The sequence below is a fragment of the Theobroma cacao genome, chromosome 4 (genome assembly GCF_053813885.1).
Source record: "Theobroma cacao isolate CCN51 chromosome 4, ASM5381388v1, whole genome shotgun sequence".
In the NCBI taxonomy this organism is placed as follows: Eukaryota; Viridiplantae; Streptophyta; class Magnoliopsida; order Malvales; family Malvaceae; genus Theobroma; species Theobroma cacao.
Window position 1 is genome coordinate 33,972,428 of NC_142642.1, and position 101,368 is coordinate 34,073,795.

Here is a 101,368-nt window from a genome sequence, read left to right on the forward strand (position 1 = left end):
GTACGTACTATATATTCATGCATGCCAAAGCATGGAAATTGCGTTGATCCTGTTTTCTTTTTTGAAACTTTGTTTTGGTCCTGTTACGTCTAATAATGCTAGAATTTTGGTTATGCCTAGTGAAACTATGTAAAATTTTCATTTCCTTTTCTTTATAAGCGCATAGTTTCCATCATTATAACTTACATCTATATATATTCCATTATCTTTTTCACCCATTGATCAATTTGTTGACTATATATATATTCATTAAGAAAATGCTGAGAATAATTGCCTTTGGACAGAATATATCATATGCTCTTGTTAGCAAACTACGGTAATAAAAATAAAGTTCTTAATAAATAGTTGGAAGAAATACATCAATGTCTACTTAAATCTGTTGTCATAAACAACTTGATTGTAAATTTAGTGCGACATATTACTCAATCCTAGCCTATTGCGCACAATAAGTAAACCCCAAAGATTGCTATGGGATAAGTTTACACCCTCTTTGCAAGAACACAAAGAAACCTCTACTCCCATCTATAGCTGTAAAACTCATTCCCTTGGATCACAAATTACTAACATGGTATTATGTATCTTATATATACATAGATAGTGAAGATTAGTTCGATGGGATGTTATTCGATTATAGATACATAGAGAGTGAATCAGTTTTCAATTTTTATAAACAAATTTAGGTAATTAACACATATTTATTGAATTATAAAATAAAGAAAGTTAATCACAGGAGTAGAGACATATCTAAATTATATTTAAACTTGAGTTATGAAATTTCAAATCTTTATGGAATAATAATTTTTGGTTTGGAGAAGGATGTTACAGCTGTGATCAACTTGAGGATTTGTAGGCGATCATGAGTCATGTGTAGCGTGCATTTCGTGCATGAAGACTAAAGAAGATGAGTCTTTGTCCTCTTATTATGGGTTAAGTTGCCGGTTTCTCTCGAAAACCTAAATAGGTAACTGATCAATGTCAATGAAAATCTTATGAGCAGATCAGAACAAAGTCATTTCTCCATTACTTGGACAAATTAAATTGAAAAAGTCGGTTCAATTTCTAAAATAAGAATCTTAATATATGTAACGCTTCATTAATTTGTTACTTTTATTTATAAAAAATTTGTGTGTTTATTTTTCAAATAAACACATGTATTTGTTTAGTGTACTGTTAATTTTCTTAGCTAGCCAACTACATGAATTTCTTTTAGCTTCATGATTATGTTAGAATGCTTTTGGTTGAATTCACGATTGTTTTTCTTATTCAAAATTCTATTCACATAATTAGTCCACTCATGTTGCTGTTCATGAGCAAGAATTGTCGGGGTTTAGCCAGATTTGCTTTCTAAGCCTTTGTGATTCGAAATGCCACAATAAAGTTAAATGTTTTATATATACTAAGAACATATCTTAATTTGTTTCCCTTGAAGTTACTTTGCTAACAATGGTTTGAATAATCAGGACCCTACCACTGCTAGCTACCACTATTTGTTCATCATCATTCATCATTTGCTGTCTAGAATTGAAAAATTAGATCACTGACCTGACCTTTAGCATTAACCTTCAAGGTTTGTTTGTCAACCTTTCGAAACAAGATTCAAGGCAACCAAAGTGGGTAACACGAGAGGGTTCGGGCTCCCCTCTATCATTCTTTGTCCAATCAGGACTTTCTTATGTACCTTAAATCATCATTTGTATACATAGAACTCATAATTCACAAAAAAAACAATAATAAAACACTATTATTTTATACTTCCATTAAATTTTTAAATTTTGTGAATGAAATTAAAATATAATCACATATCTCCTTATTTGTATATATTAATTATTATGACTTCACTTGTGGAGTTTAAAAGCTTTACCGACAATATATATGATAATTTTTTGTTTGAAAATTTTCAAGAACAATACAAGTAAAAAATTTTATTTTCATTGTCATTTTGAAATTAAATAAACCCATAGTATACATTTTAGAATTTGAGTGGGAACAGGATACATGCATGCATGACACTCTTAAATCAGTCCCTGTCGACAAGCCTAATTCATTTATCCTGCTAGCGATATCTGAATATACAATAACCATGAGAGCCAAGTACCAAACTCACAATGCCAAAAACAAGTAAACCGTGGAAGACTGACCACTTACTTGATTCTAGTTCCAAATATTGGATCAACTCGCTTAGTAATTAATGTTTCAAATGTAACATGCAGTTGAATATTTAATTTATTAATTGATATATGATCTTTTACTTAAAAAATATGATTCAAATTCTTTTTTTTTTAATCAAAATTTTTTTTGAATATAATATTCATAAAATGTCTAAACTGTTGCAGGATATCAGTCATACTTGACAGAAAAATGCTACTATATGAATACTATAGCGAAATGCCATTTTATTCAACTCTTTAGCCCGACAAGGTCCGATCAGACACAAAAATAAACACCTTTGAAATTTGTAAAAAATTGTAATCTTGTCATTGTGACATGATTGGATCCTTGCAAGACTAAAAGAAGTCAACTATCATTTCTTTTATTAATAGGGCTGGTCTAGGAAAATGTAAAAAGGCAAATAACGAGAGTGAACAAAAATTAGGGATCAGAGTACAACTTATTCTAAGTACGTACATATTGATTTGAAAATTAAAAAGGTTCATTGACTATATTAATTCCATGATTATATATTTTCAAAAAAACATATTTAATTTAATCTTTAGTGGCTTGAGTTCAATTCCTTTTAGGTCCAACTAAATCCTTTTTCTTTCTTTTCAACCTTTTTTTCCTTTGAAAACATGAAATCACGTTAAACACAAATTTTTCCAATGTCAAGCACGATGCATAATATGAAAATTTAATGTTAATTTTTCTTTTTATTTTATATCTATTTATATTAGTGAATTTGAAAACTTGTATAAATTTAAATTGTTAATGAAATTTTATTTTATAATTTAGTCAAGCACAATTTATGATACTTAATGTGAAAATCTAATGTTAATTTTTTTCTACTTTATGTCTATTTATATTAGTAAATCTAAAAACTTATATAAATTTAAATTGTTAATGAAATTTTATGCTATAATTTAATTTTATATCCAAAGTGATTAATTTTTTACTTAAAATCGAATAATTGACCTAATCCATAACCTAATCTATAATCTTATATGATTACTATTTAGCCACCTTTCATATAATATTTTGAATCCGCCACTAGTTTTGATTACATTTTGGACTCTAGTAAAAATTTTGTATTAGGTTTTATGATATTGAATAAAATAATTAAATTTAATTGAAAAAAATACTTCAAAAAGAAAATTATAACTTATATAAAGATACTAAAAATGAGATTATCATATACATAAATGGGTCACGAGTGTTTGAAGCATTTTTCTTTTGCAGTGTATGAGAGTCAGTTGGCAACATTTAAAAAAAAAAGAAATAGCAGTCAGCAATTTTTTGATTAAACATTGATAAATTTTTTTGATATGGAGAGAAAGGTTGGACTTGAACCATAAGACAAAGAACTTCTAGTTTACAATATTTTGGCTAATTTAATTAGGGAAAAAATATATCAAAAAAATTTATGAAGTCCTCAGGGAATTTTATTTACATTCACTGTTTTCTTTCATTTGCTAATACAAGCAGAGTTTCTTACTTATATAAGAAAGAGAACCAAGGAATATTATTAATGAAAACCAAAATGTATATACACAAGTTGAGCGAGGTTGAACAACCAGGAAGTTCCCCCTTAAAAATAAGCAATCTAATAACAGAATTAATCTGATGAAAAGGCCCCAAGGAATATGGTGGAAAGTAAATCAGAAATTGCAACCAAGCTATTAACTCCTGTCCCTACCAGCCCCCAATCAGTCTCTCCTTAACAAAGACACCATAGCTGTAGAGCTAACATTGGCAGGTTGGCCAGGTTGCTATTTTTTGCAACTGTGGTGCGTGTGAAACTAAAGAAAATTTTAATTAGAGAGAGTTTTATATATAGTAGGAATTTAAGGCAATTGTAACTTGCTAAACTAGGATATCTTTTCCTTCTCTTTTTCATTGTCCACTAAATTTGAATAAGAAGTTAAAAATCAAGAACATCAAAACATGAGCCAAGTTCAAAGTGTGCATGTGTTTTTGCTTTGTGTGGATATGTTCTGCAAGGTGCTTTTGTCTAGTGAGTGAGTTTGTACATGTGAGAGGGAGAGGGAGAAATTCCTCATCAAATTAAAGCACAAGGTTTCTGTTGGTGCAAATGGGCTTTATATAAAATTTAAAAAATTGGTAAAATTGATGATCCAATCGTTCCACTATATAACTTTATGCAATATAACCTTTGAGTTAAGACAACTTTTTATTATGTGTTATAACTTTTCTATTTTGAAAATACATTAACAGTTTCTGATCCATATTTTCCATGTTTAGCTTCATGTCATTAAACATCAAGATCTTTATATGGTTACTAGTTATTTGAGAAATGAAATAGCTAGAAAAAGGAAAGAGAGGAATAAGACTACCAAAATTTGTAAAACAAGGAGAATAGTCTTTAAATAATTTCAACCATTCTACAATTGGTTGTGCTTGAGATAATCTCTTGATTTCTTCTCAGAGATTACAAAAAATTTTCCCTGAATGTACAATGGACTAATTTTTGCTCTAGTTCTATATATATATCACTAATGAATTCCCTTTTCCTGCGAAAAAATCACTAAAAATGATTGGCAAAATAAAAAAGATATACAAGGCCAAGGGGGTTCCTAAGGTTAATTAATAAGAATAATTAGGATCTTTGAGATTGAACCAAGTTTACCATATTGATCGCAGCATCTTTCCATGGCAAATTAATGTTAAAATTTTGGGCACTCAAGAGCAACTCCCTTGCCCTATTTAGAAAATCAACACCATCCTTTTGAATCTGCACTCTTTTGGGCCATTTGAGTAAGCTGATGTATGTTTCAAGGTCATGAACGCATGAAGGATTTTGCACGTTGAAGAAGTCCAGGACTAGTTCAACACCAACGTGAGCATAACATGAGCAGCTCCATGGGAACTCATATCTCCCTCCCAAAACCCTAAAATTCTCGTTGAATAAAACACCTGGAAGCTTTGTAATGGGGTCGTTAACATTGGCTATTCTCAGCACTTTAACTCCCAATTCCTCACACCTTTGCTTGAAACTTGAGTTCCCAACTCTAGGTCCCCCAAAGGAGAAGACAGTGACCGGTATTTCTTGGTCTGAATCGATTTTATTCAAGCCAAGCTCTGTAATATCATAAGCAAAAAGAAGGGCCAAAGCACTCCCCATACTATGGCCAGCCACAGTTATGCTCAACTTCTCACCTTTGTATTTGTTTAGTATCCTTGAAACCTCGGATAGAAGCTGTTCGCGACAACTCTCGAGTCCAAACTTGCTATCTGTTTCGTCTGAAGTGTACAAGCTCAAAAACCCTGACTCCACCTTCACTTCCGGCCTCGGGTTATGCGGGTCTAGGCGTGCAGGCGTGAGCGAGCTCATGAAATTGGCAACCCATTCATGGTTTGTAACCGTCCCTCGAAAAGTGATCAGCACATCTCTTCTCCCTAGCCTTTTAACGGCATCATCCGATGACACCGCTGCATATCCAATCCAACGGCCGCAAGAAGCCGTTTGGATTGGAATGTTGACATCAGGTGTAGCGTAGATGTATTTCGTTACTTGGTAACCAGAGTTCTCCATCCCAACTTCTTTTAGCATACTCTTCTTTCCGTACTTGCAATTCAAGTACCTTCTGGAGTTGGGGTCAAGATCAAAGGCCTTGTAACAGGCGGCGACGAACTCCCCATATCGGATGATCTCTTTCCGGAGAAGAGGGTGCAATGGTTCGACTAGATTTTCCCAGTTGTTGGAACCTTGAATTTCTCTCCAGAAACGAGACAAGATAGAACTAGTTTTGGAAACTGCGGCAGCAGTGACCGCCATAACTGGTGTTTCTACAGAGTTATTAGCAATAACTGATTGTCTTGATGAAGAAATCCCCGTTTTCTTTGGCAAGCAAACTTGCCCAAATGAATGTGACCGACGCTGAATGTCCCCTGGAAATGCGATATGGTTCATGTTTATGCTTGGCATCAACACTTTAGACGCCATTTTAGAGGGTGTGGGAGGGAGAGAGACAGGGAGACAGAGACAGAGACAGAGAGGGAGATGAGAGGCTACTCTATTTTGTGAAAGAATATGAAACAATTGGATATATATATATATAAAGGAAGGAGAGAGGAAGAGAGGGTGGGAGCTAAATACCTGACAATGGTGTTTCTCTCATGGTGAAATTGAGGGGCAGAGAGAGAGAGGGGAAAATGGAAAAAGAAAAGAAAAAGCACGTTGCCGAGTATTTGACTGAGATAATCATTCAAAATTGCGAAGGGAGGTGGTCGGTCGGGTTTATATTTTTGCGGCTGGTCAGCCTTCTTTTTACGTATATATTAAAAAATTAATATACTCTTCTAAAACACATATACTTACTATAAATAAACTAAAACGCTCATAAACGCTCACAGGCGTTACTTTGTCGTTTGCTTTTCTTTTTCTTTTTATTTTTATTGGGGTTGACTTCAAAACACCCCCAAAGCTATGAACAGAGCAAAATTCCCTGGCTATGCCCTGAAATGTTAAACCCAAATATATTAATTTCTGCGTACCATGCAGATCCCAGTTGCATATTTTATTTCATTCTTTAACGTTATTTTGTGGATTCATCGGACAGGAATTTAAATAGCATTGTTTTGTGGATAAAATGTTAATTTGAGTTTCGATTTAATCACCTTTGTCAAAGTTCAACTTGGAATGGTAGAACTTAGTAAGTCAAGGAATTTCACAGAGAGACCAATTAATTAGACGGAACGTTGATTTTATTTTGAAGATATGAATAAATTCTCAGTAAAGAAAAAAAAATTTAATTGTTGAAGGAAAGAATTGGTTTTCCATATGTAAATGTCGATAAGTAACGGATTGTACTCATATGTTAATAAATGTAATCGCATGAGCGAAAATAAGTCATCTCCATAAAAACACATAAGAAGATAATAATTTTGATACAATATTTAATTATCCATAACATTATTAAATAAAGTATTAAAACATGTTACAATACTTACAAAAGTTCAAAGCAACTCTTGATTAAACATCCCCAGCATTTTCAACGAATGACGTCTAGTTAGGTTTTACTTTATATAAATTATGACGTTAATCTGGGGCCAACTGGTGATATCCCACTTTACCCCTGGAGGGGCATGCTTATATAGGGACATAAACGCCACTGGGACAGTAATTTTTTTTTACCCTTTTGCCCTTTTTGGGAATTATCCCTATCCTTAATTTAATTTGAATTAGGGTTCCCTATTTCCTTAGTTTTTCATCAATTACTTAATGAATACAAGTAAGATGTGGTCGGAAAAGAGGGATAATATAGAATTAAGATGTGGTCGGAAAAGGGTTTGGAATTTGGCCGGCAATTAATTTTCAATAAAGGGACATAAATTGTAAGAAAATTACACACATGACCCAAAAATCGGTTACTTGATTTGACGAACATGTATATAAATATTTATGAGGTTAAAGAGACAAGAGTGTTAAAGTTCAACGCGGGGGAGTGACTTTTGGCTTTTGGGCATAAACATTGAAACGCTTTTGTGTTCTGCTCTTCTTTATCACATGCTATAAACCTTTCTAATTAGATTAGGCAACGAGAAGTGTGCTTCACCGCCAGCTTCCTCACTTCCTCTTACACGGTCGCTGGTTTTTGACTGCCTTCCCCTTTGCCAAGAACCTTATATCATAAAAGATTACATATAAGACTGTACCTTCTGCTCTCAAAATTTAGTAATCCTACTGTTTCAATAAAGTAGATAAAAAGGTTTGTACTTCTTTTTGCCTTTTTTTTTTCAAATTGGTGTAATATTTTTAAAAAATTTAAATAAATTTTTATTATTCTATTATGTTTAATCAAATTTTTATATTTTATTGAACCAAATAGTCATTTTTGACCAGGGTTGGCTTTAGCATAAAGCCACCAAAGCCCATACTTTAAGCCTCACAATTTTATAAGTCTAATAATTTTGTATAATATAATTAATTATATTAAATATATATATATAAATTAAAATAATTAATAAAATATTATTAAAATTAAGTTTTTATTAAATATTTATTTTTTTTATTTCTTTACTTTTTATTAATTTTTAACTATTTATCTCATTTTCTCATTTATGTAAAAGTCAAAATAATTAAAAAAATTACATATTCTCTCACTTTTTCAATTATGTATCTAATAAATTTTTATTTTTTATCACTTCTCAATTCTCATAATACTAATAATTCTCAATTATTTTTCCTATTTCAATGAACTTAATATGTTTTTAATGATTTTCTACTAGTGGTAATTTTTTTTAATTTTAATAAAAAAATACCTCATTTAAATATGTAAGCGCTTTATGCCTTTTAAGGTATTGAGCCGTCCTACTTTTTGACTAATGATTGACTAGCCGAATGTTAACGCAAATGATAAAAATGTCATGTGACAATGTTATCATACCATATTATCATCCACTATCATAATCAATATGTAACGTCAGTGTCACGTGACATAAATAATGATAAATTAGTATTTTGTCTAACAATAATTAGTTAACTGTTAATTATTAAGACTTATTTGATTTAAAATAGAAGTATAAGCACTTGATCAAACTTAAAAAAAATAAATATGTATTTAAAATTTTTAAAATGATTTAAGAGTTTTTTAGGCATTATGCCTTTTCAATTATTTATAGAATCCTTTCATTATTTGGGCATTGAAAGAGATTAATTGGCAAAGTAGATAAAATATGTAGACCGGGTTAAAATTTCTTACTTTTGCTTTCTTTTTATTATACGGTAAAATCTCTATAAATTAATACTCGATAAATTAATAATTTTGATTAAATAATGTTTTTGGTCGATCTCAACTTGGGACCAACGTAATAAATTAATTATTCATTAACTTTATTAGATAATATATTTTTTAAAAAATACACATAGGTTTCACCTGATATATAAATTAATAATCTCTTTATATATCAAAATTATATATATAAATGACTTAATTAGGAAATCTTTGTAAAATATGGCTAGAATGTTATTTGTTTTTCTTGAAATTGATGTCTCTGTAGACCTCATTTCTAACTTTTTTTATATTGAACAAACCACATAAAAAACCTTCTCTAGTTTTGGGAATTATGCAGTTTTATATCGTTTAGCATCACCTTATTCGATGTTGGCTGATAAATACTCTTATGACCTTTCGATTGTATTTGAAATTGTTGTTAATTTACTCACTTACAAGTTAATCTTTTCTAACACCTATTGTTGCATGTTATTGCTCTTAAGTGCAATTTGGATTTTCTATTTGGTACTCACACAATGTTTTACGCATTTCATCTGTCATTGTTAATTTCTTTACATTTTTTAGATGAAAAGCCACTGTATTTAGTTTTATCATTTGTGATACTGAATGTTCTTTTTATAAGTGTTTTTGCTTAACTTAATGTTCATGAAGTATATTAATTAAGTATATATCAAATGTAATTTTAGTTTGTTGCAAAAATGAATAGTTTCATTACTTTTATTTAATAAGACTAATTATATTCATAAACTTGTTTTAGTTAAATAAATACATAGAATAATAATGTATCGTAATTCGGTAATTAAATAATATTTGTATAATGACAATACACAATATATGTATTAAGTTCAATATTTTAGAAAAAATGTCTTGATAAATTAATTTTTTATTAATTAATAAATTATTAATTTATTAATTAAGTAATATCTCGATTAATTAATAAATTCTCATATTCTCAAGGAAATTAATATATAGAGATTTTACTGTAGTATTTTACCATTAATCAATTTTTTATCATAATTTTATTTAATATTGGATTGAAATTTTCATTGTTATTGATATATAATAAGGATAACAAACACATTGTAGATGTCGTACTGATTAATATTTTGAATTTTTTCTTAAAAAATAAGAACTATTGATATCAGTTGGTTTTGACATATTATACATTCTAGATTTATGGTCTATTACATATGCTTTTCAAAAACACACAAGGTACAAACAATTTTCCAACATAAAAGATAAGCATTACAATTATAATCAATCAAAAAATAAGTTTTTATGCACTTGAGTATTTGGTTCATTGATTGATGTATAATTTTCTCATTTAAAGAGTAAGATTCAAATCTCTCTTCCCCCAATTATAAAAATAAATAATAAGTTCTTATAAGGAAAATTATCCAAACCAAATAAGCAATCACCTAATCAATACATTCATTAATCAACATGGGAACATGTGATTGGGAGAAAAGAACAATACAAAATGGGGTAAATTTACTAAATAATAAGATTTAAATTTAAAATTTAATAATATAACTTTCTTAATTTCATGACTATCGATCGTATTATTTAATCATATGTTTTTTTTTACTTAATTTAAAATATTATAAATAAATAAAAATATATAGTCCTCAACCTTGTTTAAATTCTTTTACATTTCGGACATTACTTGTGCTCGAGAATAGCACCTCGTTTGGTTTAATTGAAAAGCCAAGAAAAAAATTAACCATAAGTATTCTTGTGTTGGATGAACCGTGTCAAAAGCCGAAACTGTCAAAGAAAGGCCATGACTATCACATGCGCCCACAGTCGGACCCTCGAGGGTCGTCCGAGCCCCTAGCTCACTAAATATAAGGATTCTTTTTATTGGTTAAGAAAATAAAAATGAAAAAAAAAAGAAGAAAAAGGAAATGAAAACAAAAAACGAGATTATTCTACTGATGGAAAAATACGAATCAAGCTGTCTTTTTTTTTATTTTTCCTTTTAGTCAAAACATTAATCAAAAATGTTAAGCTGATGGAAAAATATGAAAGGAAAAAATTGACAAAATTTTTTCCTTGTTATAGACTTTTGGGTTAGTTCCTCCCATTGATCTTGGAAAATGGTGGATGAGAGGAGAATCTGTTTGAAAGAAAATGAGTAAATGACGTAAAATGGAGTATAAACAGGTTACTAGTTTTGACAATTTTGATATGTTTAGAAATTGGCTGAGAGGGCCGGGCCGGGGAACATGTGAAACAACAATTTGAAAAATATGTGTGATATTTGGATTCGGGTTGTTTTTTGTTTTTATCAAATGGATTCATTTAATTGTGTATGAAAAATTGATATAAGGTCAAGTTTATGTCAAAATTAGACAAATTGTTGAAAATAATTTTAACAGCATCCGAATAAGAGACAGTTTGAACATTTTAAGGCTGAAGCCATACTCAAAACATAAAACTAGGAGCACCAAAGTCAAATCAAAACCACACCCAAGTTATGTAAGTTTATTTTCTTTTCTTTTTTTAATCCACAAGTTTTGAGAGCAAGTACATTTATTAAAATTATGAGAAATTTTGAAGGAAAATGGTTTGAATGTAAACAAGAAAATTTCATGAATATCTGAGAATGTAAGAATGATAATTTAAAAAAAAAAAAAGAATGTAAGAATGATATAATTGTTTATTATATTCAAAGTATTCTTGTTACTATTATTTTTTTTTACAAAATGTATTCTCTTTCTTTCTTTTTTTAATTTTGGAAAAAAAGAGGATCGTAATCATTTTCTTTGAATAAGAATCATGTATCAATTAATGAATTAAATGCTTGAACATATGCAAAAACGATTTGAGAAAAATTCGATAAATTTTTTCATTTCACTACAACAAATTTGACTTAAGAGTGCATATTAATAAAATATGCTATTAAAAATATTTTTAGTAACACTTTTTGTATTTATTGTACAGCACTATTATAAATTTGATTGTCCTACACAAATTTAGTAGTATTATAAATAAAAATGTAACTATAAAAATTGCATACACTAACAAAGACTATAAACACACTTCTAATATTGCTACTAAATATTTAAAAAGAGCAATTAAAAATTTAAATAACTGTATTTTAAGATTTTACTACATATATAATTTGAAATAAAAAAAAACTTGTAAGGGCATATATTTTGTTGTCATATATACTTAATTATCTCTCTAAATCTGATGCCTGATTATTTTTTGGACATAAGATTTATAAAATCAGAGAGATATTTATTAGTATACTCTACAACTTAAACCAAAGGTTTCCATACATCTTTTATCAATTCAAAAATTTCCTATGGAAGTTGAAGTATGGCTTGATCAAACTCTTCTTTTGTACAACATATGACAACTGCCTGGTTAATAGCTGAGCCAAACTTTAAATTGCTTTATTGCTTTTTTATTTTTCTATGAAAGAATTGACAAGAAAACGATTCGATTAAACCACACACTGAAAGGTCCCAGTCAAGAACCGAAAGTAATAAAAACATTTCATGGTTTAGCAGTGGCTACGGAAGAAAAGTAAAGATATTTTTCATGGGGTTGCATGGAAATTAGGCAATGATCATAGAAATGGCTGCCTTAATGTGTTCTAGATTGTCGAGCCCTAAAGAAATGAAAAGGGTTGTTGATAAGCATGAAAAAAAAAAAAAACAAAAGAGAAATTGTCTAGTCTAATACGTTTCTATATAATCTTTTTTTTTTCTGATTTGGATTGAATTTGAATTCTCCCCTTACAACAAATAGTCTTCTTCTCCATTGTATTTGGCCATTGCTGCATGCAAGGTCACCTTTTATTATTCCAAAAACCTCAAAACTTTGTTACTAAAGTGTTTCTATGCTTTTTCCTAGAAGTCACGATCGCATGCTTCGCCATCTTTAATTGGGTGGTGAAACATTGAAGTCCCAATATATATTCTTTTTAATTAAGAAATTTGAGGATATTTTTGTATTTGACCGTGGATGGATCTTTCCCATTTTCTTTTTCTCCTCCTTTGAAGTTAGGGATCTTCACAATGCCGCCATGATCTTGCCATTTTTTTAGAGTGGATTTTGAATAGACAAATAAAATGACTACGACCATAAAATGGGCTTGTTGAAGGGAAGACGAAACAGGTTTCCTCCAAAGCGGTCCTAATTAAATTTAAAAAATATTTCAACTATATTTTTCTGTGTAACAACTTTACTGACGAATAGATTATCAATATCGACTACTTTTCTAAGGTATAATTTTATTTTTTTTCATTAACTTAGATTTTTGAATAATAAGTTATCTCGATATATTTTATCATAATCTTAAGCGTTTTAGATACTCTATCATATATAACTGTTTTCATATGAATTACTTAAATTTTTTATAATTTATTACTGTGTGTATAAATTTTTTTATTATTTCAATTTACTTGTTAATGGACTGGATCATGAATAAATTACTTACATCAAATTAATCAGCCTGAAGAAGATAACAGTCCATTTCAATTTGATCCCCACAAGTTACAGTTTACTTCAACTACGGGAGTAGGGTTTGGCAGATGTTGAAGATCCTGGGTTTTAGTAGTTGTAATTGGTTGTTTTACATCTATTCTTTACTTCTGTTAGTAAAGTACAGAAAATTGGGTTAAAGTACAAAAGTTTTTTGGCTCACATAAAACATAAAAGTTAATAATACCAAAGTAATCATGTCCACAAATTTGTCAAAGGTGAAAGGTATTTGAGTCTGCATTGATTGGACAAAGGAAAAATTGCTAGCCAATAAGTGGCTATCATATAGAGTCAAGCCGAAGCTGAGCGTTGGCATGTTCAGTTTTCATTCATTCTTGATTCGAGTTAATTAGCCTTTGTTTGTTAGCCAAGTGGCCTAAGGGTCAGGGGTCAGAAATAACAATCAAGAGCTTCGTGAAACATGAAGTTGGCAACTAACGTAGCAGCAGCGAGCAAAAACTAGTAATGTCATGTCCATGTCAAAATGTTGCTAGACAAGATAAATGTGAAATGTCTGATAAAATTAGAACAACCGCCCAACACCATGGACGTTAATGCTGACAAACAACCAAGCCCATTAGTGTTTTTGGTCGGTTAGTTCTTATAAATGGACAGTTGGGGGCATTGAACCCTTGGGGTCATTCGTAATCCCTTCCACGTTAGCTAGTTTTTGTCCTCCAAGATTAGTGGACGTGCAACATCTGATGGTCCACGACAAATGGTGAATCAGGGAGATGTTAATCAGTCTCAAAGAAAATAGTGTCTTCGATGTGAGGGCTTAAACGTTGGACGGCAGTGAGTGTCCTTGTCTGCGGCGTCGTGATACTTGTGTTAGTAGGGGGAAAAGGAGACTAAATTTTTGTTGTTTTGTCACTTGGTTTCCCTACAACCAATCGGCTGCAGCTCAGGGGAATTTGTACGAGTTCATATTGCAGGATTGGCTTAGTCAATATTACAAAGTCAATATTCATTACTTCTACTCTCGGACTGCCATTCCCTGGATAGATTGTTGTGAAAGGATTTTCCCTCTCTACTTTTTAGGTAAGTGAGGACATGCTAGTGTGAAACTGTTGATCATTTATTTATTTATGTTATTGTTAAAGTTTTGCTTAGGCTGTCTCTTTAAACTTTTTGACTTCAAATTCAAAGGTCAGAACGAGAGATACAAAGTTTATGAGAGGAGAGATAAAATTAATTTTTACTTCTTATTATAGAGTTCAAGAGTGTGTGCGTGCGTGTGTATTTATATATATGTATGGAAATAGATTGCAAGATATCACAAAATTTAATTACCCAAATACATAATCCAATACAATTGTTAGTATTTTATTATTTATGAATGTTTAAAATTTTGATTTTATGTTTTAAAGAATATTGTTTGCTTTTATCCCAAAGCCACTTTTGCTTGTTCTAAAAAGTGGAAAACTACCAAGAGAAATAAAAATATATGTTAGTACATGTACAAATGAAATAATTTTCAAAAATTTTGTAACATAATTATCACATTGAAAAAATGTAGATTCAACCATCTCCGTAGTGAATTTGTTCAATTGGCCAAAATAGCAAGAAGATGCCAAAGAATCCTGTGACACAAAAGCTGGACAATGTGTTTCAGTGTAGCACCCTTTTCTAAATATGGAGGGTACACGGCAAGTTACTTCAATTCGGCTCAAAAATGTGCGCCACGTTATGGCCTAACTGTTCATACCCAAAGTCTCTAAGACTATGCTTGATAACATGTTTGATCATGCAACCATGGGTTTTCATCCTAAAGACAAACATTCAACACTGAATATTGGCCTCAAAAGATGCCAGTCACACAATCGGAGATACATCCAGTGCACCTATGACATTTTCAGCTTCCAAAACCTTTCGCATGGCAGAGTCACATCTGAAAAAGATCCAAGTTTATCAAAAGTTTTGCTGCTTTTGACCAATATGTAACAAGCGAAAAAGTTCAAATAAGCATGAAATAACTTAGCAGTCATACCTCCAGGGCAGATGGTCAAAGAACATATTAGGTGAAACCACAATATCTTTTAAGTCTTCTCTGTTTACTAAGAAAGCTTTATACTTCAGTGAGTTCTCTTGGACCGTCCAGCTTTTCCACAGTGGGATATTTAGGTTTTGTTTTTGAGGTACTATATGAATTACACGGCCTGGTAGAAACATCTCAGTAGGATCACTGGCCGACCCATTTTCAGATCTGGAGACAGTTTCCATAAACTGAGATATTGGATCATCTGATCGATTTAGATCAGCAGCAAAAGGATTGATGAAATCACTATCACCAATGTCAACAAAAGGATTGATGAAATCACTATCACCAATGTCAACAAGATTTTGTCTCCTATCAGTCTCATGACAGAGGGAAAACTCCGGATCTTGATCCTTGCTCTCTGCATAAGTAGTCCATCCTTTAGTAAAACATCTGTCCCACCATAGATTAAGCAGCAAACTTTACATGCAAACAGATTCCACTCCATGATAAGGTAGTACAAGATTGCCATCTACCATGATGGCAACTTGGAAATTTTTGGATTTCCTCTATCTCATGCCATTTATTTGCATAAACAGAAAATTATTTTTACTATCATTCCAATACTTCACCTTTGCTTATTTCAGAAGAATATTCGGCCGGATTCTCTGCCTCAATCTTAATTCTATGAGAATTGTTCGCATAAAGAAATTGGTGTGCAAGTCTGAAAATCAAGGCTGTATTAGTTTTGGTATTTTCTGATAGTGCTGTTATTGCAGCTGCACGAAGCCGTAGGATCGATCCAACTGAAAGGCGGGCAGAAAATTCATTGCCGTGTACAATGCTGCAGAAACCTCAAACACTTACAATGAAAAAACAAGAAATTTATGGATAAAATTGGTTATCATTCCTTTAAATTTTCAGCGGCATGATTGCATTCAGGATTACCTTGTTACAAAATCTGAACATGCATCTGACACAACTGAATCAATGCATGGAAGAGGTCCATAGGAATATACATGTAAATTCGGAAATTGCTGATATAGCTGCAGATAGAAAGCAAAGGACAAAAAGTTGAACATAAAATAGTAAGTGAACAAAGCTTTTCCAGCGAAAGAAATTATAGAATTCCTCTTTGTCTTTTCCTCTTCTTTTCTGTTTGTATTTATTTCGGTACTGGTGAATTGTGGAATGGTTGGGGTGGGACACAATGGTGTAGTTTGACCCTCAGTACCTCATGTTTTATACACTATCAAATGAACAATTATGCATGGGTCATTTCATATTGATCTTTGATAAGCAAGGAGGCTCAAGATGCCAAAAAACATTGTGGTATTTATCTCCTTACAAACATTTCGAAAGAGAATGCAATGCTTCGTGTCATATCTTCAGAAGCAAAAAAAATGTTTTAAGTTGAAATATATCTTCAAGGCTCAATAATCTAGAAAACATGGCAACATAAATACAGATGCCTCTATATTATGTAAAGTGATCCACTCTCGTAAGTTAGGGCCCAAATAACCTAAAACTTCCACACTGTTCCTATTAGATTCTAAGCAGAATCCACAACTTCAAGTTAAGGGATTCTCTTAGAAACCAGTCAGGTCATACCATTTAAGTGAAATTTCCCCTTCTACTTTTCCATGGTTAATAAATAGGATCATCTTGATCTCTATTAAAATGCATGTCACTCTAACAATCCACAAGTTTAAGAGAAGAAATAGAGAGAAAGAGATTATGGTCATATTCAATGGGCACATAACAGATATTTACCTAGATCTATTCAATTATCCAGCATAGTATATAAAACAAATAGTAGATAATCACATCAGTGGAAGTGAGGGAAAGCATACTCTTATTCCTAACAATGCAGCAATTGCACCTCCTAAGGAATGTCCAACTATGCACAAACTATAACCATCACATTCACATCCAGCTCCCAGCAATGAGGAAAGGAAGCCAACTGTCTGACATTCTGCATCACCATTTGCATTCCATAGATCAGAATATATGAAAGCTAGGGCAGACTACATTGTAGTCTGTACAGTCTCATAAATATCCAATTTCACCATTGTAAAGACAAAAATAGCACTTAGCAAAACTTGACATAAGGTAAATAGCATGAATTAATCTCATAGAGGTCAATAGTTCAGAAATCAGATTGACTTTTCATTTTGCACAGGAGAATTAAAAGGATTCATATGCAGTATCAAAGGAATACTTCATATATAACCTTTGCTACAAAGTAATTTTTAAAAAATAAAAAGAACAGAAAGAACAAAACACTTTGTTTTACAATGTGTCAACATGATGAAATTTGTAATTGAGAGAAGAAAAAAAAATGTTTAAATATTTATACCAAAACATCAGCTTCCAAACCCCAGAACCTGACTTCTCACCTTATATTTCTCCTTGCAAAACATTTATGCAGAATAATGAAGGGAAAAAGGATAAAGATACCATTAAGGTAGATGAAATTGATATAGCAAAATTACAGCCTATAAATGTAGCATTGTCTTTTCATTCACTTCTCTTTTGTGTTCTTATACCACCTCACCCCCCCCCCCCCCCCCCCCCCCCCTTTTTTTTTTTTTATGAGCAATGGCTTAAGCAATTGTCCTGCAAGTCATAGTAATTGCTTACACAGCATCAACCAACTATAGCTAATCATTTAGTTGGAAGTTTTCTGCATTTGAGAGTAGCTTATGCATAAAATATGTAATGGAAACAACAGAATTATTATTCCAACATAGTACGATTAAGTGCAAATCAGATCTACTTTGGAAGTATGTGCTGCGACATAGTTGTTGCTCCTCAATATACCTTGGTAAACCATGTTAGTAACATCCACCAGAAGCTGTTAAATTCTAAAAACAAGCAGACCAAATATGACAAAAGGAAATCTAGGTTCGTGGTTGTTTAAGAAAATATGCACATTAGCATTAAATTTGCTAGGTTTTCTGATCAGAGCTAGCACTTTCCATTTCTTAGTAAGGACACGAGGGAAAAAAAATGCCACGTGCCCTGTCCCCTCATTAGATAAATTAATGTTGAAATCTCTCTGAAAGCACATTATAATTTGAAATATTATAAATGTAACTATTTCTTGGCCCTAAAAGCATCAAGTCTCAATCTAATTATGCAATTGAAACATTAAAAATAAATTGCATGGGCTACCGCCATAGACTGCCCTCAGCAAATCACAACAGCAAAAAGAGTGACCATCACTCCCAAAATAAAAGGAAACTGAAATGTAACGGAACAGAAGTGTACGGATATTTAAAGCATAAATTAAAACCAAAACAGGTTCTCCATTCTTCAGCCTTTAAGCTTGCTCTTTTTAAGGCCCTAAACATCATGCAAGCAATACTGCCAAAGATGGTCACCATATAAAAGGAGGCAAATCATGGTGAAGTGGATAAGGGGCAGTGTAATAGACAAGAATGTGGTGCATACTGGTGGTGGGACGCAATCACTACACAAAGCAGTTGGGAGCAGTGAGTTTGTTCTGCTAGAAATGATTTTTGTCAGTTGAGATGACAAGCATGGTACTGCTTAGCAATGGCAGGGGCAGTGAAGCCTCTGTAAGTACAATGATGTTAGACAGTTGAACTGCTAGAAATGGTGCTGAAAAGCAACACTTCAATTGGAATGTCGATGACAGTTTGTGACCTCCAAATTACTTGTTTAAATCCAAGAAATTTTGGAGCACGTGCTGCTCAACCAAACCAATAAATTTGATGATAGAATTCTGAAGGGCCTCCTCATATTTCTCATCAAAATACAACTCAAAGTGGTAATTATAGAAAAAACAGCAAAAGCAGTAGTGCTAATAACAAGAAGAACAACAATAAAGATCTCCTTACCATCTCCAGAATATCCTTCAATCTGTGTGTAAAGATCCCGGGCAGCTTCTACTATACCTGAGTGCCCATAGTGCGGGAAAGATGATTCTACACGTTGCTTGACAGAAGGGTGAATATAACTGCTACTGCAAAGAGGAAAGTATAGTTATTGAATGTCACGTTATTTAGAGACACCAGTAAACATAACAAACTAGAAAGCATAAAAACATGTATTTTTAATACAAATGAGGAGGTTATTAATTACTTTGGAGGGGAAAAGGAAATGTGATGTTTGGCAAAGCCAGAAGAACTAATGATGCAATCTTAGAAAGAAGAATTACAGTCGGAAGCACATTGATGCTGTAAAATTTCATATCCCAATCACACTTAGAATGATATAATTCCATATGGTGGATATCATCATTTGGGGGTGTAAATGAACCAATAAGTTCATTGAACAGTCGGTGAACAAGCCTGGTTTAGTGTCACTATGTTGTTTATTAAATTAAATGAACAAGTTTGAACAGTTTAAGAAATAGCATTTAGTAAACAAGTCAAGTTCAAACATGTCAGCTTGTCCTTTTAGTTTTGCAACACTCATATTTTACTCATTTATTGTTTAAGGCAGAGTAATATCCTAGGGTTGGACATCCCTGATTCCCACTCTTAGCAACTGCAGTTGCTGTTCCCTATATTCACTCCCTCAATCAGTTAAAGCCCTAGCCACACAACTGTTTCCATTCTGTTCAGATTTCACTGGACAGTCAAGTCACTTCCCGTCTCTCTTCCTCCAAACTCAAGCCCTAGGCTCCCAAAATTATTTTGGTTAAGTTGTATTGAGCTATATATGATTTGCAGTTCTACACCTTTGGCAACACTGTTTCTATTTTTGCGACTTGTTTGTTCACTACAAGCATGCATCATCATTGTCGTCACCAATTAATTCGTATGTTGATTTGAAAGCTGGCAAACAGATTGTTTTGATACTCTTTCATGAGCTCATTTATTGAACTTTAGCCAAACTCAAGTTTATTAAAAATTAAGTGGGCTGAGCTTGAACATAGTGCATAAAACTCAAGCCTATTAGTTAAACAAGCAGAACTCAAACAGGGCCAAGATCAACTAGGAGTGGCTTGTTCACACCCTTATCACGATCCAGTTAAAGAGTTCAATGGAGAAGCTTCTAAGATATTCAGCAATACAATAATCATACTATCTTTAACATTTGGAAGTATTTTTTCAGAAATTAGACATCTCCATACTGAGGTACTGGGCACAGCTGCACCAAATAGATAGAAATGCTAAATTTTCCCGCTAGTCTGTGTATGAAACCACTGCTTCAACAAAGGAGAACACTAATCCCCAGCCCCCTTCCCACTGCACACACATATTAATGGGCAAAATACTAATAGCTAAACAATGGATCTTGATTTCATGAGTTGCATCCTCAAATATTTAGTTCATTTTAACTTTTCCATAGACCATGGTTTTCTAAGTTCAGCGATTCAACTAATCCCAGAACATCAGGGGGGAAAAAACTTGCAAGCACTACTTATCACAGAATTTTTTGCCCACTTGCACCAAGCTCAAGTGGTAGGTGAGATAAGGTTCTCGATAAAGAAAAATAAGCTGACGCCAATTCAGCAAGTCATCACATTCCAGAAACAGACCAGAATGAATAGATTAGATAGCAGTTAGTGATGAGAGCAGCAACCATATTTATATGCATCTGTGGAAATTTGTGTATGTTAAGAGAGAGCGAGACTAACTTTATCAGTCCATCCAAATCCATCTCAGACAGAGGACATTCCCGGCCTAAACCGTCAGTTATGAGATCTTCAGGGGTCTCAGTTCCTCGTACAGCAATCACTACAGATCTTAGATGATGTAAAACCACAACGAAATATGCAGCTTCACATTTTTTCTAGGACAGAAAGTAGCAAAGAGTTAGAAGTGAAAACCTAGTCTTGACCTCTTTCCTGATAATGATTAAAAATCACCAGGATTGCAACATTATGCATATTTCCATTCTCGTAGGCCACACTTGGACTTTGGAGCTTGGAATTGAATTAGACAAATAATTTTTTTTTTCAATGTAATATTTTTATTCTCATCAGACTTATAGAAGAAGGTTAGCAAATTTAATTGGCTTTGTAATCTTATATGGATAGGGTTAACTAGCACTATGAAGAGGGGTAGGCTTGTACGTCCTACATGATTATGGTTGTATAAAAGATGGAAAAAAAAATCTTGTCAACGCATGCATCAAAAAGGCAAAATAAAAACAGTTTACTCATCAATCTTCTTGTATCTATCCTAACTATACCATATTCATCAAATGCAATAAATACTGAAAGCAGGTACAAACTAGGTGGTCAAGGAAACGCTACCCTTTTGGACACTATTATCCCATTAACTATTTAATTCAGAACCTAGAACAGCCATCAGAAGCCAGAACTGGTTCATGCTTCAACATGTAGATTAAGACAAAACAATACAAGTAAACTCACTTGACAAACACGGCCTCGACGAAGTACTCCAGGAGGTAAATTGACAAATTTTAAAAATGCTGCTGCATGACCTCGCCACCAGTTATCACCATCAAGGGCAGGACGCCTAATAAGGAAAGTGGAACTTACATAAGAAAGTGGAATATAACAAATCTCTAAAAGATATGATTAACATGTACAGAGTAATTAGGAGCTAATATTTTAACAGGACAAGTTAATCCTTACATATGAATAAGTATTGCATGAAAATATCTACACAAGCATGTAAAACATAAGATTGCATAAATTTGCACAAACTGAAAATTTGATAAACAAAAGGAGCATCAACACTGATTTCATATCCTGAACTTTTTACGACTGTGTTGTGTCATCATGCTATATAGATAATCATGCACCTCAAGTGAAATTCGCCTCTATATTGACAACCTGTTACGAGTCCACGGGGTCAAAATCCCTTGCCTATAGAGCCATGCACATGGAAATACAAAAGGATTTCTTCCAAAATCAAGCAAAGGGCCCTGCATTTGTAAAGCGTTTTTAGGTTTACCATGTAAATCATGGGGAGTATATTTAAACAGTATGCTCTATCATTATACCGTGTAGGCAGCTTCAGCAAATTTATGAAAAGCAGCAGCCACCTGCAGGTGTTCTAGAGGTGCCTCAACAAAACATTCATCGGGTTCATGGGATTGACCATGCTTCTGCAACAATGCTAGACCTGAAAGATAATGCTTCTAATATGTCAAGCAAAATAAGTATAGCAGAGGAAACAAAACCATGAAAAAGTCGCTACTGAATGCACGTAATCACAGATTTACAGAACTCCATCCCCCCCCACCCCCTCCCTTCCCTTTTCTTATTTCTTTTTGGCTCTACAGAAAGAAAGCTTGTAAAACAGTTACAGCATACATCTTAAGAATTTTAACTACGTCAAGTCATAATCCCATTGAATTTTTCCATGTAAGAAACAGAAATTGCTTTAGCATTTTTCCTGAAAAATTTATAAGAAAATAAATGCTTTTATTACATGAAGCATGCCCATTTTTGTGTCTTTCAATCGTAGATGCTTGAAAATATATAGCAGCAGCCCCAAAATGTCATGGAAGTCCAGAAAAATAACAGAAACAATGAAGCTGGTAAAAGGAATTGAAGTTGGGACACCCTCTTCTGGTGTCATATCATATCTTCATAAGAATTTATTATATCTTTCAAAAAAAAAATCGTATCTGGATAAGAATTTATTATATTGTGAAACATTAAAGCATTTTTAAATTCTTAGAATTTGACACATGGGAAGAATCTGATTACCTGATTTATATCTTTGTACAGATGTCGTGTATCTAGTTACACATGCAACCCCTTGAGGTAATAACAGTCACAGACTCTCGGTATCTAGGTTCTATATTAGCTAAAGTTAACGTGTAAAAATTTCAGTACTGTCTCCGAGTTTTTTAAGAAGCTTATTGGCAAATCACATATTTTACAAAAATATCCACCACAGAAGTTGAGGATCAAGGGTCAAGAAAACAGAAGCAAAATGCCTTTGATTGATGTAGAATATGCAATCAATAAATTGAAAACAAACCTGTCAAAAGTTCCAAATGTCCAGTGCCTGATGCACGGTAAGCAACAAGATCACCCAGTAATTTTGCTACTGAATACACTTCGTCATCTTCCAATACAGTGCTGGAAAAAGTACAGAAAGAATTTAAAAATCCAATGGCTTGCACAACTAGTATCTCCATTTTATTCCAAATTGTAGAAGTACCTACAAGTATTCAATACGTCCCAGACAACACAAAGCCTCACGAATTCCATAATCAAACACCTCTTGATAGTGAGCTTTCCATGCATCATCTTGCGTTGCATAAAAAAACCTCCATCTTAAGACATCAGATCCTGTAAAACACTGCACAAATGCAATACAACATGCCGTGACCATAAATACAACCATTACTTTTAGCTTCCATGCACCAGTGCTAGCAGCCAGTCCTACATTACAAAAATTGCCAAAGATTAGGGCAAGTTTCCATTAGAACTAGGAACGGTGAATCTTTGCATTCAAAAATTCATAGTGATTAAAGTTACACCTTTCAAAGTTAATCAAGAGATCACTATACTTAAAATCCTGCCTACACTAGCAATCTTAATGAGTCAGCAGCTTGACTGGTTATTTCTGAAACTTGAATTAAAATGTGGAGGAATCAACAAACAACAAACTATAGCATAAACAGTATTAGGTATTGGAAGTTTGATGAACTCAATTACAGTTTGTTGAGGTTTCCTCTTCTCTAGTATGAAAAATCAAGTTCCTTTTTCTTTTTGTGTGTGTTTCATTGATGCAACTTCAAAGATAAGGCGTCCATATTAGCAACAGAAAAATATACAATTTTTGAATGGCTTCATGAATTCATCAAGAAACTGAGTCAACTGTTGGAAACAGACATGCCAACTAAATCCAGGAATTTACATTTTGAAACAGTATGATTAGAACACTTTAACCCCTAATTGTTAGATGCACATTCATTCTTCACAACGTAAGTTCAATTTTCAGGAGCTTTTCCTCACATTTAGAGGGTCATTCATCCCCTCACATACACATCCATTTTAATGCACTTTTGATTTCTCACACAAGGTTAGTTAAATGAAGGCTAAGAATAAAACAGACAAGCAAAAATCTTAAACTAAACCATGAAACACCTGTTTTGGGTAATTATAGAAATTGTTATCAAACACTCAAGTATTAGAGCTTAATAGCAGTATTAAAGAATATGAAATTTAACCAAGGGCTCGCATCTTATCACAATAAAATTAATCTAAGACAACAGAGATTTCTTTCTCCATGAATTCAGTATCGACTTACAAGTGAGATGCTTCCTCATTACTTCTCTAATGGTTGTTGGACTATAGAGAGCAGAAAAGTTTGTAATTCCTTTTCCACATGCAGCCAATATTATTAATTCCAGTAGCCAGTCATTCTTTATTTCTTAGTTACAATTTAAAAAAAAAACTTTTTTCCTTATCTAATTACACATTGACCAAAGATTGAAGGAACCATTTGGTTATTCCATATGAAGTTTACATAAAACAAGCAATACTATTGAAGTTTATTACTAAGGACATGATCTTAAATTTGATACATTAGATGGCACAGTAATGCAATATGTGAGTAAGACCTTAGTTTTTAGTTTACTTCTATTTACTCAGAAAGTAATAGGCGTACAAGTAGCAACATACAAAAAACAAGAAAGAAGGGATATTAAAAAAAAAGATAATAGGTAAAATATTAGAATGAAACCCATTTTACCTTCAAAACACTGACTTGAATTTCCATCTTGAGAAAGATATCTAGCCACGTAAAAGAGAAGATAAAAAGCACCCAAAATTTGCAACAGGGTAAGCACCAAGGCAAACCGGCTCCACCAAAGCCATGTTTTGTATTTCACCTATTCAATCAAAAAATAAAAAAGACCCCCAATTTAGGTTTCAAGATATAGACATAATATATATATATATTATATTTAGTTAAAGAATACGGTAGCTACCCGTCTGTCGTGGCGAATAACAGCGTCCAGGACGTCAGTTTCAGAAGGAGAATCGGTTATGGTTTTGGCAGTGGCTTCTTGGGCAATTCCCAGTTTGATCATTGTCCCGATTTTAATAGCAGCTAACATTGAAACCATGGCGAGTGGCAAAACCTTGCGGTGGCCACATCCTGGAAATGCAATGGCCACCAGAATTCCACCCAACACCACCACCAGCAAATTGCATGCTCCCAGAACTATTGACGTTAATCTCAAGCTCTTGACCCACATTCCCTGTAATTATTTTGCTCGATGGAATTGAATGAAAAGGCATAGATACCTTTCTTTTCTTTTCAGTCTAGTTTTTTTTTTTTTTTTGTACGTTAGTTTTGATGTAATGGCAATCCAGAGCAGGGCGTGAAATTTGGCACGTTGTTTTTCATTTTTGGGTTTTTCTTTTCTTTTTTAATAATTTTTCACGCACTGAGGATTTCCATGGAAGGGATGGCTGTGGGTCAAATTCTGGCTATGGCGTTTTTCAGCTGTTCCTCGTTGTAGTTGTTAACGGTTTTTATGTGAGGTCAAAAGCGGGCTAGGACTAATGCATGGTCTGTGCGTAGACAGCCTGTTTAGTGGAAGTGAGCCATGTTGAGCTAGCCCACGAGCCTTGTGCAATCATTTGTCAGCCTTGTAAGCCCAGCGTACTTGAAGGTCTCGACCAAACATGGCCTATTTCCAGTAGTAAATGGGCCAGCCATTTTGTTCCGTGTCGAGCTAGGCCTGGTGTTGCCTGGCTTGTTTCAATTAAATTAAAGAATTTTTTTTGAAAAGTATATTTTATTAATAAATAGTTGCGAGGAGCACATGGATATCAATTTGAGTACATTGTCATACACGACTCAACTGCAGACTGGACGAGGCATACCGCTCAACCCCAAGCTATTGTCCAAAATTAACCAAACCTGAAATTATGGAACATTAATGTTATTTTTTATGTATTTTTTAATTTTATTTATTTTTCAACGATATTATGGATTAGATTTTATTTTACCCACGTTCTCTTTTGAAGTATAATTAAATATTGATATTCAAAATTAAAAATGGGTAAACTTAATGTAGACGTCTCCTATGTCCTGTAAACATAATTAATGAACCTTAATTTTTGTAGGTATGCTCATGTTGGGATCTAAACTCAATGGCCAGGCAGCCCCTTTGCGCTAAAAATTACCCTTAATTTTAGTTTGGTATTGCAACTATGACTACAAAGTTGTGAATGACAATTTTTCCTGAAAGCAAACTTAATTGTAATTGCAAAAAAGAAATTCTTGGTCACTGCATATACAGTCAAATATAGGAATAGCAAATCAAATGCATAGTGAAATTGAAATGGTGGACAATGGAAAGAAGTAGGTTTCAGTGGTGAAGAGTAGAAAGGTGAAAACATGCAGTGGTGATTAAATGCATGCAGCCTGACAACCATGGCTTATAGCTTACAGATCTGTGCGTATGGCTTTGGTTCCACTTGAGCACTTTGGGTCACCGCACGAGTAGGAGCTAATGCCAGGCACATTGGAAACTGAAACAACCCCTTTAATTAATGTCAGCCAACTCAATACTGATTTTATCTTGAAAGGGTTACCCCAGGCCCGGGGACAGGGGCAGAGGCAGAGTTAGGATTTTTTGTGATTTAATATTCTGAATTCTCATCATAAACTATCTGTACAATTTTAGATCTTAATTGAAAAGTAAGCACATGGATTTGGGAAGGTGGAAAAACAAACAAAACTGTACCAAAAAATGGGGGCGAGAAATGGGAAACATTGATATATGTCATTGAAAGCCATGTACTTTATTTGAGTAGCTAAAACTCATTACTTCTTGCAGAAAGGCCTAAACATTTGGGCAGACCTTCATTCTACAAATTTAATGCTCCTTACCAAGAGAGGCCCAATACCAACAAAATGAGAATATATAACAAAGTCAATTACATGAAAACCACATTCCCCCTAGATTATATTTACTGTTTCTGAGTACAGCCGTGAAACTTAAGCATCATGACATTACCAGTCGTATCAAAGGTCTGATTTTAAGCTAAAATGCCTCCCCTCAAATGATTCTATCATATATTAGTTCAAGAGGCTTAAGGTATCCAGAGACTTGATGGCGGTAACTTTTGGTGGTTGGGCTTTTAAGGTAGGAAGAGAGTGGACATACTTGCAGTTGGGGCAGGCAGGGGATGATTTGGAGAGAATGACCAGGAGATGGCAATTCAAGCAAGCCAAAGCCACCATGTTAGTGCCTGTTGAGTGTTGCTTGTTAGAGTCTTCGAGTGAGACGGAAGCGCTGCATTGCTCCGAGCAATTGGATTTCTGGGAGATGTTGAGTTCAAGGTCTAGCTTCTGATCTTTCGGCCAGTTCCACGTCCTTTGCAAGGTTTTTCTGTTCAAGTAGTACATCTTACCTGACTGCAGCATCAAAAGCACCCAGCCAGATTTTGAAAACCATTAGTTGAGTTAAAAACAAACATCCTTTGCCTAAAGAACTATATTTCTGTACCAAGATTGCAAGGTTCATCATACTGATACAGACAGACGTATATGTGCATGCGCGTGTGTGCTTGTGACAAATTACAACATTTACAGCAAAAAACCGAATTGTATATTCTTCAACAGGACAGTAAAAAAAGTCTAAAACAAACAGCATCTCAGCATTCATCATGAAAAAACATTTGAACAGGAATATTGGAAGTTTAATGAAACTTTTCATTTCAAAAAGAAAGAAGGATACTTCAAGATCAAGGCATTGCTCCCAGTCTAGTGGTAGAGGGTCTTTAACTTGAAGATCAACACTTGTTTGAAATTGTGATCCAGCACTGAGCAGGTGATCTGGGAAAAGCTTCCTCTTCTTTGAAGGGATATTGAAATCAGCCTGATCAGATGATGAACTATGGCAGCTTTTGTCAGCAAGAAATTGATTTGGAGCCAAAGAGAGCTCCGTAAGTTCCATAATATCCATGAAAACTAGCAACCACTCCGTCCAATTCTCTTCTTCTTTTGCTGCAGTACTCTTGCCTCCCCTACCTAAATAGCCATATTCAAACTGCCATAGAGGGGGCAAAACTAAAAGGAAAAAATGCTAGGAAGAAGAAGGAGAAAGGAAGAGAAAGCCCAGTGAAATAAACTTTGGGATCAAACAGACAGTTGTAGTGAAGGACATCCAAAATCTCCTCTTTGGGTTGCAGAAGTCATGCAAGGAGAGTGTGTCTACTTAAGAGGGGTTCTTAAATTGGGTTCATCAAACCCCATTAAAAGGAGGACAGGCCAAGCATTAAAAGTGGCAAGTAAATATCACTTCAATGCTCCGAAATCTTGCTCTCTTACTTACATGACATTTAAAACGAACTACACATGACAGCCTCAAAATCCAACCTCATACACCCCTATTTAAATTGTTGAAAATTCTTCATAGTTAATCCTGCCCCCAACTTAAAACCCAGTAATTAATAAGCCCCCGAAAACTCTTCTGCTTTTAAACTTGATTTTTCATGACTTCAGGGGATTAATTATCTGTGAGGATTTGAAATTAAATGTCAAGGGTTATCATAAAAGAAATTCTCCATGAAACAAGACAAGCTAGCTTCATGGCTCCAACAGAGAAATCAACTGTTTCTCTCATAAGAACTGAGGTGACCTCACCTTTATATGGTATATCAGATCACCTCATGAAACAGTGAATAATAATCTTAGCATTCATTCTTTTTTTTTTTTTTTTGAAGACCATTTCGGAATTGGAAGGGTAACTAAACCCTAAACCTAAACCATTAATACGAGACTGGCAATTCACCTATTTTCCCAGCAACTTTTCAGACTTCAAGCCAACCGTTTCATCTCTGCTATTAGTTGGTGGCGTTTCTTTTGTTCATTTTTGCTTTCAAAGGATGAAGCTGAAATATAATCAAGGATCAAAAAGACCATATCAATCATCCTCTAGGTCAACTTATAATGATGAAAAACCTAGAGAACATATCCCTTTCTATGGTCCTAAGTTCATGGTTAAGCGTCAATCATTCCTTCAGTTTTCAACCTTTTGCATGCATGCTTGGAGTATGATACTTACACAAGAAGGGTTTCACTTACAATTGTCTTGAAAGTACTGGTTTAGGTTTTCCACCGGAGAAAAACTTATCATTCAATGTATTAAAAATTCATCATTAATTGTTGCACTTAACATTTCAGCACAGTAATAAATATCTTTACGATATCAACAAAACCTCATCCCGATCATAAGACAGTAATTATGAAATTTTAAAATTTTTTATTCAAATCTCATCACCTATTAATGTTTTATGGACGGAATACATTTATTGGTGAAATTTCGTTGATAAATATCGACAAAATTCTAATTGAATACCGATTAATTCATTCACAGTATATAAATATTTTAAAAATATATATCGTCATGTGTAAGTACTTATTATAACTTTTAAGCCGCAAAATAGTTATTGAAAAATTGGCAAGAAGTAAAGATATTGGAGATGATGATTGGCAGCCAGCTAGAGATGATGGAATTTTGCCCTAGGGTGCGATTGCTGGTGGATGCATTCATTACATTCATCCTAACCCTAAAATTTTGCAGTAAATGAAGACAGCAGAAGACTGAATCGATCCGTATATGTGCACACAAGAAGGTATTACGTACATACCATTAGGGCCTTCAATGACTTTGCCATGCATTTTTCGTCTGACAATTTGTAGTTGCCCATTTAATGGATCAAGTGTGGGATATCAGCCACATCTGTTTCACTTCCAAATATTACTACTCCATCATCAATTTCACCCTCCATCTTTATTAATGCCACAACTATTTAGGGTTTTTTTTTTTTTTAACTTTCTGTTTTTCTCAGGGGTTGCACAAAAGCAGTAAAACTTAAACAATTAAAAATTATTTAAGAAAAAATTGTGAAAAATGATCATCTTTGTAAAATTTCAAAAATAACCATAAAAATAATATTAATTATTTTTAATCATATTTAATCATGACTTGATAAAAATATCCTTGAAACCATGTTCAAATAAATTAAACCATCTATTCTCTCCATTTCCATCTCTCCTTCCGATTTATGTCTCTCACCATCCAGCTCTTTTTAATTTTATCGATTTATCTTTTCAACATCCGTCTGCTACACTCTCGATTTTTCTCTCTTGTGCTTTCAAAATGACGAGAGATGTTTTTAATGTGCTTGGGGTGGATGGCTATTTGGAGGAATTTGATTTTTAGATATTTTGAAATGAAACTAAAATGATAAAAATGATATTTGAAATAATTTTTAATTGAATCAATTCGAGACCTAGATACTAATAAATTCTAGAATTTGAAATTTATAAACATAAGGTTTCAAAAAGAATTTTTTTCATTTTTTAGTTGAAATAGGTGTTTTAAATAAAAAAAATGTTTTGATTTATAAAAACGTGTTAGAAACATTTTAATCGATGTCAAATCATAAAAAAAAACAAAAAGAAATCAAAAAGTTGAAAGGATTTGAAATTTTGATTCATAACTAACAACATTTTAGGCATTAAAGTGTAACAAAATTTTTAAATATGACGTATAACAATAATATTTTTTCAACATGACATGTAACAACAATATTTTTTCAATATGGCGTGCAACATGTTTTTGTATATGACGTATAACAACAATATTTTTTTTCAACATGACGTGTAATAACTTTTTTTTAACTATGATGTGTAATAATTTTTTTTTAACCATGGTGTGTAATATATTTTTGTATATGACGTGTAACAACAATATTTTTTTAACACGACGTGTAACAATATTTTTTAACCATGACATGTAACATGTTTTTTTATATGGTATGTAACAACAATATTCTTTTCAATATGGCGTGTAACATTATATGCACGACATGTACATTATGTGCACTTGATATAAAGAGGTTTAATACATGACGTATAATATGTTTTTATACATGACACGTAACATCATGTACACTCAGTGTAACATCATGTACACTCGATATAAAGAGGTTTCATTTAGGGTACTTTTATCCAATTTGACTAAAAACAGTTAAAATTATAAAGAGGATTATTTTTTAAAACATCTTTATCTTTGAGGGCTATTTTTTAGAATGTCCCAACATTTAACCTAACAGTCATAAACTCACAATAATAAATTTGGGTTTCAATTACATTTCTTTAAAGTAACCTAATTTTTTATGTAGTGAAATCATAACTATTTATATTTTTTTTACATTAAGTAGTAATATCAAAATTGCAGTGTTAGCTAGTATATGCAATTTCTATACTTACATTTTATTCACAATATTGTTCAAAATTTTATAGTACGGTGAAATCTACCAAGAACTGGTAAAAAGTATATAAAAAGTGTTATTGAAAATATTTTTAATTTGAAAAATGTGTAGCCTTAAATAAAATTTATTATAATATTTTTTATTTTCGAATAAAGGTAATTCTAGGATTGATAATTTGGTATTCTCTCACTGATCATCTTAAACTTCTCCACGTGTTCAAGAAAAGAAAGTACTTAACTCAAGAAAACTAAACTTTAATTTAGATTAAAGATAATATTTTTTCAAAAAAAATTAAAGTTTACTTACTCTCTTGTAACAGAAAAAAAAAAACAAAATTAAAGGTTAAATCCATATGAAATCTTTTACGTATGAAAATGAGGAAACATAACAATGGCAAAATGTATGAAATAATGCCAATTTTGAAGGCAAAGATCTGATATATCTGATTGGAATGTTCAAATTTTTATTTTCTTTAAATGCATTGAAATTCGTCAAATAATTTGTCAACTACTACATTTAATACAAAACACATAGTTCTTGTATTAAATGCAATAGTTTACATATTGAATTAGTTGACAATTAATTCGATTAATTTTAAATTCATAAATTTTTTAGGACCATTTTACATCATTTTCTTTGTGTTGTTACTTGTTATTGGGTAAGATCACAAAATATTTGCTTATTCAAATATGGCAAAATTCTTAAATAAAAAAAATCTTGAACTACTTAAAAAAAATTTTATTTAATTTTTTTTTTGCATTCAATCAAGCCTGTATATATTTTTTTTATTCAAAAGACCCATAGGACCAACAGTTGATAACTATTATTAATTAAAACACTATTTGTCATTTTATTGTACGTGATACCGACGTGATATACTTATATATTATAATGAATGTTGACGTAACATGCAAAATAATGATATAATCACATAGCATTTTCATTTTCATGATAACGCCATGTTAGTATCAAATGACATAATAATGATAATTAGTCTTTTGATTAATAACAGTACTCAACAGTTAATAATAAATATCTATTTGATTAAAAATAAAAATAAATAAAAGAAGATTATACTGAACTGAATTCAAAAATAAATTAAAAAAAAAGACTATGTTCAGTTTAAATAAATGCATGGTATCGAAGCATGATCGTGAACGGAAAGAAAACAAAGCATTTTGGAATAAATGTGTGGAGTTTTGAGATATTAAACAGGTCCAACAAACAATAATAAATTTGCAGCGCCTCTCTCTTGGGTTGTTGGGGCATGAACCCTATTTAATGTTTATGCTTACGGATCCATACCGACACCCTTCTTCCTTGGCTCCAAGTATTGAATACCCAAAGCAAAAGGAGTTATGACCTCGTATTCTGAGGCCCTTTCCCACATATACCATACCTCCTATATTTTGCAAACCAACCCCTTCACCTAACTCCTTGCCATGACTTTCATCTCCTACTGCAACTCATACTTGCCTTTTATATGCATCTAGTTTCTTTGGGAGCCTGCCAATCATCTATCATCGATTTAATTCACTGTTTTTCCTTCTTCTTTTTTTAGTTTTTTCTGATCGTTGCGGATTTATAATTCACCTTTACAGAGATTAAAAATAAAAATTATAACAACTTTAATGACGTTGAACATGTCAATTCATTTACCGAATACATTATGTTTTTAATAATTGATTTTGAAATTCTAAACGTTGCATCCGTATTAATAAAGAAATATCTAAAAAGTATGAGAAACCGATACGAGTAATCCTATAAGCTAAACTGGAAAGAACCTTGAAAAAGGGCAGGCATCTCCATATGAACAGAGTTAGCCATACCGATTAGATAACCTAGACATACAAAAACAAAGAGAATCAACAGTGACTATCACTCCTAGCTCCTCAATTTTCATTCTCTTTCTTTCTAACCTTTCAAAAATTCTGTGATGAGCAACATCATGGCTTCTCACCATCTCCTTCCTTGCCTGACCCTCCTAAACTTGGCTGCTCTACTTTCTATAGCTTTTGCCTCCAAGGTCTCCTTGAAATCATCTGTCATGTACCCTTTTACGTGCTCCAAGAGCATCAAGACATGTAATGCCTCGTTATACCACATCAATTATGGCCTTGACAAAGTACAAATCTCCACCTTTTACAATATAAACTCATCCCAGCTCAACCCCATTTCCCATGGAAACAAACAAGATTACCTTCTCTCATCAGTGCCTTGTTCCTGAAAAGATGTTGATGGCTCTGATGCATACTTCTACCACACATCCTATATATATAGTTCAACAGAATGATACGTTTATAAATGTTTCAACTCAGATATACAGTGGACAAGCTACGGAGGACAAAAGTCATTTATTGTAGGAAACAAAGTGCTCATGCATCTGTTATGAGGGTGTGTAGAAAGTGACACTCAAATCATAGTAACATATACAGTTCAGCAAAACGATACTTTATCAGATATTGCCATTCAGCTATCTGCTAATGTAAGTGATATAGTAAGGATCAACAGAAATTTGATTCAAAACCCAAAAATCATAGATGTTGGGTGGGTGTTCCAAGGGCAAAAAAGATGTGACTAAGATTTTGGTTCAATCAAGACCTTATATCCTAATTTATGTATTTGAAACGTTTGCTTCATAATTATCAAGCTACAACCAAGAAATGATACCGTTAAGGTATTATGTGTGAGCAATTTTTTGGGCCTCCATATGAATTACTTCTAATATTTGAGCTGTGTACCATGTTACTTTCAACCGTACAGAACTATTTATTTATTTATTTGTCTTAATTACCTTAAATTGCCATCTTTATCTTAAACATTTTCTTTAAACATCATGAGACCTTCATTTTTATCATTCATGAAAATCTGTTTCAGCTTCTTGTCTATCTCCCTTTCCAATCATGTGAAACTTACAGGAAGCTTAGCTTTACATAAACTAATGCTTTGGGCAAGAGAACTCAAATGAAACTTAGAAGTGGTAAAATGATGTATCCAAAATTCCTGTACGCATGGCATCTGACATTACAAATTTAACACAGCTTCTACGCGTTAACAACCCACTAACAGAAAGAATTAATCATTCAAAATCGAAAATCTGGTCAATTATTAAAATCTCTGAGATTTTAGTTACATGGATAAAAGTAAAACTCAAAGGATATTTTGTGTAATTTTCCCAAGAAAAATTCTAGCAGTCTTAGTTCCAAAGGCAGCAGATATCAAACGCTTAAAACATTCGGTTGGGGTACTACTTATCTGATCACCATAAGTTGTACAAATGGACAGATCAACTTAACCTGAGATCTAACCTCTTTCACTGATCCTGGTTAAGACATTGACAATAAATAGAAATTGTCAAATCAGCCCATCCAGTGTTGTCTGAACGTCTTGGGCATTGCAGCTAGAACTTTCAATCATTCTCAGACTCTTCAAACAAGCTTATGCCTACACGTCATATAAAGCATTGAACATTACTTTTTACTGCTTTATATTGTTGTCAAAAAGCAAGCAAAATACAAATTTAGGTTTTGGATTCAAGGATATCATTCCATGACTTATCATCCTCTAGTATCCATAACACTATATGTATGATATTTAACTAGGTTCCCTTGATGTGGGGAGGCTTCCCATATGTATTCATGCTCAAGCATCTTAAGCTTTTCAAATTGAATGTAAAACAACGTAAAATATAAAACCCCAAATAGCACCTTGAATGAAATTAAGGTTAGATACTTCACACCGTGTATTCAAGCAGAACCCCTTCTCAAGCGATCAAGGATCTGCAGTCATTAACAAATAGCAACTATTATCACTTTGCTAATAGAAAACAGTCAAATCAGATATATTCACAACGCACTAGTCAATATGTGCACGCATAGATACATATTTGTGCAAGTTTTCTTGTGATTAGCAAGAAGGGGCATTTAGAAAGTGATATCAGCTATTTATTAATTGAAGATAGGCAACAACTACAATAATATGGATCCTTAGAAGTGAATCTCCTAATATATCATCAAGAAAGTGATAAAAACTTATAGTCCTACGGACTATATGTTGTTCCACACATTGATTAGTGTCCTCAAAAAATTGGAAAAGAAACGATCTTTCATGCTATCACGTAAAAAAGAAGTACAATGAGGTAGTCAAAAGAAGTTCATCAACATACCATGACAGGATACTGTATAACCCATCCAAAAACTGGAATCTGACAGAGGAAGACCCTGACAGAAGGCCAAAAGCCACTAAAAGAAGAACAAAATGCAACAACAGTTAGAAGCAGCATAAGCAAATTATCCTATTTAAGCTCATGATGAGATGAGAAACTAACCCAAAAAGAACAATGCAACCATATATCTCCAAGATTATACCAACTATCGGCCAACGAACAAATAAGAAAAAGAGACCCAGAAGAAAAGAAGCAGAACCCTGCATAAGAAAGGAGAAGATTAAAAAAGGAGAGAGAGAGATGAAATTACATAAATCTACATCCAATACGATACATTTCAATTCTTCAATATATATAAAACATTTGAGAACAAAGTAGTTCTTGTAAGAACAAGTTAGTGTTATATCCTATGTTAAATATGGTTAGACTTTTTAATGGCCTTAAATTCAGGTAGCATTACCATCTCTTAACATTTGGTTTTAGGTTCTATGCTTAACATGACTTAAAAGCTCAAGTTTCAATTGCCTGGTTTCATAGTTCAGATGATAACCCTGTTCTTCTTGATTGTTCTAATAAGCCCACATGTGAGATTGTGTTATGTAGTGCTCTCACATCAGTTGCATTTAGGAGTCTATAATGGCCTTTCATTCAGGTGTACCTCCAAACCTATATCTAATGATAGGAGCTCTATTTTCATTTTGTTTGAGATTTGTTGTCACTTCATCTCCAAGTTGACAGTGTTTACCTATTGTCAAATGTCAATATTTGCTATCTATGCATAGTTCATAGATAGTTCTATTCATCTCATTATTTTATTCCTTACACATAAATAGAAGTTTCAAGAGGGGTTATATCCCACAATGCAAGTTTCAAGTTTCTAAAGTTCTTATATTTGGTTGGCCCCTCCAACCCATAACTAATTGCTTTTAGGTTTCAACCCCCACTACGTGGTTGGAAGAAGGGAAAAGAAAAAAAAATGAGTAAGTATGAGAAAAAGTAGGAATTAGTTGTTTTTAAGTGCCCAGTAAACCCCCCCCCCCCCCCCCCCCCCCAAAAAAAAAAAAAAAGAAGAAAATTTAAAAGATAAAATAAATTGAAATGGAGGAGTGGGACACAAATTTTTTTTAAGAAAGAAAAATGACTAATATAATCATATATTTATTTATTTATTATTATTTTATTTGGATTTTATGTAGTCTTCCAACTAAACTAACATCTCTCAACTTGTGACACTAACTCAATCAATGGCTTCATAAATTAGTATAGATGCTTAACAAGCAAAACTATTACTTTCATGCCAAATAAAATACTGCTAAATGATCGATAAAGATGGAGCTAAGTCCTAATCTGCCACAAATACTTGGATGGCCTTCATACTCCATAACATACACTTCCTTATCTAGAGGAGACATCGCATATATTTATAGAGAATACAATTAGTAGAGAAACTTTTGAGGCATTGAAGCAGGGTTGAAGCAAATTGGAAAGAGCACCATGCCTTTTATCAGCCAAATTAAAACTAATACCTAAAGAACGCAAGGCCACTTCCAAAGTCTTGCATAACAATAGTATACAAAGCAACTGCTTAAAAATGCTGTTATGATAGAAGAAACCAAGCATAAATGATACATCAAGATGTTCCTAACTTTCATTAGAAAGCCCAAAAAACAAGGCTTTTACTAAGTGGCCCTATTGCTATACAGGTTGATCTGAAAAACTAAGACTGCATGATAATCTTCAGATAGGATAAGGATTTTCTCAAGTCCACAAACATGGTGCTCATGCCACTGAAGGTATCAAAGACCTTTCATGAATGATTTATTCCAAAGAATAAACATGAAGAAATTAAAACCATTGTAAGAATTATGGACCTAGTGATTGGCACAAGGTTTTGGTATTGGATACCTTGTAGTTTTTCCTGTTAGTGAAAAGCTGCAAAGTAGAATACCAACCGATCAAAATTGCCACCCCTGCTAAGCAAAAAATCTGATTGCATAATGTCAGAAAGTTAGAGTACTGAAATATAATAAAAAAAATTATCATATTATGTCATATAATCTACATCAAAATATGTAGTTTCTAAAGAAAGCCTTACATTTCCTAGAGCAAGTAGACCCCTGTCAAAGAAGAGGATTACACCAAGAAATGAGAAGAAGATACCAAAGCCAATAAGACCCAAGCCAATCTCTGCAAAATTAGGCCAAAATTTCTCATATTACAAGCCAAAGTTAAATTAACTAATTAAATATCTCAAGAGAAAATAGAAATAATTACAGTCAAACAAGTTCAGTGAAATATAAATTTTGTTCAAGTTACATGGTGAATTTGATACCCAATAAAACTTCACTTCATGTGTGCTTATGACCAACTACCCGTCCATACATTCAAAACCAGAAGACTGCTCATAACCCAACATCAATGCTTGACACAATGCAATCAAATGTAGGTTCAGTCACTTTATGACAGCCTACTTTTTTGCATTCTAATAAGTTCACATAAAATTCAAAGAAACTACATCGTGCTTAAATCATACACTAGGTGAGGTAGTATGAGAAATATAAGTAGAAGATTCTATGACATTGGAATTTAAGAAAATGGAATTTGGATGTTAATTTAACTGCATTTGAAAAGAACCATAATTTAAAACAAAACTATCTTCATGAAGACAGACAAATGCTCTTTGGTGAAGCCTGCATACATCAAATACCCAATCACATGATAATTACATCCAGTGAAACAAAATTATTCTACACAATTTGCACATTGGCGCATGTCTAATCACTGCAAAAGATATAATGTTTCAATAATCCATATCAAGCATGGTAAGGCCACTGTGTGCAAAGTCCAAATGAGCTCATATTTACACAAGAAAACTATGCTTACTTTTTTGCTCAGTTATTTCATACACCATCTTGAAATTATCAGCTGCAATCCGGATAGGCGTAAGACCTGTAGGAAGTTCAACTAATCTACAACATGAATGAGAATTGAAGTAGGATTCAGGAAATCATATATTGGCAATAAATTAAAACCATGTTACGACAAATTTATGTGTAGTTTTGAGAGTAAGTTGAATTGATGTTTATGAACAAATCAAAATCCCCCATAATAATTCAAACAAATTAACAAGTTACCAAAACAAATTATTTAAAAAATAAATACAAACATTTCCTCCTTTAGATTCACATGCACAGAAAAAAATCATGTAACAAAGAAAAAGAAAAGAAAAGAAAACAATTCAAGATAATAGAAAAAAAATATAAATATAAACCCAGAAACACTAAAGACTGATCAATTGAAAATCAACGGAAAAAGAGAGTTTACCCTTCAGCAAAGCAATGAAAGCCGGTCGCTGCTTCCCTGGAAGGCTGAAGCAGAGCTCCGCTACCGATTGTTTTGACTTCATTGAAAACGGTCCGTTTAATGAATCATGAACAATTGCAGGCTTGGGCTTGTAATTAGATCCGCTACAAATGGACCATTAATTAAAAGTCCAAAGCCTAGGTTGGGCCTAGAATCCAATGTTAATGCTAGCCCAGTGTTCGGTCAGCTCCTCCATTGCAAAGAGAAGAAGAAATCATGCTATGACCATGAACGCTGCCAAAATCAACATCATGTGTCCCAAAATCAAAGTGAAACTTGCAATCGCTGCTCAAACACATTGGTTAAAAGTATTCATAAGTACCTGCGCTTTGGGTTTTCGTTAATTTAGCTTCTTTATTTTAAAATTAATTAATTTAATTTTTATACTTTAAAATTTTATACAACTGAATCTCACTCGTTAATATTTTAGTAATACTGTAAAATAAATACTGTAAATAATTATTACTGTACACACTCAACAATCATTTTATCTTAGCTAGATAAAAAACATAGTTTATTTTATCTATGATAACTTTAAAGATTGATTTTAGAGTGCTCGTCAGCAATTAATTAACAATGCATTCCTTTCAACTTCCTAAGGCTAGGGGATGGAAGTCGGATAAGATTTCCATTCATTATAATTATTGCTTACTATAAGTTAATTTGACAAATTGTGTTTTTGTATTTTAAACATGTTAGATACGATTACATATGAAACACATTAAATTAAAAATGAATACGACATGAATAATATTCGTATCTTAAATGTAAAACACGTATATATATACGTTTAATAATCGTATAACACAACATGACATTATTAACACACTTGTTAAATGTGTCAATATATGACATGACATGATTAATAATATGATGAACTCAATTAAATAAAAATATTTATAATTAAATATAATTTTATTATTTAAATTTAAAACTAATAATTATAAAAATAATTATAACCAAATAAAATAATAATAACAACATCAAATATAACAAAATAAAAATTCAAAATTAGGCTTTGGACATGGTATAATTGCATTATTGTTTTTATAAAATTTAAAAAACTTATTAAAATTATTATTTAAAATTATTTAAATAAGGTTAAAACAGTATTTGATTATTAATTTTAACAAGTTGATAAGCATGCCACATATACATGTTTAAATATAATAATACAATTAAACACGTATATATATTTAAATACAATAATACGATTAATTAAACGTACTTAAATGTATTTTAAACGTGTTACTTGTGTCTGACACATTAAGAGATAAAATACGTTAAAATTAAATTCAAACTTATTTAATCTCGTATCTCCTTATATCGTATTAACGTGTTGTGTTCAAAATTAATAAATCTAACTAAACAAATATTTGAACCTCTAGTGGAGCTCTAAACCCCATAAATAATGACCATGATGTCAGTTTTGCTGGGGGGTTGGTGCAATGCACCTTGTAAAAGAAGCTTGTTTTTCTTTTATTGATTTGTGTACATAAAAAAAAGGAAAAACAAAAAAATTGGCTAAAGCCCAAGCTGGGAAGTCATTATCATCATCAATAACTTAATTGAATCAAATATGACTTGAGTAAAATAGCTCAGTTCAATTGATTTATTGAATTTATTGATTTTAAAAAGTTTCATCTAATTGATTCATTTAATCGGTTTTCGATTTTAAAATTTTTAAACCGAGCTAATCAAAAGATTAAATTAATATTATATATCATTTTTATATTTATATAAAATTTAAATTTTAATATTAATTTTTATTTTATATTTTATAATTATGAATAAAATTTATATATTTTAATATTGTAATTTAAAAAAAATGATCATTTTGATCCAAAATGGAACCAATTCATGTTTGATCCTTTTGATATTTTCTTATATTTGGTCAATTTTGATCAATTTTTTAAAAATATTTGCTTCAGTTTATTTTTAAATATAACGAATCAAACCGATCAAACCATCCAATTGCTCACTCTCTACTCTCAGGGCATGCTTAGTTAAGGAAAATGAAATAGTCATTCCTCCTCTATTCTCATTATTGAGATAAAGCTGTATTTGGTTCAATAGAATGGTTATTCTTCAGAATAACCATTTCAAGAGAAACTTGAATAGTCATTACCAATACCTCTATTGGTAATAACTATTATAAATTGTCAAAAATAAAAAAAGAAGTTGATTAGACAAATATACATTTTTACAATTTAAAAAATTACCTTATAAAAAAATACTAAACCTTTTTTTTTTCTCCCTCTTCCTCACTCCTTCTCTCTCTAAAGCACAAAAGACACAAAATTTTTTACTTCGTTTTCAAAAAAAGAGAAATGAAAAAATTTAAATATTATTTAATATATTAATATTATTTCACTATAATAAGTATTATAAAATATATTACTTAATATTATTATTTGAATATAATAAATGCAATAAAGAATATTATTTAATATTATTTAAATTTAATGAAGAATATATTTTATCTTTAATATTAAATATTATTTAATTATAATAAACGGTTTAATTATTTTATAATATAAAATATTATTAAATTATAATAAAAATATGTTTGTATTTTGGTGAAAATATTATTTAATTATAGTAAAAGTTATTTTAATTTTATTACTCAAAATACTTTTATCTTTTAACAAAATAAATTCTTTAATTTTAATAAAGAGTATTTATTTCTCATAATAGTTTTTTTATTTTTAATTAAAAAATATTTAAATTTTAATAAAAGGTACTTGTATCATTTACTTATTATTTTTTAACCATTTTTAAAATTATTCTTACTAACCAAATAATGAAATAAGTAATAATAGTAATTTCTATCTTATTTTATTTTCATGAACAATCTACATAATAATTATTTTTTCTCTATTATATTCTCTTGAAATGATGATTTTATTTTCATTTTATTTTTTTCAATGAACCAAGCATGCTATCAATCTCATTGACAGCTGCTTTGACATATTCTTCGGAGTGCCAAACTTGTTATGGTAGAAAAGGGTCCGACCATGGCAAATAAGCCTCCTTTATAAATTCTCCCATCCCATGGATCATCAACACCATTATAATAAATTGTCGCCTAAAGATATTTGAGCGGTGGCTTTCTTCAACCAAATTGGTCAAAGACATAGGCTGGGTCCGTCTTTGCCAGGATTTGGGCTTTTCTGGCCTAACTAAAGTTTCTGTCCACTGTAGAGCCCAAAAGATATTGGGCTTTATCTCTCAACTATTAGTGGAAGATTGCCCAAAACATTTGGGCCAAAAAGCAAAAGGGCAAGAAAATTTGAATACAGAGTCGCACAACTTGCCTCAAAACTACTTATAAACCATATTCCTCCTTTCCTTCCGTTTCTCCAACTTTCTCTTCTCCCCTTTTTTTGAATTTGTTTCAATCAAGATCATATTATTGCGGCTTTTTTTGGGGGTAGAAGAAAGCTCTTTTGTCATCGAAATCATTGATTGGTACCTTCTCTCTTTACCCCTTTGTTTAATTTTCTTTTCCAAATTTTATTTTACTATCAGTTGCATGAAATTTTCTATTGTTAAATTTAAATATCGCTGGGGAATTGTAATAAAACCATATGAAAAATGAATTAATAAATGTGGTTTTTCAATGCTAATTTGGATGTTTTAGTTTGCTTGTAAAAACATTTAGCTAATTCTGTTTCTTCGCGTCCGTATTAATTTTTATGTTATTGGCAACGGTGTAATATTGGTAATCTGCTACGTTCAAAGATATGGATGTTACTGTCTTAGGCATAACCTTTCAAGTTAAAATGATCTGCTTCAACTTTTTACTCGCTTTTAGAATCAATATGAATTTGGGTTGTTGCTTTTGCAAGCAATTAATGTCATTTGAAAGCATAGGTCTACTGGGGTTGGACTCTTATTCTAGGTCGACTTAAAATCCGGATAGTTTCCGTTATCAAGTTTAGGTTGCATCTTGCTTCAGTAACCTCTATCTATTACTCTTTTCCTTACTTTGATGTTTTAGGGTATAACTGTTTCTGTTACAACAGTTCATCATAGGATCCCGAAGCTTTTATCTTCTTGAACCTTGGCTTCTTTAGCATATTTTTGGTTGTGAGACATTGGAGAGGAAATGAATTTAAATTACTAGATAGTATTAAACTTTATGTTTATTATTGATTTTATTTTAAGAATTTATCTTGATCTCAAATGAGTTGAGTTACATTATGGTTTGCTCGGTTGGGGTGCTTAGTTTTCCCAAACAACCAAATTGAGCATTAAAATGAGTACCTGTTAGAATAGTTATGTTTGTATCATTAGTGTATGGAGAGAGAAAGAGATCAGGCAACTCAATTTCCTTGCTAGTTATTGCTGTAACATTCTGAAATTTTAATTGATATTGATGTGAGACAATGTTTTGTAATAAAATGTCAAGATATTTATTCCAAGCTAAGCTGTCTAATTTGAGGAGATGTAAGCAATATTCCTTCCGATTCTTTGGCCTTATTCTACAAATTTGTGGATCGCTGATAAGAAGTGGCCTTTTTAAACTTTAAGTATAGGAGTGAAAAGGTCAAAAGACCTTACAACCTGGAAATGCAACTTTTAGGTTAAAGAATCAATTTGGAATAATTTAAATTGTTTACAAGGTTTAATATAGTTCGCAATCAGCTTTGTTGAACTGTCTTGTGGTTCTTTGGGTTTTGATTCGGTTTGGTGTTGTGCTGGTACATAGATTTTAAGAATTCTCAGATTTGAAACGCTATCTACTTGCTTAAGACAGGTAAAAATTACAAAAGAAAAAAACTGTTTCTTTCCAACAGAAAAAAGAACATAATGAAACTAAGAACTAAGTTGTTGCTGATGTTTTGTTTTTCCCAAGACACGTTGGGGTGTTGCGGTTTCACCATCAAAGGAGAATGAAAATTTTAATGGTTAGTTGTAAAATTTGTTTGTAAGAATCTTTGTTGTTTTTGTTCGCCGGTCACTTTAACATATCCTGTCTTTCACCTAGGAAAGTTTTATTGTTGTGTGTGTGTGTGTGTTTTTTTTTGTGGTTATCTCTTTGTATATGCTTTGCTTGCAGTGTAAGAGCTTATGGGCATTTTCTGCTTTTATATTCTTTTTGGGTTTTTAGATGGGTTTTCTTTTCTGGGGTATGCTTGTATTTTTGTTATTTATAGTTGTGCTTTATATATTTGTCTACTTTTTTGAAGGAAGAATCATTGGCCGCACTTTCATTCTTTTTTGGAAGAGAAAGAAGATAAAGGATGGGAAGAAGATTAGGAGTTGGAAGGTCCCCTTCCTCCTCCTCCTCTGTGCTTAACCAAAAGATTCTCAGCCGTCGACTCTTGTCATGCCAGCAGTATGCTGGTTCCACAGTCGATGAAATTGTGGAGCTCCTTCAAACTAACTACCCTGATTACAGACGCATCAAGAAGCAACCTTTAACCAGGGTGGTCAAACAGGCCCTACAAGCTCTTCAGTCCTCTTCCAAAAACAGCCAAAAGGCCTCTCTTTCCGTTTCTGATTTCAACTTTGATGATGATGGACACAATGAACTTGCCATTGCACCTTTTTCTTCTTCTCCTCCTCCTACCTGTTCTCGGAAGAAGCCAAGGAGAATGGATGAGACTGAAGAAAGGTTACAGCGTATGGAGGATTTGCACATTCAAAGGCGACAGATGCAGCACAACTCCAACTCTGAGTTAGACTCGGAGTCATCTTCTTCTTCATCATCGTCTTCATCTGAAGAAGAAGAAGATGGGGCAGTTTCGACTTCGGAAGATGCCATTTATGGCCAAAAAGACGAGCCCAAGTTTGATTTAATGAAATCAATGCTACGACAAGGTTACACTCAATCCAACAGCTCAATATCAAAGCTTGAAGAAAAAAATATTGAAATGGAGATTGCAACTAATAAGCCTAAGAGTAAGATTGATATGACCAATGCGAACAAAGAGAGTGCTGAATTGAAAAAGGAAACAAAGGTTTCAGTTTCTGTAGGCGCTGCTGCTGATGGTGTGGAGGTGAAAGGGATAGAGGGGCCAAGGTTCAGGGATTTAGGTGGGATGGGAGGAGTGTTGGAGGAGTTGAAGATGGAAGTCATTGTGCCTCTTTACCATCCACATTTGCCACGGTGGTTGGGAGTCAGGCCAATGGCTGGCATTTTGCTCCATGGACCGCCTGGCTGTGGGAAGACCAAATTGGCCCATGCCATTGCCAATGAGACTGGTGTTCCCTTCTATAAAATTTCAGCTACCGAGGTGGTTTCTGGTGTCTCAGGTATTCGCCTTCTGTTATAAGTCGTGCTGCTGAATATGATAATTAGGCTGAGCATGATTCTTGAAGTTGTTGTGTAGAGTTTGGATAAATGAAATTATTTCGTTAACAATGATGGGAAGCTTTAGTAAAGGCAATGTGTTTGCTAATAGTTTATAGTTTCATATTTAATTTCTCAGGTGCATCAGAAGAAAATATCAGGGAACTCTTCTCAAAAGCATACAGGACTGCCCCATCGATTGTATTCATTGATGAGATTGATGCTATTGCATCTAAAAGAGAAAATCTGCAGAGGGAGATGGAGCGCCGGATTGTCACTCAGTTAATGACTTGTATGGATGAGTCTCATGGACTTGTGCAACCAAGTGATAAAGAGTCAAATTTGGAGAGCTCTGATTCCAAACCTGGTTATGTCCTTGTAATTGGAGCTACCAATAGACCTGACGCTGTTGACCCTGCACTACGGCGGCCTGGACGATTTGATCGCGAGATTGTTCTTGGTGTTCCGGATGAAAATGCTAGGCATGAGATCCTTTCTGTGCTTACACTAAACCTTAGACTCGAAGGCTCTTTTGATCTTTGGAAAATAGCTAGGGCTACACCAGGGTTTGTTGGAGCAGATTTGGCTGCCTTGGCTAACAAGGCTGGTAATCTTGCCATGAAGAGGATCATAGACCAAAGAAAGCATGAGTTTTCTAGAGAATCTATAGATGAGGAACAAGCTGATGAGTGGTGGAGGCAGCCTTGGTTGCCTGAGGAGATGGAAAAGCTCACCATTACCATGGCTGATTTTGAGGTAATTAAAGCTAAACTTTTTTCTTTTCATTTATTTATATGATTAAAAGTAACCTGACATGTATGCTTAGTGGCTTACATGTGTTCTATGCTATTATCTGCATGTCTGTCAATGCCATAGATATCAAAGTTGTTTGGGAAATGAATTTGTATTGTCATTTCTAGATTCAATTTTACTACTTGCAAGTTTCTCTTTGACTGCTATGTGATATAGTTTAATTGCCATGATTAAGAGTTCTAATGAACTATAGAGTTACACTTGATGTTTTTATAATAGTTTGAAACAAAGGTGTTGTTTTTCTGTATCTGTTATACAGAAGTAATTCCTTCACATTAGAAAGTTTTATATGAAACTTATGCCCTTTGTTTATGTATTTGCTTACTTGATCATGCCCCTTTCTTTTTCTCTTTTTTATAAAGAAATTGAAAAATGTTTTACCTGCAGGAAGCAGCTAAAATGGTTCAACCCTCATCAAGAAGAGAGGGATTCTCTACAATTCCAAATGTTAAGTGGGAGGATGTTGGTGGTCTTGATTTCCTAAGGCAGGAATTTGACCGTTACATAGTTAGGCGCATAAAATTTCCCGAGGATTATGCGGTAATTATAGATAGTAGCTACCTCTTTATTCTCTCTCTCTCTCTCTCTCTCTCTCCTGTTCCAAAAGGGTTAAGAATAGACATAAAAAATAGAAATGATTTAAAAGGAGTAGGATTAGCCTTCTTAACATGGTAAATGGAAGGAAGCCAACCATGGAAAAATTGGTTAGAATGTTTGAAACATGTCTTACATGGTCTCCAACTTTGTTGACTTGCAAGCTCAGCATAACTACAATCTAGGCCCATATATACTTTGTCAGTCAGATTGCTATTATAAAATGTGCTTTTCAAATCTTTGAATTATTCACAATGTCAGGAATTTGGAGTGGACTTGGAGACAGGATTTTTGCTTTATGGACCACCAGGCTGTGGTAAAACATTGATTGCAAAGGCTGTCGCTAATGAGGCTGGAGCCAATTTCATTCACATCAAGGTCAGTCTGCAGCGTATATTTCCTCTTGATTCCAATTTCTTGTTCACTTTTTGTTTGTTAAAGATGATGTTAACTGGTACTTCAATGCTGTAAGCTAATTTTTCTATGTTTGTGTTGCATTAAACTCTTAACGATTATGAGTGCACTTGCTGATTAGGGTCCTGAACTTTTGAATAAATATGTTGGAGAAAGTGAGCTGGCAGTGCGGACATTATTCAGCCGTGCTAGGACATGTTCACCATGCATACTTTTTTTTGATGAGGTTTGTGGTTCTCTATTTTTCCATTTCTAAATGAAAGAAACAATTCTGGAGAAAATATTACTACTCCTAGTGTCTTGAGATTTGATATTTTTGACGTCTTTCTGATAATGTGTAGGTGGATGCTTTGACCACAAAGCGTGGAAAAGAGGGGGGATGGGTTGTTGAGCGACTTCTGAACCAGGTTAGATAATCTATAATGGTGATCTCTTAACAAACTCATGATCAACTTTTTTATCTTGTCTGTATAACAAATTTTCAAATTGCAAAGAATGACATGGAAGCATTGGTCATAATTGCAGTTACTGATAGAGTTAGATGGTTCGGATCAGCGGCGTGGAGTATATGTTATTGGTGCCACTAATAGGTAGAATCTGTTGTTTCCAGTTTTTGAACGAGGATCACCGTTTATCTTTTCTTTACTCTGTTTGGTTTTGGCAGACCTGAGGTGATGGATCGTGCTGTCTTACGGCCTGGTAGGTTCGGCAAACTTCTCTATGTCCCTCTCCCCAATCCAGTTGAACGTGGGTTGATCTTGAAAGCTCTTGCTAGGAAGAAGCCAATAGATGCCAGTGTCGATTTGAGTGCCATTGGACGTATGGAGGCATGTGATAATTTAAGTGGAGCTGATCTTTCTGCACTGGTATGCCCGCAATTTGTTTTTTTGCTTGAGTGAAAGTTAAAGATTGAAAACATCTTCTGAAACCTTTTGTGGGGCTGGGTTTGCTGCATTGCTTCATCGGTATGCTTGGAGATCAATGTCCATTAACTGCCATTAGGAAACAACTAACAGAATTTCTTTCTTTCTTTTCTTTTTGCTCCTTTCGACAGTATCCAACCATGTATACATAGAAGCCTCGTTCTACATTAAAGTCCTAGAAAGGACTGGTTTTTCCCTGAAAGACTAATTTACATTTTTGATGTTTCCTCATTAAATACTAGACATGTTAAGGCTAGCCCAGAAAGTAAAATACTTTGCAAAAGAACCCCTGATCTGTTTCATGATTCTAGACTTGAGCTATGCCCCTTGTGTGCATTGTACTTCTAGAAGAACTTAATCAAAATTGTAAAAATTTTAATCAAAATTGGGCTTGAAAATATTCAGATGAATGAAGCTGCAATGGCTGCTTTGGAAGAGAAACTCACATCAACTGGGATCTCAGATACTTCATGGACAATCAAGACATTCCATTTTGAACGAGCACTGAGTAAAATCTCACCCTCAGTCTCCGATAAGGTATATTTTACCTTCACTCACTCAATTATGGCTTCTGACGAATAGATTCTTGATAGCATTGACTATGTAAATCTGTAATTACCCTATTTTTAATATCTTGATCATCTGGGAACAGCAAAAGCAGTTCTACCAGGCATTGTCAGAGAGCTTCAAAGCAGCTTGAGAAGAGACAAATCCCCTTTGTTATACCATTAGCAGGAGCTGTAATTGATGTCTGATACTGAGAATTGCATTGCAAAGAAGTCATTCTCAACATGAAGATGGGTGTGAATTGTTCAACTGTACTCTGTTTATATGCTTTTTTGGGCCTAATATTGAGTGTTGAAGGAAACTTGCTTCTCTCCTCATGAGCGAAAAAAATTTTGTTCCGGCACATTAAGATTTTGTTAGTGGTGGAAGTAGTTTGCAGAAAATACAGCGGAGAAACATGTATTTATCCATTTTAAGAAATGCAAGGGGACTTGTTGTATTAGTTCACCCCTTTTGAGTAAAGGTTCCACCTCATAAACTACCCTTTTTCCTTTGTTTCGATCAGGAAAATTGAAGACAATTTGACTGCTGAATGTGGCATTCTTTTCTGCTGTATGAAGAACTTGATATACCTGTGTAGATTTAGCTCTATTTTGAAAAGCTTGATGTGGCTGTATAATTGGAAGTCCAAAGCCAAGGTTGGCCCTAGAATCGAATGTTAACACCTAGCCCAGTGGTCAGTCAGCTCCTCCATTGCAAAGAGAAAGAGGAGAAGGAAGAAATCACGGTATGACCGTGAAAGCTGCCCAAATCAACATCATGTGTCCCAAAATCATGCAAAGTGGAAATTGCAATTGCTAGGCAAACATAATTGGCCCGCGGCCTCGGCTCACAAGGAACATGATGCATCATGTTCAGCCATGAGATAGAACGTGATTGTCTCCGGTCATTTGCTTTGCTCCATTATTGCATACGTGATGTGATGGCTGCCTTCGCAATTAATGTAACACTTTTTTTGTTTTAGGTATTCAAATGGTACATTATAATTTTTTTAAATAATTAAATAATTAATTCCTAAACAATAATCATTCCATCACTTTTTAATTTTATGATACTAAATTTAATATCACATCAATACAATAAATTATCATATCAATATAAATAGTGAAAATTTTTACTACGTTAATGATTGGATTGATATTATTAATTTTAAAAAATATAAAAATTCAACTTTTACAAACTATTATATAAAAATTAAATCTACTACTTTAACAACATACAAGAACTAATTACGTTATTTGACGTTTTTTTACTCATATATAAATTGAGATTATAAAAATAAAAATAATGCTTTCTTATTTCAAGATTCAAAAATGAGATTTTTAAATCATAAATATCTCGTTGAAAATTAACATTACAAATTGACCCTAATATTTGTCCTTCTCTCTTGACTCAGAGTAAGGGTGGATCCATGTTGACACAAGTGATGTCATATGACACCATTGAAATGTTAAAAATTTATACTAATTACATTACTTATATCAAAGTTTTTATATAATTAATAATATTAATACACTTATTAATTATTTTAATTATTAATATTATTATTTTAATTATGATACTATCCGCGTTTCTTACTGGAAATGAGAGAAATCTTTCGAATACAGCAAAAGTTCTCATAATGAAACCCAGCCCCACGACCATGACAGGTATAAGCAAAACAACCCACTTGTCCGGCTCATTTAGCTGATTTAGACAGAAAGAGCGGACACCTGCCCTCCCTACGAGATACCAACTGCTCAGAATTCAGAACTTGTTCAAGAACTGACCTTCCCAGAACTTGCAAAACCCAGATACTTACTGTCCCAAAAGACACATGACCCTCTAAAAATGTGACAAGTTGACTCTATTGTTGGGGCAATTAAATGTTGCCCACTCCACCTGTCAGTATAAATACAAAGAGACAAACAACCACACTGATTCCATACTTAAATTGGATGGTAGCTTCATAATCAAGTGAAGGATTTGTTTAAACCCTGCAACGAAAACACAGAAGAAAAATGATCTTATTATAGACTGAAATTTTTGAATTTGACCAATGTGTAAGATTGTCACATATTTATTAAATTATAGTTAACATATCAATAAATTAAACTAATTACTAAATAGATACGAACTAAAATTTTCACTATCATCTATCGATGTATCAAAATAATAATTCAAAATATAATATCTCTAATGATTCAGTTATACACACAACCAGACGGCATTCCATCGAAAAGGAAAAATAAAGGATATGTTTTGTCCTAGATATGAACTAATCTTAACATTTCTTATTTGGATTCCATGTGACATAAGATGAGTCAAAATAATTATATTACTTGGGAAATTAAATGCTTGGACTTTCTGAGACAGGACATTGGAATAAACCAAGAGGCTCATGAGCTCTCGAGTCCTCCATGAATGAATGGTTTGCAAAACGCCAAATGTTTAGGTCCAGGCCAGCAGGCTGCCTGCTACCATGGAACTCCTATTTTGACTGCTTAATATATTCTATTTACTATAAACTTTTTGCCATTCAAAAAGTTCCTTAAGCTTGAATGAGTTACATCTTCTAGAATTTGGACAATAAAAATGAATGTTCAGAATTTCGAGTTTAGAAAGAGATTATCTCTTATTACGTGAATTCTAATGGGTCTCGATGTATAATTAAATATCACATAGTTTTAAGTTACAAATTTGAGCTTAAAAAAATTAATGAAAAGTTAAAGAGAGAAAAACATTGGAAGATGGGCAGAGTGATGATGAAGACTTTTGATTAATTATTAGTTGAAAAAGTCCAAAAGAGTGAGGTCCCAGCAGGAGCGTACTGCTGGGGCAAGGATAATATTGTTTTGCCATTATGCGTATTGGCGTTATAATTTTCCCAAGTCACAATCGTACGTCTCCTAACGCTAGTTCACTGCCAGCATTGGAAGATTGGAAGTTTCGCTGTCAGGGCCATGGCTGCCTTTTCACTCAGCTGGCCGGTCTGATATTTTGTTATTTATTTCCCAATTTTATCTCTATATATCTCACATGTTAGATTGATTCCCCATGAAGCTAATGCTTGTAAGGGATGCCATACACGACTTTCTTCTTTAAGTAAAGCATTATCACATAAAAATATGGGGAAATGGTTGCTATCTTCTTGTATGTTTTGGTTGAGGCCCAAATTAAGTTGATAATTACCTTTGTCTTAATTTCAGAATTAGTAATGTTGGGAAAACAGAAAGAGAACAATGGATTGTTTTTGGATGAATTGTTGAATGTCGGTAACTATAAATTTGTGAAAGTTGTAGTTGTGGAATTATAAAGGGCTCTAAAAGTCGTCCAAACTTATTTAGTTACCAATTAATATTAGTGGAACCCTACTTGACAAGATGCTATGAATGACTTGCAATTGTCTGGGTCTTATACACTAAGTTGAACGCTGAGGTGCCCACAGATTTAAGTCTAAAGCTAAATTAGTCTAAAGCTATGCTGAGTTTGGGGTCCACCCCAAATTAGTAAAAATTAGTAAAAACTCTCTAAATAGACGAAATCTGGCCTACTTTTAATCTTTTTTATATGGTAGAAATGTATTAAGAGAGGGAAAAAAAAGAGAGAAAAACATGAATTTTTACAACAACTTATTTAAAAAAAATGATGTTATGATATTTAGATCATACGTACATAAACGCATAAAATGACACTTTAATGATTAAAATTAAAAATTTTCAATTCAAATTCTATGATAAAATTTATATTTTATCATATGTATAAAATTTGAGATATATAAATTTATAATTTTATATGATTACTCTTTAATTACTTTTTTCACAAAATTTTAAACCCATCTCAAGAGAAGATTAACTGTTTATATAATCCTGAATTATATGTGCTACAGAGGGTGCGGGTGAAACAAGAGCAGCGCAATGAGAAGGCAAAATTGAAGTAGACTTCTCTCTCTTATAGAAAAGGAGGAGAAGCCACCGAACACGTGCTCAGTAATTGGCTGTCCTTTCTCTCGTAAATGACCCCAATGCCACATGCAAGTCTTTGCCCAATTTTTGTTGTTTAACAATCCCAATAGTCCCCCATGATAGCAATGGCCAAAGCGATCAACGTCACCACTTGTAATTCACAAAGGAGTTTACATGCATCGCCACCTCCATTTTCGTCTTGCTTTTCCTCCCTGTACAATTTTGGAGGTTGTAAAAATCACTTCCTTTCAAGTACAAGGCGTGGAAGATAAGTCTTTGCAAATTTTTTATTTCTTTGGTTTTTTGTACGATGGATAAGGTTTGCATAATTCTTTAATTGCTCCTTTGCTACACTATAGTTGGTTGTTGGCTTGTTGCTAATCATCCCTCTAATCTTACAAAAAATTATTGAACACACATCATGAAAACTACGGAGTACGGACAAATTTTCTTTAATTTTTAACTTCAAGAAAGTTCACATATATTATATAGAAATTTTCTGTCAAATCTTGATACATCACTCACTTATGTAAAAAAATTTGGTTAACTGACGGAGGTCTATAGGCATTGGCTGAAGATAGTTTTAAAAAAATTCAATTAATATGATATTTTCGTCAGATTCATGATGGAAAATGCATTAGTTATAATTTTTTTTTTAAAAAAAATATTACATTAGTTGGTGCCAAGAGGAATCTATTACTATTTTTCATAAAATTTTTGCTCTTATAGTGACATCTTAAAAAAATTGAATCACATAGAAATGTACTCCTTGTGGTACTGTCAAGTTCAGTGTTGACAATTCAATGAAGTGCAGCCCAAGAGAGACAGGAATTGGTGACCGGCTTCACAATTCAATGAAAACCTATTGGTTATGTTGATTCAAACCTTATTGAGTTACTTGCTACTATAGAAGTTTTTGTTATTCTTGTTGTTTTTAAATGAGACAATTTTTATCTTAATTGATTGAAAATGATTAATCAAATGCAGTTGACTGAATGTTAAACTCCCAAACTTTTTTTTGGAGTCTAGAAATTTTCTCCTACAAATTAAATATTTAAAATATCAGATGAATAGTTGAAAAATACAACATATTTTCTTAATTGCAAGTAAATTGACTGATGGCTTATTATGACACTCTTCGTCAACAAAAGTTGTTGATGGTGATTAGTTAAATTGTTGATATATATACGTATTAGAAATTTTTGTAATTGTTTTGTTCTTATTAATTATGTACTGGTTTGCTCCAATACATATTAATAAAGAATCATATGCTTTTCCACACAAAAAAAAAAAAAAGGGTCAATTACAAAAATATGTATGAATTAGGGTAAATTACATGCATAAAGTTCTTGCAAAGTTAACAAGCAAAACAAATGACTTTTTTGGAAACCTTTCATTTAGAGATGTAACTATCAGCTAGAAAATTCCATAGTGACATTCGAACATCGTTATCCTCTTCTCCATTTCTTCTTTTATTGATCCGTTTGATTAAAATGTTTTGCATGTGGCTAGGCATGTAAGGTGAAAAGAAGGTTTGAACTGATATCACGAGAATGTAGACAAAGTCTATATGGCCGTTTCGTCATGTTGAAACTAGGGCTACGTTCTACATTTTTTTATTCCTAAGTAACTCTTTTGACATGAGAAGGGTTGACAAAGCATGCTGTTGAAAATTGACATGGAAGTAATCGATAATTGATATTGAACAACTGTCGGTGAGAAACAAGGAATATTGTGATATATATATATATACATATGGAGGATCCTATGACAAGGTAAATTGTTAATTTTCTTGCCCAAGGCCAATGGTCAAGAAAACAAGTGTTTCTGTTGATATAGAAAGCCACTCACGTCAATTCGTCCTTCATTTTGTTTTTTTTTTTTGGGGTTAGTTTTCTGATTATTTTTATTACATATATAAAAGCAGCAAAACTCATAATTAAGAAGCACAAGCCGAGCAATTAATCTCTGAAAATAGATTTAAGGATTTGTATTTTCGTATCTTAATTTGTGTCTTATAAAACATAAATTATTAACAATTATATAAATAAATACAAATACAAAATGATTAATTAATTTTTTTAATTTTTTTTAAAATATATATATTAAATTGTCAAATTTTAAATCATATCGATACAATTAATACACAAAATAAAATTAATTTAATCAAAATCCGTTTAAATATGTGTCATGAACTTACGCAAAATTGTCAAAGACTACCTAAAACCATAATGACAGCTCTCTCGCGTCAGGTTAACCACTAGATTAGAAGAGGGTTCGCATCAGAGACAAGTTAATCCGTACAGGAATTAGCTTCACAAAAAAACATGCTTCAGTTCACATTGCCACTCCTAGAAAGAGGAAAGCTATGGAGATGGTTGTTAATTTCATCAGAAGATAAAACAAGTAATTCGGGACAAAATATACAGAGAGACAGAGAGAATTCGGATGATATATGAAATTTAATAGTAAAAAATATTCCTTCTAATTGAAAGACATAAATAGATCAAGTAAAAGCGACAATAGCTTAATTCTCAAGAGCCCACAACGTGCAAGACCAAATCTACAGAAGACAAAGACGTGACGAAGATTTTCTCCATGATTTTTCAATAATTTCAAATATAGCTATAATTAGGGTGGAGTGACTGTTAACAGCCATAGACTTTTTTTAAGCAAATTTGACAAAAATCATAAATGAAAAAAATTTAATTAGGCTTAACTTGCTGCCAGCTACTAGTTATGAATCACACGAAAGACTGACAGTGATATCAACTTTTTTTTTAAAATATATATTTTTTTTAATTTTCAAGTTGGATAAGTTTCGAAGTGTGACCAAGTGTCCAAACTTTGGCCAAAAGCCTTCACTTCGCTGGACTGTCGTTTTCCTTATTTTGGCCTTGGGGTTGGTGGCATGTTGATCATCGAAGCTTAATTTTCAGGTCAAAAAATGTGCATACATTCTCTCCTTGCCAGATGCCCATGTCCCAAAACTATTAATTAATTCTCTAACAAAGGACATTATCCCTTTCTTTTGCCTTTTCTTTCTTAATTTTGTTGTTTAAAGTAAACATGACTTACCTAATCAGTAATCCTAGTCTACATTGAGTTCCTGCTGAACTTACTGTACTTACGTGTTCACCGAGACAAAAGTCAATTCAAAAGGCAAAATATTTTTAAAAATTTAAATAAAATTTAATTATTTTATTATATTTAATTAAAATTTTATATTTTTATTTTAAATTAAATAAATTTTTATAATTAACAGTTGATTCATTCTAACCCATAAGATATAAATGATAAATAAATTTTAATTACCAACCGTTCGTTAATGTTAGTTATAGGAATTTTATTGATCGATAATAAAAATATAAAAATTTAATTGAAGATAATAAAATAATAAAAATAATTTAAATTTTCATAAATGATTTAAGAATTTTTTTTAAATATTATGTCTTATCTTAATGAATTTTTTGTTGTGAATTTATAAGTTACCAAAAAAATTGTATAAAAAGTGCACTACATTAATAAGTATCTATTCCATTTAAATTTTAATGACATACATTCATATATCGTTTTAAATGATATAATAATTCAAAGAAAATGTAACAGATCAATCTCTTTAATTAATCAACACAAAATTTTTTATATTAAAGGCTAGATCCAGAAGGTCTTAAAAAAGGACAATTTAATGTCAAGATTTTAAGGCAGAATCATAGAAATCTTGAACGTGTATATCAAGAAATAAAAATCTAGCAATACTTTTAAAACGTGCACCTCATACAGCTGCCCAATATAAACCCTATTTCTCGTATTTAAAAACTTCACACAAAACCTCAAATTTATTTATTTTTCTTTATTTTTTGCTGTAATCCATGCTGAAGATATTATTATGCATATACTAATATATTACCAGGAATACAGCATTGTCGGTCATTAAACAAAAAAAAAATTGAAGGGATTAAAAGCCACCTCCCCCACATTGCAAAGTGTAATTAATTGCATGTACAATTAAAAGAAGGACAAATTGGCAAACAATGAATAAAACAATAAACTTTATATTATATGGCCGATTTATTAGCTGTTAGCGGCGGCTGGCTCTTTTGGCTGGGCATGCCAATTATGTGCATCCAGTCAATATGAAAGGAAATGGGATCAATACCCATTAATGAATAAGGTATCAACATTTTTTTTATGATAATTAATTTGATGCATTTTTCTTTGGTTGTACTTGGAAAATTGTTCTCTTCTGGCACGTTCTAGGAAAAACAGTAACCATTGGATTCAAATTGGATAAATAAACTTTCTCTAATCCCCACCAAAATGTTGTTTAGGTTAGTGATTTTAGAACATAATTAGGTTAAATATAATACTAAATTTTGTGATGGATGACACTTTAAATTGCAATCAAACTAATTGATTGAACTCGAATTCCCTCTTCTCAATCGAAAAAATAAATAAATAAAATAAAAATGTGATGCGATGAAACGAAATTAATAAGTGTCATTAATCAAAGGCAAAAATCGTATCGAAGATCACTGCCATGCATGTGAGTAGTCGTGGGGGACAATGCTTAATTGATTTGATGCTGATATGTCGATCCATCAAGGGCCAATAATATTCCTTTGAATTATTATTGTTTAATGATTGTTTTAATTAAACGTTAATTCATCGAGAAAGCAATAAACGTGGAGGGTCACATAGTTTTGTCCTGTTTGTTTTACGAGAAAATTTTTGCTGTCCTCTTATAAGCACATGAGTTTAAATACTTGTTTGGAACAAATGGGAAGACCCAAAACAGCTTCTTCCATGTTTGCATCGGCATCAATAAATCAAGGAGGTTTAGCCTTAATAGCTAATAGACCAATCAAAGATACATCAAAGACTATAAACAGTTGATATGATTATTCAAAGACCAAAGCCAATAATTGTTTCTATTGACAAATAGCTCTCTTTCCATGTAAACCAATGATTTCTACTTAAATACAGCTCACGTATACATAGAAAACTATGCATCAAACGTTTATTTTACATCTTAAATTGGAGAGAATCTCTTTATCATCAAGTTGATCTCAACCGTACACCAGTTGAGCTAAGCCTGAGGATTAATAATTCTGCAGTGTCTTTGACTTCTGGAAGCTCATGATAAATAAAAACAAAAATCATTCCAGAGCATAGAAGCTGCCAGAAGATGATTCACACAGGGGCCGGTCACTTTGTAAAGTGCAAACAGTACGTCATGATGTAATAAAAACCCCAAAATTGCCTAGAACAAGATGTGCAGAAAGGGCTAGAACTGATTCATGATACATTTTGCAGAAAGGAAAGAAAAAAGGGGGAAGAAGAACCCGACAGTGTTAGGTGAGGATCACTTGAGTGTTTAATTATACAAGCTGTGCCAAGTGGCTACCCAAAATTGAAATGTTAGTGAGGAGAACTTAGATGTAAGTGGTCCTTTGATGACTTCAACATGGATAGTTACTAAATTTTGTAGTCTTTCTTTATATTTGCCCCTTGGTTACTCCATGAATCCTACATTATAAGCATTTGAAAAGGACAAGTTTTCCACCATTTTAATTCCTCCATTCTACTGTTTTCTTTTTTTCCTCTTGTTTACTGTCTTCCACTAACCTAGCCTGTATACCCTGTCTGTTCTTTCTAATCCTTCCTCCAAAGGCAATCATAACAAAAAGTAGAAGCAAAATTATATAAGATAATGTTTCCATATTCCTTTACCCTTTGGCCCCAACAACTCAACTCTACCTTTAACACACTCTGAATTAGACTTTTCAATGGTGTTACTTTACACGGCATTGACTGTGTTATAGAAAAACAGGGGAGATATGATCTTAGGATATGAAAAAAATGGCTTGATTTGCTTCTCTCTCTTTTTTTCTTTTATTTGTTCTCGACAAAGGGGGATTTTATTTATGAATGACATGACTGACTTGATCTAGATTTGTGTCCTAACCACATTACTTTAAAAAAAAATTAGGCTTAATTACTGTGACAGAGCATTAATTGTCCAATTTCTTCATTATCATATTGATCACAATCTGACAGCTAATTTATGCAACAATTAAAACTAGTTGAGAGTACCCTGAGAAGTTGACTTTCAGGCTCATGAGGCCTGCATTTTTCACAATCTAGATAGAAATTAAGAAAAAAAAAATTGGAGATATATGGAGTATTACATATATGCTTTGTCTCAAAATACAAGAAATCGATTAATCTATCTATCAAAAATGGATTTGAATTTGTCAAAATACTGATATAAATGACACTAAACACAAAACCCAGAATAAATTTATGGAATTGAAGTAAATTTGAACAGGTTTTTGAGGGTGGTCCAAAAAGAGGAAGTAGCTGATTATAGGACAGCGGGGACAAGGCTGCTCGTGTTCTGAGAAACTTGAATTATTATTTCTTGCACGAAAATGAAATTCAACTCAACATAAAGTATTATTTCATTTTTTTTCTCTCTCTCTCTTTTAACAACTTTTTTTTTTGTTTCTCTTTGGTGTGTAGCTTAAATTTCCTGCAAAAGCTGCGGGGCCACCTGATTCAATTTCACATGCCCCTGCGTCATGATTGAGAAATCACATGGAACATGAGAAACCGATAGAAAAATTTAAAGCCTTCCAATCAGTGAATGGAGGGTGGGTATAGACGTGCCATTGTTTGCCATAAACGTGCATGTTTTGATGAATAAAAAAAATTAGCCAGAAATTGCACCGAAACCAGAAAAAAATTCTAGATAATAACAGAACAGGTGGCCTGAATCATAGCTCTTCTGTAATTTACTTGCATGGTAATATGAACTGTCCGTCTTCCGACTTCGATCCCTATATTCTGCTTCGGATTTATAGAGTTTTGGGGTTTTATACATTTTTGTGAACAAGGATTTGGTGACTTTTCTGACATCATTGTTGAAATTTGATATTCATCAGAGGTTAAAAACTGAAAAAGGAATATTGGAAGCTGTCCATGTGCATGAAGGTAGGATTAGCCGTTGGATAATGAAGGAATAGACATGATCAAAAGGGTAGGAATGTGCCACGATTTACCTCAGCAAATTCGTGGTCAAGTCAGTATAGAATTCCAGGCCATCGTAGGCAAATAAGCAGCGGCAGCAGCAAGCAGCCCTCTTTTTTTTTTTTTTTTTCTGTTTTTCTACATTTACTTTTGTTTCGTTTTTTCGTCAAGTTGTTGGGGGATTTTTGAATTATTCTATGGCTCTTACTGTTCCTGAAAAGATGGTGGAAATGGGAAATTAATAGACAAGAAAGAATTGAAAACAGAGAGGTGGAAGTGTTAAATAAATGAGCCCAGGTAAATAGTAATTTGAAAGATAAAAAGTTGTTTATACTTACTATTATACGATGTTACATTAAATGAGCAGTTGGAGATTTGTTCTGGGGTGATCATGGGGGAGGAATCCTGATGATCTAAACCAGAACCTGAATAAAAAATTGATCTAAGCCAGCTACAGAAAACCCCATTTGCTACATTAATCTAATCAATCAATATTGAATTGGTCCCTTCTGACAGCTCCCCATCAACGACTACTTTCTGCTATATATAATCTCCGTTTCATGCAGGCTTTTATCTCAGCCGACACCCACCAAAAACAAAACCACCTTCGCCCCCCTCCCTCCTTCCTTTTCTCTTCCGAACAGGGAAACTCCTGCACATTGCCAGAGGGTGGTGTTCCTCAGTGATCATCGATGACAGGTCCGCGGGCCGACCCGGTGAGGGGTCGGTTTTGGCCCCAAGTGTTAGTGGCCTTGGCCATTGTTGTTGTTGCAAGCAATGTAGGTTCAGTGTCTGCAGATGCTTATCCATACTCATCACCTCCTCCACCTTATGAGTACAAGTCACCTCCACCGCCATCTCCTTCTCCACCACCACCATATGAGTATAAATCTCCACCACCACCACCACCTTATGAGTACAAGTCCCCACCTCCACCATCTCCATCACCACCTCCTCCATACCACTACCACTCTCCACCACCACCAAAGCATGAAGAAAAACCCCCGTACTACTACAAATCTCCACCACCTCCATCCCCATCCCCACCTCCTCCATACTATTACGAGTCTCCACCACCACCAAAACATGAAGAAAAACCACCATACTACTATAAGTCTCCTCCACCTCCATCTCCATCACCACCACCTCCATACTACTACGAGTCTCCACCACCACCACCAAAACATGAAGAAAAACCCCCGTATTACTACAAGTCTCCACCACCACCATCTCCATCACCACCTCCTCCATATTACTACAAGTCTCCACCACCACCACCAAAACATGAAGAAAAACCCCCATACTACTACAAGTCTCCTCCACCACCATCTCCATCACCACCTCCTCCATACTACTACAAGTCTCCACCACCACCAAAACATGAAGAGAAACCCCCATACTACTACAAGTCTCCTCCACCACCATCTCCATCACCACCTCCTCCATACTACTACAAGTCTCCACCACCACCAAAACATGAAGAGAAACCCCCATACTACTACAAGTCTCCTCCACCTCCATCTCCATCACCACCTCCTCCATACTACTACAAGTCTCCACCACCACCAAAACATGAAGAAAAACCCCCATACTACTACAAGTCTCCTCCACCTCCAGTAAAGCCTCCACCAAAACCATATTATTATAAATCTCCTCCACCACCATCTCCTTCACCACCTCCACCTTACTACTATAAGTCTCCACCACCACCTTCACCATCTCCTCGACCTCCTTACTACTACAAGTCTCCACCACCTCCTCCACATTACGTCTCACCACCATACTATTATAAATCTCCACCACCACCAGCTAAATCTCCTCCTTACTACTACAATTCTCCCCCACCACCAGCTCCTTATTACCCTGCCCCTCACCCTTATCCCCACCACCATCCACTCATAGTCAAGGTGGTTGGTAAAGTTTACTGCTACAGATGCTATGACTGGGGATATCCAGTGAAGTCACACGACAAGAAACATCTTAAAGGTAAAATTCTTTCAACTTTCCCAATTTTCTAGCACTATCAAACCTTAGTTCATTATCATTCACCACAAAAAAAAAAAGCAAAAACATTTTAGATCATTCTTATTTCACATTTTCTTTTTCATTAGCTGGACTTTCACTTTGTTAATTTCAAATTTTTGTAGCACTTTGTCATCTGCTTTAGAAGTTAAAATAAAGGTAGCAAGATCTTTACAATATTTTAATTTAGAAGACCTAAATCTAACAATTGAAAGGAATCAGAATATATTCTTGTGGTAACAAATTTAATTTAAAAAACTGAATAGGCTAAGAAAGAAAACAAAGATTTTCTTTGTTTCTTAATTATATGTTAATTTGTATCTAAATTAAAACAACCCTTTTCTATGATATATATAATATTATAGTTTTGTTGATAATAATATAGTATATTATTTGGGTTAGCTCAATTAAGGAAAGAGTAAATGAAATGAATATTTTATATTCAAACCATATACTTTTATTATTTAAAAAATAGGCTTGGTTGAATACAAGCTCTCTTTGCCCATTTTGTTGTGCAGTATAGATTAAGTTGCAATCTTGGAGGAAAATAAAGTTGTCCTGATTAAGGGTTGCACTAATTACAATTGGAATTAACGTATCAAATGCCTTATTGAAAGTTAAAATAAATATAATTATATTAATTCATGAAAAGACGAAATTAGTTATTAAAGTTAGTGATGACTAAAGATAATTCATTATTTTGGTTGACTTTTTAACAACAATTTGATACTAAAATGATTTGGCTTTTATTATTGCACATGGAACAGGTGCTGTTGTGGAAGTAACTTGCAATGTCGGTGAAAAGAAGGTTAAGGCCTATGGAAAAACCAAGATCAATGGAAAATTCAGCATCACGGTTGAAGGATTTGACTATGCCAAATATGGAGCCGAGGCATGCAAGGCCAAGCTCCACGCTGCACCCACTGGTTCACCATGCAACATTCCCACCAGTCTACACGAGGGCAACACGGGTGCTGAGCTCAAGGTGAAGTCAAAGACCAAGTACGAGGTTGTGCTCAAGGCTAAGCCATTTGCCTATGCTCCAAAGACTCCTTACAAGGAGTGTGAAAAGCCGAAGCCAAAGCCGAAGCCTCCAACTCCTTACTACTATACTTCTCCACCACCACCTACACCCGTTTATATCTATAAATCACCACCTCCTCCACCACCAACATACGTCTACAAGTCACCACCACCTCCATCCCACCCATACAAGCCACCAACTGAGCCATACAAACCACCACCATACTACTACAAATCTCCACCTCCACCATCACCCTCCTACATCTATAAGTCACCACCCCCACCAACCCCCACTTACGTTTACAAATCACCACCACCTCCATCTCACCCATACAAGCCACCAACTGAGCCATACAAACCACCACCATACTACTACAAGTCCCCACCTCCACCATCACCCACCTATGTCTACAAATCACCACCACCTCCATCTCACCCATACAAGCCACCAACTGAGCCATACAAACCACCACCATACTACTACAAATCTCCACCTCCACCATCACCCACCTACGTCTACAAGTCACCACCCCCACCAACCCCCACTTACATCTACAAATCACCACCACCTCCATCTCACCCATACAAGCCACCAACTGAGCCACACAAACCACCACCATACTACTACAAATCTCCACCTCCACCATCACCCACCTACGTTTACAAGTCACCACCCCCACCAACCCCCACTTACGTTTATAAATCACCACCACCTCCAACTCACCCCTACAAGCCACCAACTGAGCCACACAAGCCACCACCATACTACTACAAGTCTCCACCTCCACCATCACCTACCTACGTTTACAAGTCACCACCCCCACCTACCCCCACTTACGTCTACAAATCACCACCACCTCCATCTCACCCATACAAGCCACCAACTGAGCCATACAAGCCACCACCATACTACTACAAGTCCCCACCTCCACCATCACCCATTTACGTCTATAAGTCACCACCCCCACCAACCCCCACTTACGTCTACAAATCACCACCACCTCCAACTCACCCCTACAAGCCACCAACTGAGCCACACAAGCCACCACCATACTACTACAAATCTCCACCTCCACCATCACCCACTTACATTTATAAGTCACCACCCCCACCAACCCCTACTTACGTCTACAAATCACCACCACCTCCATCTCACCCATACAAGCCACCAACTGAGCCACACAAGCCACCACCATACTACTACAAGTCACCACCTCCACCATCGCCTACTTACATCTACAAATCACCACCACCTCCATCTCACCCATACAAGCCACCAACTGAGCCACACAAGCCACCACCATACTACTACAAGTCACCACCTCCACCATCGCCTACTTACATCTACAAATCACCACCACCTCCACCATACTACTATAAATCCCCACCACCTCCATCTCCATCCCCACCTCCTCCATACTACTACGAGTCTCCACCACCACCAAAACACGAAGAAAAACCTCCATACTACTACAAGTCTCCTCCACCTCCATCTCCATCCCCACCTCCTCCATACTACTACAAGTCTCCACCACCACCAAAACACGAAGAAAAACCCCCATACTACTACCACTCCCCACCACCACCAGTCCATTCTCCACCCCCACCATACTACTACAAATCCCCGCCACCACCAGTCCATTCTCCACCACCACCATACTATTACAAATCTCCACCACCACCATCGCCATCTCCTCTTCCACCATACTACTACAAATCACCTCCACCTCCTTCACCCTCTCCCACACCCCCATATTATTACAAGTCTCCACCACCACCAGTCCATTCCCCTCCACCACCATACTACTACAAATCACCACCACCTCCAGTAAAGTCTCCAGCACCAGTCTACCACTACAACTCTCCTCCTCCACCATCACCATCTCCTCATCCTCCATATTACTACAAATCCCCACCACCTCCATCTCCATCACCATTACCCCCATATTACTACAAATCTCCTCCTCCACCGTCGCCATCTCCTCTTCCACCCTATTACTACAAATCCCCACCACCACCAGTCCACTCTCCACCACCACCATACTACTACAAGTCCCCACCACCACCATCGCCATCTCCTCTTCCACCATACTACTACAAATCCCCTCCACCTCCTTCACCCTCTCCTCCACCACCATACTATTACAAATCACCACCACCTCCAGTAGAGGCTCCGGCACCAACCTATCACTACAAATCCCCACCACCACCATACTACTACAACTCTCCCCCACCACCCCCATATTATTACAAGTCCCCACCCCCACCTTCCCCATCACCACCACCTCCCTACTACTACAAGTCTCCACCTCCACCTTCCCCGTCACCACCACATCCTTACTATTACAAATCCCCACCTCCTCCCTCACCCTCACCCCTTCCCCCATATTACTACCACTCACCTCCCCCACCAGTGACATCACCTCCACCTCCGGTCTACATTTACGCTTCTCCTCCACCACCAACTCACTACTAGGCTCAGAAAGATCAACCACAAAATTACATCGTTCATGTAAGTAATAGTTTAGTTAAACCTATCATTATTAGTTATCATCCAACGATTTATTTCATATTCTAATTACTTTTCTGCATTTAAATTTCAGGTTTTAGTTTCAGCAAAGGAATAAAGCAAGGCACCGGGAAGGAGAGATTTGGACATCAAACATTTCCACTTTCAAGTCCATTCAATAAAGGCCTGAACATTTCATTGGAGAGCTACAATTTTGGTAATCCAGGCCAGATAACTTCCACTTCCCTGGTGGCCATATTACACATGCTCTTAATTTATCAGAAGAGAGTGAGAGTGGTTTTCCCAGGGTGGCTGTTGTAGTTTGTTTGTTACTGTTCAATTACCAATTTATTGGTTTCACCTAATTTATTTGTGTATAGCAAAGTGGCCATTGTATGGTTAAGCGTTCTATTTATTGTGGGCATGCATTTGTTTCGTGGATCTTGTTGTACTACGTGCACTGAGATAGCAATAAAGGAAGATATTCCTGTCACAATGTTTCTCGCTCTATTTTAATTTCTCTTCCCTGAGATCTCAAATGCAAATGTAATCCCTTGCAGCAGCTTTTCTCTAAGCATTTGGACCAAATCTAGCTGTCTGTAGGTAGAGTGGGTCTTGTTTACAAGTTATTTCTTTTTCAAGCAAAGGGAATTCTTTAGTTGGGAAACGAGTAGTGCAAAAGAGGAGTAGCTTAAAACAAAAGCATCCCTCTCTACTGACTTTCTCATATCACAAGGATGCTTCGATTTCCTCCATTTGAGAAAAATAATTAAATCGAGAATTCCTCAGTTCAATTCTTCCTTTCCATCCCACGTAAAGGAAAGAAAAGATTCCAAACATAAATTTAACCCTTTCAAGATAATAACCATCAAGTTAAATTTGGAGTGTTTTGAAAAAGAAAACGACTATACATGGAAGTAAAATCACGAAAAATTATATAAGAACGTACATATAACATATGGCACTTTCCTAGCTTCTTCCTACGACAGGACATATGCACTCAGCCCAGTCATGGAGTCATAATGCCTTATGCTGTCAGCCAGCAAAGCATATCTTTATCCTATCTATCTCTCCATCTCTGCACTCTATATTAATTGTACTCCAACTCTATTAATTGTCTCTCAGTGGCTTGCAGCGTTTTTCCATATTGCTCTGCTTCTTCCAATCTGTCTTCTCTCTGCAAAAGTGCCAGCTGACAAAAGAAAAAGGACAAATAATCTTCTGGTGGGGATGAAGCTTTTGCATGATTTTCATGTTCTAGAACTAGAACGAAACATTCCCACTTTAAATCAATGGAATGCACTCTTCTCAATCCTGATAAGCTCAACACATCAGTATCGTCTTTTTCAATTTTTTTTTCCCACTTTTCTCTCTCCCAATGTGCTCCATAGACTATAGTTTATACCTTTTAGATGACTGTCATTAAGCTCTTATCTCTATCAATCAATCTTTAGAAGAAAAAGGTAATTACGGATCATTGAAAATAAATGCATTAGGGTCCATGGGAGCTGAGAGATATACTTTTCTTCAGTGGAATATTCCATGCCGAAGCATCTTAATTTGGAGCTCACTAGCTAATAAACTGTAGTGATTGGGAGGGAGTAATTAAGCATCTTGAGTAAGGGTTACTCCAGTTTAATTCTTAATAATACGGTTCAGGAAGATCGTCGTTATTCAGAATTTAACTATGAATACCCCAAATGGTAAGAAACAACCAAGAAACTTATGGTTTCTACGGGCGGCTAACCTTGTTGGTCTGGACCACACAAACTGGGATGAAAGGCAGGTCAAAGATGCATCGATACCCTTTCGTCGTGTCACCATGCACCGACACATTGCTACTTCTTTACTTTGTTTTTTTTTTTTAATTTTTCTTTTTATGCAGCCAAAAGATTCGATCTCATGATTACAGTAAATTAAGATTGGAGCACAAAGAGATGATACCCCCATTCATGCAGCAATGATAATTACCAAATGGCAAAAGAGATAGCTAGCCTTCACGCAGTCCCAAACAAAAAGAAGTAGAGAATCTCTTTGGTCTGAACGTGGAACATGTCTTTTTTTAATTTTTTTTGAAAAGCTTCATTTCATTGATATAGTGGAAGTAATACAAGTTGATGGAAACAAAAGGCCATCTGAGCTGTAAACAAACGTTGAACATGTCATTGATATGAACACCTACGATTCCTTTTTGAAGACAATCAAAACGCCTCTCAATAAACAATTTACGCTCATTATTACGACACTATCATTTGCCCTATTTAATATGACCATAATTTATTAATTTAATTTGAAAGAATTTTTTGTCAATTAACGTTTCGACAGTAATTTTCTAGATTTTATTGTCAGTAATCTTTCTGTATTATATACAATTAATAATTATATACAACAAATTTTCAATGTATTGGATAAAAATATTAGTTTATATTATATGAGATAACTTTAAAGAATGATTTTAGAGTGCTGGTTAACAAAGCCGCATTTAAAATTAATTTTTAAATAGATTGGTAAATCCAACCTTAGATTAATCCAAAAAAATTATTATCAAATAATGTAAAACAAATAGTTAGGATACAACTGATGAAACGAGTAACTTAACAGGCTGAGGAATTAATTAACAATGCATTCCTTTCAACTTCCTAAGGCTAGGGGGTGGATAAGATTTCCTTTCATTATAATAATTGCCTACTAGAAGCATATTTGAGGCCTCTTGTAGAGCTCTAAACCCCATAAATAATGAACATGATGCAAGTTTTGGTGGAGGGGTTGGTGCAGTGCACCTTCTAAAAGAAGCTTCTTTTTCCTGTTTATTGATTTGTGTATATGGTTTCAGGAGGGGAAAAAGAAAAAAGAAAACCCAAAAGAATTGGCCAAAGCCCAAGTGAAGCAGGTGAACCAGCTACTTGCAGCAGCTGGGAAGTCATTGTCATCATTCATCGGCTTACCTCTCAACCTCTCATTGGAAGCTTACAATGGACAAGTCAAAAGTTGAGAGTGTGAGAAAGAGAAAGAGAAAGAGAAAGAGAGAGAGAGAGTCCCCCCCAACCCCACATGGAAAACGATTCCTTCTCCCATGGCAGCTGCTTTGATATATTCCATGGAGTGTCCAACTTGTTATCGTAGAAAAAGGGTCCCATCATGGCAAAATAAAGCCTCCTAATGCTCACAATGCTCCACCAGCAATAATGCAAATTGTTTCTACTGAGTGAAGTACGAGCGATGGCTCTCTTTCACTCTTTGTCCGTTATCAGTTTATTATATTACAACGTGAAAGGGGGAATGGATAAGTAGGGATCCAATGCACGACAAGTGGGATCGCTTCAATGGCATGGAACTTTTCCGCATCTCATATAAACATAAAATCAAGCCAATAATATAGATTTGTTTTTTGGGGTACATAGTAATCAAATAATCTAATAACCTTTAACTTTAAGCTAATAATCAGATAAAGTAGCCATGTCTTTTGTTAGGCAATCATGAAAGTGGATATGCTATTTTCTTGTCACGTAATAATCATGGAAAAAACATTGATGTTACATTTTGACGATTTTGCCTTGCATGTAGTGGCGCTTAGGCTTATGCAAAACTCATTTCTACAGAAAGATTCTCAGCTGTGTCGGTGGGACTTTGGGTCTATATATGTATGCTCAAATCAATACATGTGTTTCTTTTTGGTAATATTCGATAAAATTTAAAGTGAGAAGCAAGGGGGTTTGAAATATTTAGACTTTAATTTAAAAAAAAAAGAATAATAATTGTTAGTCATTTTTTAATTTTAAAATAAAATGGATATATGATTTTTCGGATATTAAATTTATCATAAATTTGATTTTAAAAAAATAAGTATGTTATATTATATATATTTCACTTTTATACACCTTTATGTTATATATTTTAATCTATCTAAGATTTCTATATTTACGCATAACATAATTTTGACGAATGGAATTTGCATCTACATGTAACTATAAAATTTGGTTGAGAAAATATTATTAAATAATATAAAATTATAATTCAAAAATTGTTATTGTGATTACTTTCGATTTTACATTTTTGTCGCAATCATGGTGCCGAATTGGTCTAAACGAGTTAGTTGGAATTCCCAATGACATTCTTGGACGTAGGATTGGCTGGGTCCGAGTCCCATTTTGCTTTGGGTTTGCCAGAATTTGGGCTTCCCTGGCCCAAATTAACTTTTGGGTTGTAGAAACCCCTTCCATTTCCATCGTAGAGCCTAAAAGAGATTGGGCTATATCTCTCAAACTATAGGTGAAAGATAGCCCATAACATTTGGGCTTCTATGAAGAAAAAAAGAAAGGGAAAGAAAATTTCAATAGGAGATGCACAATTTGCTTCTTCTCCAATCTCTGCGAGAAAAACTACTTGTAAAACAATATTTCTTCTTTCGCTTCCTTTTCTCGAACTTTCTCTTCTGCCAGTTTTTAAATTCGTTTCAATCAAAATCTAAATCAAAATCGTATACTTCCGGGCCTTTTTTGGCTAAAAGAAGCTCTTTTTTCATCTAAATAATTGGTTAAATAGAATTCTGATCGGCCATGGTACGTTCGCTCTTTACCCTTTTGTTTAATTTTCTTATTCAAATTTTATTTTACTATCAGTTGCATGAAAAATTTCTTGTTAATTAAGCTGAATTATTGTTAAATTCAAATATATGTGGTTTTTCAATGCTAATTTGGATGTTTTAGCTTGTTCGTAAAAACTTTTAGGTAATTCTGTTTCTTCGGGTCGTTATTAATTTATTTGTTATTGGCAATGATATAGGAGTATTGGTAACTCTTTCTGCCACATACCAAGATATGGATGTCTTGGACATAATTCAAGTTTCAAGTAAAAATGATCTGCTTCAACTTACTTACTTTTAGAATCAATATGCATTTGGGTTTTTGGTTTTGAAAGCAACCAATGTCATTTGAAAGGATGGGTCTACTAGAGCTGGACTCTTTCCTCTGGATCCTTTCATGTATCAAGTTTAGGTTGCATCTTGCTTCAATGCCTCTATCTAGTACTCTTTTTCCTTACTTTGATGTTTTAGGTTATAAACAGTTCATCATAGGATCCCGTAGCTTTTATCTTCTTGAACGTTGGCTTCTTTAGCATATTTTTGGTTGTGAGAGATTGCAGAGGAAATGAATTTAAATTACTACATAGTATTAAACTTTATGTTTCTTATTGATTTTATTTCTAAGAATTTATTTCAATCTCAAATGGGTCAAGTTACATTATGGTTTGCTCAGTTGGGGTGCTTAGTTTTCCTAAACAACCAAATTGAGGATTTAAATGAGTACCTTTTAGAATAATTATGTTAGTATCATTAGTGTACAGAGATAAAAAGAGACCAGTCAACACAAGTTCCTTGCTAGTTATAGCTGTAACATTCTGAAATTCAAAGTGATAAGAATGTGAGAGAATGTTTTGTAATAAAATGTCAAGATATTTATTCCAAGCTATGCTGTCTAAGTTGAGGAGATGTAAGCAATATTCCTTCCAATTCTTTGGCCTTATTCGATGAATATGTGGATTGCTGCTAAGAATTGGCCTGTTTAAACTTGAAAGTGCTGGAAGGATAAGATAGAGGTGAAAAGATCAAAAGACCTTACATTGAACCATGAACTGCAACTTGTAGATTAAAGAATCTATTCTGGATTAATTTAAACTGTTTACAAGGTTTATGTAGTTTGCTGTTAGCTTTGTTGTGCTGTCTTGTGGTTCTTTGGTTTTGGTTCACTTTAGTGTTGTGCTAGTATCTAGATTTTAAGAATTCTCAGATTTAAAATACTATTTCTTGCTTGATAAGACCATAGATCAAAGAGAGAGAAGGTTGTAATGGTGTATGTTGTCACACTTGCATTTTGTTTGAGACTTTTTTACATTGATGGTATTATCATTGTCATATCAATATATCCTGTTATGCAGGCTGCAAAGATTCTTGCCAACTTAATTGTAATGGGCTCCGGTATATTGGCTCGTGCTGTTGTTCAGGCATATCGTCAAGCACTTGCAAGTTAGTTCAATACTGCACTACTGTTATTTCATGTTTTTACTTTGCTTGAAAAGTAGGAGCTTGCTTTTATTGATTGTAATGAAGATATGGTCTTAAAAATAGTACAATAGTGCGCTATAATCATTGTAGCAGACTCCACTTATTGGTAACTAGCTTTGTTTGTTGTTCTGTATTTTGAAATGCGCATTGACTTTCTTCAATCATAATGCCCCTTCTATTTGAAATTACACAGTTATGGCTCTTGCAATAATAGAGTTTCAAGGTCAGGATAGTGAAACGAGACATGGAGCAATTAGTACAATGTGCACCAAGAAAGAGCAGAAAGATAAAAAAGCTGATCCTGGGGTCTATGATTATTTACATTCAACCTAAATATATTTTGCATTCAGCTCCTTTTGCTGACCAGAAATAGGCTAAGAAAGTTTGAATCTCAAAGTTATGAAGGCTAAAAGCATTTCAGGGTTATTACAATTTGAAAGTTGGACGAATAAATGTTTCTGAAGTTCTTTTTCTTATCAATTTATTCTTTTGTTTAACTCTGTGCAGAAGTTCTTTTAAAATTTTGGTTTTATGACTTTATGTTTATGCAGTCATGATAATGAGAGCTAATAATTAACTAAATTGGTACTACTTGTTTTCTACATTTTATATGAATTTATATTATTCACCAATTTTTCATGCCACCATGTGCCACTGCATTTATGAATTCATATTGTCTCCCTCTTCTCTCTGACATATACCTGTATACATCTGGTTTAGTAGTGAGCTAAATATTCTAGATGTTGATTTACTCATGGTGAGATCTTGTTGAAAGAAGTCAAATTGGTTGAGTTCCAGAATCAGCATTCTATTGTTAATAAAAAAATGGCAGTGTTGTGCCAATACTTAAATTATCAGAAATCTGCAACTGTATCAGTTGATCTCTGCTACTCTTGTGATTGGTTCTTTTTTATTTTTTATTGCGACACTGTAACTAGCATTTTAGGGAGAAATAACAACAGCAAGATGATTATATTTATCTAGTGGCAGGTTTTGTTTGCTTTATATGTATCAATGTTCTGAACAATAAGTTTATTGCAGATGCTTCAAAATCTGGTGTTGCCCAGGAGACACTACAAAATGCTGCCCGCCGAGCTAGCAAAGTCATGACCGAGCAAGAGGCTAGGCAGATTCTTGGTGTAAGTGAGGAGACTGCTTGGGAGGAGATAATGAAGGCTAGTATTTTTTGTGGATCTTTTTTTTTTTTACATTTTTCTCTGTTTCTGTTACTATCACCTTGACAAGTTTTAAAACTTCTCCATTACTTTATTTCAGAAATATGACGTTTTATTTGAGAGGAATGCCAAGAACGGGAGCTTCTACCTTCAGTCGAAGGTTCATAAGGCTAAGGAGTGCTTAGAGGCAGCCCATCAAGGCAAAGGGGAGGGCACTCCTAGTTGAGAATTTGTCGAGGTTTGCTCATTGCACATAGAGACACCTGTTTGTATACTAATTCTAGTCTCTGAAGAATGGTCTAAAAGATTTAAATTGTATGCAGCAGCTGTTCTACATTTCGCTGCTCCTGGGTTCGAACGTTTATGGAAATTTTGTATCATCAATGCTAAAGTAGTTGAGTGGTTGCGAACAACTAAAGATTCTTAAATCATCTATGCCGGCAATGTATCTTGATCTAAGTGTTTGCAGTTGATGTGCTGCATGTTAGTTTAATACACAGCGCGGATTAGTTGTAATACTAATAAAGAATGTGAGAAATTACTTGTTAGTATATAATAAGTTTAGTTTGATTTAAGTATTCATCCACCCAACTTTTTTCTTCCATAATTTACGAGTATCCTTCTTGTGATAATGAAACCATCATGATTATTTGACATGCAATCATCATCCCATTGCATTAAGCTGTCAAAATAGTCCAAGATTCCTACCCAAAAGCAACTTTGTCAGGGCTAAATGGAAAACAAAATTAAAACAGATACCGAAAGCTGTAGCCTGAAGTCAAACTGGCTACAATTGTTAACTGTTCAAGGGCCGTGGTTAGCATATTAATCCTAGCTAGGTTTAGAATTATCCTGCTTGTTTCTTTTTGGAAATTAAGAAAAGTTTTCTTTTAAGGGCAAAAGGAAAGAGAAAGACTTTATGCCGCTTTGCCCTTTTCATTATTATGGAACCCCCTTTTTGTAGCCAATATTGAGACAATGAAATGCAAACTCGACGGTGGTTACTCCCTCACTTTTGTCATCTTTCTATGCTTTGGTAGCGTCTCTTTCATTCTTTGATCAATCCCTGCAGCAGAAACAAAATATTCCATGTCATATATTTTTCCTGTTTTCTTTTGGACAGAAGAATCTGAAAAGAAGGGCAAAATGACCAGTCTAGGTTTGCATTCACTTCAAAAACTTCACCGGTGTGTGTACAGATTAGGGCCACCACCCAGAAGTAGAGTAGTAGAAAGGAGCTTCCAAATTTCCCATTTGCATGTTTCCTCTAAAGAGAGAAACGTTAAAGATTATGCAATGCCTACATTCTTATAGCAAAATATTTTTTAAAAAAATTTATCAAATTATTTTTTATTACATTTAATCAAATTTTGGTATTTTTATACTAAATCAAATAAAATATTTTGAATAATGATTAATTAATTATTATTTAATTATTTTATATAAATAATATTGATGTGATATATTAACATATCATAATAAATGATAATGTGACATAACATTAATATTTTTACTCTTCACATGAGTGACATGTTAGTATTATATGATTATAATAAATGATGATGTGATATAACGATATGATATTTTTACTCTTTATATGAGTGTCATGTTAGTATCATGTCATCATAATAAATAACAATATGGTATTTTTACTCTTCATATGAGTGTCATGTTAGTATCATGTGATCATAATAAATGATGATGTGACATAATGATATGATATTTTTACTCTTCATATTAGTGCTGTGTTAGTATTATGTGATCTAAAATGACAAAATGATATTTTGACTAATGATGATTAGTTAACTTTTAGTTATAAAAATTTATTTGACTCAAAATTAAAAAAAAATATTGAGATTTGATTTAACATAATAAAAGAATAAAAATTTATTTAAATAATTGGAAAATTTTCAAATATTATGATATCAAAATTGTTTGCCCGTGAATAAAATAATATTAAATTTTAAATTATTTTCGCATTAATTTAATTTTTTTTTACCCTTTCTAAAATAAAGTGAATTATTTAATTTTTTTGATTATAAGGTAAAATAACATTACTCTTTTCTTAAATATTCAAGAGACAAAAGATATTTGGAGATTACAAATTTCTTTCTCCTTAATGTTCCAAAGTTATACTTTATAAATAGTATTTTAATAAATATTTTCAAAAGATTTGACAGATACGTATATGGACTTATAATCTGTTCTCTTTTCATTTTTTCCTTTAATAAGAGGATGCTAGGAAATGGACCAGTAAGCGAACCTTCGACCGACCAACTTATTGTCTTCCTGTCTATTCCTTTTAATCTTTTACTCCCTCACAAATTCTATATTGCAAAGCACAACTAGTCAACTACTAATCAAAGGTCAACATTAGCTCTCCATTCACAAAAATACAAAACAAAACTCAAAATATATACTTGCCATTCAATCTAAATGGTTTCATATTTATGGTTAGATTTCAAGTACCTGATTACGATATAATGTCCGAATTAATGCTCTGAATTTTCTTTACAACCTATGGTGGTGGTAGGCGGAGGCATATTATTATCAAGGAAAGAAGTGAGGTCGCATTATAAGGGGATAAATAGGCCTCACTTTAATTCAAGTAATCTATGCCTTTTTTTAATAATAGAAAGGCACTCAACGGAACTTGTAGCCAAGGCTAGGGTTCACTAATTATGCACCTGTCGTTTATTAATGCCTCCCCTCTTTTAATTAGAAAAATTGATACATGTCTTTATTGTCAAGGACCATACAAATTTATAAACCCACGAGTATTTCCCTTCTCCAAGGATTCGAAAGCATAAGAATATCTTAAATTTTATCTTTTTAATTTAAAGATAAATAATAATCCTCTGATCAAGTATTCATATATATATATATAAACTTTTGCACATTAATTTAAAAGATTAATATTTATTATCATATCTGTCACATGAATATTTATTTTTTTCTTTATTTACAAAATTCTGAATGAAGTAAATTATATTCTGATAAAAATGATTCCATACAGATGTGACATATAAATTTTATTATTATTTATTTATTTTTAATTAATAATTTAAAAGAAGTAAGGTGGATTAATGATAATGACGGTTGGGAAAAGGAGATTAAAGTGACAAAAAAGCACTCCAAAGCAACTTCCCACTATTATTACAACTCAAATGTGGAAGAAAAGCTTTGCATTATGAGATCCCAAAATAAATAATATATAAATAAAAAAGTTTAATAAGTTAAAATATATATAAAAAGGAAAAACAATCCCTTAATTTTCTGCGTGTAAGTTGCGCTGTCTTTTTTATTCCAATCTTTAATTCTCTAAACCCCCGAAAATAAAGAGAGAGAGAAAAAAAAAAAAAAAACACAGCAACACAAACCAAACCAAAACAAAGGTACTTTCTCTCTCTCTCTCTCTCTCTTGCTGGTTTGGTAGCGTAATATTTCTTCAAGCACCAAATTTTGCATCGATTTCTTGGGAGAGAGCTCATAGCGCTATTCCTCTCATTTTCTTTGTTTTTTCCCTCTCTTCAGTTTTTTCTCTCTAACAGCGACGATCGATTTCAAAAATTGAAAATCTTTGCCTTTCAGATCTGCGCTTTGAATTTTGATTCGATCAGGTTCAGGTTCCAATCTTTGTTTGGTTTCATCCTCCATCTTTTTCTCTCTATCAATCAGATCTGATACGTTTTGTTATTTTTTTTAATTGGGAATTTCGTTGGATTTCTCATTTGTAGATCTAATTTTCATTTCTCAAAATTTAGCTCCATTTGACCTCGTTTTGATGATTTTCCCAGTTTCTTTTAATACGTAATTGTTGTAAAAAAAATTACTCTTTTTGATTGAATGGTTAGAGATTTGTTTCTTATTCTCATAAATGACATGTATATGTGTTTGTCGATGCTTTTCTTGCCAAGACTCAATCGTACGATTTGAAGATGTAGGGATCTATCGAAATACTTCTCGAAAGTTATAGGATTTTGATCCCAATTAGCTTCTTTTAATGGTTAAATTAAATTTCTTCTCCAGTTTATGCATTAAATATTTAAATCTGAATTTCGTGTAACTGTAGTTATATGCAAATTTAATTTCATTATATTGCCTGCAAATGACCATTATTTTTTCTTTTGAATTCTTTGACTTTTCTTGGTAACATTCAAGCTTTATCTGTTTCAGATGAATATGTTTGATTGCATTTTATATATTCCATTGTGCTGTCTTAAACCGGTTCAAGATCTAACCTTTCCTTATTTTTCTTTGATGTGACAGGGCTGCTTCATTCTGAACGCAAGCAACCATGAAGAAGGCCATCGGTCAAACTGTTAGAGACCTGTAAGTGTATTACTAGATACTAATTCCCCTATACCCTCATTGAATTTGTTTTGTATATTTAATACTATAAAACAATCTCTTGGTAGCAAACTTATTCTAAAAAGACGATGATTGAAATTTTGATTGTTTTTTGTACAATTTGTTTTATTCCTGCATCTTGGTATTTGCTATTACCAGCAGCTAAATGATTTTTTCTTCTTTGCTCTTGCAGCAAGAGAGAGGTGAATAAGAAGGTGCTTAAAGTTCCTGGCATAGAACAGAAGGTAAGAATATATTTAGAAAGTTCACTGCTCATTTGAGTGCATAAATTGTTTTGTAAGTGGTAGATCTATTGTCAGTAGTGGCTAGTAGAATCATGTTTGTTGTGGCTGACGGGATCTAATAAACTGTCTAAAACATCGTTCTGATTGAGATGATATGTGAGATCTTAAACTACCAGTGATTCTGACTTCTATCCACATTTTAGTTGCAAAAATTGAGGGCCTTTTAATATTATTTATTAAAGTGCTATTGTGATTCTATACTGTTGCATATCCCAGTAATGGAATAGAATTAGAGAGGCCAACAGAGGAAGAACAAGCAGTGCTTAGGGAGGCTGAATTTTGTGGAAGGTGAAGAAATGGTATGATAAATGGAGTCCAGCATGTGCACATATGCAAATGGAGAATTTTTTGGGTGAGTTGCGAATGGATAATGCTGTTTGTCTGCATTATGGAGAGCAGAGAGGTGACGATAAGGGGAAAAAAATGCTCTTGTTTTCGAAAAACTGTAGAGGAAAAGTGCGAGAACTAAATTGAAGTTAATGATGTCTTTGAATTAGTAGCTTGATGGGATATTTGTATTATATGATGGGTGGTTTCCTACTGGTAAGAGGGCTACATAGTAAATGTGTCAACCATGCACGATAATGTATGGAGTTGGACTAATAAAGTTTCGACAATTGGCTAATTTGGTTTGGAAGAAGAGTTTGCTAATCTCAACTTTTGAGCATCCTGTGGTGTGTCCTGTCTGTTACAGCCAGTTTGAGCCTTTGAGTGAAAGTTTGGAAGCTCTTACGCACAGGGTACTAAAAGGACTGATTCTTACATTTGCTGAAGGGTCCCAACTTTTTCCGTGTAAATATCTTCTCAAGTTGGATTAAGTGCCATTGATGCTGATTGAGCTGAATCTTGATTGCATAAAGTGGTTTCAAAATTTTTTCTTTTTCATTTTCTTACTTTGACAGGGGAGGGGATTGCCGTTATTGAATTCTTGAACACCAACTAGCGCTATTCAACAACTGCACAGTAACAATACTACTTGTAATACTATTATAAAATTTATTTATCTGCATGAAACAATATTCTTTTCTGTTCCTTTTGTCTTTCAGGTTCTTGATGCTACTAGCAATGAGCCCTGGGGTCCTCATGGATCGCTTCTTGCAGATATTGCAATGGCTACACGAAACTAGTAAGCTTGAGAGAAATTGTGCATTATTTTTATCATTTATTTGTTACAGGAGAAGTCATTTATAAAATATCCATGCAGTCATGAATATCAGATGATCATGGCAGTAATCTGGAAACGTATAAATGACACTGGAAAGAATTGGCGACATGTCTACAAGGTCAGCATTATGTTGAGGGATTAATTGCATTACATGTGTTCTCAATCTGTTCTCTCTTTTCCTTTACAAATTTCGTGGAACTGTTCAAATTTATCCTTTGTCTAAATCTCCATCTTAACATTTCAATTGTCCTTTTGTTGTCACGTAGTACATCTTTTTGGTACTATATTTTACTTTTTCTGCAGTTTCTCTGCATATATTTACTTTCCTGCATTTTACCCCTACATTAATTTATACCAATGAACTAAGGTATATGTCTTATTGAGCTCCAGGCTCTGACTGTTTTGGAGTATCTTGTTGCCCATGGATCGGAGCGTGTCATAGATGACATAAGAGAACATGCTTATCAAATATCGGTAATTGCTGTTTTTTGATGCTATTTGACAACTTTGCATGTGGTGTTGATGATACAATTTGCAGCTCACTGTATTTAAATACTGTGGTCTAATAAAATATTTCTTCTCATGTTGCAGACTTTGTCTGATTTTCAATATATTGACTCCAGTGGAAGGGACCAGGGTAACAATGTCCGAAAGAAATCTCAGAGCCTAGTGGTCTTAGTAAATGATAAAGAAAGAATAATCGAAGTAAGACAAAAGGCTGCAGCTAACAGGGACAAGTGAGTAAGCAGAAATGCCTTCATGTTGTAATCTCCTTGCTGTGTTCAACTGTCTTTTCTAATAAGTGTTTCATATCACCAGCATTGGCAAAATTTATACTTAATTTTGATTCTATGCAGTTTTCAACATCACATGTAGATAAGCGTGCGTACATTCAACTTGACATGCATGAGTGTTTCAGCTTGTCAATTACATTCGTGCAAGAGCATGTACATATACACATGCACTTTCTCTCACACTTGGTCAGAGATATACATTTTGTGTTATTGAATGGGATAGCTTGTTCCATTGTTTGGGTAGAAAAGTCCAAGTTGTTATTTGGTATATGTTGCTCGCATAGCTGTTGAGAGACATCCATGTCTAGGGCATTTCAGTTTTGGTTGGAGGCATCTTTAATATAAAAAGTCTTGACTTAAGATTGATTAGAACTGTTTTTTCCTCCTAAGGTGCTGGTGTATTTACACTGTTCTTGCCATTAAGAGGATTCTCTTGGGATTTTTCTTGTTCATCCTTTCACCAGTGGACATCAATTTTTTACTCTTTTATGCCAAATCTAGTGCCTTATGGCAGGTTTTTGTCTATTAGGCATTTTTCTGATATGTATCATTGTGGACTATATCTGTCTTCCATTTATAATTTTGAATCTATTTTCTGCAGCTGTGGTCCTATATCCCTATTCTAATAGATAATATAGCTGAAATACGGTGTTAAAATTATCTATAAATAAGTATATATTATATAATATATAATATTCTACCTTTTTCTATTTGAGTTCCTTTTCTGTTAAGTACTGATGGCATTTCGTGCTCATGATCATTTGACTGCACTTTTCTTGTCCCATAGGTAATGTGTTCATATATTTTGCCTCTGAAATTCCTTTTGGATATGAGAATATAATTGAATGGAAATGTAGAATTCTTCCACAATGTCTAACTGTTTGTTCTACAGGTTTCGAAACACATCAACGGGTGGAATGTATAGGCCAGGTTCAGGGGGATACGGTGACAGATATGATTATGATCGTTATGGAAGCAGGGAAGATGATCAAAATGGTTATGGAAGAGACAGGGAATATGGCTATAGAGATGATGATCGGTATGGCAGATATGGGGATTCAAACAGTCGTGATGGGGACCGTTATGGCCGGGATTATGAAGACCGCTATAGCAGAGATGGTTATAGGGATGATGACTACAGAGGTAGAAGTAGAAGCGTTGATGATTATCAGTATGGCACAAGAAGCAGGAGCTCTGATAGAGACCGTGCTGTTGATGACGATGGTGCATCATCTCGGTATGTTTACTTTTGAGCCCTTTATTACTATGTTCTTTTCGAGCAACATATTAATATTGTTCATCCATTTTTTTAACCTTATCTCCTTGATTTTATGTTGAAGTTACTTTTTTTTTTGTTGGATATTATGAAACATCACCTAATGGAAGGTGTGAATATTTATAGGTACTTTTCCACTAGATTGGAAACTTAAATGTTGCATTTACATCTAACTTTCCATGGAACTTTTTTACCACCATGAGCTTTAGGGTGTTAGTTTGCTGAGTGAAATGTCCAGATTTTGTATTTGTTTTGCTACTACCTTCATGGGATGCTTGACATTGAGAATGTAATTAGCATGACCATCTTCTCTGCAGGGGCAGCGGAGCTAGAGGTGATGAACATTCTCAGGATGGAAGGTAACCCTGAGTGGTTGCGTTTTCAACTTGTGTTAGTTGGTCAGTTGTTATTAGACAAGAATTATTTCTTTCTTGTTACTAATAATTTTCTGAAAATCATATTTGTGCAGGCGGCTTGAGCGGAGGTTTTCTGAACAAAATATTGGTGCTCCTCCTAATTATGAAGAAGCAGTTAGTGAATCTCGGAGTCCTGTTCATAGTGAAAGGTATTTTTTTATTCCTTAAATTTTCAGTGGCATGTTGCTTTAAGTTGTGTTTTTCTAGTTGGTGCATACTGAAAAGATCTTTGATGATAGGGATGGAGAAACTTCAGTAGCAGCTGCTCCTAGAGCTTCATCTCCTCCTGCTAGCAACAATCCTAACCAAGCAGCCTCTGATTTTGGTAATTCAATGTCTCCTGCAAATCAAGTGGTGGAGGCTTTTGATGAATTTGATCCACGTGGGTCAGTGTCAGGTACAAATTTCCTTTATAAATTCCATGCTTTGGATGCTTTTAATGGCTTTGTCTGGGTGATTATAGTTGTCTTTTATAAGGAATATGTTGCCCTTATTGCTTGTCCAGTATGAAAATTAGTTGATGTGGTGGTCTCTTTTGACTTGAACAATCACCCTGCAAAATGTTAATTTTTCAGTCATCCAAGTATGGTGTTTGATATGCTCTGTTACTTCACATTCCATTTCATTTATTTCGTTTCACATGGTAGGTTTTAGTGTATTCTTTTTATCTGTAAAATTTATCACATGTTTCTTGTGGAATATATTTTATCACTTATATATTGATAGTCATTTCCGGGAGCCAAACTTTGCAGTTGGTTATATACTAGCAATGACTTTAAATTATTGTGCCTGACATGATTGGTCAGGCTGCCTTAAAACGGAAAAGTCTGTTTCAGCAACATTTTTTAATTTTTCTTTTTTGCTCGCTTTCAATGATTACTGGTATCATTTATATAAGTGATTGGAGTTTCATGTGATTGTGTGGAATAAAACTCCTAGTTTTGAGGAGCTTAGATTGGATTCTTATTGATGCTATTATTGTTTATCCATTATGACTGGAACTCATTTTTCATCTTTTGCTGCATCTATTAAAGCTGCCCCTACTACTGCTCCTGCTGCTACAGCCACTCCTGCTACTGCTGTTCCCACTGCCACGATGAGTGCTGAAATAGACTTACTCGGCGTGCTTTCAGATTCATTGGCCATTGTGCCAACTACACCTGCCACCCCTTCTGGTGAGGCTGATGCCCTTGAAAACTCTGGTGCTATACCCAACTTTGCTGCTAATCAATCGGCATCTAACTTTGAAAATCAGGTAGACATTATTTGTTTAATTGAGGGACTTTTTATAGTCCATACTCCTTGGTTCATGTACATGGATTTCATTGCACCTGTTTACAATATGCCTATTGATGGCACCATCAATGTGGATACACTGTTCTAATGTCTCCTTATGTGTTTTCATTTGTTTTAAGTATATTTAAAAATTTATGTAAAACAGCATGGATAGTTAAGAATGAAGCAATTTTGTGGAACCACTGAGTTTACTGTGTACTTAATGTAGAAACAGTAACATGAAATGTTTTAGGGTGAATTTCAAAAAATATGTAGGTGAAATTTTTTTTATTGTTGTATTATTGAATGTTCCTTGGTGTTAATTTTTTTTACTAACTGATTATGGATATAATCATCTGTCTTCTTTCGCTTTATTTCCTCCTCCCACACCCCCCCCCCCCCCCCCCCATCTCTCTCTCTCTCTCTCTCTCTCTCTCTCTTACCCCTCTGAACTTTGTCTTTAATTAATTTGTTGCCATAATTCTATTGCTATGGGATAAGTTAGTTTTGTCCTTGATACAGGGCTTTGATGATCCATTTGGTGATGGTCCTTTTAAAGCTTTCCCTTCAACTGATGCTACCCCAGCTCTGCAACAAACTTCAACTGCCATGCCTACCTTCCAGCCTACCATGAACCAAAACGCAGAAATTCCTCAGCCACCTTCTGTGAATCCTGAGACAGTTGCAGACTTCAACTTTGGGGATTCATTTTCTGCCAATGCTTACTCTCCACCCACTGTCTCCAGTGCTCAATCTCCAGCAAACTCCCAGTTTTTGCCTCAAGAACTGTCAACTCCAAATCAGGAAAGTGATATATTGGCAGATATCCTTCCACCGTCTGAACATGCAGATGGTGTAGCGGCACAGGCAGCCTTTTCAGCACCAACTAGCCACTCAGTTCCACCAGTTGCTACATATGGCCAATCAACACAGCCAGGTGCTAATATCTATGGTCAGCAGGCACAATCAGGTGCTAATATCTACAGCCAATCCGGACAGCCAAGTGCTAATCCTTATGTTCAACCCGGACAGCCAAGTGCTAATCCTTATGGCCAACAGGCACAGCCAAGCGCTAATCCATATGGCCAATCTGCACAGCCAAGCGCTAATCCATATGGCCAATCTGCACAGCCAAGCGCTAATCCATATGGCCAACCCACACAACCAAGTTCAAATAATACATATGGTAATTTTAACCAACAGACAGTGTCTATGCCCCCTCAAAGTGCAGGATCTGCTGCACTGAGCAGGAATGGGAGCTTAATCTCTCAGACAGGTTCTAACATTCCTGTCAGTTCACACATGGCTGCCCAACCTCAAAACCCTGCTGGACCGGCTGCACAGTTTAACACTGGAAATTTCCTTTCACAGCAGGGTTCAGTCGTGCCAGTTACTTCACAGATTACTCAACAAGCCACAAATGCACCAGTTGCACAAAGTAACAATGATGTCCTAGGTGGCTTATTCTCACAACCAGGAATAAACACTTCAATGGTACCACAGACTGGTAGTCCCTCTTCAACAGGAGCACTTTCTATAGTTCCACAACCATCAAAGGACAAATTTGAGCCTAAGTCAGCGGTTTGGGCTGATACATTGAGTAGAGGACTGGTCAATTTGAATATATCTGGACGTAAGTACTCACTTTTCCCCTAGTAAAAAAGGTCATGAAGTCTGTACCTTTTCCACAAGAATTAACTTTATTTTATTTTCTGTACACAGCTAAAATAAACCCATTGGCTGATATTGGAATTGACTTTGATGCTATCAATCGGAAGGAAAGGAGGATGGAAAAGCCTGCTCCGACTGCAGTGACATCTACTGTCACCATGGGTAAAGCTATGGGATCGGGGTCTGGGATTGGTCGTGCTGGTGCTAGCGCTCTCAGACCTCCACCAAATCCTATGATGGGTTCTGGCATGGGCATGGGCATGGGTATGGGCATGGGGATGGGAATGGGAATGAGCGGCGGTCCTGTTGGTGGCATGGGTGTAGGAGGTTATGGTGGTATGAATCAACAACCTATGGGCATGGGAATGGGGATGAACAACATGGGCATGAATCCAGGCATGGGGATGAATATGGGAATGGGGCAAGGGGTCCAAATGCAACCCCAAACTGGAATGCCTGGCAGTTATAACCCTGTGATGGGTTCAGGGGGCTATTCTCAACAGCCATATGGTGGTGGTTACCGATGAGATTGGGGTGCCTCCCCATACAAATGAGGGAAGTTATTATATGCTTCGGATATACAGAGTAAAAGAGATTGGAATAGCAAACCCGGTGTCCCTGTCGAATCCATGAGTCAACGATGTAATTTTGTAGTCACAATTCTCTTGGCAGTGGCCTGATGCCAGCCCATGTTTATTCATTTCTATTATTTCTCATTCTTGCTTAAGCTATTGCACACATTTGGGGCCACGGGAGTCTTTTGCTTCATTGCTGGTTTGAGCTGTTGTGAAATTGTGTAGCAGAGAGGACGACCTTTCACAGGTTGCCATTTTCTCATTCTTCCATAGAATATATACATATTTTTTGCACCTGTTTGAGTATTTGTAGTATGTCTGGCTACACTATGAAACAATAAATCTAATCATTCATTTTTTTTCCCCATCATTTAGTTTCCCGTCAGCAACAGTAGTAATTTCAGTATATTCACAAGGAAGAAGCAGAGGAGTGAATCAGTTGGACACTTCTATCAACACTGCCTGTTAGAAAAGCAAGTTTGATTATGGATGTGATCCGATCCGATAGGATAAGAAGTTATATATTTTAAGTATCGAAGTTAGCACGGCATTTCTTGGTTTAAGACGGTGAAGTCATATATTTCTTAGAATTACAGTCAATGTGAAGAACTTACACATTATAAATGATTAAGCTTCCACCTAATAATGTAAGGTTGAAGATTAGTCTGGAATGGAGAACATTTTCATGTTTTGTAGTTTCAGTTGAAACCACCAGCGCCAGCCTTGCCAGCAGTAAGTTTTTGCCATGGAAAGAGTTTCATGCAGGTCAGGAGTAGGTGCACTAAGTTCTTGCCACAACCAAATCAAACCAACACGGTTATGAGGGCAAAGCTTAACAATATATTAGATTTTTGGTAAGGAGGAACTTGCATCTAACTTATATGTAAAACACTATGCTACAGTTAACAAAATATTTGAATTAACACCATAATTTTCCCTTATACAGACTGTTATGATAGCATCAGGCTGAACAAGAGACACAGAATTGTCACAAGAAATGCAAAAAGCTTGATTTTGAAAAACTCCATGAGAGAGGAATGCAATGTCCTCAGAACTTCCCTTCTGATGGTATAAATAAATTATGGTTTGATCAGTTTGTTCAACATAGGCTTGCAGAGTATGATTTCTGTGGCCTGGTTCTAACAAAGTAACGTATAAAAGAAACTAGAACACACTTCGGAACTCTTAAGGAAGCCTTAACCTGGGGTTAGTGTTGCAATACAAATCCAATGGACCTCCCCTTGCTACCTTCACGATCACATCTCCAAATTTTCAGATGTAACAAAAAATCTACCTGTTAAAAAAGAAGCTCAAGTGTCAATAGCAAATATGCCAAGATAGTACAGCCAGGGTATCTGTTGAATAATTCTGACAAAACTATCTATCAAAGCTTCATAAAGCCTCAAATCATTTTGTGAACATGTAACAATAATGTGGTGATGGTGGAGGTGTTGTTTTAGCCATAATTAGGTGGTATTCTTTAAATGGGATTATTATATAAGCCTTTCTCTTCTATCTGAATCTAGACTTTCAGGCCTAACAAGCGATTAGAGCATCTTAGAATTGAAAGTTCTCTTTTAAAGAAACCTAAAAGGTACCTTTAACTGTAGAATCTTGAAAGTTCAATTACAATGGGATCATTCAAGAAAGACTTGAATCCTGTCACCCATTGTATCATTAAAATCCAATAGCAGCTTCCCCCCTACTTCCTCAGCAGCATCATCCAACAATGCCTTGATGTTTACACCCCCCAAAGCTGTGCAGAAAAGAGATCAAACTCTTTACAGTAATTTTCTCAAGAACTCATCTGAAAAGATAGTAATTGTAAATATGTAAAACAACAACATACCTGGAACAATGTTTGTGACTCCTTCCAAAAACCCAGCCTGTGGGAAAAGGGAGAAGGTAAAAGGAAAGATGATAGTCATTTCCATAAAAAGATACTTTAATTAGACATGATGATGACACCTGATATGGAATGTTCTAAAACTGATCAGAACAAAGGCCTATTTCTAAATGTAAATATCAAAGACCAAAGCACTGCCACGAAAGGTAGTACAGCCTAATACTATTCACATGGAATTCAGATTTACCTGTATGCAAATATATCAGGATATGCGGATGAATTGGTGCTCAAACATTATGTCCTTTCCAAAGTTTCAGAAACATTGGAAATATGTTTTGAAGATCTTTGCAAAAGATGAAACTGGTAAGGGTTATACTTATATATACCCAGGCCTACTGGGCAACAAATAAAGAGAAGAAAAGCAAATTGCAATGTTATCAATCAGTATCAACAGCAGCTTTAAGTGACAAGTCAGCATCTTTTTAGCATATTGATACATATCATTTCACTATCTGTAGCTATAAATGTGTGTTAAATTCATAGATTGAACAGTATTTCCTTCACATTCTTCGGTAAAAGATCCAACTAAAACATACTTATCAACTAAACATGGTGCATTACAGGATTTTTTTTTTCAATTATCAAATTATTTAACTAGTAGAAGAATAACTTTGTAATGCATTAAGATTCACTAAAGTGTTCATGCCAACTAAACAGCTGGGATTATCTAATCCTTCTTGCATGCTACACAACCCAAATAAATTTTGACATATAAAAGCAGCACTTAATTTCAGGAAATTATGATTGCGGTTATGGCATGTTTAGTTTGAATCATAAACCAGCATTTTTAACGTCAACTGAAAGACAAGCAACCGAATTAACATGGTATCTATCCTCAAAGCAGAAGACTTACAGGAATTCTAACATCAAGTTTCTCAAATCCATCTCTTCCAGTAATCTTGATTCTCAACGTCCGAGACCAGATCCCAGAAAAAGGACCCCTTGAACCATCTGCACCATAGTTATTGTATACATCAGGAGTTATCACCTCGACAACTGGATCTTGAGGACTTTGACCTCTTTGTTCCGAGTCATCTTGAACCCTTTGTATACTGTATGCATTACTGCTCACTGACACATAAACCATGTTTTTTGGATTAGGAAGACAAGACAACAATTTTGCATTATTCTCAAAAATGACTCTGGGCTTAATTTGGGAGACAGAATTGGCCATCCTGAACCAAGAATTTAGTTAAAATTAAGTAAAACTACAAGTCATAGCATCAAAGAAGGTAGAACAAGTACAAAAGTCTATAGCCCATTTTTTTTTAATTTTATAAAAACAAATAAAAGAACAAGTTCTGAATGAAAGTTTTTTAGGCTATAGAACCAATTCTGGTCATTGCAATTTTAGCTCAATGATATTAAAAAAAAGGAACAAACTTCACATGAAAGATGGGAGAGACTGAAGCATGATGGACATTTTGCTCAAGAAAGGAGTTTTCACTCAAGTTTAGAGAACTAAATCTCACCCACCTCTGTCTGAATATAGCTGATAGGTGCTGGTAGCATATCTTTTTTCTTCCTCATAGTAATTATTGAAACCTAAGATTTCCTTGATTTCGTCAAAAGATGGCATGCTTCCAGGAGGGGGGATACGACCTCCTTTCAGGGCAGTTAGTGAATCCTGCAAATTTATAGAGGTTGACATTTGAGAACCAACACTGTATTAACAATCAAATTGTGAAAGCATGTGAAGCATCGCTAAATATCCATATTGTGGGCATCACAACATTAGACCTTAAAATTTTCCAGGCTTGAAATAATGGCTATATTCAGACTAGAAATCAAAATCATACATTGAAGCAGTACTTAAGTGCCAAGAACAGTAATATCTTTTTCATAAGAAAATGTAGAAGTTTCACATTCACAGACATCAAGAAAAGACCAAAAGACAAACTGAATTAGGTTTCAAGGCACCTTGAACTGGAAAATGCAGTTTAGCACATATTATTAAATGGTGAAAATTATCAAACCCCTTGAAAACACCACTAAATGGTGTTTTGAAGTGATATAGTCATCTTTTTCTCCCCTTCTTTCTGACTAAAGAAAAATATATCTCCCTCAGGTCTATCACCGGTCTTCCATCTATCTTAAAGGCTTCTCTTTGACTTTTTAGTGGTATTAAGCAAAAGTACACACATTTGTTTCGCATCAGCCTGCTAATTCAAATTACCTGTAGCTTTCAGCCCTTTGCGTTACTTTTTTCACCAATATTTCTTCTGAATTTTTATGAATGAGGGTTTAGCCTCCTTAGAGTGAAGATATTGGCCCTAACTAAAACTAACATATGTTAATTCAACTCATCTCAAGTTGTCAGCTTATGCCAGCAAGACAGCTACAGATATTAACTAGCAACTGTAGACTCAACTTGAGTTAAAAATTATCAAAATACCAGATCAATATGTCAAATCTTGCACCAAGAATGTCATTACCATGCATACTTGGTTAAGCTTAAAACAAAATAAATTCTATTTAATATCAGAAGACAATGAGCTCATCTTCATATTATCAAAGTACCCCAACACAGTGCCTGAAGCGTAAAATAATATAAGAGTCAGATCATGTTATGCAACTGCTTGTGTTTCTCCATAATCTGTGCAATGGCAAGAATCAAACCATAGCATTTGGTTTTCTTTTTGGTAGTTAAGCAGACTGCATCATGTCAGATAAGTGTCAAAAGAGTGACAAGTGAGCTTTCATACATATCAAGTGAAGAAAATGAAGATATTGACCTGCATTGCTCGTATAGACACCCCAATCAAGGAAAGTGGATATGCTACAAGTTTATATCCAATTTCCTCAAGTTCAAGCGGATTGAGTATTGGTGTTTTCCCCCCACCTTCAAGCATATTAGCCTACACAGGAGCATAAAAGCTACATAAGTCATTGATGATGGTTGAGAATTGTCTGGAAAGGAAGCAGAGAACAAGTGCCTGTCCCAACAAGTTTGAGAAATAGAATAAAGATGGGAAAATTCTCATACGGCAGATCCCATGCTAGTGACAAATTCCCTATATATACATGTTGGAAAGCCAATCAAGATGTTTAAATTTTCAAATAATGAAGCAACAGGAGAAAGCTACTGGCCTACTGCTGAATAAATATTATGTTTCCTCTGAATTCTGTTTTATATGCAATAAACTGTGTGTATGTGAGATTTTGGAGGAGGGGTGAGAGTTGCTACAATCATGCAATATAGTGTGTAAGATGCTTATTACTTGGTATTACATAAGGAACATACCATACCATTTTTGGAACTAATGGAGAAACTTCACAGAAGGCTTTCATCTCTTCTTTAGAGGCTAGAGCATCAATAAAAAGGACATCTGCTCCAGCATCAGCAAAAGCCCTTGATCTCCAAAGTGACTCCTCTAAAGACAGTGCTTGACGAGAATCTGTTCGTGCCACAATAACAATGTCAGAACCACTCTCTTTGCGAGCATCAACAGCTGCTTTAATTCTCATCACAGCTTCCTCTCTGGACACCACCTTCCTGCCTTGTGTATGACCACAAGCTTTTGGAGACACCTGGCAGTTCAGTTTTATAAAAAATCGGAGCCTCAAAACAGGAACAAAAACAAATAAGTATTTCTAAAACTAAACTGGAAGGTTAGACTATAAACGAAATGGCTTAGGGTACCATAAACATTGTTTACAGCACTGCACTACTGGTGTTATGCCAATATAATCACTTTTCATTAGTGTGACTAGTTTCTTTCATGATAGTAGGTTTTCAAGCCTTCAGTAAGATTTCCAGAGGGCATCTTCTATATAGCCTGGTTCTGTTAATTTATTCTCAAAGGTTGAAATTAATCCATAGATTTATGTTAGAGGAAGCCTGTAAGTTTTCTACTGACTTCCTCTTATCAATTAAAATTTACTTATTGCAGACAAATAAGGAATACAATTTATATCTTCAAATCTTACTTTTAACATATCAATACAAAAGACCATGTCATGACTAGCCTTAGCAGCAGAAAATAACAAAAATTTCAAAAGCTCAGCCGTGGAGCTGGCAGTGCTATTCCTAAAACCTACTACACTACTTTTCCAGTTCGCATGCATGGGCCATAAATATAGAAAACACAAAAAGGTCCATGAGACGAAGCTAATATGTTACTCTACATGCTCAGAACCCATCTATCTAAGATTTAGAACCCATTAGCATGACTCCTAACTAAATTAATCTAAAAACAGGAGATATAGAGTTAGAAAACACCTGAGAGACAACCAGAGAGAGGGAGAGGGGAGAGAGGACAAAGAAAAAGATGAATGACTGAAAAGGTTTACCAGCAACAAAATTATTTCAAAAGCCAAATATTTTTCAACAGAACATGAACCTGATCTTCAAGAATGATCCCTGCAAAGCCTGCTCTTATATATCCTTTAACAGTTCTCTTGACATTCATTGCATTTCCATATCCATTATCACCATCCCCAATGACAGGAATTGAGACTGCCTGGGTGATTTGTTGCCCCTGATCCACCATTTCACCATAGGAAATAAATCCTGTGTCTGGTAATCCCAGGCGAGCAGCAGAAATGGAAAATCCTAATGGTGGCAGCAAACAGTGTTAATGCACATATCATCTTGAAACAGTTGAGCAATGAAAGTTTTTTAACAAATAATTTGTCCAATAATACACATTCAGATTTTGATACCGGAAATGTATCAGACATATCTAAAGGATGATTCAAAAGAAACAAAATATTAGTGTTGTACAAATCAAACCCGCATGTAAGAAGAACAAAAGCATCAAAACTGCAGTAATTACTAATTTATTATAAGAACCATATGAATTTTCAGTAAAAACATATATGATGGTCAAAAATAAATGCAATGGAACTAATATCTGGCTTCTGGAGATACAAAGAAACAAAAAAATGGTAAACCAAATTGCCTTGGATAAAGAAATAATCAGCATCAATAATCAGTTAGCGCTAAAATTTGCAAATTCAGAGCGTTCTTCCAGATTGAATTTAAATGTAACCCATCAACCAGAAAATTAAAATCAAACTACAAGCACAAATAACTCCAATATTATATAACCAGCTTAACCATTTAAACTCATATAGTTACCAATCATACAAACTAAGACCGAGTCCTGGGGTTATCAAATCAATGCAAAAACTGCACAAACCACCAAAACAGAAAAAAACCCATATCACAAACTCCAGCAGTTTAATGACCAATATACAGAAAAGATTGGACTTTATATATCCAGCAACTCCAACTCAGAAAACCCACATCTTGAAATTCTTGTATAAATGAAAAGATTGGAGTAAACAAAGAAAGAAAGCAGATACCGCTGGTGAAACAATACTGAAAGCCAGCTCTTTCAACAAGCTTAGCACTGAGACCATCAAAACAAGCAGGGCCTTGATGAACCCCTGGCAATTCCAGAATCTGTCTAAGTGCCTTCGCAGGTGGATTCCTCTCTCCAGAACAAGCTCTGATCGCTTGGAACCGTTTAGAAGAAGTAAAGAGAGCGTTAGGCTTTGGTTTTCTGGTTTGGTTATTGATGGGCGCTATAATGGAGCCATTTTTGAACTTTGCAAGTGGAAAAGTGTGAGCTTGTGAGAGAGGGTGGTTGAAAAAAGAGAGGGCTCGGTCCCTGCTAGCTACTACTGCTGATGATGGGTTCATGCTTGAAGCACAGTTTCCCTCCCTCTTTGCTTCTTTTGGTGATCCTTGTTTAGTCTATTATCAAGATTTTTTTTTTTTTTTTTCAATTTGATCAAAGAAAGGAAAAAGAACAAAGAGAGCGAAGGAAAAGAGCTTTTGGCCTGTTGTAAGATGCAACCGAGAAAAAAAAAAAGTGATTGTGATTCTAGTTTCCACCTAACTGACAATGAAGAAATTACATTTGTCAACTTATGAGGTTGTTCATGTCTGCTTGTATGAAAGAAATACTAGTAAATAATAAGGAAATAAATAATTAATTTTTACTATTGTCTACATAAATGTTATAAAAAGCAAAAAGATTATATTTTTCTAAACAACATAAAAAGAGAGAACAAGTAGAAATAATAAACCTATTAATAATTTTTTAGCAGAACAAGAATAGCATACACTAATTAATCATATGTTTTTGTATTTATATGATTTGAGTTTTATGTAATTTTATCAATTTAACAAAGTTAGATTAAACTCCTTCATAGGTTTGAACTATGGCTTCTTTATTATTTTTTATAATCTTAGCATAGTTAAAATTGAAACTTATTTTTCTTTAAAAAGAAATGAACTTATTTCTGATGAAAATTCTCACACTTGACTAGAAAACTTTTTCATGTAGTGAAGTAAAATAAAAATATAATCTTCACTTTCTGAAGTTCAAATATTATGATTGAAATAAAAAAAAATATAACAATGTGATTAATTTTAAATTATATTATCAAGTAAAAGTATAAATAAGAGATAAAAAACTGGTGATCCTTGAACCTCCAACTCCAAGAATACTTGTAAAATCTTTTCAGTCATGTCATGTTAATTAGTGAAAATAATAATTTTAGGTGTTCACCCTGTTCTATACTAAGCAAGTTTATCAGCAATTCAGCAAATTTGATGGAACCTAAAACCTTCTTCCTTTACAAAGAACTTTCCCAAAAATCATCATAATCATCATCTTCCAACCCATAAGAATAAAAATCAAATACCAATTAGTAATTTGAAAGTTGACCAATCACCTCTTGCATAATCCAATAATGGTCCAAACCTCAATCTCTGGTGAGAGGCAAATCAAATGATGGTCTCAAAGAGAGGAGCCAAAGCATCCATATGTAACAATTACCTTGAGAAGAGCAACTTGTTTCGCGACCAATATGTTACTTCAAAGAATGAGATGAAATCATTTCTTCAAAACTCAACAAGTCATACATTTAAACAGTACAATATATATAGAAGTACAATCACACTTTCAAATTAGAGAGAAATTCTAGACCGAATAATTAAAAGCAATCCAAACCTCACACATTCTAAGTCCAAATCACTGCATTACATTTAAATTTGAAATTGAAAATAAGTAACAATTACAAAAATAACAAGCATTACTAGTAATATGGACCATACCCTGCCTGGGTTTTCCTGTATATATCTTGACCAATAAGACCTCCATCTAGACATTTCTACAATAAGTGAACTGACCACTGTAGATTATCTGGTGCTATACACTTCCAATGGACAATATAGTTGCATCCAGGAAAAACACATTCAAGAGCCAAATCTTGACAAGACTTACTGCATTCAATGCATTTAGGGTAGTAATAAATCTTCTTCACAAAAGTGAGAGGGTGTGGATGATCTCCTTCTTTATAGATACTCCCGAGTTTGATAAATGGATATCTTCCAAGGACACAATCGATATGAGCAAAAGTATAGCAAATTATACATTGATAAAACCAAAGATTTGGTTCTCTTTCTTTCTCACAAATATCACAATAATGACATTCTAAATAATCATTATCATCTCCGTATGTGAGTACAAGAACATGTTCATCGCATTTGTGTTGGGTTGTAGTTGGTATTGCAACACATTTACAATGTAAAGCAAAACTGCAATCCTTACAACGGTATGCCATAAGTAAAATGTCACCACCACAAGCACAACACTTTCCTTCATACTCGAAATGCAAACGGAGGGGGTGTTCGTGTCCTCGACATGTTAGAGTACTATCAAGTTCTAGAGCTCCACATCGAAGGCATACCGTACCCCCGCATTCATCACATTTATAGGCAAAGCCATTAGACAGGTGCCAACATAAACCACATCTGAAAATGCAGTTTGAAGTAAGGCTGAGCGATCTTCGTGGGCATACATGTATCGAAGAATGCAACATCTTCATCTTAGGTAATTCAGCACAGGCTTTATGAAGAAAGAAATCACATTCTGAACAACAGTAAAAGGAAGCTGAGATAGGTAACATGCACCCCTCACAACATTTATCATACCCCGCAATTTTCTCACTTAACATCAAGTCATGCATATGCTTGAAATGTTTTATTTTTGTGGCTTCTCCGGCATCATTCCTCTCAAAAACACAAGTGATGGAGTCAATAGATTCACCAGGCAAAAGTGCCAAACTATTAGTAGATTCCTCATCTTTGTTTTCTGGTGAAACTAGATAATACCAATTTTCATCCTTCATTGCACAATTCACATGGGCAGTAATTTTGCAATCTGAACAAGAGTAACAGCCGTGCTCCGCATTGACGTCTTCATGACAAATTATGCAATCCCAACTCTTAAAATCGTCTTCATGAAGGAAATATTTGTGAAAAATAAGATGGTGATGCCTCTTGTGTTTGATAATGCGTGGCAATGAAATGCATTTTTTATGAACTATAATGCTGCACGTGCAACACACGTAGGCAGCACAATTTCCTTCAATACCACACGCATGACAAACGAAAGGGGCACGTATCCAGAACAGGGTGAACGGATGTTGATGACTTTTATCTTCAATGACGGGCAAGGGTGATACACACTCAATGTGAACAGCAACCTTGCAAGGCAAACAACAATAAACAAATCCTCTTCGTCGGGTTTCTTGGCATACGTTGCAAGAAAGCCATAGACTATTAAATTGTAGAACAAGAGGATGTTTGCGGTGACACATATGACTGATTTTGAGAGGTAATTCAGCACATTTTTTATGGAGATGGAATCCACAATCAAGAGAAAAGTAGGTAGAACTTAGCAACGGTTTCCAACACCCGAAACACTGAAAACTATCAAGTTCTTCACCATCATTTTCGGTGGAAACCAATGGATCTTGAAGAGCAACATGTTGAAGCTCTTCAAAATTTTTTTGAGCAATATTATATGTAAATAAAGCACATGTGATATGAAAGTCTAATCCACAAGAGCAATGATAAATGAAGGCCTTACATGTCTCACCACAAAAATCGCAAAAGCAGCGTCCTCCATAAGGTGGGTGTTGCAGAAGGAGGAAAGGATGCTTGCAATGAAAAGGGTGATTGATCTCCAAGGGTGCCTCAGCACATTTCTTATGGAGGTGAAACTCACACTCCGCACAGCTAAAACTTGGACCTGACAGTGACAGCTTCTTTTTACACCTTGAGCAGAAAGCTCTTTCACTTTGATTGCTCTGCCCTTCATTCAACACCAGTGAATGCTGATGCCCAAAATTTCCTGACTCACTCATCTCTCTTCCCCAATCGCACCTCTACCACGATAGGTTTCAAAAGGAAAGGGGAACTTTGGCTATGGCAAAGAAAGATGTAATAAGGAGAATGCTTATAAAATGAATACAGCGTAGTCTTTCTAATACTAATGCCTTATTCCTTGCGTGCCGACACATTCAAAATGAAAAAAGAAGAAAGAATCCCATCCACAAAGGTAGAGACCTAACCAAACCAAGAAACAAGGCAGATGCTTTGATGATAGGCATAGCAAAATATAACAACATATAAAAGTAGAGTAGAAAGCGAGTATGAGGATTGCATCCTCTATTCAAGTTTGAAACTTTTACTTTGTAAGTTTAAAGTTAGAGTAGAGCATCCCTTTCCCTTAGGATACAATGCAAGCCACAGAGGTCAATGTTATAATTCTAACAATTCTAGGCTCTGGCAGAAATGAAGTTGTCTAAATTTAAAATCCTTCTAATATATCTAATGAAACATGTATGTAGAACAAAATATAAATAAGACCTTCGATTATTAATTGTTACAATATTTATGAACCTTGATGTGTATAATTTTATTTTATATGAACTAAAAAATTTGGTGTTAGGAACAACATAATATAATGAATACTTTCATTGTAACAAAAATTAAAAAAGAAACATAATTAATTCAAATTCAAAAAATCAAGACATAAAATAAAGCACTATTATATAGTCAGGAGCAAGGGAAGGATTCTTATATATTTTGTGTCGTCCTAATTAAGGAAGTTGAAGGAGGAAGCTGGTGGGGGAATTCGTTGCCATCTTGAAGAAGCTTATATCATAGGTTTCATGAAAAGTTATCTGCCACCAAAGTTGCAAACCGCTGCTAGCCTTGGTTGGTTACTTGTTTCTTTAGGCTCATTACTTTTTCTTTTCCCAAAATTGTTGCTTTTGTGTCGTGTTGGTCAGTTGAACCATTTGGCTATTGCAGTTTCCAGTGACAAAATCACAATATTGCTACATGTTGGGCTATGGTTATATAGTAACAGAGTTAAGAGGACAAGCATGAGCAATTGAATATAGGTATTATTTTATGACAAAAAAAATTTAGTAGAGGGACCAATGATACCAATAATAATCCATTTAAATCAGCGAAACTTTGTACCAAAGAAAAGGATCAAAGTTCCACGTCATACATGTGAGAGGTCTTCTTTTTGGAACATATTACTCCTTTCTTCCAAAGTTGGCATCACCCCCTCAATTAACTCTCAACAATGAAAGTAGTACATTAAACATGCCAACTGTCTAATCTTGCTCTACACCGTTGTACAACATACTTTTTGGATTTCCATTTTCAATTTGTGCAATAAAATATTTTTTTTTTTTAAAAAAGGCAGTATGTTACATTTGTGACAGAGGGCTCCTAGCTTAAGCAGGTACCAGACTAGGAAGAACATGGAAAACTCAGGTAACTTACAAAGGATAAACAACTCCACTTCAAATAAGCATCACACCAGTCAAAATTTTTAACAATCACATTTTAGATTGGCTGGAATACAATCTTTTCTTTTTCTTCCTTCAAGAGATGCAAATGGTACTCCTGCACACATTTTCCCACAAATGAAACCCATATAAACATCAACTGTAACCGGAAATTATTATAGAATATAAAGGTCAGTCATATATAAGAATCATCAAAAAATTATGGGAATATGACCATTGGTTGCAAAATGTCCTTTTGCGAGTCAATCAAGAAAATTGTTTCCTACAGGCTGGACTCTGACAAAAATATAGCTATTTCAAGAGTCAAATTTTACTCAAAATTCATGAACATACCTTGTTCCTTAGTATAGAGGAGCATCTTTTATCCACTCAAAAGTCATGGTTGCTTTAGGCTTTTGCAGTTCTAACCATCACTGACCAAGCCTCTACAACAGATGCAGGATAGATGAGGACAGATTTGGAAGTGGTTCCTGTTTCTGAGGCATCTGTTGTAGTTCAAGCTAATGCATATAGACATTGAGAGCAGCTAAATATTCAAAATTTCTTAAAAGCTGTTATTCCAGTCAAATCATGGATATTTGTGTACCAAAGAAGGAATGTACAATCCAGTAGAACAATCAGATAATATCCCAAAAACTCCCTACTAGGTGTGCAGAACCCAATGTAGCTACAAGGGTGTAAATTTTATGTTTATTAGATACACATGATCTCTGTTGACGGGGTGCACTGTGATTACTGACAATCTCATCCACCAAATGAATAGGAAAGTTGACAACCTGCTTGCAGCATATGCCTTCTCAACACCAGAATCTTAACATTTTTTTCCAAAGAAATTCAGGAAGGGCAATTAATTGAGTCATCAGAATCATATTCGGAAAATAAATCACAATCTGACTCCACTTCAGAACCAGGAACAATCTTTGATGGGTCCTCATGACCAACATTGACAGTTTTCTTGTATAAGCCCCTGCTTCTATCCAGAAATCCTTTTCTCATCATGCTTGCAAATCTTTTTCTTATATCAACAAGGGGATGTCTCTGAATAAGCCGTTGACAATCATAGGCTTCCCTAAGAACAACAGTTTGTGTATCACACATCCTGGAAATATAAAAGATGCCAGGATGGCGCTCAAACACCTTGGTAAACTTCTGAGGCAGTGACAAAGGTTTGCGTAGATTACTCACATTTCGACGTTCAGTTTTCTTCTGTATGGTAAGGTGAAGAAGTTCATGAAACACGCCCACGATTCTCTTCTCTGAGACATCAGTACGTGGATCCAAGTGAGAGGCATCAGCATAAGGTGAACTATAAGGTAGTTTCTGCCATTCTTTTAACCATTCCATGCATTTCCTCTTCAATCCAAAACCCCTTGTAAATCCTATTGGAAAGGCTAAACAGTTATTATTCAAATCATCTTCCATTTGCAGAAAAGCATTCTTCTCTAATTGGGAGACAGCAAGCGTATCATCCCATGATAAAAGTTTCAAACCAATGCGATCATCAGCAAGGTGAACCAAAGAAAATAAATCCGGGTAATGTGGAATCAAGGTATTGCTGTAATTATAAGGCAATCCCAAATCCCAATTCAGCTGGTCAATAGTTTGTAAAGGAAGGGTCCTATCCTTGGTAAGCATCAGCAGTTTGCGGAGCCTGTCAAGCAAATTAATCACACTCTCCTGGATAACACCAACTTCTTCATGGTAAAGATTTAAGGCTTCAGCGGTCAACTCAAAGCAAGGAACACGAGTGCCACCGCTGTCAAACACATAAGACTCATGAAAAACAGTAGGGTATCTCCTGATAAATGTGGATAGCTTAAGATCATGGGGCAGACCGAGTTGACCACGATGCCGGGACAGATGGTAAATGGGGAGACAGTAATTGGAAGCAGAGGAAAGGATGGAAACAATATTGCAGGCTGCTCTCAAATCTCTTTCACCAGCAATAACGGCATCTAAGGCTTTATCTTTAACCCATTTCAACTTAACATTAACTAGACTGAAATTCTGCTGGTAATTAAATCCCCTCCTCAACCCACATGAAAATCTAGAAACTTTAGCATTTCCACACAAAAACCAATAACCCATGTCCTTATTTTAATAGAAAAATGATTAGAAATCAATAACAAGATGCTCCCAAGTTCACCAATAAAGCAGCCTTAGCAACATCTACAGAGACAGACAAATATCCAGATTAAGATTTTTGGTAATTCTGCATATTCTGCTTTGTATAGTAAATAAACAAGAGAAAAAGACCAAAAAGAAGAATAGTTCATTGCTGTAAGACAATTTATCAAACACGTAACGTGAAAGAATGCCGCGATATGAAAAATGCATACCACAGTGAGGCTGAGCTGAATTTCGAACTACGAAACGAATGGCCCGGTCTTATTTTATAGCAAATCTCTTCCTCGCTTTTCTGTTTTTTTCCCTTTGTATTAAGAGAGGGAATGGCATTTGGAGGTCCAGGTGGAGGGGATCAACTCCCTCAAACTTTCTTATAATTTTCCATTTTTAGATTTTTTAGATATTTAATATGGTTTTAATTTTACGCTACAAGTCTTTAATCAACTCTATATTCCTTAGTTAATTGATTGGTTTTCCACTTTTCTTTTTGCAAATATAATACCAGTAAATAGATTTAATTTGATTTTAACCCATTTAATTGAATTTTTTTAACTTTTAAATTTTTTTAAAAATTATTTTAGTAATTTATTTTGGAAATCTATTGACATCATATTTTTTATGTTAATATAACTCTATTTTGAGAAAAAAAAAATTAAACATTTGCTTTGACATTCAAAATAAAAGGAATACGAAACATTTCAATATTAAAATAAAATGAATTAGTGAATAAGTAACATAAGCAATTACACAGTAAAATAGAATTTATTCCTACCAAATAGAAAAAGCATGAATAAGGTTAAAACGGCAAATTGACGTGAATAAGATTATAATATATAATTTGTATATGATGGATTGAGAGTTCAAATTTAATTACCTTTTAGTATTCAATTAATAAATGTCCTATATTATAATTAGATAAGACTTACAGCCTTGTCTAATATTAATTTTTGAATTTTAAAGTAGGAGGGGTTATTATATATTTTTTTTATTTTTATTACAAAATTTAAGTTTTAAGAGACTTATTTTAATTTTTTGGTGATAGAAATTAAATAATTATATAATTATATAAGGCTTATAGCTTTATAGGACATTAAGACTAAATTTTTAATTTTTAAGCTTTAAAGGGGGAGCGGTTATTATATATATAAATTTATGTTACAAATTTTACGTTAGAGGGATTTATTTTAATTTTTTTGGTATCAAAAATTAGATAATTAGATGAGGCTTCTATAGCCTTATGGTTATAGCACATTAGAACTTATTTTAAATTTTTAAGCTTTGAAGGAGGAGGGGTTGTTATATATTTATATTTATATTACAATTTTAAGCTTTAAAGGACTTATTTTAAATTTTAATCTTATTTTAATCTCCTTATGATGGAAATTATATTAATCAAATCATTAGGATAATTTTTGCAATCAAATAAAACCCTAAATTGATTAATAAGAAAAAACTCTTTCACACTTTTGAACATATTTTAATAAATAAGTAAGATGAAATTGATGTTCACATATTTTGTAAAATAAAAAAAAAATTGATATAGTTTTGCATTATGTTTAATTTTCTACTAGTGTTTTATATGATAAATTACATCAATGATATTATTGTTTAAATCAAAACTTATTATATAAATTGATTTTATTTTGTTACATTGGAAGTTGAATATTAGCACGAATTATATATTTATATACATAAAAATAAATAGGGTTACAGCTCACGGATTTGAGAGAGAGTAAGGATTTTGTGGCAAAACAATTATCCCCACCTGTTGACTCAATCTGCTGGCTTGTTCCCTCGGAGGAATCCATGAACCGAAAGTAAGTCCTCTAGGCTGCAACCAATGTACTGTATATATATATATACTGGTACAGTTTCTAAGCAAATTGTTTGGTTTCTTGCAGTAGGATGAGGTAGTAAAGAGTATAATTTGCTTCAAATAATAGAAAGAAAAGCGTACAGTTTCTTTAGTAATAGAGAATGTTTAGGCCAATTGTTTACAAATTGTGGAGGATTTTTGGTCTTTTTGCTTGCTTGGATAAGCTAAAATGTATGCTTCTTACCTTTCCAGTTGCTTGCATTGATCACGAAGCAGATTGGGAAAGTAATTTACGGCTTTGTGCAGGATGTAGAATTTGCCAAGCAAATCAAACTTTGCATGGAAGAAAGAGATTAAATAGTTTCATAAAAAGTCTATTTTCAGATAAACCTACACATAGCAACAAGAGATACATTTAAAGAAAAAAACATGTTACAACCTTATTATTATTATCATACAAGTAGCTAGAACCACATTGTCAAATTAGAGGAAAAATCTAGTCTCAATAATCGAAAGCAATCCACACCCACACCGTACAAATTCCAAGTTACGATTGTTAC

At 34.1% G+C, this 101,368-nt stretch overlaps 10 protein-coding genes and 1 pseudogene across 23 annotated transcripts; 4 read left to right on the plus strand and 7 right to left on the minus strand.

Moving 5' to 3' along the window:
- Positions 1-4,588: 4,588 nt before the first annotated feature.
- On the minus strand, positions 4,589-6,118 carry DGL (alpha/beta-Hydrolases superfamily protein). Its single transcript, XM_007033936.3, has one exon. It carries the CDS (start codon positions 6,116-6,118, stop codon positions 4,772-4,774), a length of 1,347 nt encoding a protein of 448 aa, XP_007033998.2. The 3' UTR covers positions 4,589-4,771.
- Positions 6,119-14,880: 8,762 nt separating this feature from the next.
- Positions 14,881-25,834, minus strand: LOC18602512 (lipase class 3 family protein). Of its 2 annotated transcripts, none has more exons than XM_088805919.1 (14): positions 25,285-25,834; positions 25,047-25,185; positions 23,512-23,731; positions 23,325-23,425; positions 22,336-22,457; positions 22,166-22,257; positions 21,740-21,845; positions 20,999-21,153; positions 19,251-19,372; positions 17,238-17,359; positions 16,333-16,430; positions 16,017-16,228; positions 15,397-15,805; positions 14,881-15,297 (listed from the first exon to the last, which is right to left on the minus strand). In XM_088805919.1, the coding sequence occupies exons 1-14, from the start codon at positions 25,552-25,554 to the stop codon at positions 15,222-15,224; spliced, it is 2,244 nt and encodes a 747-aa protein (XP_088662045.1). In that variant the 5' UTR covers positions 25,555-25,834; the 3' UTR covers positions 14,881-15,221. The 2 variants fall into 2 exon arrangements, with proteins under 2 accessions (XP_088662045.1, XP_007033999.3); XM_007033937.3 differs by having other exon boundaries at positions 19,251-19,375; positions 25,285-25,829.
- Positions 25,835-27,091: 1,257 nt separating this feature from the next.
- Positions 27,092-28,553, minus strand: LOC18602513 (uncharacterized). The gene is made up of 2 exons (XM_018118857.2): positions 28,051-28,553; positions 27,092-27,728 (listed from the first exon to the last, which is right to left on the minus strand). Exons 1-2 carry the CDS (start codon positions 28,276-28,278, stop codon positions 27,390-27,392), a joined length of 567 nt encoding a protein of 188 aa, XP_017974346.1. The 5' UTR covers positions 28,279-28,553; the 3' UTR covers positions 27,092-27,389.
- A 6,012-nt stretch (positions 28,554-34,565) lies between these two features.
- LOC18602514 (Got1/Sft2-like vescicle transport protein family) lies at positions 34,566-39,176 on the minus strand. Of its 5 annotated transcripts, none has more exons than XM_088805160.1 (8): positions 39,084-39,165; positions 38,643-38,708; positions 37,855-37,946; positions 37,665-37,745; positions 35,922-36,019; positions 35,760-35,835; positions 35,332-35,373; positions 34,566-35,038 (listed from the first exon to the last, which is right to left on the minus strand). In XM_088805160.1, exons 1-7 carry the CDS (start codon positions 39,163-39,165, stop codon positions 35,341-35,343), a joined length of 528 nt encoding a protein of 175 aa, XP_088661286.1. In that variant the 3' UTR covers positions 34,566-35,038; positions 35,332-35,340. The 5 variants fall into 5 exon arrangements, with proteins under 5 accessions (XP_088661286.1, XP_088661285.1, XP_017974184.1 ...); XM_088805159.1 differs by having other exon boundaries at positions 35,302-35,373; XM_018118695.2 differs by having other exon boundaries at positions 34,946-35,373; positions 38,643-38,728; positions 39,084-39,176.
- A 3,278-nt stretch (positions 39,177-42,454) lies between these two features.
- LOC18602515 (cell division control protein 48 homolog C-like) lies at positions 42,455-49,353 on the plus strand. 3 transcript variants are annotated; one of them, XM_018120171.2, is made up of 11 exons: positions 42,455-42,593; positions 44,322-45,386; positions 45,563-46,179; positions 46,624-46,776; positions 47,092-47,208; positions 47,366-47,470; positions 47,586-47,651; positions 47,770-47,834; positions 47,909-48,110; positions 48,573-48,704; positions 48,820-49,353. In XM_018120171.2, exons 2-11 carry the CDS (start codon positions 44,372-44,374, stop codon positions 48,865-48,867), a joined length of 2,520 nt encoding a protein of 839 aa, XP_017975660.1. In that variant the 5' UTR covers positions 42,455-42,593; positions 44,322-44,371; the 3' UTR covers positions 48,868-49,353. The 3 variants fall into 3 exon arrangements, with proteins under 3 accessions (XP_017975660.1, XP_007034002.2, XP_007034003.2); XM_007033940.3 differs by having other exon boundaries at positions 44,358-45,386; XM_007033941.3 differs by having other exon boundaries at positions 42,456-42,593; positions 44,318-45,386.
- Positions 49,354-60,064: 10,711 nt separating this feature from the next.
- On the plus strand, positions 60,065-65,760 carry LOC18602516 (uncharacterized). Its single transcript, XM_018119449.2, has 3 exons — positions 60,065-61,696; positions 62,500-65,267; positions 65,359-65,760. The coding sequence occupies exons 1-2, from the start codon at positions 60,403-60,405 to the stop codon at positions 65,229-65,231; spliced, it is 4,026 nt and encodes a 1,341-aa protein (XP_017974938.2). The 5' UTR covers positions 60,065-60,402; the 3' UTR covers positions 65,232-65,267; positions 65,359-65,760.
- A 3,834-nt stretch (positions 65,761-69,594) lies between these two features.
- Positions 69,595-73,075, plus strand: LOC18602519 (mitochondrial import inner membrane translocase subunit PAM16 like 2-like). Of its 3 annotated transcripts, none has more exons than XM_088805107.1 (5): positions 69,595-69,823; positions 71,199-71,286; positions 72,367-72,500; positions 72,601-72,738; positions 72,824-73,075. In XM_088805107.1, exons 1-4 carry the CDS (start codon positions 69,821-69,823, stop codon positions 72,724-72,726), a joined length of 351 nt encoding a protein of 116 aa, XP_088661233.1. In that variant the 5' UTR covers positions 69,595-69,820; the 3' UTR covers positions 72,727-72,738; positions 72,824-73,075. The 3 variants fall into 3 exon arrangements, with proteins under 3 accessions (XP_088661233.1, XP_007034014.2, XP_017974173.1); XM_007033952.3 differs by having other exon boundaries at positions 72,827-73,075; XM_018118684.2 differs by having other exon boundaries at positions 69,596-69,823; positions 72,601-73,075.
- A 2,771-nt stretch (positions 73,076-75,846) lies between these two features.
- Positions 75,847-84,697, plus strand: LOC18602520 (ENTH/VHS family protein). 4 transcript variants are annotated; one of them, XM_007033954.3, is made up of 15 exons: positions 75,877-75,895; positions 76,035-76,120; positions 76,770-76,832; positions 77,044-77,095; positions 78,202-78,281; positions 78,360-78,438; positions 78,711-78,794; positions 78,912-79,057; positions 80,007-80,351; positions 80,708-80,749; positions 80,860-80,955; positions 81,046-81,203; positions 81,841-82,061; positions 82,604-83,714; positions 83,804-84,697. In XM_007033954.3, the coding sequence occupies exons 3-15, from the start codon at positions 76,798-76,800 to the stop codon at positions 84,277-84,279; spliced, it is 2,925 nt and encodes a 974-aa protein (XP_007034016.3). In that variant the 5' UTR covers positions 75,877-75,895; positions 76,035-76,120; positions 76,770-76,797; the 3' UTR covers positions 84,280-84,697. The 4 variants fall into 4 exon arrangements, with proteins under 4 accessions (XP_088661228.1, XP_007034016.3, XP_088661229.1 ...); XM_018119470.2 differs by lacking the exons at positions 75,877-75,895; positions 76,035-76,120 and adding exons at positions 77,372-77,947; positions 78,058-78,118; XM_088805102.1 differs by lacking the exon at positions 76,035-76,120 and having other exon boundaries at positions 75,847-75,895.
- Positions 84,698-85,224: 527 nt separating this feature from the next.
- Positions 85,225-92,084, minus strand: LOC18602521 (Phosphoenolpyruvate carboxylase family protein). Of its 2 annotated transcripts, none has more exons than XM_007033959.3 (9): positions 91,544-92,084; positions 90,577-90,788; positions 89,483-89,764; positions 88,969-89,091; positions 87,710-87,860; positions 87,087-87,184; positions 86,177-86,213; positions 85,926-86,083; positions 85,225-85,621 (listed from the first exon to the last, which is right to left on the minus strand). In XM_007033959.3, the coding sequence occupies exons 1-8, from the start codon at positions 91,881-91,883 to the stop codon at positions 85,965-85,967; spliced, it is 1,362 nt and encodes a 453-aa protein (XP_007034021.2). In that variant the 5' UTR covers positions 91,884-92,084; the 3' UTR covers positions 85,225-85,621; positions 85,926-85,964. The 2 variants fall into 2 exon arrangements, with proteins under 2 accessions (XP_007034021.2, XP_017974960.1); XM_018119471.2 differs by having other exon boundaries at positions 87,087-87,304; positions 91,544-92,082.
- Positions 92,085-93,207: 1,123 nt separating this feature from the next.
- LOC18602522 (uncharacterized) lies at positions 93,208-95,619 on the minus strand (annotated as a pseudogene).
- Positions 95,620-97,396: 1,777 nt separating this feature from the next.
- LOC18602523 (protein WHAT'S THIS FACTOR 9, mitochondrial-like) lies at positions 97,397-99,418 on the minus strand. Its single transcript, XM_018120058.2, has 2 exons — positions 99,205-99,418; positions 97,397-99,034 (listed from the first exon to the last, which is right to left on the minus strand). The coding sequence occupies exon 2, from the start codon at positions 98,951-98,953 to the stop codon at positions 97,700-97,702; it is 1,254 nt and encodes a 417-aa protein (XP_017975547.2). The 5' UTR covers positions 98,954-99,034; positions 99,205-99,418; the 3' UTR covers positions 97,397-97,699.
- Between the last annotated feature and the right edge of the window lie 1,950 nt (positions 99,419-101,368).

Coding starts and splice junctions, on each gene's coding strand:
- LOC18602516 (XM_018119449.2), top strand. CDS start 60,403: ATGACAGGTCCGCGGGCCGACCCGGTGAGGGGTCGGTTTTGGCCCCAA. Junction 61,697..62,499: donor CGACAAGAAACATCTTAAAG/GTAAAATTCTTT, acceptor CACATGGAACAG/GTGCTGTTGTGGAAGTAACT.
- DGL (XM_007033936.3), bottom strand. CDS start 6,118: ATGGCGTCTAAAGTGTTGATGCCAAGCATAAACATGAACCATATCGCA.
- LOC18602514 (XM_088805160.1), bottom strand. CDS start 39,165: ATGAAGTCAAAACAATCGGTAGCGGAGCTCTGCTTCAGCCTTCCAGGG. Junction 37,947..38,642: donor TGAAATAACTGAGCAAAAAA/GTAAGCATAGTT, acceptor CTAATTTTGCAG/AGATTGGCTTGGGTCTTATT. Junction 35,374..35,759: donor TTATACAGTATCCTGTCATG/GTATGTTGATGA, acceptor TAATGACTGCAG/ATCCTTGATCGCTTGAGAAG.
- LOC18602519 (XM_088805107.1), top strand. Junction 71,287..72,366: donor ATATCGTCAAGCACTTGCAA/GTTAGTTCAATA, acceptor AGTTTATTGCAG/ATGCTTCAAAATCTGGTGTT. Junction 72,501..72,600: donor CTTGGGAGGAGATAATGAAG/GCTAGTATTTTT, acceptor ACTTTATTTCAG/AAATATGACGTTTTATTTGA.
- LOC18602523 (XM_018120058.2), bottom strand. CDS start 98,953: ATGGGTTATTGGTTTTTGTGTGGAAATGCTAAAGTTTCTAGATTTTCA.
- LOC18602520 (XM_088805102.1), top strand. CDS start 76,798: ATGAAGAAGGCCATCGGTCAAACTGTTAGAGACCT. Junction 76,833..77,043: donor GGTCAAACTGTTAGAGACCT/GTAAGTGTATTA, acceptor TTGCTCTTGCAG/CAAGAGAGAGGTGAATAAGA. Junction 81,204..81,840: donor TCCACGTGGGTCAGTGTCAG/GTACAAATTTCC, acceptor CATCTATTAAAG/CTGCCCCTACTACTGCTCCT.
- LOC18602515 (XM_018120171.2), top strand. CDS start 44,372: ATGGGAAGAAGATTAGGAGTTGGAAGGTCCCCTTCCTCCTCCTCCTCT. Junction 47,471..47,585: donor GCATACTTTTTTTTGATGAG/GTTTGTGGTTCT, acceptor GATAATGTGTAG/GTGGATGCTTTGACCACAAA. Junction 47,835..47,908: donor GTTATTGGTGCCACTAATAG/GTAGAATCTGTT, acceptor TGGTTTTGGCAG/ACCTGAGGTGATGGATCGTG.
- LOC18602513 (XM_018118857.2), bottom strand. CDS start 28,278: ATGGATATTATGGAACTTACGGAGCTCTCTTTGGCTCCAAATCAATTT. Junction 27,729..28,050: donor AGCAATGCCTTGATCTTGAA/GTATCCTTCTTT, acceptor TTGATGCTGCAG/TCAGGTAAGATGTACTACTT.
- LOC18602512 (XM_007033937.3), bottom strand. CDS start 25,554: ATGTGGGTCAAGAGCTTGAGATTAACGTCAATAGTTCTGGGAGCATGC. Junction 22,258..22,335: donor TTGCTGAAGCTGCCTACACG/GTATAATGATAG, acceptor TTACAAATGCAG/GGCCCTTTGCTTGATTTTGG. Junction 15,806..16,016: donor TTCTTCTGAAATAAGCAAAG/GTGAAGTATTGG, acceptor CTACTTATGCAG/AGAGCAAGGATCAAGATCCG.
- LOC18602521 (XM_018119471.2), bottom strand. CDS start 91,883: ATGAACCCATCATCAGCAGTAGTAGCTAGCAGGGACCGAGCCCTCTCT. Junction 89,092..89,482: donor CTCCATTAGTTCCAAAAATG/GTATGGTATGTT, acceptor GCTCCTGTGTAG/GCTAATATGCTTGAAGGTGG. Junction 87,861..88,968: donor TGTCTATACGAGCAATGCAG/GTCAATATCTTC, acceptor ATAAATTTGCAG/GATTCACTAACTGCCCTGAA.